Source organism: Toxotes jaculatrix, chromosome 18 (assembly GCF_017976425.1).
Source record: "Toxotes jaculatrix isolate fToxJac2 chromosome 18, fToxJac2.pri, whole genome shotgun sequence".
NCBI lineage: Eukaryota > Metazoa > Chordata > Actinopteri > Toxotidae > Toxotes > Toxotes jaculatrix.
Genome location: NC_054411.1, coordinates 9,388,845 through 9,529,987, shown reverse-complemented (window position 1 = coordinate 9,529,987; position 141,143 = coordinate 9,388,845). Strand labels below are relative to the sequence as shown.

The following is a 141,143-nucleotide window of genomic DNA, read 5'->3' as shown; positions in this document are numbered from 1 at the left end:
TTGTGGAACAGAGCTGCTCAGTGAGAGTTTCAGTCCCATCTGCCAGAAAGCCCATCAGGACCTGGAAACCATACTGCTTTCTCTCGCAAAAATAAGAGAGAGTGGGATGGCAGGACCTAGCACTCCTTAACTCCTCGAAACTTGGTTAGCCTGGGGTACAGATTGTTACAGACAAACAACATGAAATATTTTTGACAAAGCTGAAAGAATAACTGTCTTCTTAAAAATGCTCTGTTTGAGATTCATAAGACTCGCTGAATCCTGATCACATGAAAAAAAATGAATGCTCTTTTGAAAGCTGAGTCATGTCAGGAGTGCCATTCCTGTGTTTCCTTCGTAACACCCTTGGAAAAAGGGTCGAATCATATTTGAACCCTGCTGTGAAGTGAGCAGTATCCCATGCTCATGATGAATGAGGCTCCTAGCAGGACGGTGGCAGGGAGGACAGCTCCAATGTTATCGCACAGCACCCTGAAGCACTACACTTCTGAGGGCCTGCTCACCTGGGACGGCCCCCAACATTAGGGCCTTCATCAATCACACCTATTCCAGTTTCCACAGGCAGTGGCTTGGACAGGTCTGACACAGCATTAAACAGGGCACTCCCTCCAAATTATAACTGGAAATCTCAAGTTCTGACCAGGATCCTCCAGTGGTAAATGGAAAATGGTAATGGTAAAAGCAAAGTATTAGTGTCACTGTAGTGCAAGTAGATAAGTAAGCAATAAGCTACAAAACATATTTTAAAGGCACCGTCGTTACCGAAAAAGTTCTGTATTGTACGCCAAAACAAGGGAACTTTATCTTCCTTTGTAGAATGAAGAAAAGTTAGAGGTAATACAAAATAAACACCTCCTTGTTATGATCATATGGAGGTTAATAGCAATCATTACTCAAGCAGGACTTCTCATAATTCATATTGGAGAAATGTGGATTTTATACAAGGCACATTAAACCTTTACAAACCTACTTGTCTGTGCCTTAATTAGTCTTTGGGGACTCCCAGTGCATTTTCATAGAGTCATATTATACCTGCCGTTGCCGGACGTTTTCAAAGCTCAAGCAATCAATGCAGAGCTAATGAACCCAGTCCTGGGGCTCCTGTTGGCCCACTGGAGGCACACGTTGAGAGGCCCCAATACCTGAGAGATCCATTTAAGGGTGAGATATTCCAAGCGGAAAAGCCTATTGGTAGCCAGGCCACAGGTTATAGGGGTCCTAACAATTGGGAGAAAAGCACACCCAATCTTTCAGGGGTCCACATGTGCAGTAACACTGTCAACACACAAGGGAGAGCAGGACCCCTGAGGGTCGGTCATGGGGCAGAGCCTATGCCAGAGCCTCTCACCTTCTCTCATAAATCCTTACAATCTGAACTCCCACTGAATGTTGTGGGAAGGTCAGGTGTTTGGTGCTTTCTCTGGGGAGGCCAGAGTTGTCCTATGCACCCCCATAACTGAGGAAAGAACCCTTAAACTCATGACCTCCACAACAGCATGCTACTTGTTTCATTTGATATTTAGCTTGTGTACCATGTCCATCAAGTGATGCTTTTTCTGAATGAATAAACTGTAGTCCATGATAAACCTGTTGCAAAAACTGAAAGGGGGGGTGGGGGGCAAATTTAATTTCCATTAGTATTATCCATGGTGAAAACAGAAACAGAAAATGCACTTGTTTCACTTTTTTCTTAAATAAAACCTTCCACCAAATGGCCAAAGTAATCCAATGAGGCTTCCAGCACACTGTGGTACATTGTGGTGCACTGCTATGTACTGAGAGCAAGGTGTGCTGTGGTATCTGGCCTCTGGTTTTTCTAAGAGGTGGAGCGTGCCTGTCTGCTGTCTCCTGGTCCAGCTCTGAGGCTGTGGGAGAATAGGAGGGTAAGCAGCTATTTGGCTTGGCCCAGATGGGCCATGTGTACCGCACTACAGTTAGCTGGATAGGTGGATGTGGGCACTGGAAGTTGGCATGGTACAGACATACTCATTATGGCAAGCACACACACACACACCTACGTACACACACAGGCTACACCACACACAGATAGATATGCGCACACACACAGACACACACACATACACATACACATACACACACACACACCACCTCTGATGGACCCATTCCCAGAATGTTTTGGACCTAAACCAGCTGCATGTACTGCACAGACTGTATGCAGGTTGACCGTTTGGTTTGGCATTGCCAATAGTCTGGAAACATGTCATGTGACTTCTGGAAAAAGTGGTTCCCACCAGCCTTATGTCCACGTGCCAAACTGAGACATGGGCGATAGAATGTGGCACAGTCTGTGTCTATTACAAGCTCCAAAACAAGGAAGGTAATTTTAGATATCTGCTGACCATAGGTGGGTATGTTAATTTATACTTTTAGAAAAATATCAGCATTTCCATGATTGTTGTGTGCAGACATACAGTGCATTTGCCCTCAAGTTCAAGCTTCTCTCACTACGTTTTGCCTTTGAGTCTCCTATGGACAACAACTATGCAATCATTATATTAAATGAGCTGGCAGAGCTGCAGCTCATGTGAGTTAACATAGGTTACAAGACTATTAAGAAACACAGTGTTAACATGCCTACAGAGCTTAGGTGACCCAGCAAGGTGGCAGTTCACCTGAGCTGATAAACAGGTCCACAGAAACACAGGTTTGTTACCTTTAGAGAGACTTAAACCAGCAGACTTTCAGGGGCCTACAGTGACACTGACAGCTTTATAGAGGCATGACACTGGCAGGACTGAAATAGTAAAAGCACTAAGACAACACACACCTTAGGAAATAATGATTCCACCAGCAAGTACTGTAGGTTTGTGTGTGTGTGTGAGAGAGAGAGTGTATGCAAGTGTGTAAGAGCTACAGTTTGGCATACAAAAACACAAATCTCCATGTCTACATGCTTGTGTTCATGCAAATGCAAACCACTTGGCTTGGAGAAAGAAACCTCTCTGTTCACTCAGTGTCAAATTAGCAAATAATTATAGGAGGTGGCCTTCTCTGGAGTCTGTTTATAACCCTAGGTAGGGAGACTGTCAGTGGCAGAGAATGTCATGCTTGCTTCATAAATACAATACTACCTTGCCTTTCTGAAGTGATCTAATAGCAGGGCAAAACATAAGTGACTCCCATGCTTCCACACAGCACACTGAGCCAAAACCAAACAAGAACAACAATCTACATCCAAACCAGTCAACACAAAGAAATAGCCATGTACCTGCAAGCACACAAGAAAATACAAACATGGTGTTTAAAAAAAAATGATGTCAGAGTCAGCAGCACGTTTGTGCTGACACCTCCTGGGTGACACACTGCTGCTTGCAGGCCACTGTTTCGGTGTTAGTAAGCTACAGTACCGCAGCCACAGAGGACAAAGACAGCCTTCATGTGGTGTTCACTCAGCCCTGGAGACTACTTGTGGTTTTGTGTGTCTGGAAATGAGAATGTGAGGTGGCAGTGAGACGCCATTGACCCAAAATCAAGCACAGGAGTTATTTACACACTTGACATTTACTGGAGTTTACGCTGTCTTTCTTTCCCACCGCCGCTGCAGCCTACTATGCATGTATATATTTCCTATCCTTTCAGTTCAGGATGGGATAATTGCAAAGGAGCAAAGGTACAGTGGTATTTCTCCAACAAGCAAATACTGATTTCCCTCAGTAGGATATGGTTTCAGTTTTCAGTAAATTCTATAATGACAAAGACAAGGCCATCGCCAAGGTAACTCTCAGTTTCAACAAGTAAAGGTTTCAGTTTCTGCGACACGAAACCTCCTCTCCATCTTCAACATCACTGAGGAGGAAATATTAGTTCCTAAATAAAACATAATTTTGTCTTGAGGCTGAGCCTGGAGACTCTACGAAAACAGATGTTGTCTTGTCATGTTAGCAATACCACACGTGAAGCCAGGGATCTATTTCATTCTGTTCTCATAATGAGAGGATTTCACCTTCTCTGTCCGCTGTCTCTCACTTCAGTTTGTGTTGAAATGGAGCTGCATTCCACACACACTGTCTCCTTAATTTGCCAGCCTGATTTGAGGCCCAGTCTTGAGATGACAATATTAATTAAGGGCTAATTAAAGTTGTGCAAACAAAAGCTCATATTCATATTTTCTCTGCAAAGGTAACCATATTAAATCAGATGAAGGCAAGGGGTGGCCCTGTAGGCAGACAGGAGTTGTAAGCTGTGTGTAATTAAATAACATGACACCTCTCAACCTTCCAGCTCACCGTAGGAAACCCTCCACAACATGAGACACATTCCACCACATAAGTTTGTGTGTCTTAGAGTCAGTCAACCCTCAGCCATTGTTAAAGCGTGACCAGGCCACCAGAGTAGGAAAGGAATAACACAAATGTCCAAACATATGACATGACCGGCAAGCAGGATTCTCCTGCAACCAGCGTGGTGGCTCGTAGAGGCCAAAAATTTATTTTGACAGGATCTTTTTTCAATGTAGTGCGTACTGTACTCGGCTTCTAGTCAACTAGATTCATTTTTAGTAAAGAAAAATGTGTCACCACATTCTCTGACTGATTGCAAGGCTGCAGGAAGAGAAGAGACTCATTTATGTTTTCAAAACAGAACCAATGAGATGCTGCGTTTTCACTGCTGGATTGCATTTTCATAATGCAATATCCTCGGGCTGAGTATCTCAGACTCAACAAACCGTCACCTATTGTTTCCAAAGTGGACAATGACTCAACTTTGAAAGTCTATAAGCAGATCCAATAAAGTCTGTTTGTGCATGTAAGCCCTAAGGATGGTGCTGTGGTCAAATGCTAGTCAAAAACACATGAAGGCAGAGACATTATAAGGTAGAACATGAATTTGTTGCCTTTGGTCAAGGGCTGCCTTTTGCAGCTATCTTTACAGGTCAGTCCTTTGAAGTGATTCCTCAAGAATAGTTTGGGACCCGTCAAAGCTCTTCCGCTTCTCTTTTTCCTTTTCTTTTGATCTCAGTCCAGCTGAGACATCTCTCCTTCTCTCTCCGGAAGTGATAGGGGAAGGAGGGGGTGGACTGAAGCAGAGACAGGCTCTATGGTGGTGAAATGCTGTCTGAGTTTGTGCAGAGCTCAACTCTGGAAACACCAAGTATGCTAAATAAAGAGTAGTTGCAGGCTTCTGGCTGTCCACCCACACACCAATGACAGTCATAGGAACAATTTAGAGTGATAAGACACCCAATGTCCCCCACAGTCCTCCTCAATATGACTCTTATCATATCCGTATAAACAGCGCCAGGGAGCAGTTCAGATTGTGGTATTTACTCAATTTCAGTAAATTCAGTGAGCTCATACATTATTCAAATGGGCAAAAGTAAATGTCCAAAGTCAAAGTCAAGTAAAGAATGTAGTCACTGTCAAATGTACATGCAGTGTGTGTATGTTTTAAAAGCCTGTTGCTGACATGTAAAGCCTGAATGGACTCAGTAAGCTTTACCCTGACTAACTGGACCTCTTTCTATCCATCGTCCTCAGTGTTTCATCATGTTTAATTAGTGTATGACTACAAAATCATAACATGAGCCGTGTCAGGCTCCTGCTACCCAAAACGTTTCTAAAACAAACTGTTGCTGGAAAAGTGGGGATTTTGAATATCGGTGAATGTAAGGAGTGTGATGGTGGCAGTAAGTAAGGTGGGTGGTGTTTGGCAGTGGTGCCGCCCTGTGGGTTTGGAGGTCCCCTATGTTTATGCTTTTGTCAGACACTGTGTGCCACTAGGCCACTACAGGACCAATCCTGGCTGCTACTCTTGCTCCTGTCTACTGCTGTGGCTGCTCCATAATAAATAAGCAGCTGTAGGCCTGGACCTGCGCTCTGCATATTCTCACACAACCTACTGTAAATGAGAGGGGAAGCTGCCCTGGCCTGGCACTTCACACACTTACACCCTGCTACACTTACTGTGTTACACAACACTGGGTGAAGCCAGTATTACGCTTGCCATATACTGTATACCTCCAGTGGGTCACAAATCAGTGCTTCTTGTCTCCATTTTTTTTTTATGATGATTCACTTAGATTGGAATACGCCAACTGAGGAATAACAACATGAGAAAATCTTGCCTTCTGGACCCATTTGGACATCACTGCAGAATATATTGTAGTTCTAACATTTCATTTGGAGATCACTGAGCTACAGAAATTTCATTTCGCAAAAAAGGTTTTTGGCACCACGGGTGCGCAATATTCAGATCCACACTCCTTTAGACCATATCAGAGCAAGCAAACTAGCTGGAGGGTACTTCCACGCTTCAGAGAAGAATCAAAACTTTTACATTAGCAGAGGAGCCTCAGTCACAGCACTGAGTCTGGCCTTTTTCTGACAGATATAAACACACAGATATAATTCAGGTCCTCGCAGTCAGGGGTTCGTTTTCAGGGAAGGCCCTCAGTTGGCTGAAACCACAGAGCAATCATATAATGCACACAGAGTGTAAAAGCCAGTCAAATGGACCTTAGAAGGCACCTTGGGTACAATTCTCTTTCACCTGAAGCTTAAAAACCTCTTGCAGCAATCAGGCTGGCTGTGGGCCTAACCTGGTTTCATAAGAGGTCCTGATGACAGACCTTCAGCTATTCACACTGAGATTAGTATGGCCTCACTTTTCAAACCTCTGTAATCAACACTTCAACTAGATTGCATTGCAATAAAAGCTCAGTTGTTGTGTTCTCTGTTCAAACTGACAGCTGTCATTGCTGTGTCAATATCTGTCTCACTAATAGCTCCCAAAACACGTATTAAGTTTGCACAAGCATTTATAGGGCAGAGGCAGACTTCGCTATTTAATGTATAAGGTCCACAGTTTGAAGACGAAGACTAACTCAGTGTTGCTGCTTGTTATTGAATGAATCAAATGCATCCAGGTGTCACAGTAATTATGTAACAGAATTTCTCACTGCTCTTCATTTATGGGATCCCCATATTTTAAATGTTTTCCTGTTAAACCACAACTTTTCAGTGTAAGCACGAATTGTTACAATAAGTCTGCATCTCTGTGTTGTGTCTGCAATCTGAGAGTGCAGACATACTCTATCATGCCAGATGTCTTGGAATTAGCCCACACAGCCTCCACTGGGGCTAAGGAGATAGGCCAGACATGGCCCTGTGAAGGAAGAAGCTCGTGAGGTTTTAAATTCCTTCTTCCTTCCATAAATGTCTTTCTAATTTGGTTCTGAGGCGAGCTGTGCGATGTGTGATGTTCTTTGATAAAAACTACATTCTGCATACCAGCTGAAATCTTTCAGCATAGTCGGTTGATTTGCCAAGGAACTAGTATGCAATCAAATATAACTTGTTAGTGATCTTTGCCACTTTTGATCATGAAGAAAACCACTTGTCCTGCATTAAACCTCTGTGAATCCAAGATAATTTCACCCTCCAATTAAACTTCAGAATGCGAATGTTGCAACACAACATCTGTTGCTTAGTCAGCTGGGAAATATATGACTGTATGTGCGTGTTGTCCTGCATGTGCGTATATGTGCACACACTTGCAGCCTGTGAGTATTTACATGTGTACACTAGAGGAAGCAGGGCCTCCAGGAATTTGATACACCATCCCACTCAGGAAGAGAGCCCGAGTCACACACCAGATAACACCCCAGTAGAGTAGGGCGCTGGATGTTTGGTTAAAGCCACATGCATTATGCATGCCCTCGCACTGTAAAAGTACACATGTGTCAAAAGACTCCCATCATCATCACTCCACTTGACAGATCCGCTTCCATGGTACAGGGGTCCCTCAAGGAGACCTGAGCTCAATATTGAAGGGGAAATCAGTGGTGACACTAATGAGGCCAAAGAAAAATGCTCTGAGATCCAGTAAAATTCTCCTTATTCATAATATTCTGTGGGGTTTTATTTCAGATTGATCTCATCTGTCAAACAATCTCCTTAAGTCATTTTCAGAAAACATGCTGTACCTGAAACATACAGTATATTGTTGAGACAAGATCATGTGCTGTATCCTTTCTGTCCTTTCTCATGAGGCCCAATGAGATATGTCTTATTTTCCCTCCCATTTGGCTTCTTTTTCCTTTACATCTGTTCACTTCCTCCTGGGGTCAGCTGAAGGTTATAAATTCTCTTCTTGTGTCTCAGCTTGTTTTAGTAAACACAGCCTTCTTTGCATCAACTCGCCCTTACAGGATTTTATCTACACTGGTGTTTCCTGAGGCACAAAAGTTGCCACTGGTCTTCCCTAACAAGTTTCAGTGCAAATCCAGTAGAGCTTTAGTGGGAAACGCCTCTCCAGCAGGCCGTCGCCTTTGACCTGCAAATAGCAGGAAGAGGAGGAAGAAGCCGAGGTTTGACCCTCAGGGGGCCATTCCCAGACAGAGAATCTAGAGCGCTGAAAGAACATGTGTGGTTTTGATATCCGCTGTGTTGCTGAACAGGAAACAGAGGTGAATGGTATGGGGAATCATCTGTTGATCATCTGGGATAATGGGCCTGTAAACGGCGTCACCTGTACCCTATAGAAAACCTTGACACAACAGTTTATCAGCGTGTTTAAAAAGAGCATTTATCAATGTTTTTTGCACTAAAAGACTAAAATTTTCAACAGAGAGCCACTAAAATTATTGGACCAACTGTGACATCAGGTGTGATCCCTCCACACACTGAATGAAACCATGAAAATGAAGCGAACAAGAGTTTCATTCTTGCAAATGAAATAACCACTGAGGTTGTGGACATTTAGAATATAAATTATCTATGATTGAGTCTGCCCACCCAGTGTACTTAATTCACAGCATAACTTTAAAATTAAAACATCAAAATCATAAGTGGAGTTACTGCAAAAAAGCCAAATCAGATTTGGTTCTGTATGAAAAAATGATGGATGAGCTGGAAATCCATTGAATATTCAGATTTTTATATGCTAGCTCTGAAGCCATGTCTCGGTGTGAGGTTGCTTCTATTTTAGTAGCAGTCGGGGAGGCTCGGGGGCTGCAGCAGACAGTGTGGCGCTGAAAGTCCCAAGCAATGTTAGCCTGGCTATACTGGCCGAAGGGTTTTACACCTGAATGTGAGAGGGCCTGGGGACGTCAGAGCCTTGTAAGTCAGAAGACCCCCTACAGTGCATGTCCCAGCCTCAGCTGTGCCTGCCTCCAGAACGCCTGTCAAAACAGGGATTTCTTTTGGTGAAGGGGCTTTAAGTGAGTCGTGGCTCTGACAGTGATAAATGGCCTTGTCCATCGAATATGAAATTGCACCCACAAAAATTATAAACCAAGATAACTTTATTTGTACAATGAAGCTGATGATAAATACAAATTTAAATCCAACACGTGATGCATTGGGACATACTTGGTGTACCCAATAAACTACCAACCGAGTGTAAGTGATCTGCACTCTGTAAGAAATTCTCCTGGTGATCCTGAGGGGAATAAAAGAGCAATAGTGTGGTTTTCTGGCATATAATAGCCTGTTTGCCTTCAGTTGCTTCACATGTGATCAGCCTTCTCTACAATAACAAAAGCGTACCTGTCACTCGCAACAGAATCATGGTACAGTCTTGTAACGTGATCTGCTAATTGGTTGTGAATGGGTTATGGGTTGTGAACAGCAGCTTTATTGATTTTTGGGAGGTGGTTGATATTGTCACATTTAGAACAGGCCATCGTATCTGTTTTCAAGGGTTTTCAGCCATGTGCGCCAAAGTAAACAAATTGAGTGAGGGGGGTATGGTAAGGTTTGCAGGGGGTGGGGTCATGTTGTAGGTTGTGACACATGCAGATCTTGTCAGGATCAGGAGGAGCATGTAGGGTTGATGACAGGGCAGAGGTGGCCAGGAAAACCTGATCCCTTCCCTGAGGGAGGACCAGTGTACTGTGGCTTCCTGTTTAGTGGGACAAAGCCACGGTGTACCTCAAGACACTGTATCACCTCTACCATCCCACGTCAAGCCACATCACCTCCCACTCTACCCTGTCCAATCCCAATCTCCACTCGTGCTTTGATTTCCAGCCAAAGCAAACAGCAAACTGCTGGCAGCCGCAGCCCCCCCCGTTCCCATGGCGACAGCGCACAAGGGCACAGCGTTGGCCTTGATGATTTTGATCTGCAGGGACAGACAAAGAGGCCAATTCATAGCCACCCGAGCAGAGATTTAGATGCAGGCAGAGCTTTCTGCTGGACACTAGGCCTGAATACACAAGAAAAAAAATCGCCAGCGTGCAAGACTTATCGCATCCAATCAACCAAGTGATATTAACACATCCTGTCACATCCTGAAACTTGCTGAACAAAGAGGGTGCTTGTCAGGGTTGGATGGGACCATTAATGGGGGTGTAATGGGGAAGGATACAACTTCAGCAAGTGTAACTCTGTGTACTGTTAAGAGAGTCATGCTGAGTCTCGTCTAAAAATACAGTAAGTGTGTCATTGAGTATGACTACTTTTGCAGTTGATGAGATTCAGATTCAGATTCAGAGAACTTTATTTGTCCCTGGGGGGCAATTTAAGAGATTGCTTTAATTAAATAGAGATTTGCATAACCAAATCTCCACTCTGAGGTGCACTTAGTCGCTTTGTTGAAGCTTTCAACCATTCTCACAGGTATTTCTTTTCACTTTGGCATTCAATAGTTATTTCTGTTGATTTGTGTCAAAAAAGCTTAATGACTGTACAGTGAATCAAAGCTGTAAAACAATGAAATATGAGAAAGTTCAAAGTGGGAATTGGTTCATGATTTTCCTAACCCCTGTTAGCATCAGTTTTGGTGGATGTATGAAACTTGATCATTCCTTTAGTGTCACAAGTAACTGCTGTGTCACTCAGTGTACTAATCATGATATTCAGATAGACAAACAACATCAGGCGATTTTTGCATGAATGATCTGTTTTGACTGGGTGTCAGCCTGCAGCCGAGTAGTCTAACAGTAAAGCGCTGTTGGGGAGAATACGTTAAGAAAAAGAGAGGGAATTAAATGTGCATTACAGACTTCTCTCATTTTTTAGTTTGGCAAATGCGCTTTTTCAAATTACCCACATTACACTAAGATAATAGTTTTAATTTAGTGGTTGGAATTTCAACCAGTTTCAGTTTACAGAGCCAGTAATGTGAATCTACCTGTAATGCATCACAATCACCCAGAGCTCCCACACCCAAACATGTTTCCCCAAATTCTTTAAAACCTGTTAGACAAAATCCAAAGTTAGTCTGAGTCTGTTAAAGTTACCATCTGCAAGAAAAAAGTCAATCAACAAATACAGAAACCGGTAGACTATAATTGCTGAAATGCTCCTGTGACATCAACCTTCTTTTGCAATTAAGCACAACTCAGAGCACTTTCTATTAATGCCTGGGGGAAAAAAGGCTGAGCTACGTGATCTGTAACTCAGACAATTTGTGCCAAATAAAACCTGAATAAATCAAAGCCATATTTCAGCGTTGCCTCACTGAGATGTAAATCTGGGGCTCAGAAAGGCTATGCAGCCTCGCCCTGGGACTGGAGGTAGTGTGTTATTGTTGATTAAAATGGATTAAGGGTGAGATTACAGTCTGTCTCCTCCCAAAGTCCGCTCTAAACTAGCCCAGCGCCAGCAGCCCAGGTCATTCTGAAGAGAAATAGACTCAGTCAGAGAGGCTCTTTCAAACAGGGTCCACAGTCTGTCTGAGTGTGGTTTCTTGTGATACAGTGGGGTTTTCCTTTTTATTGGAGAGGGCCTGATTGAGAGAGGAGGAGAGAGAATGAATAGAAATAAAAGAGAGGGCAAGAGTGAGTCAGTCTAAGAAAGAAAAGGAGTACATACAGTAGATATAACTCCCAAACAGAGGGAGCAACAGCTATTCTCATGTGCACAGGAACTCTTTCGACAGATCACCCGTTTGCTGGTGGGCAGAGAGCTTGTCAACTGTGGCTGTGTTAACCAGTCCTCACACACCTGGAAAGATATGTATGCACTAATTTGTACTAAACAAAGTACAACGAAGGCTATTGGGAGTTTTGCAAGCAGTTGGTCATACAGAGAATTAATGGAAAAATAGAAATTGTGACCTGATGATGGCTCTAGATTTCATAGCAATCATCCAGTGGTTGTCAAGACATTTTACTCAAGACCACAAATGTGAACCTCATGTCGGCACAAGAGGAAAAGTCTGGGGATCACCTAAATCTTAGGATTAATTACCTGGGAATCATGAATGTCTGTGCAAAATTTCATGGCAATCCATCCAGAAGCTGTTGAGATATTTCAGTCTGGACCAGCCCACCAACGGACCAGCAAAGCCATGCTGACAACGTAGCTAAAACGTCCTATGATCAGCTTTCATTCTTCAAGGCTACACGCTGAAGATTCACCGAACTCCACAGCTTTTGCAGCTTTTAGACATACTTAGGTATGTACAGTATGGCCGAATGCCAGTAGCTGCACCCTGAGAGAGAGATTAAAGGTTTTGAAGGATGAACAAGCTGAGCTGGAAAGGTTACATGTATGTATGTACTGTATTGTAAGACGTAGCTCTCTCACTCTCTGCACACACGTGACCATTTTAGTATTAGTAAAAAAAAAACTGATTTTCATTATAAATGCTACGGTAATATCACAGTGTAAAGTCCTGAAATTAAACACTGCTTTTCTCATAGCTTTGCCTTTCACATATGTCTGAGTATATTTTAAAAGGTAGCGTCATGAGATTTAAGGTCCAATTAAGATAACAGACTCTGAGAGAAAAAGAGAGAGAGAGACTCTGCAATCGACTTGATTACCCCTGGCTTAGCTAGAAAAATCTTCAGGAGATGGCTGAAGTGTGTATAACAACCAGAGTGGTTTTGTTGTCATAAGGCAGTATTTATTTCTGTTTTTAATTAAGGAAAATGATTCCCATCTGTTAAAAGGTTATTGTTGTGCTCGTTATAAAAGGTTTCAGGAGAACAGTTGATTAATTGAGCATGTCTTCAGTGCTGCACTTGAGCTGGAGCTGACCAACCAATTATCATAATCCAAGGCTGTTTATTTTTTCTCCACTGCCAGTCATGACGCACTGGCTGAGCCAGAGGTTTAACACCACAAGGCCTGGTTAAGGAGATGCTCAGTAGCCAGCGAGACGGAGGGAGGCAGAAGGACAAGGTCTGTTCAGTCTGTCAGTCATCTAAAACTCTGTAATGACTGAAAGTTGATCTGTCTGGGTTGGCTGAGCTGGCTATGCATTACTGACAGGGGTGAGGAAAACACTGACACATTCAGATCACATTAGTTCCGAGCTGATTTACTGTATCAGCAATGATTATGATTTGTGTTTCTTATTTTCAGGTTCATTTTGTGGTCCTTCAATATCCTGGGGCCACACAGTGAGATGACTCCACTAGTAGCAGGATTAACAAGAGCTACCTTCACTGTTTTGATCTGCACAAACATTTTAACCATTATTGGCTGCAATGCTGATGAATAGAGAGCTGCATTGACCCTTACATTTGAAAATACTGGAAACGTTCAGTTAAAATAGTATTTTTATTGAGTAAAAAGGAAAAAGAAAAAAGGTCTGAACAAGGCTCTTCACTGTGAGCCACCATGTTTAGATGGCACATTTGCTTTCACCCTTTTCAAACAAGCAAGCCTACTGACATTTGGTGACCAGTGTTGCTGTGACGTGTCGGGAAATGTTTAGCACAAATCAAAAATTGCCCACAATTGTTTTATTTTCCAACAAATTGAAGTATTTACTGTATGTCCCCTATTTTAATTTTTGGAAGGAGAGAGTAAATGTCAGAGTTAATAAGAGGTTATCGGGAAGGAAAAAGTAATTAAACTCCCTCCCCTCAGAATGAGTCCTTTTACAGTACAGGCTGGCAGATATTTCTCCCTTTTCCTCTGTCTAGACACGCAGGGCAGGACCGCAACTTACATACTGGACAAAAGAGCCATACAGGTCTCTCGAGGACTGTGAAGACCAACCCAACAAGTTAGATTTCTCTGACCTCAGTTATTTAAGTGAAAGAAACTAGGGGAACCACCATGTTTACCACTAGCCTGTCAGTTCGGGGTTAAAAAGTGGTTAAAAATGCTTTATTTTTGAAAAACTAACTGCAAGAGGAACCCACCAAATTACTGACCTCGAGACTGCTGCTCTACACAGAAGCAGAGCTCCGTCACCCCAAACCTGCGCCGGTAGTCTGGTAATTTCTGGCTACTGCACAAGTAGCCAATATGAGTTTAACAGTGGCCAGTTAGGAAATTAAATTTCCTTTCTCGGTCTACATGTTTGATAATGGCCTTTTCCAGAAACCTGCTCCCTCCTGACCTTTGCTTCCACCTGTTATAGTCATGGTCTGCCTCATGTCACTCACCTCATAACATTGACAACACCACTCCACCGGGTGTTAATTGCTACATTCACTACTCCGTGTCCTGGCTAATAATCCTGGACGGCTGGCAACATGCGTGCTCTATGTAGCTTTAAACCAGTAGCACAACTAGTATTTCTGTGCTGAAGTTAACGACAGCAGATGTGATCTTTTTCCCAGCATAGTTACACCTATTTTCTAAACACCTCTTTTCTATTGCAAAAAAACAAAAAAAACAAAAAGAAAACTTGCAAGGTTCGCTCAACAGAATCAGTTACAAACGCTCGTAAAGTTTTTCTCAAGAGAAAACACAATATATTGTTTGTTTCCTTTTGCTTGGGAATGATTTGGTGATAAATTGGAGCAAAGTATGAATGTAGCCTTTGTGTTAATAACATAACCTCATAAATCTATGGAAAATAAAATATATCACATCAGGTAGGAAGTACACAAATGGTCACTTGAACTTCACTTAAAAACATGGTCATTTTATTGAATATGTTAAGTAAGTCATCACATCTACATAAAAAGAAATCTAACCTGTCCTCTTGTAGTCTGAAAGGCTGACCTGTTGTGTAAATCGAAGATCCAGTCATCCATGGCGGAGGCATGAGGCTATGACCCCTCATTTTCTCCTCTAACAGAGGAATGTAGGCTGCTGAAAGCATCATTAATTGTCAAATCACAGTGAGACCCTAAACATCACTGCTCTGCAAGCACATCCCATGAGAATCTGGTAACACAGATGACAAAAATATAGGTAGTTCATGTTAAAGTCAAACTTTTTTTTTTAATTTAAATACTTATAGATGTTCATATATTCTCATCAAAAACCCTCTTGTTTCTTTAGGGGAAATTCAAATGTTTTGAATAGTTGTAAGTGGCATATCAGCAGTTTGGTTTTTACCGAATATGATAAACACAAGCGCTTTCTGAGATATAATCTTACAAGTTAAAATATCTCTTTAAGTGCCACTTTCAACAGCTCATAACTTTCATACTCCGTACCCTCTCTGCCAAGAGACACTCTCTATTTTTCTTATCATGTACAGTATCAGACTGTGAAAGTGGAGCAATAACATCCTTGAGTGTGCCTTGCCAGGGCTGTTGCAGCCGTGGCGGCTGCTGTCTGTGGAGGAAATTAAAGTGAAATACATCTCCCTGCCTGGCTCTTGCACGTCACACACCCATAAAGCACTTCTCTGTGATTGTCATCTTTACAGCCTACACATCGTTTAAGGAGATTTTTCATGTGGCTGAATAAATCTGAGCTTAAATATTTGAGATCTGCCTAGCAACAACAATCAAATCCGGAAAGCACTGCTGGCAGTAAAAGAATTGGGCTTGGTGTGTGTTCAACAATCAGTAATCCACATTGATGCCAGAAAAAGTGAGTCAAGAACTTGAATATATGCTGTTTACAGTGTATTTATTGGGTACTAAATTCAACTGAACTACTGTATATAAACCAGCCAGGGCTGAAAAGGTTGTGAAGGTACATAACATTACGTAAGAATCAGCAAAATTTTAAAAGAAGCCTTTAGTGTTTCTGTCATAGGCTCAGTTTGGTCAGGACTAGCCTGCGCTCACACTGAAAGGACCTTTTCAACTATGACAGAATGAATCAGATGCATAATTTGGAGAAAGCTGCTGACAGAAAATCAGTTAGGAAAATATTTGGACGTTCATACGCTCCACCAAACACATCACATGTTAAAAATACAGAAAGTCCTGCACATGCATCTAAGGGGCAGGACCCAGGGTGCCTGGCCACCCTCTACTCTCACTCCATCCACCCCACACGCTCTGTAAATATCCCATCATCCCCAGGTGGTGGAGAAACTAGTCAACGCCAGGAAACTGGAAACTGGAAGGATGACAGACACACGTCTTACACTGTTACCCCATCTTACTCCCCCTTCATCCTCACACAAGCAATGCTGCAGATCCTCATCCTCAGCCATTTGACCCCTCAGCTGGTGGGGACACATGTTAGAGTTAAGTTTGTATGGATATTATGTGGTTATCTGATTCAAATGAATCCCTATCACTTTAAGTTGGGTTGTATTATTGAGGGTTCAAATCTTAAGTGGTTCATTTCTTGGCAGATGGTATAACGTACATAAATGAACAACACAGTAACTGTAACCCACAGTTTCACTTGAATTACTGACCGGCAAAAATAATGACTATTCCTTCAGCCATTACCACAAGGACAGCATTTTTAACATGCCAAGAAAACATGAAGCAGCATAACTATTTTGTAAAAAGATGGCATACCAGAAAGAATTTAATTTAAAAACATATAATTTTTGAACTCTAGAACAATAAATTGGATATTTAACCCTAGATTTTTATTCAAAATCTGGGGAGATATTCATTTTATAGATATGTTTTTTTTTAAGATGATTCTGGGGATTACCTCGGGGCAAAACAGAAACATACTGCACAAAAGAGCAGTTTTGCCCCTGCACTGTGCAGAGGCAAAACCTGTACGGCTCTCTGTCTATGGCTTTCTGTTACAGATTACAGATTACAGTTACAGATTCACGGTGCAGAAAAAAATTTATGTGTGTGTTACTGTTACTGTGTGTGGACATGCATTTAAATTTTGCCCAGGATTGGTAAAGCTAGTTCCAATTATGGAAATAGTATAGTAACATAGTATAAAATAGCATATCAAAAAGTATGTACAGAGCGTGAATATGTTAAATGGCTCTTGCTATAAAAATTAAGCTGATTAAAAAAAAGCATCCAATCCTATTTTCACTTTGAAAAGCTGAAGGATTAAAAATGGCATCCTTTTCACTTTACAATAACATCTTGAGAATGTATGTATACTTTTCTGTTTCATACGTGCTGACAGGGATACAATAAAAGGACTGAAGCCAGAGATACAAACATTTGCACATTTAGAGGAGAAGTCTGTTTTTTACTGATGCAGTGGGACTGTATACTGTAAGGCTGCCATGGTCCATAAATGTAAATCAGCATGGCTTTTCTGAGAAAGAAATATATGGTCTGGTTTTTAGCACAGGCCTCTGAGGATTAGCCTCGCACTAGCAGCATCCTTCAAGAAGATGCAGCAGGTCAGCAGTCATGCGCTGCTGGCAGTACAGTGATTTGAGAGAAATTCGGGTTTTAAATAATTTCAAGAAAGTCTTTTCTACTGTTTGGCCTCAGTAAAGAGCTTTTAAAGAGCTTTCATACAGAACCTCATTGGTTCCTAGCCCTCAAGAGAGACACCCCTTAAGCTATGTATAACAGCCATAATGCTTTAAAGACTCAGAGGAAAACAAAAGAGTTCACAGTGGACCTGGGACTGAAATTAATGAACCAGAAACCTGTTGTATGTGTACGTGTATTTGGGTTGTGTATGTGCATGTGCACATGAGGGCGTGTGCTTGTGCTTTCACATATTTGTGGCATATCTTCTCTCTTTTGTCCCCTCTAAGCAATCTATAAAAGTACTGGTATTTATACCAGCCACAGAACAATAGATTGCATATGTTTGCATATGTTGAGATCATACTGTTGTGGATTTAAAAGCCTAATGGCCTGAGTTGAAATCTCTGAAGTATTTGGAATCTAAGATCTGATAGTTGGTGACACAATCACTGGCAAAGTTAGAGCTCTTGAGTTACAGAGAACAATGTTTAAAATGTACAACTCTGAATCTTTAATCACTGTAACCTTGTGCAAATGGACTGCAAACATTCAAGATAGACATCACAGAGATACTGAACAAATTCCCTGACCTGTGGATGAAATAGCCAGTTCAGCTATTAACAAAACAGGGTACATTTATGTGCTATTAGGACAATTTATTTTCAAAGAGATGGAAACAACAAGCTGATTACACTGACATTGTACCGCCCTCATTTCAATCTACAGTGAGAGCCTGTTTGTGTGTTGGGCCAAACTGGGAGGGAAATATTCTTGCTTTAGATTGGATAATAACATTGCAAATCTGATAAATTCAATCTTACTCATAGCCTATTAGATCCGGTGAATTAAACACTGAATAATGGTCATTTAGTTTTGACCGGCAGAGTGGAGTGCATTCAGAGGTTGTACGTAGTGACTTAAAGGATGAGTCTGAATGTATTTTCCATTACATAGTCAGTGCTTTGCAGAAATGTTGCTATTTTGAATCAGAAAAGCCCAGATGTCTGACTTAAAACACATCCACCGCAGCTATATGTAACTTCAGATATGTTATTAATATTATAATATACCTACTTGCTTACTGTTACAACATGTTAGAAATTCCATACAAAACTAACAAAACTGTGTGTGTGTGTCAATGCATGTGTTTCTTTGTGCCTATGTGTGAGTATTTCTGTGTGTTGCTGAGTTCATACGAATTCCTGAGGGATAATCCCATAATTAGAACAGATAGCACAGGAAGTTTATTCAGGTGGGCTTTTTAAACAGGCCTGTCTACCTACTCTACTGTACGAGAGACAGCCAAGAACAAAAGACTCGAAATGAGAGACTGTTTAGGTGCTTTCCACTGATACAAAACTATAAGGTTGTGTACGGGAATCCTATCAGAGAAAATTTCTGACTGAACGGGCTGCATTTAACTTTTCCGTTAACTAATCCACTGTTTGTGCATCTTTTATATGCAAATATATACAAACATCTGTGGAGCTCATATCTGTGCTTTTCTTATCGCTCGATCAGTACCTAGATTTATCATCACAAGGATAATCCAAAGGAAAATAAATAAAAAAATAAAAAAATATATACATATCTGGCTTATGTCAAATCTACAACAAAATCAAGGCAGCACTTGAGGACACCCAAACCAAACTCTCTCTGGGTCAGAGAAAGGAAGCAGATGCCCTTCCTTCACTCTCCATATGGGATCATATACCCTCCATAAGCCTATTAACACCTACAATACAGTAGCCACGCTGCTAGGCTGTGCACTAAACCACGGTCGCACATCTTTGATTCGGTCATCATTGTTGTCTTTCTTGTTCAACACAAACAAAGTTACATCGAGGCTGCGTGAAGCCATTAGTTGTAAATTGCCAAGAACAGTGTGAAAACCCAGTTGAAACCATGTGGTTTTAAACTGCCTTCTCCTCGCCATGTTTTTGGAATCACTTCCAGCTGCTCCACAGCCACTAATGGCACCTTGGGCCCACATTGCTGTTTTAACACTGGCCAAGTCTCAGCCCCCTCCTGCCTGCTAGTACCTAAGGAGGTTTTCAACTACTGTTGAACAAATGATTTTAGCCCATATTATGAGCAATAAAAAAGATGTCCTGCTGAGTGTCCTGAATGTTGTGTTTACGCATATGAGCAGATCCTACAGTACGTTAACTGCAGTTTAAACTGTTTCTTTTCAAATTGAGCCACCTCTATGAGCTTAAGGAAATCTATGGAGATGCAAAATAATCCTATGACAGCCTCTAATAATACTTTCAGAACTACTGTAAATGTGCAATACTTGGTTTAATACTCATCAGAATCATAATTGACAAATACACAGTATAAAGACAAACTGGACAAATCAAAAAAAGCACAAAAACACATCCTTGAGTAGGCGCTGGTTTGTGTGTCCGCAGATGTTAAAGGTAAAGCAAAAGCATGTTCAGTTTAGTTTTATCTCCCAACGACACCAAAACAGCCTTTGTTCAGTTCCAAAAATGTGTACAGCTGTGTATACAATCTATGCCAAAGTGTGGTAAAGATGTTCAGTCAGTTAAAATGGTCAGACATCCACTGTTTATCTGTGTGTTTCCAGTATTCTGGCAGTTAGCAACTGCAACACAATTACATGTCTTGAACAATAAAGGGTTTTGATGTAGAGGGCTGGACAGTTTGGAGAGGCAATTGAGCAGCTAAAGGTTAACCATCCTGTGAAAGGATACTTTGACAGGTACAACCTCCGTGGTGATCAAACCCAGATACTGCAGTTTGACGGACAACCCCAGTAACCATTATGCAAAATGAACACATCCAAAACAAAATACATGTGGAATATCTACATAAACAGCTTGGGGGGAAATTTAAATCCGTGTCAAGGCGGGGAAATTTGTTTTCAGCTTGTGTTTATATTGAAGGGACCTCAGTCAGTCTGTTAGAGGTTATCAGTGACATCATCTTAGAGAGAGGGCTTTCTCTGATAACCTCTGACCCCACACTGCTGTCAGTTATAGCCAGGGTTTACAACTAAGTATGTGTGGGGGGTCAGTAAGATACTCAAACATGCGGCACTCACATATGATAAAACCAGACTCAGTGAGCAGTAAAGCAGAAACACACACACACAATGTAATTAAATCCAACATTAAACACAGCAAAACATGCTCCCTCTGTAAGACTGTGTCCAAGAGGATTTTGAGACTGACGTTTGTGTTCAATAATCTCAATCTCAATAATGAATGGGGGGTTAAGATGGCGTTTGCATTTTATGCAGCCCATACAACCATACAACCCATACAATTTTCTGCATTGTTCCAGTAGTTATCATGGTGGATACTCAGTGTGCATCGGTATATATGAGTGCAAACTGCGAGTAGTGAGGCTACAGAAATGCATGTGGGCCTACATGCATGTATTCATGTGTGCATGTGTTAATGACTGCTTATGAACCATACTGGCCGGTCAGATGGCCAATTAGCGTTTGCACCTCTTTGCCCCTTCTGTAGAATAGGGGCAGGGCACATCTGGTGTCAATACATCTTAATAACTTATTGTAATTCTCCTTTTCCTGGACTGAACATGCTGGGACAGAGGCCTATTTAAAAACTTGTCAAACTGCTCCATGTACCTGTTTGAATGGAGCCAGATTGCCACCACTAGATCAGCAAGGGTACTGCAGGAGAGTAAAATTACCCTTTTCATTTTACAACAAAGCAGTAAAGCTAAGACTAAGCTTGCTGTGGTAGTAGAGAGACTATTTTAAATTGTATAATCAGTTAGACAAACTCAAGCAGAAAGTGTGTTATGCATTTGTATTGCACGTATTATGCATATGCAGGGTAGGCGTTATTTCTTCAGTTGGTTTGAAGCCAGGATAAAAGTAAGAATTAAGCTTTTTCAGCTTGTAGATAAAAATAACTGCAATTAGAGATGCTACAGTTTGGCTCCGAGGCCCAATTTCCCACATTCCTCCTGTCCATCTGATGTAGGCCATTCCTGCTGTAAGAGCAGCACAACAAAGAATGTATAATTCCCCAAGGCAATCAAAATGCGCATGTTCTTTGTACTTGTCTTTTGAGAGGTGTTTAATTGATCCTTGAACAATGCCACTAATGTCTACTGGGAACACATCATTTACTTGCACAGATCATTATTTCCTCCACAGAAAAGCTAAGAGAAATAACAATGACTAAATGCGTAGCCAGTACTTTCACCAAGGTAAATTTTAACAGATGTTTGGGAGAAAAAAGCAGAATACTTTGTCAGTGAAAGCCTTTGGAATTTCAAGGTCCATGGAAAATTAAGATTAAAACATCAGATAAACAGAGCTTTTCTGTGTAAGTACCTGTGTCTTATTCAATAGTTAGAAAACAACGGGTAATGCTGTTGGGAATGGATTGGAGGATACAGTCTTTAGGGAGCTTAGAGAGTAAATCTATCCACCATGCAATTTACTGATCAGGCTTTTGGCTGGGCAATGTGTTATGAAACTAGACAAATGTCTTCTTCTGTCAAACATACTTATTTTAAGTAACCAAAACGATATAGTTTGTGTGTCTTAACTTGGCTGTCTTGGATGTGACAGAGCATAATGTATGAATTTCAACAGTCCTTGCAAAAACCACATGTGCCATTTATAGTATCAAAGAGAAAACCAAACGGTGACGTCAAAGATGCAAAAATTGGCGGATGTCAATGGTAACGCTCAGTCATTCAGTGACACTGCCTATTACTGGTTCCTGCCAAGCCCTATAGGGCAGAGCACAGGGAGGAGTTCCCCAGGGTACAGATTACCTCATACTGTCCCATGCTGTGACAGCAGGCATGTCATCATCCCCTCGTCCTCCGTCTTCCTCAGGATGTGATGATTGGGAAGGCTGACGTCTCTGGGATCACACAGGCATCCAGAATCATGCTGGAGACTGCTGGGTAAATGAGATGCTGTGTCAATATACCACTGGAAGTTTCCATGGCAAACACAGTGCAAATGCTATTACGGTAAGTGTTACTGTGTCCACACAAGTGTCAGATCCAGACTGCACTAAGGAGTGTTATGCAATAATGTACTTGGATAAGATCAAGTATAAGGCTTCAGACTCTAAACATAAAAATGCAAAAACTGTTTTGTGCCATTAGATTATGAGCAATTCATTCATCATCTACAGTAAATCTATCTTAAACATATCTGAATTAGCTTCTCAAATGTTTTTGTTTTTTTAATTCAGAGCACTACCCTTTATATAGCCTGTCATAAATAGCACTGCACTGGATTTAGACTGGCAAGCTAAGGGCCACAGACCACAATCTGCGCAGAATAGAGCTCAAGTTGCTGTCTGTGTGAGCTCAGCCAGGGCAGTAGATAATACGGCTGGCCAATCTAAAACCACAAGTTTCGGCCATATTACAAAAATCTGCTGAAACCCCACAGCTCCCTGTGGCCAAAACGGAGGAAGTCAAGTTGGGCTTTCCACAGAGCCAACAATAGCCGCCGTCACGGCTTACTGACTTTCAGAGGTGGCTTTTATAGGGGACAGACAGGGTGACGCATAAGTTCAGGACCAGCGCACCAACTTCCTGTCACCTATGGACCTTCATGCCTAAGGCTATTATACCCTCACCTTAAGCAGCAGAATTTTGCTGACATATCAGTTCACTATATTGGAGCACAGAGACCCTGAGGAGCTGCAGCGCTGACAGGTTGACAGAAAATAGAGGGAGGTATTCTGGGCTTCCTCCCTCGGAGAATAATACCACCACCCTGTCATTAGGATACACATAAACACACACACATATACAAACACACACTCTCTGCAACTGTTGAACATGTGTATTTCTATGCAGCTCAGCTAAGGTGAGACGGTGACACATGCACACCTGTTAGCACCGGCAGCACCGGGCCACCTCTGACTGACAACTTCCCTCTGGCCGTCATCACCTCTCATTCGCAGGAGCATTGTCCAAGCAAACAGTCCATCAGCAGCGCGTCGGAAGGCTCTGCCGTACAGCATTAGTATCAACAACCTTTCCACGTCTCTGCTGATTACTGGACAAAGACTCTGAAAAAAGAAGAGAAAATGTATTTTTTGTTTGTTAGCAGAAGCTCTCTTACAGGAATATGAACCACCGGTTAAGAAAATCTGTGTGTATGCATTAATGTGTGTGTGCTACTTGTGTGTAAGTTAAGCTGTGTGGGTATGTACATACATGGAGCCGTATGTAGGGTAAACGAGCGAGTGATTAAAAAGATTTCTGGCTTTAAAAAATAGCAATGTAACACTTCTTTTCTGTTCATAACAGAGCCATATATATGCCCCTTGTTTGTTTTCATATCTGCTGCAGAACTTTAACAGACTGTGAGGTTTATTTTAATGTGTTGGGAGTAATGGGTCTTGTCAGTGACAAGAGATGAGGAGATAAATTATCTGTTATCATAGATCAAGAGGAGATGAATAGGTATAAACAAGTATAAATCTCTGATAGCTTCTCTGAACTCGGACCTTTCAGATGTTACCTGAGTTTCCTAAATGGGAATGTTCTGATGAAATATTAAGATCTTGTGGTTCTTTATTCAAATGACAAATTGCCAAGGAAGTAACGATCAACAAGTCCTTTGAGGTAGACATAAATCTTATGTAAAAATAAGAAAAGGACACACACCGAATGACACTTCCCCCATCTCTCTCTGTTTCTCTCCTCATGACAGGTGATTAAATGGCAGCTCTTGGCAGGGAGAGAGTATGTTAAACACTTCTTTGGCGTGAACTCTTATCTGCAGTAAAGACATACACATACACGAGTCCAAAGGGGGGTGCGAAGGCTGTGTGGTAAAGTCATCACACAGTGATGTAAAGCAGGCGCACGCTGAGGCTTCTCCACAAGTTCAAAAGGAAATGAAATACTTATTTGATTTTTGTTTCCCTTTTTTTCTCCAAACTGCCTCCTTCCCTTCATTCCTGCACATGGGATTTATTAATGTTATTCTTCAGCTCTTCTGTATAATGTATGTCAGAGATTTACATGGTTGACCGGATTTTGGTCCGGTGTCAAAGTCTGACATAGTAAGCCTGACTCAGAGAGCAGCTGAGCCCTTACTTTGACCTGGAGGACTGAAAAGGATCTTCTGATGTGTCTAAATGTCCTTATAATGACAAAGTGCTCGTCTCCTCTCTGTGGAATCTTAAACTTGCTTTCAAAGAAAGGCGGCACAATACTTGTTGATATGTTATCCATTAGAAAATTACAACAGATAATATGAGACCTTAAGGAGGTAAAACTATCTGGTGTGAATTGTTTTTTTTTTTCTTCTGAATTTGACGAATAATATCTGTCGACAGAGAATGCATAGTCTTTACTCAATGCTGTAATCACATTTCCATTGGGTTTTAAGGGATAATTCCCCACCAGCAGAAAAGTACAGAGGAGGTCCTGCACTAATGGAAAAGTAAGAACGTCGCCAAACGCTGCATGAGATGTTGAGGATTATTAGTATAATTTATATGATCAGGATTATCACACACCATTAACATAATCCAATATTTAAGATTCCACAATGAAAAAAACTAATGCTTTTGTTTGTCAAAATAAAGCACAAATCCCTCAATTTCCAAGCACGTCGGAGAACCTATGGTGTACTGTAGAAACATGAATGTGCAATATGGTGGGAAGAGGACCCCCTCCCTGTGAATATTCTATGCTATCTCATTCCATATGTACAGTATGTTTCATTTACCCTAAATTCCAAATGCTGTTCCTTTAAAAATTGGTCTGTTTGTTGTTGTGACAGTTTGTGAAAATCCAACATTATCCAAGTAGGTCCGATGGCTACGGGGGGCACTGGTCCTAACACTATGAATACTAGCCACAATGTGAAAATAATGGCGATTGGGCACAATTTATTTATCAATATCAATTTGAATGTGCTCAATTTGCTTAAAATAAGCACAAACTGTCTTCCACATGTTGACCTAACCTTGAACATCTACCAGTTGGGTACAGGTGGGTGCTATCTGTGTGGGCGGGAGGCTATCTCAGGTTATCACCTTTTCCTCCTCCAGCACCACTCATCCTCTCAGCCTGGAGAAGTGTGCTGATGCCAGGGATCACGACTGATAAACACCATTCAGTAAGTCAGACACAAACTAAAATATGACCTGTGTTTCTGTTTACTCCGAGATAATCCACAGCTCTGACGTGTGAGTCTGGATACATTTGTGTAACTGCAAGTGTGTCGTTATCGTAGTCTGTAAAACACACGGTATGGGGCTGGTGTTACATTAACAACAAATGAAAAGCTGAAAATTAAGAGGAATGTGAATTACAGAAGCTGCAGAATTTATGTTTTGTTTTTTGTTTCACTTGAAAAAAAAACCCACCATAAACAGTAACACTGTATGAGGCATATGTGCTGAAACATCAAGTATGATATCTTTTGTTTTCATGAGCTCATTTCTGTTATCCACTACAGAACCCCTATGCTGAGCATGAGACCCTGAGGTCAAGAAGCTAGCATAATCTTTCCTCCCCCTCTACAGTTTGAGTGCATTCTGACATCTCAGGGCTGTTCGCCCACTGTATCACGAATGTCTCACAACGTTTCCTTTCACACTGCATACACGCAATCATAAGCACAGAGAGCAGAACTGCCATTTTCACTGTTTCACTTCTTCCATCATCATGATTTTAAAGTGCATTGAGTACAAACACATATACCCTCATGTGTCTATTGGTTGTTGGGCCCAGCTGCTTGTGGCCAATAATTCAGCCATTAGTGCTTTGTTGGCTAACGGCCCACCGGCTGTGCTATCAACTGAGCCAACTATCTGATGGCTGTGGAATACTGATGCTCAGCTGTGGGGCCCTGTGTGAGGGTGAACCACTTGCCTCCTAAAAACTTCAAGGCTTTTTTTTTTTCCTCCAGTCCCTTTTGTTTTGCTTTTTTTTTCTTAACACTGGGAAACCAAGTGAAATAAACTGCCAGTAAACAAGGTGGTATAGGTTGAGGGTTACACAAGGTTTGTCACTGACTGCTTTACACAAATACAAAACCTTGTTAATATCTAAATTCACAAAGAACGTAAACAGTTTAAAGTTAAATTTGTCTGTATATGTTGTACATATGAGGAATTACCCCTCAGACTTCACATGAACCACATTTCTGTCTCTCTAACCTTTGAATGTAATCCAAGCAGACAGTGGCCCCATCAGGCCAATGCATTCTATAACTCACATGTGGAAAGAAAGGTGGAGCACATTTATTTTAGATACTGAACGTTCAAACAACATTCATTTTAGTCAGTGCGCTCATTAATAACATTTAATTACATGTGACCCTCCTGTTATCACCAGCTAAATTTCATGTAATTCAAGATACGTCGTAATTAGTCTGTATTGTTTGTGCAAGCTTTATGTATACAGTTTGAAAATCCATCCTATGGGGCATTACAAGGTAGAGTAAACAGGCTATTTTTCAAAGCCAAGAGTACTTCTGGAGCATATTTATAAACGGTCTGATTCAGACATTTCATACATTTCATTACAAACTCAAGTTTTCTAAAACCCCAAAACTTCTTGAACCGCAATCTTGATTTGCCTGGAAATATTGCTGCTGTCGACAAAAGAAAAATATACATGTTTCATTTTGGAAATCAGAGACAGAACATGAGCAGGCTGCCAGTGAGCAGCAGTAATAACCAAATGACTGCCCCTGGCAGGAAATGACACGCATGTCGTTCCTGGGCATCACAGGGTAGTGCTGACTTGCCCAAAATAGGCTCTGCCAGTAACAACAATATTACACACAGATCTCTCTATGTGTGTGCAGGTTAAAAAAGCAGGGGTTGGCAGCCGTTTCTTCCCCTCATTATTTCCATCTACTTCCCCTGCTAGAAAATCCTCAATCCTCTGATGCCATCTCTAATAGCCAAGACAACCAACAAATCACAGGCTGATCCTCAATAAGAGCTCCAGCTTTCACTGAATGCTGGCTGACCAGAAATGAGACAGATGATTTCAAGACATATGGGGTGTCACAGTTTGAGGCAATAAGGTCCATAGGTAATGGGATGCATTTACTCTCTGATTGGCCAAGTTAAATATTGCTCTTGAGGTACAACAGAAATTGGATTTTTACCAAAAATACATGCAATATTATGAGTCTACTTTACAATCACAAGTACATTCACCTAACAACATTTACTGAATGAACTGATGAATCCTCAAAAAATCCACAAATCACCAACTGCGGTATAGTTTTTTTTTTTTTGCTTTGGTGACTTAACAGTGAGTTTAACTGTTTGGGTTCACTGTTGCAGCTCTTGTAGAGTTGTTTTTGACAAACAGCTATCACAGAAAAAACAAAACACAACAAGGCCTGCACCACACAAAGTCAGTACATGGGTTTCCATCTAATAGTAGCTCAAATTTTAACCAGCAAAAGAAAATGCAGATTAATGCATGTTTCCATCCACTGCTGTTATTTGAATATTAGGAGGTTGTTCACCGAAATAAACAGCTGGTGGCATCAGTTCATCAGCTGGGTGACTTTAAAAATTTTCAGTCCCTTCAGTATAGTAGAGACTTCAAGTGGACATTTAGATCCCATGTAACCCTGCTAACCTGTCTATAATGATTGAGCACCATGGGTAAGCTTTGATTTGTTAGCTGAGTAGTGGACCACTTTCTAAGTTCATGGAGTTAAATGACATGCTATGCGATAGTCAGAAAGTTGATAAACACACCCAGGGATAAACTTAGGCTGACCACTTTGTTTTAGAACAGTTTTACACCATAGCATCAACAGAATTTTCAATTCAGATCGTAATTTGAACTCAGAGTTCAGTTCCAGTGACATCGAAAAACCTGATACCAAAATTTGATCACTTATGGCCACAGATTAAATCTATACTGTCAGAATGCACAGTAGCCTTTACTAGGTCTTTTTTAGTAATCAACTATATTTACGAATCGTAACCAACAATTGGTTATATGCAGTAACTATCGCATGTTGAATGTAGCCGATTAGCTAGCAAGCGGACACAAACACAGTACGTAGCGTGACGAAGCGACACAGGTTACCGCCATTAGCTGCATTAGCTACATTAGCTTAGCTGAAAATTACTCACCAAGACGATCCAGTTATAGTAAGCCCACATCAACAGGTTTCAGGTCGTGCACTCACTTCTGGTATCCCTTCCGAATACATTTAAATGGTTGAAACCAACTTATGTGCAATAACCCACAGGAGTTTACGTCTCTTATCTCATTTGTTTATATGTTTTTCTCTCGCTGCTTCTGTACGTGAACTACCTAACTTGCTATCGGAAGGGGGGCGGGCCTTCCTTCACCCCTCTTATCACTTCAGTGTCGCGTAATTGGACCAGTAACAATAAAAACATTTGATATACACATAAATCAACCAAATGACTTGAAATAACCATAGTTGCATGAAAATAAAATTATGATTGAATATTAAATATTTAACAAAATAAGGAAATTGTGTTTCAACTGGGTTACATACATCATGATTAATTCACTAAGTCTGTTTCTATTGCTCTTTTCTGCATTTTCCTTTTGTCATTAAAAAAAAAAAAAAAACAGCTAAAAAAGATGCTAATGTTGTTCTGTGTTTGTTGTGTGAGCGGGCTACTGTTTGCCCTCAAGAGGCCCAACAAATGTTTTTTGCAATTTTAATATTTGGACACACAACTACTTGGATATTGTGGGCAGATGTTCTTGGGAAAGTTAAGGCTCGTAACTCTGTGCTCACCTTAAACCCCTTCACATTACCCATCATATAAAGACATTGCCTTGTTTTGGGGGGTTGGTGCAGACAAGGCTGCGGCTCACAAGAAGCTGGATTGATTTATTTAAACTCTGACCACCTCTCACATGTGACATTTAATGTGTATTGTAGCTTGTTTCACATTTCACTATAGCAATACATGTACTCATCACAAGGACAAATATACAGCCAAGTTTCACTATTGCACTGGAGCTCTTAATGGCTACATTGCTTATTTTGCCCCACTGCTAAAAAGAACATGAATTGTCAAGGGTTCACGCAGGAATCCACCTCAGGAAGGCCTAGTCGGGGGCTCAAGGCCACTCTGCTTTGTCTGCTGCCACTGTACTCCACTGAAGAATCCATATCTGTGGAATTATAATTGAGGATAAATATTATCAAGTGCAATTGGAGAAGGTGTTGTGTATTTGTGCTGGGGCCAAGAAGAGAGGCACTGTGAAACTGAACACTGGCTTGGGCCCTGACCACGGGAGAGCTTAGTTGGAGGCAGAGGAACCATCTCCCTCTACGGACCACAACAGGCATCAGGGAATACCCGGGTGAAAGGTCAAGGTAGAAAGTGACGTCAATTCCACAACTAAGGCTATGTATCACAGCCTACAGCTAACAAAATTCTGAAGAACGAACAAGCCAACTTTCATAAAGCATGTAGGCTGTGGATTACTTTCACCTAGGACAGTCTTGTTCCTCAGGGTCTTGGCATTGTGAATTTCAGGCTTTTCTTCTGGTCTCTCATCACCAGGTGGAGAAAAACAATCTATAATCCAAGGCCTCTAATCTTGTACAGGATAACTGTCAGCACCTCCATACACTGTGGAAGGCTTCCCCGGCTTGTTACAACACTGGCACCAATAGTTATCACTCTAATCCTTAGGTATCCATGGTAAACAGAACCTCTTGCACAGTCATTATCTATTCCCAGCCAAAGGCCATCAGATAACAAAGCACATCAGGTAGAAGAGAATGAATGAGGGGACATGGAAGAAAGCAAGAAAGAAAGAAAGAGGAATGTGAGAGAAAGCAAATGGGGGAAAAAGACAAGGGGACAAAGAGGAGAGAGAATAGTATTTAATTGTATTATATAATACTCTTTGCTGTGTGCCAGGGAGCAACTGTTTTCTCTCTTTCAAATGATAGTTTTCTGATGAAAAAATCTCCAGGCATTTCTCAGCCTTGATGTAAAGTGATACTCTGTTGTTTGATTTATGCAACAAAATCCAAACCCCTCCAAGAACGAAAACTTTACACTGATAAATGTCTGGAAATGTTACATAATATTTATGACTAAAACTTTTAAAGTTTAAAGATGGCAAGCACTTCAGTGAACAACCATCTATCACTGGGCAGAAAAGAAAAAGAGAGTCAGGGCTTTCTGGCACAAACACATACATAATTAGAGTGAAGAGGCAAAGAGGGAACCTGGGTGGGAATTTGACAGGTCTGCAAAGTCCTTCTGTCAAATTTAGACATGTTTGCCAAAGGCCAAAAAGGTAGATGCAACACCTATAATCCTTTCCTCTGTTCAGTGTGTGTGGTTCAGAGACTTCACCCCATAGACAGCTGAAGTGCTAATTCTTCAGGAAATATTTCCTGGGAAAGTAGGAACAGCTGATGATCTGCTAAAGAAGTGGCTGCCTGGGTGCCAGCCCACCAGCTCAAGACTCACTGTTGCAGGATGGTGGCTGACTGGCTCGGAGAAACAGTGTATATTAAAGTTTATTTGTTAACTAATGTAACAGATTGAAATAATGTTTCTCTCAAGATGAGCAGGGAATAAACAGAATATAAAGTATGCCAGGACAAGTATACAGACAATATCAAACTTGTTGTCAATGTTGTATTGTAACAGTTCTCAACAGACAATAGTCCTCCAAGAATTGGAGGATTGGACCTGATAGAAAATATTACCACTTGGAGAAAGAAGACATTGACATTAGAGCACAGAAGAAACCCTTTCTGTTACGGCATTTACCATTTGTCTCTCAGCTTTATGACAGCTTTATGACTGGGCTCCAAATTGCTTCCCTTCAAACAAAATCCACAGGTGAGCAATTCTGGCTTGGATCCAGGGCCTTCAACTGTATGCTGCGTCTTTTCCCAAAACAAAAGTCAGTGAGAGCAGCAGGAGATTTGTACAATGTAAATGTAACTCACTACCTGAAACGTAACCCTATCTTGCCTTTGCTTCTTCTTATTATTTGGGAAATGCTAGACATATTTCTGGGCTTCTCAAACACCCTCTCGTCTTACCATAACAATCTGATTCAATATGTGGTATTATTGTTACAGAACCCAAAGGCTGAGCTGTCTGCCTGTGGCAGACAGTTTGGTATTGAAATTCAAGCTGTAGTAATGAGTCGGGTAAATTTAAAGTTTCTCTGCCCAAGGTGAGTTTTGCAACAGGCTCCACCTGGAACTCAGCCATTTTTGGAAAGACTTTTATCCGTATTTTACAGCAAACGTAGATAGGAGGGTCAAGTAAGGAAGGAGTAACCAGAGAGGACATTCATCTAACCAGAGCTGATGATCTCTTCCACTGCACTGTTTTTGTCTTATATGTTTTAAATGCACATGAATATTAGATGCAAAGAAGTCTTTATTAAATGTTCTATGAAGTACTGTTGTCTGTTTTCTGCCCTCTGTTTGCATGCACATGTCAAAATTGTGTTGCTGGGAAACCTGTCCATGCACACAGCAAAAAATTAATTCACTCTGAGATCTTGAAACGCTGTGCCTCTCATAATCCCATGTGGTATGTTCCCACTTAACTAGTAATTGTATTTTCTCTTCACGTATTTAATAGAACAACATGGCAGCAGTGCTCTTAATTTCTTCCTTGTGCTTGGAGGACAACCCAAGTGTTGAGTGCAGGGAGAAGTGCACACAATTAGCTAATATAATTCACAGATGTGCTCACTGAAGGTTTTTTTCTCTCTCTCCCTCTCCCTCATCTCAGCATTGCACAGCAGGCTGGGCAACCTGAGAGTTTGGACACGGGTCTCTGCTCTCACCCCACCATGACCCACTGGCACATACATTTCAGATGACGTAGCAATTAAAATACACTAATTTGATAATAATGCAATAACAGCAGCACCCTGAAGGGCTAATTTAAAGAAAACATTTTCACAGACCGCCAGTAAAGCATCTGTAATGCCCCATAGCAAATACAGTAGCCTGCTGGTGTGCTTTCTGAGGTCTCTAGGGTATGTCAGAGTACTGATTTCATGCCACAATCATTAAAATCTTAGCTCCCTTTTGGCTGAGAGCGCCTGACTGGCGACAGCGCCTGTGAATGATATTGGATCCCCAAGGTGTAAAGTTGATGAATATCTGAGGCTGTTTTGCAAAGGGTTAAATTTGAAGCTCCTACCCGGATCGAGGCACAGTGACGATGCAAAGCTGAGCTTCATATTATTTTAACTGAATTGCAAAGTTCATAGGGCATATGTGAAAGGTAAATAGATACACAGGAATAGCTCTAGACAAATATAAGGGGAAGAGAACTGATTCAGATTGCTGACCCAGATTTGACATTGCTGAATTTTTTATGTATTATTTTGTGACATTATTTACCTTTCCATAACAGCTCGCAGAAGAGAGAGCAACAGGAACCACATGGACCAAGAGTGTGGGATTACAAGGTTTGCTGGCCACATTCAAATCAAGCATGTCTTCAACCATCAGGCCACCAGGGAAGCTGATTTTGTTTTAAATATGGTTTAAAACAAAACCAGATCAGCTTAAATAGGGGAGGTTAAATTTCACAGACAGACTTTAAAACTGGTTATGAGTTAGTCTAATTGCTCATATACCCAAAGTTTAAAAAAATTGACTGCTTTCTCAAGTCCTGAATAGTGGTATAGTGTAATCTGTAATTGGTCAATAAATTGATTCTTCTTAGAAAGTTCAGTTTATACCTTTATATTATTTAACAAATCACTAAAATTCTGAAAAGACACAGCCATGACAGTGAAATTCACTGATACACTGTTGCTGTAAACTAAATTTTTGTACATCCGTTTCCAGCCATGAATATCGTTAAGTGTGAGCCATGATGCACAGTAATTTTTCCCCTAATTCCTCCTCATCAAGAGACAAAGACAACAAAAAAAAAAGAAAGAATTTGGCCTCTGTGTCCCTCTCTTTGTACCACTGGCATGGTGGCATTGAAGCCTACAGAAGTGGAAGCAAAAGTGATTGAACTTGCTCAGTCAGGCTTGTTTTACAGGACTGGGTTGCGCAAACCATGCCTCATTACATTAGTGTGTGTGTGTAGCCCCATGTACAGTTCTGTCACATTTGGGTTTGCTAACGAGCACCCAGGACAAGGCTAGATAGCCTAAAGCATCAGCCTCACCTTAGCCAGTGGAACCTGCACATAGACAACTTAAGTTTTCAGCCTGTCACTCTGAAATTAAACATATGACTACAACTAAAGCTCTATCTATTCAGTCAGGATTTGTTGATGAGTTTGTACATTGCTTAATGATGATGATGATCATAATAAGGTCCATCATTATGTCCCTGAGATAAAGTAAAAGTTTATGGTGTTTGAGGGAAATGATAAAACCCCCAGTCTATGACTGCTCTTATGGTTATCATTTATACTGACTGCAGAATCCCAGAGGGTGGTCACTGGCATGGTTTACTTTCACAGGCGCATGCTTCCATTTGTCATTGTTATGCTAAACACAGCTTTGGTATAGAGGAAATTGAATTAAGGAGCCGTCCAGCGGCAGTCTTGCGGCTGTCTTGTCCTTATCATTTCCATCAAGCTGATGGGAAACACATTGAGCTCCCACCAACAGAGGGTCAGAAAGTCACGTAACCTTGGGCAGGCAGCCATTTCCTGAGCACTCCATCATGAACAGCCTCTGTTGGCTTTTGACGGTGATGTAACATGTAAATATGGAGTAATTTACTTGTGTACAAGTAAATGCACGACAGTAGTAATACTGTTGAGAATCTACTCAAAAACACTCTCTTTACAACTGTACATACATGACAAGAATTATAAGAAAGTACAAAGACATAAAAATGACAAAAGACCCAGTGAAACCTTAGCATGTCTCAGGATGGATCAATCTAAGTGCTTCACATCCTTATTTCACTACATAGTGCCAAACCCCTACTGAGCCTAAGGGAGGTCCGTAACTATGACAAGAGGATTTTGGACCAATCAGAGTCCAATTTGACTTGAGGAAATAATCCTGATTGTCTAGAGTGGAAGCTGGGAACCTTTACAAGACAGCAACATTTAACTACACTGTTATATTGTATTGACAAATAATCAGACAAATTAAGGTAGTATTATGAAAAGGTTAGGAGGGGCAGGAATATTTATGTATTATCTCATAATACACAAACCATGAACAAACAAAGATGATATTAATACTTTATTAAAAGAAATTTCTTTACCAAGCCCTCTGTGAATGTGCTGATCAAAGAAAAAGAAAATGAAATGACAAAAAAAAATCTAAACTGGAATGTAAAAGAAATTGTTGTATTGCCTTAGAACAAATCTAAAAAGTAGAAGAACGATACGATACAAAAAATTTATGGGACAAAACAATGTGATTTAGGTCAGTTATTCCACACTTTGTACCTGAGTAGAATTCTGATTTTTTTTCTGCCTTTTCAGACAGACAATTCACATTACAACAGAGTGCAAACAAAGAGACTTTTCAGGTGGAAGGAGTCTCTGTACATGCTGATGCTTAAGAAAATCGAAAATAATACAAAACAAGATAACCCAAAAAGAATAAATGAAATAAAAAGTTCACATCTTCATATAGGTGAGATTTAAACATGAACAATACTTTTATTATGTTGCATTACGAAGCTTAATATCAGTGCTCTTTATAAGGCACATCTCCTCTGCATAAATGCTCGTAAAGTACGGAACATATCACATATACATACCGCTTCAGTTTGTCAAGATTGTAAACATCATCTGAAGGATTTAATGATACCACATGAAGAAGGCAGAAAAAAAAAAATCAGCGCTTTCATCTCATCTTCACTGTCTCTGACCACGCTCCTGCTTGAAGGCGACGATGAACTTCCAGGCTTCAACATAATGGGACAGGCAGATCTCATCTGGGAAGATCTCTTGCACATCAGTGGGGATGTCAAGGTCTTTGTGTTCCATGTAAGACACCAGTGTGATTTTCAAGCTTTAAGAGAGAAATCATGCAATTTATATCAGTGATCTGACACTTATATTGATATTTACACACAAACACACACAAGCATACATATTACAGTGTCAGTTAAATACCTAGCTTTACTGCCATAAATAGCTATAGGATTAGATAGGATGATAAACACAGACCTGAGGCTGATGACTAGAGGTTGAATTGAGGAAATATTAACAGAAAACGCTGAGTTAATGGCCCTGTTACTTAAGACCACATTATTTGCTGAGTTATAGTGTTTGAACTTCATACCTTCAAAATTTTCTTTGTTTCAAAGCCTAATCAAAATAAATTTGTGTAAAATGTAATAAGAAAAAATTGTCTGTGAATTAGTGGGTTGTAGTACAACCCACTAACTTGTACTACAACCCACTAACTCCCTTATACAAACACTGACGAAACTTAAGTTCAGGTTTACTTGCATGCAACACACTAAATCCTGCCAAGGTGGCTTAAAGTGGGAATGGAAAAACATCCAGTTTGTTTTTACTTTGTGCAAAAATGCAACATGTCTGGAGTAATTTCTACCCTCCAAACTTTGTTTTGCAAACACATATTTTGTTACCTCTTTCATTTGAAAAGTATCTACTCTGATTAGAAAAAAACAAAAACAAAAAAAACTTTACTTCTCCTCTCTTTAATCACATTTTCCTTTTCTCTACATTTCAGAACTAAGTTTATCTCAAGCTGAAGACTTAACAATCATGTGCAAGGGTTAGTAAACTGCAAATAAATTAATAAATAGCATTTTATTTTACCCCCAGTCAGGCTTGTAGGTATCAATTGCGTTAGGCTTTTTAAGGACCAGCACCAGGAACTCGTGCATCTCCAGCAGGAAAGTGTCAGCACTGCTTTGAGAGAAGAAGCCAGTCAGGAGCCTGCGCTCTTCCTCACCCAGAGCCTGTCTGTACTGTTCTGAAACTCCCACAAATGGATCCTGAAAAACACAAAGAATGCATGGAGTAGGCCAAATAATAATAATAATAATAATAATAATAATAATAATAATAATAATAATAATAATAAATTTCCACATCTGTATCTGTACATCGGTAGCAGTGAGTGTGTGATGCCTTACCTTCTTGAGCCGAAGCATATTTTCTGACTTGAGTGAGGCCAGCAGCTGCCACAGTGCCACACAATGCCTTAGACAGCACATGCTCAAGGTCTGTAGATAAAACAGGGAGAACATTCATTTTTATCTTTCATTTAGTGCAGATTAAAAGACCCACACAAAAAGACCTTGTTGATTTAAATCCAATACTTAGGCAGTAAAATTGTGTTAAGGTAGCGCTAAATGTAAGGTAACAACAAAGTTGCTCTAAGAGGCACATTTGGCAAATTGTTTGTATAGCAAAGTAACAAACTGTCCAGACTGGTCATTCTGCAGACGTTACTCAGATGGGCTGACCTTGAGGATATGCGGAGCCATCTGGTTTCCCATCTGCAGAACCTCCTCCAGGTAGCAGGACAGCTGCATGTGAGGTTCTCCCCCAGTCATGGCAAGGAAACCGAGGGCCACTTCCAGTGTGGACAAGGCCTCACACACCTCACTGTAGGAATGCAGCTCACCAGCCACAGCAAACAGGATGAGAATCTGAAGAGGCTCCTGTTGAAACACAGACACAAGTCGTAGACACTCATGAGGGGACATATATACGGCAACGTGTTTGATATGTGATAAATGAATGGCAGTTCCAGTGAGCTACCTGTTCTATATCACAACTCACCTGCTTTACTTTTGCTTTTATATCCTTCAGGATAATCTCATAGTTGCGTTCATGTCTGTTCACAAGTGTTGGAATGCCCTGTGGTAAAGGAAAGGACAGAGCCATGAGGAAAACAGTGCCTTAACAATTTTGGACTCACTTTCGGGCAAAGCAACTGTACTTTTGCTCCTGCTTTTCATTTGCTCACATTGAGAGTGATAAGAGGTTTGCCCAGCAGGAAACGGGTCACAATCTGCTGCTGGATCTTGGGCAAGTCATACTCATGAAGGGTCTCCTGGCCTCTCTCGATGCTGTACTGGATGTTGGAGAGAACTAGGGGCATCATGTCCCTGTCCACCTCATACCGAATCACATGCAGGTCTGTCAGATCTGCAGGGCTCACTTTGTAGCTGGGGGAGGAATAAATAGACGATTCAACTAAGGTGGCAGTATAGCTAAAAACATAGATTGTTTTCACCCCTTTGTAGTTATGACTTGGTAATTAAAAAGTTATCTTTCAATTCTTTTAGCAATCTCTCAATTAAACCAGTACAAAAATGTACTATGCTTTTGGGGAAGAAGTTCACAAACTGTATTCTTACAGCCAAACGTGCAAGTGAGAAAAGTGTGGCATGAGCGCCCCCACCTGGTCTCCTCTCCAGTGTGTTTATCCACACAGTACACCAGGTCATTGTGCAGGGCGATGAGGTAGCTGACAAGAGCTGTCGAACACAGGCCTGGGCCTTGTCGCCGTGGTAACAGCACCCTGAAGTCAGTGTTGAGGTCCAGGTCCTTCTGGCAGAACTCAGCTGGAATCTTAATTTCACCTGGACAACAACATTTTAATCTAAGTTGCAGTAAATCACGAAGTTGGACAGGCCAGTGTTAGCGTAACAAAATGTGTTGTGTGTAGCGTTAGTGTTTGTATTTACCGTTGGTTGCCAGAGACACTCTGAGCTGATTCCAGGTTGTCAGGAAGATTTTGATGTATTTCTCATACCAGGTTTTCAGCGAAGCTGCACACATGAAGAAAATTTCCTTCAAAATGTACAAATGTCAACTACAGACAAGACTTGCACTACATTGGATAGACTGACCGTAACATTTTAACACATAGCTGTTCACATCAGTGGCTCGCACGTGTGGAAGAGATTTTCCTCTTTTAAGACTACTCAATCAATGTCTCTTTCCAGGCTAAAACTACTCACTCCTTGGCAGGCAGGTTTTTAAACTGTATGTTGCCAGCAATTTTACTATGACATTTCCGAGAAAGAGGTAATTGGGAGTTGAATGGAACTGTGCATCTCTTGTGTAAATGAGTCATACAATTGAAATAGTTGAGAACAACTGTAGACAGTGTCATTACCTGATTTCTGACTGAGGAGGAATTCAGAAATGGTGCCACAAGTCAGCTCAGCGATGTTTTGAAACTTCTTGACAAGATCCCTTTGGAGTGTGAGGATGTCAGGAAGGTGCTTCACCAGTCGGAGCTCTGCTTCCTTAAAAAAAAAAAAAAAATTACATATGTACAGAACCTTAAATAAACATAAAGAACACCTCTAAAACACAAAGTCAAGCACAGCAGGGGAATCACAGATCTGGAGTTTTCTTTTCACATAATCTCCAAAATAGTTCTTTTAGTATTTAATTTTAACACTAATCTTTTAAAGTTAGATAGGTTCTAAAGCCATTATGTATCCTATGCATCCTCTTTAAAATAGACTTCAAGTTGACGTACTAAAAAGTATGTCTCCTTTTTTTAAACCCAGTAGTGTTTTTGTTGACCATATTCAAATGTTGCAACACTGTGGCATTACTTTATTCTTTAGCTAGAATGAATGCAAATGGTATTGAGTAAAAGCAGCTATCTAAAAGAATAAACCTAGGGCCCTAATTGTACAATTACGCCATTATATTTGATTGGTACACTGGTTTAGGTGTAACCAAAATTTGCGATCAGCAGGACACAGGATTCTTTTGCTGTCATTTAAAAGTGGACGTGCATATTTGGTCACTGTTTTATTACCCTATGCAGAAATCTCCACAGTACAGGCACGGTGTCTTTGCCATCACTCTGCTCTACAATATGGGCGAGGGTCAGGAGAGACACTTTCTCCCTGCAGCTCCACACGGCAGAAGTATGGATCAGGGAATTTTGTGGAAGTGAGGCCAAGAAGAGCCGAGCATCGCCAAACATGAGCTTCATGATTGGATTGGCAGAGATGCGAGAGTCAGCCCGGATGAATGTGTTCACTTCCTTTAGCTGTCTGTCCAATTGCTGTGGAGGAGAAGATGACAGAAGAAAGCAATGTGTTATATGCAGATCTCTTACAAACAGGCAGAATTATTTGCTGAAATTAGACTATGTGCTTTATTTGTTCCCTTTTATAACAAATACATGGCAAACATAATTTCTACCTTCAGCTGAGGTATGATGATGGCATTGCTCACTTCCATCTCCCATCCATTTCTAGCCTCTTTGGTGGAGAGCTGATTGTCATAAGGAACAGGCCCTAAAAGGGGAGACCAGTTGAGTTTAACACTGGAAGGTAATCCAGTAAATCCAGCATTAGGCACATATTTTACAGCTGTTTGCTGTTTGTTTGGTCAGTTTTTACAGCTGAGTAAGAAATCCTTTGTTTGTTGACTTAAAACTACACCATATAATCTTACACCTTTATCACATTTCTTATTACACATAAATTGCAAACTGACGCCATACAATTTTTGACCACGAGAGGGCACACTTTCTCTTTCGTCTTCTTATGACACTGTCCAACAAGCTACAGTGAACAGAACATAAAATACACAGCAAAGTGTTCAGAGCAGACGCAGCTAATTAGCAAGAAAAACACCTGAATCACATAGATGGGCACTATTCAGATTCATATAGTTCTCCACATATTCACACAGCACACAATAGTTCTAAGGTGGTTTTTATGGTATCGCAGGTTTGTTGTAAGTTGTTCCTTACATTTTTGATGCTGGTGAGGTTCCAGGAGGCTGCTGATGAGCAGGTGAACAGCGCTGACCGTGTCGTCTGTCCCCTTGCCCAGAGATCTGATTAGATATTTCAGGTCCTCTTGCAGGTGAGCAAGAAGGAATGCTCGTGGTTCAGGGACTGGAGGCTTGATGATGGCAGAGATAGACTAGAAAAGCAAAAACACAGCGGATGACCAACTATAACCTGTACTCTTTAATGCCAACAGGAGGATATCAACAGTCCTCTGTCATTATAGTGAGATGGAGTCTGTTTTTAGCACACAAGTGATGTCTCCTGCAAGTTACCCTTCAACCAGTCAAGAAGACACTGCAGGGGAAAACTGTACTTATCATTTTTTCCAAGCTACCTGTGGGTCATTGCAGGCACCGATCAACATGGCCATGTGAGTGAGCATGCGCACAGCGGTGAACGGAAATGGGGAAAGGCTCTTTGTGTCCAGCATGTCTGGTTTATCCCTGCGACCTGGGTCACCGAGGATGTGGCCCATCTGGGTACGGTCACCCCTGTCAGAAGACAAAGCAAAAATAAATACAAACAATAATAAAATGTGCAATAATTAACACTCTTCTTTGTTATATTTTCCTTCCTGAATTGTAAACTTATAGGCCACATACTGCAAGGGAACAGCTTGAAATCCCTGCACAGGCATATGGTCCAATCCTCCAATCTCAACACCACAGTCCAAACAACGACTTTTTTCCATGGGCCGACCACACTAGAGAAAAGGAACAGGAGGCCAAAAAGCCATTAAAAATAAGAAAACAAAAAACAAAAAACAAAACGCCACAAAAAAGAGACTCTCAAGCTCATTACGAGTCAGACAGAACATACCTCTCCAATGGTGCAGAGGTGACGATTTGGACAATCTATGGTAAGAAAAAATCAGAAATGACTCTGAAGGTATTTGACATGACTGTATAGCATCTTCAACTGACATACTTCATATTACATGCAGAGTATAATTGTTTTGTTCATTACTTACAGTACCACTGCAACTGTCCCAGAGCTTGCTGAGCCACTGCTAACATATCCTCTGGCATGGTGGGCAAGAAGGCGGCCTGTACCAACATGCAAAGCATTCAGTTCACTTCAAAGAAAAAAAATCTGGCAACACTAAAAAGCACCTTACATTACACATACCTGCATGTTGGCAGGTGCCTTTGCCAGTTGCTGGAGGGGAGCTAAGATCCCCTGGTTCCCACAGAGCAAGACAGCAGAGAGGTGAATCGTTAAGTCCACCAACACACACTGGGCACTAGAAGCCCCCGGACGAACAGCCAACAGCCCAAGCTGGTTGGTCACCAGAGCCACAGCAAAGGCCTTCACCTCTGGGCTACCAAGGAATTTAGAGGTCTCGATGTAGGTCGTCAGGGCTTGTAGTTGCTGTAGACACAAAGATACATACATGCATACAAACACACACATATAGTTCACACTGCAGTTCTTCTTATTCTTATGTTTCATGTTTGTATATATTAGATGGTGCAGTTCATGGTCCCACTAAACAAACAACAGCAGAGTTTGCTAAGAGGAAGATAAAAACAGTTTCTTTGTGGTCATATACACACATGAATTCAAACAGGTGTAAACAAATAAGACAGATAATCACTGGGTTTTAGTGTAAGGACCTACCTCAGGCTTAGGATGGAAGCTAGCATTGGCTTCTCTGTAGAGAGTGGTGACTTCTCTGTACAGTGCCAACAGAAGATAAACTGTTTTCCACTGTGGCAAGCATCGGCAGCCCTACAAAGGCAAAGCAAAAGACCAACAAGACACCCATATAAACACCAATACAAAAACAAAGTCCAGACCAGATGGTGAGGTGCCAACAAAAAAGCAATGCAGCATTACCTCACAAGTCTCATCCAGTCCATCCACTTTGCTTTCCAACAACCCCCTTGCAAGGGCATTTCTGATAGTCTTGTAGTCTTCCCCACACACAAGATACTGGTCTATTTTGGTGGCTTCTTCACTCTGGGTGAAATGAAAATTGAGCCACAATAATTAATTAATTACGGACTTTGCTTTCATTTAGGCAGTGACACTGAAAATCACACTGTGGATTACTAAACCTCTTGCAGAGCTTCTTCAGGGAAGAGCCAGTGCATCTGATCCCCTTCGCGGAGTTTCATAACAAAATCCACTCCATGTTGGCTGCAGATCTTACGGATCAAGTAGACACGATACCAGTCGTTTCCACTGTGCTTGCACAAGTTCATCACACTGGTCAGGAAGGATGTGGTAAAACTGTGGCCACCTTTCTGGGACTCTGGTTTGAGATTAACAACAGAAAGAAGAATAATGTGGGAAAAATGAACACACTCTGAAAGACAAATTACAAATGTGTTGACACACGATGAGTTTATGTGAGAAACTAAAACTATGTTTGATCCCAGTTACACACCATTGGCTCTCAGTTTTCTCACGACGAGGCTAGCGGCCATGCCCAGGTCCATACGCACTCTGGCCACCTGCTGCAGGTACTCTACCGTGGCTGTTTCAGCAGACTGACCATGTGATTGCAGGTAGTCAGTCAGGAAGGCACTTTCATCTTGCAGACACACCTGCTGGTCTGCAATGGACCTGAACTGCAACCTCTCAAACATGGAATCCTAGAGAAATAAAAAAAGGTCATAATTGAAAACACCCAGTGAAAACAAGCTGTATTAAAATATAAAACAATGCAATCCACATTCAAATGTTGGACTCTTGTGTACCTCCAGACAGTTAATGTACAAGCAGTAGAGTTCAGTTTTGTCCGTGTGCTCCAAGATGTTGCTCTGCTCAACTGCCTCCAGATGGCTCTGCAGGTAACCTTTGACCTTATCAAAGCTTGAAAAACAGCACAATTTATTAAAAACTGAGAAACGCAGCTAAAAATGTTAAAAGCGTAGAGCAACCGTAGGGCCTCACCTGTACTTCAGCAGGAGTTTGAGTACTACTGACCGAATCACTGGATTTTTATCCACGGAGTCATCAAATGGAGAGAGCACCTTTGTCAGAATTTGTCGATTACCTGCCAAAAAAAAAAAACAAAAAGAGATGATGAACTGACAAAATATCTGAGACATGGCTGTGTATATAGACACACGTGACCGGGGCTTAGAAGAGTGTCCTACCTCCAAGAATGGGAACAGTGTTGGCCTCCACCATGAGAAATGACAGCAAATGAAGTATGACAGCTGAACAGGGGGGAGAGTTGTCCTTGAAACACACCGTAGACACAAGGTCTATGAAGAAATCATTGCACTGCTTCCTGAATTGAGCATGTTGGCCAATGAGGATCCTACACAAAAAAAGAAACAAACAAAAAAACACCCACAAAAGTTATAGGTTTTATTACAGGTTCTCACAGCAGGAGGTTATCTAGATCCTATCAAGGAACTGATAGCAGCACACGGTATATCAAATTATAGTACACACAAATATGTGCGTGTGGAGACCACATCATTTTTTTTACCTTTTATAACAGACCAAATTAAAATGAGTTTATTTTGTTTTAATCCACATGCAATTACTAACTTTATGGAATCTGAAGGAACCATGGAGAAGTCGTCTTCAACTGGCTGCATGCAGAGCGGACAGTACATCTGACCGGGGCCCAACCATCGTTTGATACAGGCCACACAGTAGATGTGTTCACATGGGAGGCAGAGCGGATCTTGGGGGTCTCCCATACACACTGGGCACATTGTGAGACCAAACCTAAACAAAATATAAACAAGCGGTGAAGACCTAGGGTGGAGGCAAAGTGCAACAGCAGAGATTCTGATAAAATGCAGAAGTTAGAAAACTGCATTTCTACCTGAATATGCATTCAACAGCTCCATCTTTGCAGGTTTTGAGCAAACCAATAACGGCTTCAAATGACTGCTGAGTTTTGAGGTCTGAATTTTTTTCCAGTATCTTGAAGGGGGAGCAGAGGCAATACATTTTATTATGCATGGAGGCAGTTTTATGACAATTCACAGAATTCATCTTGTGAAAATGCAGTACACTTAGTGCAAAGAACCCAGACCAACCTGGCTAAGTCCTTTCGTATGCTCCAAAACTAGAGGTGCCAGCTTCTTCTCCACCTCCTCAATGCCAAACAAAATGTGCTCCACAAATAGAGAGAGAGAAAATATCCGATTCCATCCAGCTCTAAGAACAAAGAAAGACAAACAACCAAGTCAATACAGCTAGCATTTAATGGCCATCTAAAAATGACCTAGAAACCTCATCTTCAGCACAATTTGGAAAATCTGGGAAAAGTTGAACAAAGTTTACTTACTGGACCCTGCATACAATTGTCTTGCTCCTCTCTCCATAGCGTCTTACGCTGTCCTCTGAGCAGATCAACTCAATGGGAACCTGGAGTTTTTTTACCTTCTTGAGCCAGGCTTCTCTTTGGGCATCTGTGTCCAGGACTCCAGGCTCAAGGTACTCCACACACGCAAAAGCAGCATACACATCGAATACCTTGGAAACAAAGGGAATATGACCAATACACACCACTAAAGGGGTAGCATAAATAATTAATCACTAAACAATTTAATCTTGAAGTCAAAACCACACATTTCAAATTCAAAAACTTTGGGAAAAGAAAAAGTTGAAAAAGTATTATTTATAATTCTAAAATAGTCTTAAGAGGCTCACCAGTTCGACCTCGTCTCTGTCATGAGGATTCCTTATGAGGTCCTGGGTCACCTGCGGCTCAATGCAGATCATCCTGGAGAGGTTCTGCAGCCGGTTTTTGAACTCATGATAAGCAGCATGGACCCATGGAAGAGATGCCACTTTTTCAGTGTGATCGAGCCGCAACCGCAGCTCATTGACACAACAATTCAAGGCACGACATAGGAGCTGGAAAAGCAGATAATGTGCATTAGTATATAAATGCACACATCATCAGACAGTTATGGCTTTTAAATTTAAGGACTTCTAGTATTATAAAAAAAACTACCTGCAGATCTTCCTGACATGTCACGTTCATTGTCATGGAGATAAAATCCTGAATGTAGCGGTGAAAAAACTCTGTCTGCATCTCTGGGTCTGCTTTTGCAATGTATCGTCCCAGCGGTGTCTTCCAAAAGAACTCATCAAACTCTCGTTGAGTGTGACCTAACAGATACATGAATTCAGAGTAAGAGCAAAAAGGCTCAACACTCACTAGTGGCATATCAGTTATGGACAGTACTTGATAACAGGCCATTACCTTCATGTTGAAGCGCATGAACCCAGAGTTCCTCCAGGTAGTCCTTGATCCTCCAGCTGAAGGGCATGCTACAGCTCATGTTCTTGTTGTGGGCAATGTAATTTTGTACAAGGATTGTTCTTTGCTCAGAGCTGTGGCAAAAGAAGAGTAAAGAGAACAGAAGGCAAAAAGTTTAAATATGCAAATATGCAAAGTCACCAATATTATAAATTTGATTAGTAAGAAGAGTATCCTTTATGCAAAATACAATATTCCATGACTTACATGTGGTCCAGTGTCAGGTGTGGGATCTCTAGAAGCTTATCATTACTGAAGATATCCAACCACAGCCTCTTAACAGATTCACCGCAGTCTCTGTCTAGCAGGATATCCAAGTTTCCATCGCGGTCAATGACTGAAACCAGTTGTGCCAAGAGGGGGACAACCACAGCTTGAACACGCTTCCACAAGGTGTGCCTGTCATGATCCCAAAGAAGGTTAAGAGTGCTGTCCAAAAACATAGAACCATATCTTTAAAGGAAAAAGTCAAAATTTTGTTTTCTGTGGCTGAAGCGCTCACCGGAAGGTGCCTCCTTCTTGCAAGGCATCAATGTTTGAGGCCTCCTTAATGACCCAGTTGCTTTTGATGGATGAGAGGATGTTTCCATCATGCATCACCAGCAATGAGTGAAGATGATTTTTCACAGTTTGTAGAAATTCACCTGACAAGAGTTCAATAACATGATGAGCAACGCAAATGCTGTAAAAGAAAGTTAAAACCTTATACTGAAAAAAGCTATTGTCAGTACCTTTTATTTCATCATTGTCGCTGAGGAGAGTCAGTAGGATCTCAACTCTCCGAGTACTGCGGAGGCCACTTTCCACCTGGTCCCTCAGCATGCCCACGGCACTTTGTACACAGCTCCGCAGCAATGCTGTAGTGTCCAGAACATTGTCCTGGCCCTGCAACAGGAGGACACGCTGGTCAAAAATAGTCTCATGAGTAACCCAGAATTAAATGGCATGTCGTTGTTGTCAAACAACAGTGTGCGCAGTACAAGCTTTTCTCACAAACTGATGCATATTTGTCCAGTGTTATAAATTTCTGTTTAAGAAAAAAAAATGTGTTTAACCCACAACAGAAAATGTTTGAAATATATGTACTCACACTTTCCTCTAACTCTGCTTCCTCCTGTTTATCCTCTGTGTACATATCATCCACCTCCATGGCTGTGCAAAAGAAAATTGTAATTTAATGCCATACGTGGTTTTACTGTGACGAAACTGTATGTAGAGGATATTACTCATCAACCACTTACCCTCAGGCTGACTCCTTGTTTCAAACATTTGACTGATTGTCATGTTTTGCAAGGCTTTGATGTCTGAAACAATGTCTTTTGACCGTCTGAGGTCATCAATGTGAACTGATCTCCAGGGTCCTGTATATATCAAAATATCTCAGATTATCCTATATTTTTCAAACAATGTGACAAAAAAAAAATTGTAACAAAGATTTTAAAGAATTTCACAAGTTGTATTAGCCTTACCTCCATGAAAGCCAACGTAGGAAGTACCCCCTTCCATTCTTGGTAGTCTGGTGATGAAGTAGACAAACGCCTTGCTTCCCATGCTCTCCTGAGTTATTTTGTTGATTTCATTTATGGAGGAGTACCTAAAAATGAACATTGAGCAAAACTCAATATGGCAAAACCATATGTTGGTGCACACCCAAAAGAGAGGAAATATCAGAAACACTTTATTGCCAGGTATTTTACACATACAAGGAGTGTTGGACCTACTTTGCAGATGCAATAAGATTGGCACTGTGAGAGGTTTCATCAAAATCACACTGAATGATGAGGATCTTGTTGCGGGGTCCAGTGTAACCGTCTCCATTTTCAGCAGTGAGGAAATTCCTACAAGAAAACAGGGATTGGATCTTTAGACAAAGATCATTCTTAAAAATCACAGGAGTTTCATATTCTAACAAGGCTAATAATTCATCAATGTTTATTAAACATACAAGATAATAGTAAATGATTATTGATAATACTAACAAATCTGAGATTAATGGGTCATAATTGTTATGAAGTATAAAATGATACAATCCACAATATCTAAACAAACCTGATCTTCTTCAGGAAGGAGTGCTCTGTGTCAAACTGCTGGAGTGAGAGAAGCTCAACACTATGCAACATTTGCTGCAGTGGTTCCAAGTCAGATGCTGTCAAAAGTCTGGAGAATGTTGTCACCTGTGGTTTAAAATAATAATTAATGAGACCCTAAAAAGGACTTACAGCTGAAGGATATTTCCAAATGTGGTACTGTATGACAACTTTAGAGGTACCTCTGTGAAGGAGGCGCTGCAATCTGGTTCCTGCCTTGTGTGAGCAAGTATGTAGTCAGCCAAACAGCTGTTATTCTGCTCTTCAAAGTACACCCTGGCCAGATGTTCACTCTCCACTTTGGGAAGGCTTGTGCAGTCCAACCGCACCACTGAGTCCGGTGTAGCACATTTGAGCAGTATGAGTTTGGCTTCGTCAAGTAATCTCCTCTCAGGATCTGAAATTTCCAAGCTGTCCTTTTGTTTCTCTATTACTTGAAGAATTACAGAAGCACACGTGTCTGAGTGGTAGCCAATGAAGACGTCTGGGGGTTGGTACTTGTACGCCTGAGCCACTGCTAGGTGTTGACTGCTGAGAGACACAAAAAGTCGCACCCAATTCTCCAATTCATCCACCATCCTCTTCTGCTCAGCTTTGAGGACATTGTGGATGTCCAGGTAGTGTTTCTCCAGCCTGTTGATCAGAGGTATTGGGAACTGTTTGTAGACCACCTCTCTTTCCTCAATGACAATTAGCCGAAAGTCTTCATGCACCCTGCATTTCACACGGTGGGTTCCCAGTCCAAGGTCAACATACTTCTGTCCTCCCAGGCAGACATAGTACTGGTTGAGAGCATCGTAGAGACTTTCATAGAGGTTCTGCAAGTTAAGGAGGACAACTGTTTGACCTGTCTCCATGCAGATCTTTACTCTGTTAATGTTGCGACAAATTTGGGTATACTCTTGGTCTTTTGGGAAGCTGGATCCAAAGATTATTTCTGGTTGAACAGTTTCTGAAAAGAAGGTCTGCTGCAGGATCTGTAGGGCTGCATAGTTTTTTGTTAACACCAGCAAGTACCGACATTCTTCTTCCTGTCCAACTGCCTGAATGTTTTCTCTCACAAACTCAATGGCACTGATGTTCTCCAGGTTGGGTGCAATCTGTAGTCTTTTGGTAAACACAGTAACTGCATCCACATCATCCTTGCCACTGAAATTTCTCAACACTGCCTTTGCAGTTTCCTCTGCTGTGGGCTTCCGCTGAGAAGACTTGGCAACTGCAAAAATCATCTTAATCAAGCTGTAATAGTCACGTAGGCCGAAAAATCCTTTGCCTTGTTTGCGGCAGATGTTCAAGTAGGCTCGTGCAAAGGGCTGGAAGAAATCTCTGACCTTTTCCAAAACCATTGCATCAGATGAGCATATGCCTTTGGCACTCTCGATCAGTTCCCTCTCATCGGGGTCACCGCGGGAGACAAAAATGCCTCTGTTCATCTTTGCAGGATCTAAAGCCCAGTTGGAGATACCAATAAATCCAACCTTTTTGTGTGGCAGCGGCTCATCATCAATGCATCCCTCTTCTAGCAGTGGGTGAAGGGTTTTCAGTGGCATCTTTGGAGAGTCCTCAGCCAGTCCAATCTCATCAAGAACTACAACTGAAATGTACTCATCCAGATTCTTTCCTTCCTGAAAGCGTCCGCATTGCTTGAATGTATTAATGATGCCTTCTGGTGTTGAGTGAGGGCTGCACTGGAAGGACACCAAATGGATCTGTTTCAGTCTTTTGTAGAGGTCAGAATGAGAAGCTTGGCCCTGCATTGCATCTGCCACCAGAGTTTTAGACAGAGATTTTGAACTTCCAGGTTTTCCAACTAAGAACAGGGGGATTCTTAGCTCAATGCAGAGAACCATCATGAAGACATTCTCTTTGAGAGCACTGTTTCTTGCAATAGTATCCCCCATTGGCACGCCACTCAAAAGTAAATCCTGCATGAGTGAGATTTCCTGCATTACTCTTGCTGGGCTGTATGCTGCTGGTAGACTTTTGCTGATTTTCTGTCTGTATTTATCCTTGTTTTCTAGGCAGGCATGGTAGCACACTCCAATTGCCATGATGAGAGACCAGAGAACAGGGTCCCTGACCTCGGACTGCCTGTGATGTCTTTCATTTTTGTCTGCATTTTGTTTGCTCTCAAACTCTTCAAGATCTGTGAAAAATGTGACGTGGTGAACATAGAACCAAACAAAGGCCTGCATACAGCGTTCTACATCTCTCAGGCTGACAAAGCTGCATTCGTCGTTTCTTGTCCTCATATACTTCTGAGAGGCTGAAAGGACATCAGTGATCTGCTTGATGTAACTTTGATCAATTTCTTTGTTTTCCACCACTCTTTGCACAATCTGCTGGATGTATATTTTCTCTGTGTGATCATTTAACTGCCCAAAGTCCCACACCAGAGGGATCATGCTTGGTGGCAATGCTTGAACTCTGTACACTAGCTGGCGGAGAGGGATAGATCCAAGCTTTTCATCTGTCTCTTCAGACTGTACTCTGTAACCAAGGCCAGCAGATTCTAACCTCTGAATCATCTCATCTGTGTGCTTTCGATAAGGATTGCATGCTGCAATAATCTGCAGTCCACAGTGGGGTATCAAACTTTCTCCCTTGACTGTCTTGTCACAGAGGATCTCCTTGATACTGCTGATGGCCTCGGTAGTGTTGGCCTCATCAAAGAAGAGAACAGAGTCAAATCCATAGTCTTGCTTGTTAATAGAAGCAATGTCTTCTGCCTCTCTGACTTTGTTGTAAATCATCTCCGAAGTTGTCCCTCCGTGCACTTTGACCAGCTTCATGTTCTGAGAAGCCACTCCACTCCTCCGCAGCTCGCAAAGGAATTTGATGAGTCTGGTCTTACCACACCCTGTCTCGCCCATGATAATGACAGGGATACCACACCTGAACCGCATATGGATTGCCAGCATCTTCAGTATGTTGTCAGTTGTAAGCTCATATGTTTCATCAGGGTCAAGAGGCCACTGTATACCAAGAACATTGCAGATTCGCTCTATTTTCTCCCCCCTTGGTAGGTGATCAAAGTCGATGTTGAAAGGGACTCTCTGTAGCATTAGGCCTTCATACAATGCCCTTGTCATGACATCCTTTTTAATCACCCTTCCGGAGGTAGGCTCAATGGCATCGACAGAGTTGTGTTCATTGGGCTGAAGATGGAAACCAATGAAGGTCATGGACACATGGTCATCATTAAAGAAGATATATGGATGTGGTTCTGTTTCCCATCTCTTTCTGATCAGAAAAGGAGCCAAGTCTTCATCTCTGATACCAGTCAGGTCCATCTGCGGCCTGCCAGAACTCTGATCAGAGATGCTGAGTGACGGAGTGGCAAAGTCCTTTGCCATCAGAATCATGAAGTCCACCACAAACGTTTTGAATCCAGTTAGCGTGTCTCCAGTGAAAGTGGAATCACAAAAAACAGATGTCTCACAGTCTTGCAGCTGAAGGTTAAGGAACCATGCAAAATTTCTCAGTTCTGCCCAGGATGGGTCCATTATACCACAGTACATGAGAAGCATCTGAAGACATTCCACGTGTGACCCTTCAATACCATGATATGTGAACACATCAAGATCAACATGGTTATGAAACCGTGTGAGATACTGATATGGCCGCTGAAAGGCTGCACTCCTGAATTCTCCATCATCCATCAATGGGTCATCAGCACTCACAATAGTAGGATCTTCTTGCTTTCTCATCTCTAGCATTAGCACCTCTTTGGGTGGGCGGCAGAAAACATTTGGGAACACGTCTATGAATGTGCTGTTCACAGTTTGAGCCTATGAGAAAAAAAGACAAGAAAAGATACCCGGAGCTCAGCAAAGGTTTATAATCAGATGACAAATGAGTAGTGTAAGTGCAAAACTTGTAAGAATTCTTACCTGCCGTGAAGCACTTCTGGTTGACTTGAGAGTTGGCTCTAAAATCTCCATGACGTACAGATGCTTGTTGCTGCACTTCCACATCTTTCCCTCAGAATCCATCAAATAGCGCAGAATCAACAGTTTGAAAAGAAACTCATGGAGGCCTTTCTGCACCTTTTTACACACCAAAAACACAATCCATTAACACTATATGTAAGTTGTCCAAACTCAATAAAAAGGGTATTTTACTCTAAACATAAAGCTAAACATTAACCTAAGACTCATTATTACCGAAGATGTGATGTCGAAATGGAACATAGTGAGTTCTTGAGTCTCGGGGCTCTCCAACAGAGATTGAAGGACGACATTCTCATCAACATTAGGTTCAATCAAGCGAATGCACTTCATCCCTGATGGCTTTTTGGTTGAGTGCTTCAGTTTTTCATACAGCCTCTTGATGTAGAGAGATTTACCTGCAATTTAAAAAAAAAAAGCCATTATGGCACATCTCAATAAGCTTACGAGACACCGTTAGTGGAATCAGTTAATTTGAATTAGATTATTGCATATATACACACCAACACCAGCCCTTTTGGATGACACGACACCAACACACAGTCGGTCTCTGAATGCAGCTGCAGCACTGCACTGCTCTGCTGGGACAACATAGTGTTTGTGGAGGTACCTCTGGATCCTCGCCAGTGGTTCCTGGGGAACCATGTGCAATCTGTACTGGCTGAAGGCTGATGGAAGGTAAGCATGCTCTCTTTCCGAGCTGCAGATGATAACAAATCTGTAGTCCTTCTTGCTCTGCATTTGCATTCGCTTGAAAAAGTTCTCAAGTTTAGAGCTCACATCATAGGTGAGCAGATCTCCATATAGGAGACAGTATATTTTCTGTCCCCTATAGCCTGTGCTGAGACAGCGCCTGAGGAATAGCTCCACCTGTTCATATGGCGTTGAGGAGTTGCACAGGAGGACTTCATCATAGGTGGGAAGTGTCTCGATTTCACTACTCATGTAAATGGAGATGCAAGATGTCAGGACCTCATCGTGCGGGCAAATGATGAGGTTGGGATTTCCAGTGGTCAGGCCTTGAGGCAGCTGCCTCCATATTAAATTCCCATTGTTATCATCAGAAATGTCTGCTTCACTATCATCTTCTTCACTACCGTCTGTTCTGTTAGCCAGCAGTTCCAACAGTCGTCCAAGACTTATTATATCAAGAATGTGGGGGAGAAAATTCTTCATGTCTTGCATGTAAGCATTCCATATCAGATCAAATTTTTGCAAACCATTTGTTTGTTCCACAAGATTTGGCAGGGGATCCAGTTCGCTGGTGAAGTCTGGGTCTCCTTGCTCATTTCTTCGCACCACAACAAAAGTCTGAAACTCAATGTCTTCATTTCGCTCTTGTGGTTTGGTGAGGATCTCATACTGGCGTGCATGCCATGCTTGCCTTAAGTCTGAGGATGTGCAATTTGGCCTGACAAAAGACAGCATCATGAGAGCTTGGTCCTCCACATTGGTCACATTTTGCTGTGTCAGGTTACTGCACAGGTAGACAATCTGCTCGGCTGTATAGTAGTTCAGATAGTAATGTTGGGATCTCTGTTTGTCTACAAAATCCATCCAGTAGTCCAGGCATTTCTCCATTTTCCTGCAAAGGTCAGGGAGTTGCTCCTCTATGCTGCCCTCCACGATGACAGCACTGAGAACACTGCCCAGGTTGAAGTCCATTATTATGCTAGGTTCCTTGCTTGTCAAGCAGCAGTTGATTTGCGCTTCCCAGCATCTGAACAGAGGATTCCCAGCAGCATAGAGGGCAATGAATGCCTCAGCTAGTCTTTGAACACTGGCAAAAACCTGAAAAATAAATAAAAAGCCCAGTCTGTATCAGATGCAACTACTTATACATTTTCGTATTTCAGTATATTTAGAAAACCGATTAACATTCAGAGCTATAAAACTATGTACAAAATATTTCTTATCATTATAGCAATTATTATCAGTAATACATGTAACAATAGTGGCAGAAGGAGTGATGTTCTTAGTAGCAGCATTTCAGCCTCCATGCTGCACAGTGTTATTCAAATAAAAGGGAAACATTTCAATATACCTCTGAAAAGTGATCAACTTCATTCTTTCCTTGATCCCCTTTCCCAGACATAAGCATGAGTTTGTTCTGCAGCTCCCGGAGGTCCTCGAGAGAATAGCAGCGCATCTGCTGACCCTCTTCATGCTCCTCTGGAATCTGCAGCTTCAGGGCAGTGTCAAGACTCAACTAGATTGAAAAACAGGAACGCAGATTTTGAAGGAACTTCGTTCTCAGCGTTAACCTCTATGCTGAATGGCCATAGTGATGCCATTATCTCTAATTTTGTTATTTACCATTTTTACACCTTGTGCGCTGATGAGGTAGATACCCTTGTTGTTGATGGTTGATGCTAACGAGAGAGACGACAGCTCCACTGACCCATGACTGTCCTTCACGGTCTTCAGCCATTCCAAATGACGTGCACTGTCCCGCTACAAGAGAGGATACTATTTTTAAATGTGCTGTGTAACATTCATTTTCTGTTTAATAACATTAGGGCTAAACCTAAGTACCCTGACTGCACAGTATGATACTGACAGTTTGTTTTATCTATTATCAAAGAATTCAGGATCATCATCATATCAAAGGCTGGAATATATTTATATTTCATTTTTTTCAGTTATTTTCACATATGTTCTATTGCTGCCTCCAAATGTACAAATACTTTCAACTCTTTTTTAACTTTATTTATCAGTAAATTTATGTTGTAGAAGTAGTAGTAGATGCAGTAGTTTTGCAAGGCATCCTCTTACCAGTTTTTTCGGTAGGTTGCTGTCATTCTCCAAAGCCCTCCAGAGCTTCTCAAGCACTTCTTTGAAGGCAGGAAAACCAGAGTCTGGTTTGAGCTCATAAAGCACTGAAGAGTAGCCAAGGACCGCATCATGGAAGCAAGCGACACGATCCACTTCCATGTCATTCTCTCCCGCAGAGATGGAAGCCAGGTCAACGAACACCTTCAACTCATTGATATCTAAAAAACATTAATAACATGTCTAAACTAATTTGCTTGAACAAGTATTATAATTAATTTTATGTTGTGACTAGAATGGATAGCTATTTTTACCTTCAAGTGCATCCTTCACCCATTTTACAAAGTGTCCTCTGAGTCCCAGCTCCTTCAGGCACAGTCTGCGGGGCTCAGTGATGTCCACCAGAACCTTCTTTGCCTGCATCAAGTCATTGTCAATCCGACTGAGCTGCTCTTTTTGAAAGTCTGCTTCACTCTGAGAGAGGGAAGTCAAGAGTTGACATAACTCAGAGCCATTCATCACCTCCTCATCATCATCATTTGTAAGAGACAGTATTATTATCATTTCTGTGCTGTTGTTATCAGGACATTCTCTCTGTACACATTTCAAACACAGTAACGTAAAATAACTGGTGCGCAGCAGAAGGTTTGTAGCCTGGTAGAGTTTCACTTGAGTTTTGGATATATACAATACAAAGTACAAAGTTCAAACAAGGTTACTCACAGCTTCTGTGAGAGTCTTCAGAACCCTGAAGTCCCCCTTAAGACCAAGTGTCTCTTTGACCATCATGATGATTTGAGCTGAAGCCACAGCTAGATGAAGCTCATGATACTGCTCGATCTGTTGAACCCTGCTGTGGATCCACTGTTTGTCGTTTGATTTATCAACTCTGCACATGATGTCCAGGTCCTGTGCAAGCTCTTCATACTTGCCCCTGTACACTTTGAAGAGCTGGTTGACCTCTTCAAGCCTTATACTGCCGTTCTTCAGACAGGTGTAGATGTTTTTGTAATCATCATAGCAATGCACGAAAATGTCATTGTGTATAGTTTCCGGTGTTGCCATAATGTCCACTACTTCTTGTTCATCAGGATCGTCTTCTTCCATTTCTTCAGTGGCTAGGAGTTTGGCACGTTGCTCCCAACACACTTTGAATATATAACTGTCTTTGAAGGTGTACAGGACCTCTGCCATTTCTCTGATTTCTTCATCCAGATTGAAGTAGGTGACAACACCAGACATCTGAGAGGGCATTTGATCAAACTGATGAACCTCCATGAAATGGTTCAGGGGCATGATCTCAATGTTGACCTTTTGTCTCTCTTCCATGTCGGCAACATCAACTATCATAGGAATTGAATGAGCAGATGTTAAATTTGTGGCAACATTTGGATAAAACCAAACAGAATGATACAACCACCATACCTGTCATATGTTCCTTAAGTTTGTGGCTCATTGTTAAGAAGATTTCCACAAGCTCCTTCTCATGGTACACAGCTTTCACTTCATCTTGTCTCCACTGTAACAGCCTCCTCATTTTGGCATTATCTTTGTATTGCTCATTCTCAGAGAGGCAATCTGTCAATATCAAATGACACACACAAAGCTAAATATGTCCACGAGGCCAGTGCACACTATCATATACGATCAGCATCTTCTGGGGTTACTCTTTATTAAATGCTGGACAAATTTCTTGAGAACTGTTTGATGACAATCAAACTGTTATTACCAATTTTGAGCAGTTTTAAGAAGGCGTCTCTCCTCTTCATAATGATATTGAGCAGGCTGATCTTAATATCTCCTTGGACCAGTTGATGGCGGATGGCTGTGAAGGATGAAATGGCTATAGCAAGCCTGTCCCTGGCATCTAGAGAGAGATTCTCAAACAGCTTTTCTTCTCCGCCTGCAATGACAGAAATTACAGGTCAGTGTCTTATCTAAAACAACAGCAGTGCTTACTTTGCTTGACTTCTGCCATAAAGTCATAAACTGAGGCCTCTTAGAAGTTGTTTGCTCCTATAAATTTGAGATCATGGCAGGGTGTCACTCTTTTTTCCACTATCACCTTCTACCTCCCCACCCTACAGAATTTTTGCTTCAGATGAGCATGTTTTAATGGTTTCTCTTTTGCTGTGGAGATACCATATAGTTGGAAAATGTCTTTGGCGGCAGTCCAGGAGAGGAGGTGCTGAAGGACCACTTCTTCATCTTCCTGATAGTTTCCTTGATGGTCCCTTGGCCAGGATTTCTGGATAATGGTGGAGATGAGCTTCCCAAATTTCCAGTTTATCTCCAACCTCTCAAACAGTTTGCCCTCAGACTTGGTCTGCACAAGGTAAAACAGCAATTAGCATTACTGTGCATATTTTAGATAGATGCAGTGAACCTGAGACTCATGTAGCTTCTTTTATTTCTATTTTTTTAAATTATTGTGAATGTGATTTTAGCTGATTTTATTCATAATTCTCCTATTTTTGGCTGTAGGACAATGCTGGTATTGTTCTTAAACATGGCCAGGAATGTCATAAACGGTGCCACTAATGTATGTAAATGTTAAAAGTGAATGAGAAGTCATACCTGGCACAAAGATGTAACAGCCTCAAGAGCACACTTCTCAATACTGGCAGCAACATGTGGATGGGAACGACTGAGTTCCTCAATCTTTGTGCAGTAGAACTCAACTTGATCCAGAGCAGATTCCTAAAATCACACACACATAAAATGTATTGAATATTTTATGATAAAAAAAATAATAATAATAATAAAAAAAAAATATATATATGTTTTTTTGTTTTTTTTTTTACAATAAATCAGCTGGAATCATGCGTCACATACCTGTTTGTACTTGCCCTCAAAATCCATTGTGAACGTCTGTCTCCACTCTTTTGTGCAGTCTTCATCTTTGAAGTGGATTGAGATAATGTTGTTCCACATCTGTAAAACACAACCAACAAAGGAACCATTTACTAGTTTTCTCTCCCAGCGATGGGTTGTGAGAATCTGCTGAATATTTTGTGTTTTATTTAAAAATAGAACAAAAATGCTCACTTCAGTCTCCTCTGTGGCTCTAATTTGGTGCATAAATGATCTGTTGAGCAAACTCTGTCTGAAGGACCGACTGATCCAGTCTCTCATAATGCTCATTGCCTGAGAGATCACCATGTCTTTTGCATATTTCTGCTCCTTGTCCCCTTCTTGAGTCTCCTAAGTGAAAATTATTAGTACAGTATTAGCAGAGATTAGCAAGAATTCTGGTTGAGATGGTAAGAGCTTGTTCACACGATTCACTCCACATACCTGCAGCTTTTTACTGTGAACAAAGTCTGAGACTGATGCAACCAGATTCATGCAGGCTACAGGAACATCAGGGAAGTCCTGGGTGTATGATCCTGGTTTGACTCCTTTGCAGATCTTCTCTAAGAGTTTCACTGCTGTTGCCAGGCACTCTCTCCTATAAGCCTCAGTAAAATAACTATGATGAACAAAAAGAAGAATTGAAGATTAAAGGACCAAATTGGACAAACATGTAACAAGAACATGGAAAAGGCAAAACACAATTCTTAAAATGTGAACTGTCTAGACAGTGACAGTCTTCCAGCAAATAGAAATTGCCTGTCTCTGTCTGTGGCTTCATGCTCTTACAATTTAATAGAAAATCAGCTAAATTTAGAAGCGCAAATCACCTGTATTTTTCTTCAATGAGTGTCCCTTGGATATGTGAGAGAATGTCAGATACTATCTGTAAAACAGAAATCCAAGAGCATTAATTATTTTACTGATATGTGCTATAACCCAGAAATTTATTATTTTCATCTAATATTTCCACTTCACCTGGACGTTGCTGGAGGTAATATCCTGAGGAACTTTGTTAGTGAAAACATGAAGCACGTCCAAAAGCTCAGTGTTAAAGTTGTTGATACACCTCACCAGTTCATCGATTGACATCAGGTACAAGCAGGATCGCACCAAAAGTGGATCCACCTCCATCAAGTAACTGTGGCTTTTCATGACATTCACCAGATCCCTGAAAACGAGAGCAAACAAAAAGTGCACAGTAACACCCATCTGTTTCCACATAAGTGTACTGAAAGATGTTTGTGGGCAGGCATAAAACAAACATTAGCAAAGTTAGGGAGACTCTTACGTCTTCTGTTGACTGTTAATGTATGATGTTGAGGCACCAATTTCAAGGCCTTGCAAACCTGCCCAAGATGGGCCGTACTTCAAGTTTCCAGAAGACGGCACTTGAAAGGGCTTTGTGGTGCCTCTGACGAGGTGGAGGAGTGGTAGTGCCAGAATCCATTGAGGCATTCCCGCTGATTTCACAGCTTTTATCAGAGACACCAAGTTTTCTGGCAGACTACAACAAAGATCATTTTATAAGCGTCTTATAATTAATCATTAGAACAACTATAAACAGCAAGTTGTTACTCTTTTTACTTGGTTCATGATGGCTGTCATTTCAATTTACTGATAATTACTGTATTATTAAAAAGATTAGGTACGTACTTTTTCAGAACAGAGGCATCCTTTGAAAAATCTGCCCAGTACTGAAGGAAATCTTCTTTGTTTAGTTTGGGCAGGCACAGCGCAGTGCAGAGCCGACGAAGCTCAGCATCAGGTAGTACGATAACATACTGTTTACATACACAGAGAACGATCACAGCTGCCCTCAAGCGGTCCTGAATGTAGGGCATCTTCCCATCTCCATCCCTCAGCAACTGAGGAATTATGTTTGTCAGCATGAACTCCTTTAGCATCTTCCTCACCTAAGAAATCAGAGAGAGAAAGAGATGTAATTCCAGACCACCTTACCTGGGTGTTCCTAGACAATGTATACTTATACTGTGTGAAGATTATGAACTTACATCATCTTTTCCGTAGTTTAAGGAGTACCATTTCTTTTGCGTCTCCTCATAAACAAAAGGTTCCCCATAAACCTGAAAGAACTGATTCAGTTGGATCTGAAAACTTCTCAAATTGGTATCACTCCAGCTCCTGAGAATATCAAATATGGTCTCCAGCATAATATTCCCTGCAATCTCTCTGCCTTGAATCAGGTTCTTCCTTTGTTCAGGCCAGATGGAATCTTTAATGTTCTTCAGTTGGTCTTTAAAGCGTTTGAGCATGTTCTTTGATGGCTGGGCACAGATGATGTCGTCATACTGATGCCAGTCCCCTTTTACAAAAAAGACATAGGACAGAAATTTCAGAGTAATAATCTGAATATTGTATTCAAATTCTGTCATCAAGCAGGTGGATGTACCTATAAATGGCCTGAGTGAAGTTTGCATTTACCTTCTTCACTGAGGAGGTGGGACTTCACAAACAAACATCTGTTGGTAATTTTGTGCGCAGAATCCAATTTGTATATGAACTCAAACTCGTATTTGCCCTTTTTATAGACAATATATTTGTACGGTATTGATTCAGATACAGCTTTACTTTTGATTGTTGCCAGGCTGCCCTCAACAAGAAAACCATGATCTCCAAAATCCCTGTGTGAAAAGAAAAAGAAAGTAAAACATACAAAGTGTAAAAGGTGAGTGTGTGAGGCACTGGGGATGGGGGTAGGTTGGGTGCTGACAAACAAAGCTTAGCTGGATTTATAGCAGTTGGCCACCATCTGAACTTGAACAGTATTTATTTTAGAATAAGTACCTGGTCACAAACAGCTCAGCTGCATTTTCCTCCCATGTCCCTAGGGGAGACCCAATCCTAATGAAGATATGATCTTCTTCTGGATTAAAACTGAAATCCTTTGAGAGAACAGCATGGAAGTAAATTGTGAGTCTGTCACGTGCAGCAATGGTCTGGTTCCTGATCAGCCTGAAAAAGCAAAAATAAAGAAATATAAAAATATGGTAAATATAACACACAGAAATAAAACTGGCAAAGGTGATCTAAAGGTAATGCGCACAACCATCTGGGAGAACTTCATCACCTTTTGGGTGGTGGGCCAGCTAGGGTGCTGGATTCAGTGTTATCCTCACTGGCATCTTTAGTTCCCTTCTCTCCATCTGAGGTTTGTGCTGGAGTCGAGTCCTGCCCGTCTCCAGACTGCTGAACCACCATGTCCTCTACCTCCGGGTCCACACTGGAGCCTATGTTGTCAGTCTGCGTATGGAGCATGAAATATGTATGGAATATGTATGCTAAATATACACCTTAAACTATGTCTACACTAAATGAAAAAAATGTAGGTTTCCCTTTGTCAGTAATGATAACTTTTCATGCATTTTAGTCAGCATTACCTTTGATGACGTTTGAGGGCCAAAAACCATCTTTTGTTCAGTTGCCACAGTCTGCTTCTGTTTCTGGACCTGCTGACTCTTTCCCTTCTGTTTGGTTTGTCCCGTCTGTCTCACATTTGGTTCCACATTAGCATTCTGGTCCAGTGTAGGTTGTTTAGTGGTGACTGTGCCTTTCTTTGAGTCTTTCCTGTCAGTCTTTTGATCTTTAGGGTTAGTGGCCTTCGTTCCTTTACCTGAACCTGAACCTGACTGAGGAGTCATACTCTTGCTGTCCTCGGAGGTGGGATGTTGAGTCGGAGTGTCAGCTGGTGCTGTCTTGAGTGTCTGATCGTGAGTTGATTTTTGTGCATTGCTCTCTTCCTCATTGCAGTTACCTGGAGCTTCCTCTGCCTGACTCGCTGTATGTGCCTCTACTGGGGTAGCAGTCTTTTCACACTGAGTTTCTTGTGTGCCTGCTGATGGTGCAGCTGCTGTGGAACTAGGCTGGCTGTCCATTGAGCAGAACTCATCTTGGAGTGAGTCTGGTGTTTCATCCATTGCATTGTTTGAGCTTTCACTGTCAGAAGAGTCCATTTCGCCCTGCGTCCTCTTCCTCTGGTTGTCACCCACAAAGACGTATGACAGGTCAGAGAGGCTTTGATCCTGGTCTGACAACACATTGCCATCTTTCTTCTTTTTGTTCTTCCTCTTCTTTTTTTTCTATGAAGACCAGAGGGTAGAGCATCAGTATTAAAATGATTATGACATGATTAGTAGAATTGTTGGATAGCTTGTCTTTTTAACATTTGTTTTCAGTGAGTATGTCCCAGCCTTCAACTGGGTAGGTAGAACAAACTTTGACATATTTATAAGAGATAATGGACAAGGAATCATCTTTTGCTGCTTCAAGTTAACAGCTGTTTCAACTTCATGATCATTTTGGAGGACGTAGTTTTAGGTAGAAGTTTCTGTTGTTTAGCCTAACCACAAAATTACAGAAACACTTGTTACTGTGATGCAAGATGATCCCCATGCTAAAAACTGAAAGGCAAGGCAATACAGTGGCAGTTAGTGTTTTGTGCCAGGCAGGGGCAAAATGCCTGTGTGTGTGTTTAGATTAGATTTGTAAGCATTGAGAAGAGCTGAAAATAAATCACCCTCATTTTCCTCTGTACTCTGACTCCTTCAAATCCTTTGGTTATTGTGTTACTGTCTCTGTTTTCCACATATATCACAAAGGGGATGTAACAGTTACACTCACCTTTTTCTTTGGGTTGATGATGGTCTCTTCATTAGGTCGTTTGGGTAATTTATGGGATTCTTTGCTGTCCTCAGGTGGGACATTTTGTGACACTGATTTCTCAGTTGTGTCTTTCAAGTCTGCTACCAAGGATTTGGGCTGACTTTCTGCATCTGGATTAAAAATGTTTATGATCAAATAACAGCCAAATACATGTGTGGAAAACCACTATGACTTTCAGACTAAATGATAACTACACAGCTGGTTGTAGTAACAGTAGTACATATTTCCATAGACTAACATGCATTTTATCTTTAGCACACTGCCAGTATTAATGCACAGTAGACCTCATATGTTTTATGTTTGGAATTATATTCTGGACATTATATGGACCCTATTAATCAAACTCTGTACGCAAATTTGTTGTACTAAACCAAATTTCTAAATGAATCTACTCACCCTGTGCGTTTGCGGGTGGGACAGACAGCTTCTGGCCACACTCACTGCAGAACTTGGCTCTCTTCTCCAAAATATTATGGCCACAATTTGAACACTTCATCTTCACACTTCAGCGTTCTCTGCAAAGGAAGAAACTTAACTTAAAACTGCCGTTTCCTGCAATGTAGCTGATGACCCCTTTCACTTTCAATTTTGCCAGTTTAGGTTTTCATTTCTGCAAAACAACTAGCAAGGACACAGTTGTTTCTTTCATTTGAACTTTGAACCACCTTATCTAACAAATTGATTGAAACGGGAATAACGTTGCAACAGTGTAAGTGACCTGCTGCCCGCCCACCTTCAGTCCCTATAAAATCAGTATTAAGCTTATGTCAGCCAAAGACCGGAAAAAATAGGAGGTCTCTCTGCACACTAGCATAGACTCAGTTCCTCAAAAAATACAGATAATGCTGATGAAAACTAGATAAAAATCTCAGGTACTCGGGTAGAAAAAAGTATAACATGTCACATGTTGACCTTTTTCAGGTTTCAAAGAGCAGCAGAAAGCTTATGATATATTTAATAAGATCAGATGTATTTTTATCACTCCTGGACACTCCCTTTAGACACTCAGCTTAGTTCAGCTCAGTTCCATTTCTGTTCCAAGGCTGAAAAACAACATTCCAAAAAGAAACAATACGCAAATTGTCCTTGTCATAAAAAAAAAAGAAAGGTCAAATCATACATATCAAACATGAGTTAAAAACTGAACTACATTACTCTGTGTTTAAGTAAGGGTTTTGATGTAATGGATGAACAGAGTAAAATTCATCACTGCTGTTTTCATGCTATTTGTCATGAATCATTGCTGAAAATTACATAAAGAGATTCACAATCACATCACTTGCTGTGGTCTATCACTGGATGTATAATTCAGTTCCTTTATGTAGTAATCACTGCTGCCAGTGCTCTGCTCTGCTCTCTCTGTGCTGCATCCCCCAGTATTTTTTCTATCCCGGCAACACCCTGAGGTAACAGCTTGAATGTTTAAACCCACACAGAGCAGTGTCTTGATTGCAAATCAGCAACTGTTGTGATTATTTGTCTAAAGAAAACCTGTAAAAATGCCTGGGATCATAATAATGGTGTGTATGAAAAATGGCAAAGAAAACAGCAGGAGATAATCTTGGTAGTAACTGCAAAGACTGGAACACAACAGTTTAGAAACGGTTGTAATCATACAGCTGCGTTTATTTTAATGTGTAGGGAAAACTGCAAGGAAGCATTTTCAAATTTTCCATATACAAGGCAGGGCAACTTTTTCCAAGTGTAGAGTGAATCACCTGTCAATGAAAAGATCTTTGGCTCCGCAGCACATCCAATCACATAACATGTTTTAGATCACTTCCTGTTTTGGTTCCAGTGCATAACCTCATTAGACCTCAGCCAAACTGCGAATGCTAACTGAGCAAACACACGTTAACTACAGTGTGCGCTATTCACGGCACATTTATGAAGACCACAGTGTCACACTAAAGAAGTGTCGATACTACAATCGATAACTAGCTGACCAACGCGCTCTGTGGCAGCCGGAGTGGTGTGCTGCGTAGCTAGCACAAGCCCTGTCAGTTTGCTCCTGACTCACTTTCCAGAAAAACAAAACAGCGACAATAAAGATGCGCAGGTGCATGGACAAGTGTCAGCCAAATTACATCGCATTTAAACGCAATTTGAGACATGACTTACCCAGAAGTGTCCTGTGACAGACAGGTCTGGTAGCTGCTCCAGCTAATAAATAGGGTTTGTTTATTGCTACTCTGACATAACGTTAAAGTCTGGTACCGTCGTCCCCGGTTTTCTCCAAAGCAGCGACACGGAGGAGGTTTCAGCGGTCTTACCTGAGCTGACGTTTTCCCCCCTCTGTTCTGCAAAAGGAAAAGCCCACAGGTCATCGCCACTGGACCTGCGACGTGCCGACGCAGAATCGCTTCTGAGATCTGTTCTCATTTCATTTCCGCGTGTCCTCTAAAAGTTTCGTTTTGTCAGAAATGGGCGTCGACTATGGAAAGCAAAAGGTTTATTTTCTGATTCATATTTTCTGACTCATAATGTTTATTTTTGTGGACTCGGGGAAGATGTTAGAGCAAGACTGTCGTTTCTGTAACCATGTAGTTCTGATGGCCTCCTATAATGACAGCCTATAATAAATAATTCTCATTGTGAAATTTCATGTCAATTTCAAGTCATGTGTAAGTACTTATTAATACAAGAGCTGCTACTGTCTGTTATGGCACAATCCAAGAGCAGATATTTGGTTTCTTATATTAAAGGATCATTGGACATGATTGCCTGGTAGACAGGAAGCCATGGTCCATAATTATGGTTCCTAGGAGTGATTTAGTTACTAATTTAGTTACTCATTTATGGATACTGTGATTTTCTTTGTGTTTAATTTTTTATTCAGATTTTTTTTTTTACTGTTTTCACACATGTAAGTTGTCAAAATATTTTGTAAAGTGAGGATGCTTTCAAAAAATGTTTGTGTTTCAACTATCTTTGTCTTACTAAGATACAGATTACACAGTCATGCATGCAGAAATTCACTTAAGCATTCATTGTTCAGTACAGTTACTGGTTACACATATGCTCATAAAGCGTTTAGCTCAGGCCCACAGAGGTAAGAGGTTGCTTGTGGTTCTATTTTACTTTCACTTTGACTTTGAGCAAGGACCAACTATTCAGTATTTAGTGGCCAAGAGTAGCAGAACCCCCCCCACCACCCACCATTCACATGACTATGAAGCAAGACATCACTGGAAAAACGGAACATTCCCCTACATCAAAAAGAGGAAGGACAAATCCAGGGGAAAATAAACACAGAAGGAGGTGTGTTTGCTTCTTACAGCAAACCATGGCAAAATGTCCACAGTGTAGCTTACTTTACTTACATCCTACTACATACTATCTAAGCACAGTGTATGTGCACCTCACCGTGGCAAAGTCAGGTTTGTTTAATTGTCATTTGTGAGTGATGGCTGTACACAGTAAACACTCAGTACCAAAGTCATTTGTCTTCAGACAGATTAAGAAAAAAAAAAACACTGATCCTTTGCCACGATTGTCACTCTTGCATTATTCTCTCTCTTGGTACAAATGTACAAATGTAGCCTATACTGCATACTGTGTTGTCTACTCAAAGGAGACCCACATTATCCTGTTCCCGTAAACTCAGTAAAAGGTAATATGCTCAACACGCAGATGTTTATTGTTATACTGAACGGCCCGTGGTGTCTGCAGGATGACCTTTATCCTATTATGAGCTGTATCTGCCAATAACTCTCACATGACTCACACGACACCCACTCCACTGAGGAGAGTACTATTTAGCATGTGTAAGGGCAATGGGGGGCTCCACACTTACTTGACTGAGGGTGCTATGCTCTTAAATCGCCAACAGAGGGCAGAATAACATAGAATATGGAATGTGCCATGGAGTGCATGGACTCTGCAAGGTTTTTATTTCACCCAGATAACTGAACAAAGGGATTTCACACGAGGATGCTGTGCTCATCAAAAAAAAAAAAAAAAAAAAAAAGTTATCCCGCTGAAACACCCAAGATTGGTGTTTCAGCAAGATAACTTCAGACTCTGAAGTTATCTTGCTGAAACACCTATCAACTTTGGCTTCTCAGTTTCATTTTGTGAAGATACATTACCATGGAAACTCGGACTGCACTCCCAGGTCAGGAGTGTGCTACATTCAGGCTGTCAGATTCAGAGGTATGGGAACCTGTTGTTGTTCACCATGTGACTTGTATTAAGCAACACAAAATTAGAGTCTTGTGAACTTAATGGCTCTTTTAGAGAATGTACTGAAAAACTGTAGTAATGGAATGGATCAAGTTAAGAACGAAAGCACAGAAGTACGAGGAGCTGTTTTCAGGCTGTTTGGAGATATATACAGAAGCACAATACTTTTCAGAGTAGTTTATTTTCTCAGATGCATACAAGAAGCATGTCAGAGCCATTTTGCCCACTGGGCTGCAAATAAGGGACTCTGCCAAAAGGTAGGAAGCTTAAATAGCTATTAATGATGAATGTTTGCATATTAAAAGTGCAGGTGTATTCTTTCACAAGCATCCATCTCCAAAGCCCTGGAGGGCAACCAGGCAGATGTTGTGAAAAGACAGTCTTCAAAAAAATTTCAGTGCTATGACAGTGTTACATCAGTTAAAAGACAGACTGAACCTTAATGAGAGTCATAAGCAAAATTGTTTTACATTCCCTGGAAGTGCAGTTTTACCCTGAAAAAAAAAAACAAAAAAACTCTAGTCTCCATTAAAAGCAAAAGCACTTCCTTTTACATTTTTTGCTCTACAGTGCTTTTGTTTTGCTCTCATTTGTCCAATATTATAGTTTGTGCCTCACACAAATGTCTGTACTTAATTTCTTTCATTTATTTTCAACTTTTACAGCCTGTTGAACCTGCTACAGTTGTCTAAAGCCTCAGTGGGGGATATAATTTAGTAAGCTACCTCAGGAATTTAAGACCACAGCAAGCAAATTAACTTTTACAGTTTTTTTCCCCCAAAAAAACACAAACAAAGAGCATCTATGATTTGTAAAACACTAAGCACCAGAGAGCACCTTAACAATTAGTGAGTGCATTCATGCCCTTTTCACCCAGAGGCATGAATAGAAATAAAATAACTTCAAAAGAAGCATATTCTAACATTTTGTTTGATCATTTTGACAACAAATTTGTTATCTCTATATCTGATAATCCTGTCTGGGTTTATGTTTTTTTTCTTTGTGCCTTCAGTGATGATCTCAAGTAAACCGCCTTCACTTAAAAGCCACTTGACTCATATAACAGTGTCCTTTCCCCCATTTCGATCAAGAAGAATTAGTGTCAATAGACAACAATGTTCCTGTTTTTCCTGTTTTTGTAAAAGTTGACATTTTTGCATTTGCATTTTTCCTTTCTCCTGTTGCTGCCAAACAACATGCTCTTGTTGTCTACTTAGGGAAGTTCAAACTACGATGTTTTCAAGATTTGGTCCCTGAAAAAAAAAAAGACATTATTTGCTTTTAGTTAGGCAATCATTATTCATGAAATGTGTAAATGCTTGCTGAGCTTTACCTGCACACTGTGCTGTAAATCACACCTTCGTCATCATAATTTGAGTCCATCTGCTGCTGCTGCCTGGAAGTGATTTAGTTGATGAATACATATGCCTCTTATGCAACATAAATAATTATAAAAATGGAAAACAGTTGTATAAATATCTCACATGTTTGACTTTCCCTTGGTGTTGAAGTCAACAGCTGCGTAGATGACTCCTATTGTTGTTTCTTCACACATGTTGCCCTCATGCGATTTGCTGTTGTCAGACATGGGCCAGTTGATGTAGGTTGCACTCTAGATACAATCATAAATAAGACATGGCCTGATTAATGTAGAACAGTGCTCTTTCTTTATATTAAATTCTATCTTTATCTTTCAGTTCAGAGCTACAGTACTTTGTGACCCTTTTACGCACACCCACTCAACAAAAACAGAACACTGTAGTCTCTTATCTGGCATCAAGTTTTCAGAGAATTGGGATGTGGGTTCTAATTGCCTCTGATGACTTGCTTAATATGTTTGCAGACAACCTCAGTGCAACACAGCATACATTACAAACACTCACCAAGCATTTTATTAGGAACACCTACACACCTGCCAATCATCCAGTCAGGAAATCATGTGGCAGTGGTGCAGTACATAAAAACACGTAGATACAAGGTCAGGAGCTTCGGTTAACGTTCACATCAAACCTGTGATCACAGCGACGTTGACCGTGGCATGATTGTTGGTGCCAGACAGGCTGATTTGAGTTTTTCTGAAACTGCTGATCTCCAAAAAATCTCTAGAGTTTACTTAAGTTTACAGAAATGTATTCTTGATGAGAGTGATAGGAGGAAAATGGCCAGAGTGGTAGAAAGACTATGGTAACACATCGAACTTTGAGGTGGACGAGCTACGACAGCAGAAGACCACATCAGGTTCCTGTCTGCCAGGAACAGAAATCTGCACTGGACATAGGCTCACCAAAACTGATGAACTGGTCTGATGAATCTTGAGTCACGCAGAATTTGGCATCAGTAGCATTGTTGGTAGTGTAATGGTGTGGGGATTTTTTTTTTCTTGGCACACTTTGAGCCCCTTAACACCAGTCAGTCATTGTTTGAATACAAGATCTTATCTGAGTATTGCTGCTGACCATGTGCATCCCTTCATGGCCACAATCTAACCGTCTTCTAATACCTTCAGCATGATAATGCACCATGTTACAAAGCAAAAATTGCTTCAAACTGGTTTCAGGGATACAAAAAATTCAGCACACTTCAGAGGCCTCCTCAATCATCAGATCTGAACCCTTTAGAACGCATTTGGGATGTGGTAGAGCAGGAAACTGCCAGCATGAATGTGCAGATGACAAACCTGCAGAAATTAAGTGAAGAAATCATGTCAACATAGACCAGAATCTCAGCCAAATGTTTCCTACATCTTGTGGAATACATGCCTCGAAGAACTGAGAGCAATGGGAAGCCCTACCCAAGTTAGTACAGTGTTCCTAATAAAGCGCTTGGTGAGTGTATGTCACACAGCTCTAATTCACACGCAACACAGAACTTAATAGAACCATAATAAACTTTAAATAGTCGATATAAGGATAGTGGCACCTGTATTTCCTCCTCACAATAAGTCTCTGGTGCTCTTGTCCTTTTTTTGTTGAATCTGAAACACACAGGCTTTGTAACATCATTGTGATTGTTGCACATGCGATACAATAGTGATATAGTGTAAATACAGCAGCTTACCTTCTAATGACAACAACAATGGTCACAATCACAAGCACAGTAACAGCAGCAACGATAAATGCATCTCTGGTAAATGTGCTGTGGGGAATAGACACTGCAAGGAAAAAGGCAGTTTGTAAGCTCTATGAGAGCACAAAAAACCCTCTAATATACTTATTCTGAAGCGATAATTTCAAATAAACATTATGAGGTACACCTGTACAGTCCGATGCAATGTGATTTCACTGTTCTGCCATAAAGTTTACTTATGTGATGCCTATGTGGTTTTTATTTCTCACTATCAGATTAATGTTGATTAAATTATGTATGCGGCGTTGTGGTCATAGTTTGTGCTGGTGTTGTACTGAACTGCGTTACGCTCAGAGGTGTTTCTATAATTCTGCCCTGCACATGTGAGGACACAAAAATTAGAAACACTTCTCAGTATAATGTATCTAGTACAACACCACTTTACCTGTGACCACAGTAAAAACATATAATGGAAGCTACACATTTCTGGAAATGTCAACAAAAACATTAAAGGTAGGCACTAAAAGACTGGTAATATGAGGATGTTAACCAACTTACCTTTAACCTTTAAAGTCACAGTAGAAGAGTTTTGACTTCCATGTTTGTTGGTGGCAGTGCAGAAGTACTGGCCAGGAAAAACTTCCCTCATGTGCAGTTCAGTTTTGTTTCCAACTTTTTTAATATCATCATCACCAACTATTTTAAACCAAGTATAATTCTCCACTGAGGGGTTTGCATGGCTGCTGCAGGCGAGGGTAATGTTGCTGCCAGCGTCTACTTCTGTCGATGGTCTGACAGACCCTGATGTGTTCTTGGGGCCATCTGAAAGAAAACTTAATTTTTTAGGTGTCAGAGAACAGAGAATATTGCAAACTCTAAAACTAATTATTTTGATATTTGAGCGTGTACACTGTGCAAATTAAAAGGGTAAGTTCAAATTAAGACAATGGCATTTAAGACAATTAATGCCTCACTGACATGGAAATAGTTCATGCAGAGACATCATGTACACTGTAAAATGAATTTTGTTATCATTCAGTTTTCTTTTTTTTTCTGTAAAGTATTGATCCTGTGCCCGGTACTCACATTCAACATCAATATTTATAACTCCTGAAGTTGTTTCTTTGTGTGTTGTCAGGGAACAAGTGTAGTTTCCAGAGTTTGTGGAGGAAATGTTTCTTAAATAAAATACAGGTCCTTCATTTATGGGTTCTCCATTCTTAAACCAGGTGAAAGCAGATGAGAAGTTACCACCATCACAGCTGTTTATGCAGGTCAGATTCACAGAGTCGCCTTCCTTCATTGTTTTATTTCCATTAGTTTTCGCCACCACAGCCCTTAGATCTAGAAGAGCAAAGCGTCACTTTAAAGTCAAACTTTGCAGACTTAAGTGCAGAAACATTTCACAACTGTTTTTTGTTAATGAAAAAGAAGAGAAAACTTACAGACAATCTCTAATTTCGGGCCTTCTTTACCAGTCCATTTGCCACCTTTGGTTCTAGTTTCAAATCTGAAGGCGTATTCACCTGAATCTTTATACTCTACTCTGTGTATTTTTAAAGAACAATTCCTTATTTTGTTTCCAACATACTCAAATCTTGAGGACTTATTCCCTAACTCACTGTCATATAAGAAAGGACCATTAAAAATATGATACATTACATGACCCCACATGACGCGTATTACTTGGTCTTCTGGATAGTAAAATGAACATTGAATGACAACAGAAGAGTTTTTCACTGCGCAGATACTTAGCTGTGGATACACCACTTTCCACTGGCAGAGAACACCTGAAACAAACGCATTAGTGCATGCTTTATTTAATCATGTCAGTGTTACCATAAATGACATACAGATGTTGTACTTACCAGACAGAAGCAGCAGCACCACTGTCAAGGTCAGGCTTCTGTGTTCCGCACACATGCTGAAATTCTTTTTAGAGTCACAGTCAAGTAATCACAAAGCTCCTAATCGATCTTACTACTGCAAAAAGCAGGCTACATTTGTTTTCTACTCAAAAAATACAGTTACTGTGCTTTTTTTTTCTTCTTCCTTTACTTAGTACAGCTTTCAGCAAAGTAAAGCTTTGAAACGTGCTGTAATCAGGTCACACAGACCACACACTTGATGTACCGGTTAAATTTGAAGAGCGGTGTTATACGTATGAAACCAGGCCCTGCTTAGGGGAAATGTATCTTGTGGGCAAAGCAAAGTCAGAGGCTCTGTCATTGTGGGTTTTTGTGTTGTTTTTTTTTTTTTTTTTGAAACACAATTAGATGATACTGACCAAGTTTTCTATTCAATTTCCATTTTTACTTTTGGTAGCTTGGTGTTTAAATGCAAAACTGTAAATATTATATGTACCAGTACAAAAAAAAAATTAGCTTTTAAAGGTGAACCCCTGTGATTTTATGCATCAAAGTCGGGTTACAGAACTTAGGCACTGCACATATGAATAAAAAAAAAAAAAAAGTTGTGGTTTCAGAAGGAGCTGCACAAAATCTCATGAACTGATTCAAGTGATGACAACTGTTTAGTTATTACTTGGTTGGTCTGAAGTTTTGAAAATGAAAAAAAAAAAAAGGTTTCTGTCGGGTAGCTTACAATGGATGTCTACAAATAAAGTAAATAGGTGTATTATTTTACCCACATCATCACTGAAGCCCCAGAGGACAACCAGGAGGAAGGAAAAACAATAACATTTACTAAAAAACACATTTTTTTTTTTTTTTTAACTCTGACAGTCAACAGACTTTCCCCTCTTTTAAGGCTGAGGGAAGCAGAGGCAAGAAGGGGCATCATGTGAAAATGTGTCTGTGGGGTCTCAGACTCACAGTTGTTCCTTTGTGATGAATCAGGCACGAGGTGAACAATCAAATGGCACACGCTACGCTGAGGAAGTTTCATGAATTCTCGTACACACGCAGCCAGAAAAAGAATTGCAACAACAGTTATTCCCTGATCAGAATGTTTAATTACATTTCCCATTGGATTGTCTTTTAATGCCAATATGTTTATCACCTGTACAGATTCATAACATGCTATGACAGTTGAAGCTGAAAGCATGTTCCAAAAGTCATTCTCATACCTCTTGATTTTGTTAACTGCAACCTTAGGTAAACAATCAATGAGATTCTGTTGAATTCTGTTCTGGTTGGTGACTTTTGATGCTGTTACAAGTATTAGTGTTAAGAGGGAGATGTGTATTCATTTTTTATATATTATCTTTCCTGTAATGTATGAGTACAGATTTATAAAATATATGGAAATGAACAAAAAAAATTATACACCAAATAGCCTGAAAAATTATATTTTGTATTACTACAAAACTGAATATGTTTTTTTGTTAAATTACAGACATTCAATTTGTGAAGGGTTCAGCAGTTGGTTCCTGAAATAGAAAAAGAAAATGTTTGCACTTAAGATGTCTTAATCAAATAATTCTTGATGAAATCTGCAAGTGCTTGTTGAACTTTACCCGCACACTGTGCTGTAAATCACATCTTCATCATTATGGGAGTCCAACTGCTGCTGCTGCTGCTGCTGCTGCCTGCGTTCGAATCAGTCGATCAGTACACGTGCTTCCAATGCAATAAAAATTATGTTTGAAAATCAGTAACAAATGTCAAAACATCTCACATGTTCGACTTTCTTTTATTGTGGAGGCGAACCAATGCATAGACTGGTTCTGTCGTCCCTCCCTCATACTGATTCTCCTCTTGTGATTGGCTGTTGTCACAGGTGAGCCAGTTGACATAGTCTGTATTCTGAATGGTATCATAAAGAAATAAGACAAGATTAACTAGTCAGCAAAATGCCATCTTCTTCCATTAAACCCTACCTTTACATTTTAATGATGAGCATCTGCACAATCCTTTCATCCACACCCACACAACAAAAACAACCTCTTATCTGATGCCAATCGAGGCACCTGTCACTTAGCCGATATTCAGCATGTGGGTTTGACCTGATTTTAACCTGCTGATCTCAGTTGCAGACAACCTTTGCACATCTGACAACCCTATTTGTCATGCAGACGAGGGTAGATAATGGATGCCATGAAAATATCAGACTACAACAAAACCTGGAAGAATACGCTCTATATTGCCAACAATGAGCATAATTGCCACCTGTGTGTCCTCCTCACAGTTTGTCTTCGGTGCCCGTGTCCTCTGTTTGTTGAGTCTGCAACGAAGAGGCAGAATCATCACATGATCGTTGCTATTTGACATAGTGGGAATTTTGATATGCATCAGCAGACACCTGGGGCTAAAGACTTGACTTACTCTGAAGGCAATGAGTGATACTTATTACTCATACTTCATTTGGAGCATATGTTTGCACTGAGTGGCAGAGGAATAAATCAATGTGCTTCTTCACGCGGGTGTCACCCTCTCAGGGGTCTCTAAAGGCTTAACCATTCGTCCTCTGTGTCAATCAGGATGCTCCACTCAGTTTTAATGGACCTGTCTTTATTCCTTGTTTATGTTTTTTTTTTTTTAACAGCAGCAGATGACTTAAATACAACTTACCTCCTGACGGCAACATTGGCCACAGTCAGAAGCACAGCCACAGCAGCAACAGCAGTAATGATAATTATGTGCCTGGTAAATGTTGCCCAAACTGCATGTGACACAGAGGTTGTGTGTTAGCTTTGTGGAATCAGCTGTTAATGTTTGTTTTCACAGTTTTACACTTTCCAATCTAACCTCATAATAACAGCAATTCAGTGTCATTTCTATATTTTGTTCACTTCATCAAATGTTCATGTTGTGTACATGTTGGGTTTTAATAATGGTTATATGTTTATATTTATTATTTCCATAAATAAATGTTTTAAATTGCAATTATTATCATTATTTATACAAATGCTACAAAGGAATTAGTGGGAGCCCACAAAGATGATGATCCCTGTAAAATGCAAACCATGACACCAACTTCTTCAAGCAGTTCCTCACAATTCAAGCCCTCACTAAACAACACAAAACCACTAAACGACTGGTTAAATCTAACATATTAACCTACTTACATTGAATCTTTAGAGTCACCACAGAGGAGTTTTGACTTCCATGTTTGTTGGAGACACTGCAAAAATACTGGCCACTTTCACTAGAAAAAAACACAGGCTGGTAACCCACGGCCACAATATCATCATCGACAGTTGCTTTAAACCAGGTATAATCCTCCACTGGGGGGTTTGCATGGCTGCTGCAGATCAGGGTGATGTTGCTGCCGGAGTCTACCTCTGTCGATGGTCTCACAGATATCACTGTGTTCTTCGGGGCATCTGAAAAAGAAAAAAGTAGACTTATTAGTTCTAAGCCATTTGTTTAGTTTGGTGTTCAAGTTTTGTTTCTGCAATGTAAAAAGAAATGGATGACACTGCAAAATGTGAGGCTCACTAAAACACCCTCTCTCCTTATATCTCAAAATATATATAAATGCATTGAACTGGCACAAATCCTTTAAACACATGGCAAGAGAGGAAAATGATTTAAAATGAGCCTTAATTTTCACATTTAGTATCTCAAAAATGTGCCAGTGTCTATCACCACTTTGTAAATTAAAATTAAATTAACAATTTCACATTTACAGCTAATAAGCAATAACAACTCGCACTCACAACACTCACTCACTACTGTTTTAAAGTATCAATCTTGAGTCCAATACTCACATTCGGCGTCAGTGTTTATGATACCTGAAGTCGTTTCTTTGTGTGTTTTGAGGGAACAAGTGTAGTTTCCAGAATTTGTGGAGGAAATGTTTCTTAAATAAAATACAGGTCCTTCACTTATGGGTTCTCCATTCTTAAACCAGATGAAAGCAGATGAGGGGTCACCACCATCACAGCTGTTTATGCAGGTCAAGTTCACAGAGTCGCCTTCCTTCATTGTTCTGTTTCCATTAGTTTTGGTCTCCAAAACCTTCAAATCTAGAAGAGCAAAGTGTAGCTAAAGTCTCAAACTTTGAAGGTTGGAAGTTATAGCTGATTTTTTAAAAATAAAAAAAACTTACCAACCACCCTTATCGATGACCCAACATCACCACTCCATCTGCTTATTTTGTTATCAAATCTGATGATGTATTTTCCTGCATCATGATGTTTTACTTGGTGTATTTTCAAAGAACAATTGCGATGTTTGTCACCAATATACTGAAATCTTGTGGTGGCTTTTCTCAAACTGCTAGAATAAACCAAACGGCCCTTCAGGTGACCAGGCTTTATGTGACCCCACATGACACTCTCCGCTAGCAGGTTACCAGGATGGTAAAACAAACACTGAATGACAATAGATGAGCCCTTCACTGCACAGATGTGTTTCTGTTGATACTCTGCTTTCCAGGTTTTGCAGAAATCACCTGAAAGAGATTGATTCATCCACGTCCTGTAAGATTTTATCATTTTTTTAATTAAACATTAAATGAGATGTGGATGCTGTACTTACCAGCCAGGAACAGCAGCATCCAGGTCAGGTTTCTGTGTTCAAAGTGCATGCTGAAACTGTTTCCAGTTAAAGACAAATCAGATCATTACAACTGTAATCAATTTTCAAAAGATCACAAGAAGCTTTAAGAAGCTCTGCGTGTCTCATTGGTTGTTTTCCACTCAAAATACTGTGTAAGTGTGTCCTTTCTTTCCTTTAACTACTTCTTAATCTACATATTGTACACTCAGTTTCCTGTAATGAAAAGAATAGGTTGCCCAGCACTCAAGCTCTCAGCCCTTGAAATCAGGTCACATACACCACAGACTCAGTGCACCGTTTCAGCTCTTTCTATCTGAACGCGAGATATATGAAACCAGCCCCTCTTTGGAGGAAACCCATGTCTTGGGCATATGTCTGGCAGTTTATTGTTGCTTTGTTGTGGTCAAAGTATGTTCATATCAGAGTCAACACACAGACATTTCTTGGTTTTTGTTTAACATCATTAGGGTGTGCATCAACCAAATGTTTTTTACAGTTAAATAAGCGTTGGAGCATTTTGTATGTTTGTTCAGTGTTTTTGCATTCTCACTTTTGATGGGTGATGATGAAAGATAAAGTAGGGGAGGAGGGGGGCAGCCTGAGTGTTTGTTGTTTTGCCAATGAGAGTCAAACAGTGAATTTACTATCAGCTTTGGCCAGACAGAATCAAATTAATTACCTGCCTAATTCTGCCTTAATTAACTTCAGGACAACAAACAAAGACTTTTGTTTTAAACGCTACTCTGTGACAAAATCATATTTATCTTAAAGACAAACAAAATTTCAAAGCTCTCCAGAAGCCCTAACTTCGTAGAGGTTTTCTCTGTGGAGGGTGTGAATCGCCCACTCCGGGGCAGTTTTCGTTGACGAAATTGCGAGCCTGATCACGGGGTCCCCATAAGTATAAAACCAAGATATAAGTGGTGAGCGGTCACAACGAGGAGGACCACTCGCTAAAGGCAGAGGTGCGCAGGACCAAGCCTCACTGCTCGACATGGAGATGCCCGTTAAACTCATCTTCCCCATCGTGGTGATCTCCGTGCTGATCGCTTACTGTCCCACGGAGGCATGGTACAAGCAGGTGGCCGGTCCAAGCTACTACTCGGTGGGCAGGGCGTCCGGCTTGCTGTCCGGTATTCGGAGGTCACCGTACGTCAGGAGAGCCGAGCTGGAGCCGTCAGACAGCGGAGAGTCTGCAACCAACAGCGTGTTTTCTGAATTAACGCCGCACAATTTCATCCTGAAGACGATGGTCAGTGGTTATCGGTTTTATAGGCGCATTATGGATCGGATAGGTTTGAGATTACGCGTTACGCCAAGCTCGCTCCATGGCACGGGCGCAAAAGTGTATCCAAAGTTAAAATCTGTTTTATTGGTTAACTTGAATATCCAATTTTCCTTAAAATGACAAAACACAGCCATTGGTTATTTTGATAATAACGGGCTCAAAAAGAAGAGGTAAAAATACTTCAGGAACATTTCAGATTTTAAACTTTTTTGCACAATTGAACTTAGCAGTGACTTTCGAATTAGAAATTCTTTTCTCCTGGACGCACGGTCACCTTGGTCAGGAGGGAGCTGTCCAGTCAGCACCACTGAAACTATTACACGACAGGACAAGGAATAGTAAAGAGACCCGGATTAGTAATGGTCTTAGGATTCATATTTTTACACTGTAGTGCAGAGATATTTGTATCTTTTCTTAATTAGCCACAATAATGTAAATCTACTTCATTCAAAATGACCAGCAAACCGTATTGTATTTGCTCATTATGCAGCAGAATGCCCACTGTCAAATTGTTACTATAGATTATATTCATGTATTATTACTGATACACGTGAGTGAAGCATTTTAATATGACTGGTGGAGGTTGAACTATTCTGAGCTACTCTATATAGTTTGGGTATCTGCTGTGAAATAACAGAAGATAAAGAATTTCTGAGATGAGGTTCTTATAAATACACTACCAATGACTGTACTTCTCTGCAGGAATATTTGTAAACCATCACACTGAATTTAAAGGTTCTTTGAGCACCCTTGAATGTAACAGCACCATTTATTTATTTCTCTCCAAACAGCCTGTTTGTATCAAAGACATTACACCAGACCTGCAGAGCTGTGAAGTCTTCCAGGAAATCAAGGGTTCATTCAAGTGCAAAGCAGACGTCTTCCTCTCTCTGGACTCCTCAGACTGTGCAGGAGACTGAGCTCTGCGATTTAAAAACTGTACATTATTCCCATGTTAAGTTTAACACGTGTTGCACTAGATGGAAGCTATGCTACTTTTTATTTACCATTTCACCAATTTATTGATTTTATGATAAAACTGTCTTAAAGCTGTAAAAGTAATGTATTCATGTATATATTTGAGCTGAGTTTTCATTAATAAATGAATCATGTTGCAGCCCCTTGCTGAAATTACTGAATACAAAACATTTTTTTTCTGGGGATAACGTCATCACTTGCTGCACTCTAGTAAACATATATGTACCAGACAAAACACCTCGAGATGAATAATTCAGTTATTGGTCATTGGACATTAAATGAGTCAAAAAGAGGACTTGTTCTTTAAAGGTGGATATGAACCTAACTCATAACTGCATTAAAATTTCCAGGCATGCTTATGAATAAATATTTTATTTAAAATGTTTTAAAAATAAAATGTGGAACGTGCATCTTAAAGAAAATTGCCTCAGCCTTATAAGCTACTTAAATAACTTCCCTTAAATGGTAACACATTTATACACAGAGCAGCTGTAAAAATTCAAATTCCACTGCCGCAAATGACTAAAACCATTATCTAAACAGTCTTCAGGAGACTTTTACAGGAGCTGGACAGCTGCTAGGTTCTGCTTGATAATCTGATCTATGACCATGTGGAAGACCACCTGTATGTTGGTGGTATCTGTGGCCGTGGTGAAGTGGTGGTACACGAGTTTGCCAGGACTGCTGTTACATGCTGAAAACATGGCCGTGATGTGGTGGGCTGCAGCATCCACATCACCATCTGCTCCTGGTTTGGTACAAAAAGAAAGAAAGAAAAATGACAAATGTAAGTTTTACAGTTAGTCTGTCATGAAATATTGATAAATCAAGGCACTGACTTGCATGTACATTACGTTCCCTTCTCAAACCCCAAATATGCACATAAAACATGATGCACTGGCATCAAGTGCTTCTCAGTTACTGTGATTGAGCATGAAATATTTATGAACGGTACAAACACAAACATGGGACTGTATGTGAATAATGTGACAATCTCTGGCCAGAATGAATTCGGATTACCCAGTGGACAGGGAGAATACAGCGAGCCATCCAGCAAAACAATAAAGGGAAAAACACAAACATTTCCTCAAGGAATTCAAGATCCTAAACAAGTACTTCCATGTTTAGAGTAATCTCTTGAGAAGCAGTTGAGACAGAGCTAGAAAACAATGCCTTAGCACGTCATTACAGTACTTTGTGTCAGAGTTTCTCAGGCTTGATGACTCAACCATTTACCTGCTTCATTAACCCTTTGGCACTTTCTCAAAAACAAAACCAAACAGTATGCCATATTCAGATTCACGTGGAAACTTAATGAGACACCCCATTTCTGACAACTTAATGTACAAAACAATTATTTTCAGTGTACCTGTATAACTAGATAGGTAAAATCTCAAATGTCTTCCAGAATGAAGGATCTTCTCCCGAAAAAGGTCAGTTTTGTTCATGAACAGGATCTGTAGGAAAGAGAGATGGCACCACAAATAAAAATCAACCGTGGCAATATACAAGTAAAACTGTGGCTGATGTCTTTGCTGTATTGCTGTACAAAAAAGCCCTATAAGCTTAAATATAAAAGGCAATCATCCTGGTCCAGCAGAGCTAACCCAAGAGTGTCCTAACATTCATTTGTAAAGATGTGTACACTTCTCTGATCACAAGGGACAAAACATGGAAGTTGCTCTGCAGAGAGTCATCACCAAGAAGTACACATCTCAAAACACACCTATACACAGCATGTGTATTAGATTAGTCCACGGTTCAGTGCATAAAAACACAGCGTTCAGGCACTAAAGCACTGAAAGGTGTAGTCGGCGTTAGTGTATTAAAAAGTATATTTTAAAGCCCCATAATGGCTTCATGATACCTTTTTTTCTGAGGTTGTACAGAAAATAATTCTTGTAACGATAGAAAAACAAAACTACTACCAGTATGTTTTGGTCAAGTTTGTCACCTGGTACTGCTTCAGGTATCAAAACATGGAGGACAAGTAACAGAAACACAGAAAGAGCAAAAGTCTGTTGACCATTCCATTTTAAAAAGGTGCCATGTGTAAGTTTTTGCTATTGCTACATAGCCAACATCAGCATTAAGAGCTGTTTACCTACCAATCTACAAGAAATGTTGTGAGTTCAGTACCAATTTTGTGTACTTGTGTAATGCTATATAAATAAACTTGCCTTGCCTTTTTGTAGTTATTCACTTATGACTTCTATTATTATACTGGTTGAGAGTAACATCAGTACTTTTCCGTGACCTTGAATGTCCATCAAATCCATTAAAGTTCAGATCACGCTTCGCATTACAGGTAGAATTTTGAGGCGTCTCTCGTCAATAAGCAATTCTGTCATTTCATACCACCTCTACAGAATCTTTTACTACTTCTAATAGAAAAACAAGTGACTAGCCAGTATTTAAAACAAACATTAAAAAAAAAAAAAAATTAAAGGGGAAATGAATGTAAGATAACCCTTGCCCCTAAATGTCTCGAGTTAATCAAGTGCAGATACACAGTAAATTTGTGACCAACAACAATTCATGTCCATCAACAGTCCCACAAATTCTCAGAATAAAAGAAATCAAACAAACTAATTATACAGAGTGTTACACAACAAACTTAGTGAATCACCTGCTCTACATCTCAATTAGTTTGCATACTAATTATGTATGTCAAATGCAATCATGGCTAGGCATGAATGATTACCAGAAAGCCACTGAAGAGCTTTAGTTGTCTCCCACACATTTAGATGAGCTTTAAACAGACACAGACTGTGCATTTTGCCCAGACAGAGGCTTTAAAGCAAAACTTTGTGAGACCTTATTGTATTCTGAACAGATTCGTGTTCATCTTTAAGAAAGCCAGCTAAAATAAGTGCAAATAAACTTACCAGTGAGGTGCTGTTAAAGACTGTGTTGGTGCAGATTGATGTAAAAAGTTTTAGACTTTCCTGGATCCGATTCTATCATGAAAAACACAGTGTCAATTCTGCCAAGTAAGAATATAAATATAGCATTACACTTAATTTATTGTATGTGATCACAATCAATTTTCATTTTTTTCATACCATTGAGGGATCCTCCATCAGTGTCATATCATAGCTGCTGAGGGCCACCACAAACAGTACAACCTGAATACTGTCAAAGCAACTGAGCCACTTCCTCCTCTCACTGCGCTGGCCCCCGACATCATACAACCTGTCAACAAGAAAAACAAAACCTCATTTATTCTTTATTTGAACAATGAGGTCCTGACAATGGATCATGGACAATAAGTACAAGAAGAATTCATTGGACATTATGTTCCTTACCATAAATCACTCAGTATTTTATATTAAGTTAGAGTCTGAACATAACTTCACATATTGTTCAAGTAAAAATATTCTATGAATTAGCAATTCATTTCACTCTGTTTCATAAATAACTTTACTGATGCCACTTTACTGATGTCTGAGAGCAAGTCTTACTACCACCTGGACCAAACTTAAAAAAAAAAAAAAACAACCCAAAAAACTGTCTTACTCTTTCAAATATTGGGGGCAATCTATTTCAAAATACAATCTGGCACTAAGTGAAGCTGGGGGTCTTGGTGACACAGGTAATGAGTTCCCATTTAGGCCAGACAGTCTCCAGGTGCATGATTGCACTAGTCATGTCAAAGGCAATGAAGCGTTTATCCTCCAGGTCAAGAGTCAGTTTTAACAAGCTGGGGGACAATAAGTGTTAACCGTGGTATTTGACAGCAGTAGTTTCTGTGCTGAGGGGAGGAAAAAAAAAATCACTCATGACTGCAAGAAACCTTATGTAGCTTTTCAGATTTCGTGGAAGAGCAGGATCAGACCTATAAAATGATTGATAATTTGCACGACCTAAGGAAATAAAGTTTTTGAATTTTGTTATTTGGTGGAATCTGCCCAAGAGATGAGACTGACTCACCCCAAAGCAGTTCTAAGTATGTTTATCAGAACTGCATTATGCAAGTTTTCAATGAAATAATAACATCTTAAGCCTATAACTTAATAATATGGAGACAGAACACAAGGCCAGATAACCTGAACAATAATCGGAACGTCTTTATAACTTTATGTAAGAAGACAAAAAAATTTAACTAGAGAAGGGCCTTCAGGTCTGATGGAGCAGACTGAAAAGGCTTAAATATTCTGTGCGCACAATCCACTGTTGCACCAGTCTCACTTTTGGTTTACTGGTGTTTAATATTTCCTGACAGCCGGCAACCACATACAAAAAAAAAAAAAAAAAAACGTTATAACTTATGTTACTGTCTACGGAAAGCAAGAAATATCTGTACTCTGTCGGTGAAATTTAGGATTTTAATACCTTCTAAGGCCTTTTGTTGAGGGAACTGAATTTAATGCTTTTCATGCCACCTGCATATACCCTAAAAAAAGTTCAGCAAAATTTCTTTACATTTCAAAGTCAAAATGCTGATGTAATTCTAACCTTGAAGTAGCTACAGTATATGCAATATTCATAAAGTCCTGGTCAGTATGGATTTGGTTTCTTCTAATGACCCTTGCAGTGAATGCCGTCATTGCACAGGGACAGAACGCGTGGAGAATCATGAATTGTTGCTTACTCTGAAAACTAAAGTTCAAAGGGGGAAGGGAGGAGGGGTTTCAGTGTTTCATTGCCGTGCTTCCTCCACATTTTATTCCTGGAATAACCAGGCGAAGTGAAGCCATCAATATTTCATGTCTGAGTCATGCCCAGGCAGCTGCCTCCCTTGGCTTAGAAGATTTCAGCTTTCGTCAGGGACCCTTCAAGAGTTGGCGGTGAGGCTGAGTCTCCAGAGCCTCACCAAGCTGCTTCCTCAGACAGCAGCATGATAAAGTGTGTATAACCAGAATAGTAACTATGATGGAAAATAAATCTAAATCCAAAAGTCATTAATGGACAATAGTTTGAGATTACAATAACATGTGCTACAGTCATTTAAATTAGGGGCCATGTGATTGAATGGTTGACACACATACACATCTTCAATTAAATGGCTTTTCTGCCTTCTCTCCATTGTTTCCTGTCTGTCTATATGCTGTCAAATGTCTAATGAAGGACAAAAAACGCAGGATAATAATTTATAAAAGCTGAGAAATCACGCCTTTTAGCAACTCCATCTTATTTACATGACGTGCCTTGTTACCAAGCAAGCTAATCACCAACACATCATGCTCATGACACACAGTGGTAGAACGTGTAACAGAAGCAATACAGCAAAACTTGCGACAAAACTTTTAAAACTAGCAAACGTGTTTCAGGTTCAAGTCTGCTGAACAACCAGCAAGCTTCAGTTGTTATATATCGACACATAATGTATATTTTATGTATCTGCAGGAACATAATGAAATGCATTTATTACACACCATACAGTCTGTGTCTTGTAATGCATCTTGAGTTTTTAGTGCATGATGTTCTTTTACTGTCTGTATTTGTACATATTACAGTGTGTGTATGTGTGTGTGTGTGTGCGCGCTGTGAGGTCTATATCCCCCTGGTTGCATTCAAGGTTGCTTTGCTTTCAGGTTTAATATCCAGATTATAATCAAGATTTCTTCACTGGAACTGGTTAAGTGTTTCAAGGGAATATGAAGGGAACACTTCACCGTGCCATAACACATCAAAAGCTCAATTGTTCATGTAAAGGCATAAGATGCAAAGAGTTCAGCTGTTCCTCAAAAGGATAAGGTGAAATATTGTTTTAATTTTAACTGTGCATAATCAGGAATTTAATTGTCCCTCTGACAATAAATATAAAATACGATGCCCATTTTTTTCCTCAGCTCAGTGTGGATCATTAAAGCCTCTATCCTTATGAACTTCACTGGTGGCGCAGGTTATATTTATCTGTGCACAGCAGTGTATCATGTTGCAACCACTGTTGAATTTAGTTTGATAAGTCTCACCGAAAGATTGTTTCATTAACTTGAAACTGCGTCTCAATGATTCCACAGGTCCTCACTCTCACTCTCAGAACATCTGTCTCAGTGGGAACATAGTTGGGAGCGATGATTCGAGTCATGTTCTCAAAGAAACTGCAATAGGAGGAGAACAAGAAATATCACTAACAGATGAGACTTTAACATTTCAAAAAGTAAATCATTACTCTCTGGCACAACCGTGTTTGTGTGTTATTCAGGAGAGCATTCAGATACAGCCTCTACACTCATTTGCTATTCTATTAGGTAGAACCAAACCAAATGCAATCTAATACTTCAGCCTTGCAACAAATCCAACCTCCATGAAGGATATAATACTCTGTTTTTGTTGAAACTGTTTTAGAGAGATGTTGATGCAACTTTATGGCAGCTTATGGTCTGGAGGCTGCAGTCTGTGCTACTGTTGAATTGTGTTGTGTTATACTGAGTGGTGTTTTTAATTATTTAATCTACAGCGAGTGATATGAATCACATTACTCTGAACCATTTTTGCGCTATGGGCTGCAGAGAATAACGTGTCAGGTTTTTGGAGTTCTAGTTGCAATTCAGACAGACTAGATGACCAACAGGAATAGTTGTGTGGAGACAATGGACAACAGTCTCTGCAGCACCAGGGGTTTACAGGCTCTGGAACACATGCTGCAACACTACACCTGTATCAGATGCACACACAGCACAGCAAGGCACATATCGGAGGAAAGAGATTATCTTCACCTGCAACACTAGCTGGAAGTTTGAGGTATGAGTCATACTGTAGAAGAACAAAGTTTTCGACAATGATTTTATGCTGTCAATATACGTGTACGTGAAAATATTTGCCAAGTCAGCTATTCCATAGTAAGAGGCTGGTTTCACAAAGAGACTTTGACTGTGGCTTCGATATGATAGACCTCAGATCGACTTCTAAACTCATCTTTTGCACAAAGCTGTCTACTCCTTGATCATCTTGTGTTGGACTAATTTGCAAAGAATTTTGGGTAAAATAAATAAATACTTCCAGTGGCATAAAATCCCAGAGCAGTGCAGACCTGCAGCAGAGCTGAGATGCTGTAGCAGGACTCTAAAGTCAGGCTGAGGACAATTTACTTGGACAAACAAAACTGACTGCAAATGTCCTGCTTGCTGTGCATTTCCAGTGGGTTACTACCAACTCCCAACATAAAATTTCATTTCAAAATTCTCCATCTCCCAGCAGTAGTAAATTCAGGTTAATGAAGCGAGGGCTGATTAGAATGGACTTCTAAAACACACAGGTTGTATCAATAGCTAACCTCCTGTAACTGCAAATTTCTTTTTAGCAACATTAACAGTTCAGTTCATGCCAAAGCTAATGTCCAAGAAGTCATTTCACACGTCAAGCTGCCTTCAGGTCCTGGGGAAGTCAAGTGTGTCACGACACAGTCTAATCCAATATTCCTGGAGGAAGAAATCAATGTGGGGCCCAGCAGAGCGAGAACACTGAAAGAGAGCCAGTTGAGTTTCATATCATCCTCCAGCTCTCAAACTTATTGAGTTCCGATAATGAAGCTGTCATATCTTCATCTTTCTCTGTCTGATCAGCTGGAGTATGTTTTAACTTGGCAGACCTGCTCCCTGATGCCTCTGAGATAAGAAGTTCTCAGTCCATTTATTTCAAGTTCAATCCAAAATAAGAACTAGTGAAAAATCCCACCTTCACGCTCATTTTAAAGACAATACGCATCGGCAAGTCAAGGTGAGGCCTAACAACCAACAAAAAAAGACATCTTAATGTCAGTTTTGCGAGGAGGTCACTAAGCCGTAGATAAAAAAGTACAGCTTTTAAAAAGGTCTGATAATACGCATTTTCAGGGGTAGGTACCAAGGTGCCAAGTACCACCTTCTAATTTTCTACATTTTTTCCTTGTGTATGTATTTGACTTGTGTACAAAATGCTTTAAAATAGTGTCATTCAAAAAATGATTACTCCACTATGACTCTTCTGAAGCATTACATTAGGTTGATTTAGCAAGATGTCCACAGGAATATCAAATATTCTCCAGAAATAACAAGATACTATGCAGGTAGTGTAACATGTATTAGGGGGAGATTTTTTTTTTTTTTAAATAATCACACATCGTAGTTGGCATGAAAGTAGGAGCACAAGCCAATAATGCCATTTAGCAAAATGTATTAGACTCTTCAGCTAACAATCCCCTCTTCAGCTGATGATGCAACACACACTCAACAAATGATCTATGCAGCGTAGTGAGTTAGGATTTCATGACATTGTACAGGCTGCTAAATTGCACGGTCGAAGGACACTAGAAAAAAAAAAAAAACTGTTCCACCCACATAAATATAAAAATGTCACACACACAGATGAGGGGGAAACACATTGTATTCAAACAAGGTCTCTTTCAGAATATATGAACATAATTTGCAATGAAATGTACAGTACAGATTCAACAAAACGTCTGCCATAAGGCCCCACCCAACCTACAACTTCACAGATATTGTTTGACTTCTTACTAGTTAAACAAGAATACTGGCTCTTTAATCATGTCTGCTTTTATCTGCTCCACCCTAACTCCCATCTTCCTGGATATCTGTAAACAGTGCTTTTTAATTTGGTCCCAATTAAGCCTCCCATTCCACAAATGTCACAGGAATCATTTCCTGATGATGAGTTATTCTCAGCACTTGCTTTACTGTTGCGCTGTATTGACAATATGTGACGACATGCTTCTTACTGGGGCAATTTCCCTTGACATTTCCACCGTCCGTCATAATTGGGCGGCGTTGCGCAGTGCAGATCACTTAAGGTCATTCTACTCACTAGAGTGCAGAGTCATTCAGCTCAAACTCGTAACCTCTGGCTGCAGCTGCTCGCACCCCTTGGTCGGCCCAAAGCGCACAGAAAGACTGAGCCACAAAAGGAAGCAGCTCCTGGTCGTCTCCCAAACACTGGCTGCAGGACAGGATGGAGCGAGCGTGCATCTGAACGGGACAAAATATCATGAAAGCGGCACACTGCTTATTTCCACAGATAAATACTGACATCTAGTGTTATAAAGAGGCTTTGCAATGTAAAGTGGACTATCAAGATAAAAATGTAGAGGAGATTTGACAAAACTTTATGTGAACCTCTGTAGTCTGTATCATCTCCTCACCTTGTTCTTCTTATTGGCAAGGTTTATCCTCAGCATCCCCATTCCTCGAAGAACAAACTTCATAGAGGTCAGGAGGTTGTCTAGTACTGCAGGCTGTGAGTAGAAAGCCAGTCAATATTTTGTCACATATGGTGTCAGACGCTTCAATATTTTAGGGTGAAAATGAATGAATATGCTCTATTTGCCCCAACTGTCTACTACCTTAAAGCTGATGAGCTCCTGCTTAGAGAAGCCATGACTGTGAATTATCTTGATCTGTTTGATCAGAGTACTTTTTCCACTCTCTGCAGCTCCTGATATGCGAACCAGAGAACGGCTTTCACTCAAGCTTTCACAAAAAGTCAATACATCAGTGCAACATGATGAACTACAGAAATGTAAATGTCTGAAACTTACCAAGCATAAGGATTTTTACCACATTCATCTCAGTTCTGGCATGTTCACAGAGGTCTTGTTCTATTTTAGAGCTTCGGACTTTTGCCTTTTTATCCTCCTCTGTAATGTCCTGGTGAAGGCACATTCCCATGCAGATCTAAGGAAGAATTCACAGTTTTCACATGCAACCAGGACACTGGTTAGTAACTACAGTTATTGATACAGATAATATTTTTTCTTTAATTGTGCCATTCTGAAGGAGCTTCCATACAGGCTGTATATTTTCTCCCAATACAATTGGTTAATTCTATTTAAAAATTTATGACCAGGCCATCACATCTTATAACTACTTATAAATAGTGTCAGCCCAGTGGTTTTCCATAATGGTGAAATGGTAAATGTTTAGCTCTTTTGTCTTTTTTACAAGGACTTTAATAATTATTCCATGAATAAAAAAGTTTGCAATGTTAGTAACTTTCAAAGCCATAAGCTTCTAATTGATTTTTTTCTTTCCTTTCCCCACTTTAGTTATGGTGTGTACCCTGAAACTAAACTATTCTGCCAAGGAGCTGTAGGTGAATTTACCCATTTTAGTGAACGTACTACCTGCAGTGGGACTGGCAGGATACTGAGACAACAAAACATCATCGCTTTCTCTCTGCACGCCGGTGTGTTGTTTGGTTCACAGCCCAAACTGCTAACAAATCCAACGAGCTGTTTGTGTCGGTGTCAGCAGGAAAACGCAGGAGCTCATTAGGTTAAAAACAGGACAGGTGTGCACGGCGCGTCTTTTAAACGTAGCGCTGCCTTCAAGTGAGTTCGGAGAAAACGGACTTAAAAAAAACTTAAAAAATAAAAATAAAAAAAGACTAAACGTACAGTTTGTTTTGGAAGACACGAGAAAGCTTACTCAGCACATGCAGTTGTGTCATTAAGATGAATAACAACAAAACTGGGCTTTTCCATGATGGGAATCTTTGCTTAGATGCAAATGAATCAGTAGTAATTTTCCAGTAAAATGTAAATAAATAAATAAATATTTCTGACTTGAGCCACTTTGCATTCTTGGTACATTTAACAGTTTGCAGCTAAAACTTAATTTGATTTTACTTGAGCAAGATTTTGAATGCAGGACGTTTACTTTTACCTGAGTATTGTTAAATTATTGTAATTAATGCCGCTATTTTTATTTAAGTTATACTTCTTCCACCACTGCCTGTGCCTGCTTGGCACAGTGTATGGCATTGGATGACTTGTCCAAATATCTCTTAAAGCATAGCATGAGCTAGTTGTGAGTGACCCTGAGCATTTGGTTTATGCTTAAGCCAAATGCTCTGGGTCACTCCCAAATTTACCACAAGAGTCACAAGTCAGCTTGTCATGCTTCCAGTTTAAACAGATTGTCACATCAGGTTACAATAAATAGCTTGTTAACCTTCCCTCTACAATAGAAAGCTTAAGGAAGATTGCTGGGTACCGGTTTGCTCCTAAAATAAACTAATCTTAATGGCCTGACATTTAACGAACTCTGTGTGAGTCATATGTTTTTAAGATCTTTTCTGATCAAAGGTCATCTCTGCGTCCAAAACACGAACTCACCTTTCATGATGTGACTAATGTGCAGCCTCATTTACCTAATTACTGAGAAAATAAATTAGTCATTACAGCCTGACCACACCCAGACATTTTCTGTTTTAGTGAAAACAACACGACAAACAGCTTTTCAGATTACATTGTTATTATTTTCTGCAATAATATACTGTAGTCCCATCAGTTTCTACAGTATTCATCAACTGGGAGTTGTCAATAACATATAGATTATAGCCTACACTGAGTACATTCCAACATGACATACAGATATATTATTATACCTTTTAAACAATATGAATCTATACAGCAGTTAATGGAAAGGAGGTGAGTAAAATATACATCTACAAAAAATATATTATTTAATCCATTTGATTTAGAGACAGAGGTTAAATTGTTCAGGGCTCAAAAATGACAGTAAGAGGTCTACTTTATGATCAAGTTAACAACACTGAGCATCTGTCATATTTCTCCCATTGTACTATGAAAACTAAAGGTTAAAAGCAGTCTGTTACAACTCTGTAGTGTTCTCTATATTAGGATACATCTAAGGAGTGTTGGTTTTAAAAAAAATAAAATAAAAAAATTGCACTCAAAAGGCCAGGCGTGCAGGTCTCAACAGTGTGCATTTTTGAGTTAAAAACCTGCTCTAAAAAAAAAAAAAAAAAAAGTCAGTGCAGTCTGGAGCTATATACATGAGGTCCCAAAAGAGTCCATCAGATTTTCAACACCTTCTCACTTCCAAGAAACACAAGCTTAAACCAAAGAAACAGGGATATTTTCTCCCCTAATTCTCTCGTGGTTTCAGCGTCCTCCAGAAAGCCTGTAATCACTTTATAATACATACAGTACATACAGTATATACAAAGATAAATCAGTGGTGGGGCTAAGCCCGTTGTTGGGCAGAAAGCAGCAACAGCCCCATGGATATAACAGATCAAATCTCTTTCTTGCTATAGTTCAATGTCTGACAAGTATCTCAGGTCCCTATGCATGCTCCTTAAATGCCCAAATCCCATGATCTAATTTTTAAAAATTTAGAATTTTTTAAATAAAAAAAAATAAAAGTACTTGAGGAATTAAAAATATCCAAAGACATAGAATAGACAGTTGAAGACATGGTGATGCCTTCCTTGTTAGAACTTTTTGTCTTGTTTTTGTTTTGTCCAAAACTTCATAGTCACATATCTGTATATGAATGATTTCTCAAATGACATGAACATGTAGTTGCATAAGCAGAATATATTATTACACAGAGGACACCCCCCCCCCCCCCCCCCCCCCCCAACACACACACACACAAATTGCGTACCTGATGATCCCACAGCAGACTATACCGCTCTGGCTACAAACGGGCTGCTGTAAAGACTGCTGTTGTTAGCCAAGATTGTGGGTGGAGGGTGTCATAACACTTATAAAAGGGTTGATTTAACTGCACATGAGATAAGATTAATTGAGCTTGTCAGTGTAATGATGACACTTGATGATGACGCCTTTTTGTGGCCTTCCTACAGCACAGCCTGGGCTCTTTCCTTAGTCTTTTCCTCTTCTTGTCGCTTCATGGCCTGGATCACAGCGATTTCTTTGGCCTCCTTCTTCTGGTTCCTTGCCTCAAACAGCAACCTAAATCACACAAAGGGTATCAGAAAAAAAAAAAAATAAGCCCTGAGTCCAATGTAATACATAATAATTCCAGCAGTGAGTTAACACTGGGCAACATAGAAAAATATTGTTTTGTCCAGTAGATATAATACCTGTTTTTGATTATCCTCTGCACGATGGCATCTGTAGTGAGGCTGTTCCCACTGTCAACGGTGCGCAGGATTCCTTTCCTCCTGGGCTCCTGAATACGAAGAAAAAAATGTGATGCACCATGACAGTAGATTATTTCACAAAGGTGTTTTCTAAAAAATGTTGATATAACATGGCAGTGTTTATAGTCTTACAGCATAAGGGTCGGATCCATCCTTGTCAGGGTATATTTCTGTCTTTCCATGGCAAACAAGATCCACCTGTGGTTAGAGAGCCACGTTAAAGTTTTATTCATGTCTGAGTGTTGAGAACTTTATAACCTAAGTGAAAGTTACATGGACTGTCTGTACTTACCTTGAAGTGGTCCAGCAAATCTTTTGTGACTGCAAAGGGTGCACCAATCACCACCTCTGATACATACTATGAAAAAAAGTACACAAAAATTTATTCTATACATATATATTTATAAAAGATATACAGTATGTGTAGTGAACTGTGCTAATGGAGAATGAGCAAGAAGAAGAACGCACTCGACAAGCCAGGACGCTGAGCGTTCTCTCATGGACATTCATGATGGGGTAGTTTTTCCCTTTGTAACGATTCACCTCCTGCAAAATATGAAGTATGAAAGTAGGAATGTATAAAAAATGTGAACGCCTCGCATAGATGAAAGGAAAATAGCGGGACACTCACCTGATCAAAGTGCAACCCCACTATAATGTATGGCTTTTCTGCGAGCTTATGCACTGCTTCCAGGAAGTCTACATGGCCAATGTCTGACAGGAGACCAGTCAAGGCTGACAGCTAATTATTTCATAGCAACAGAATTCACAGAATAATTAATTATTCACACCATTCTGACAGTGGCGCTGTTGCTTTTATACATGCATAACTATACTGCATAATTAATTAGACTTTTTAAATGAAATTGCACATGTATTCGAATTAAAAACTAAAAATATGTTCACAGAAATTCAACTTATCTTCTAGTGTAGTCTTTAAAAAAAGATACGGAAGAGGTCAAACGCTCCGGCCACATAGATGATAGTGTCTCCAGGTTGAGGCTCCTGGCCTGAAGCAAACTGGATGATCTTCTGTGACGTCTGCAGGAACTGAGACACCCCCGTCCAGGGACTGTGGCCCTTCTGACCATGCGACCCCCATAATCCAGAAACAGGCATAATGAGTACAAATTGACAATGTAGCAATAAGATCCAGGCATCATATAGATATAGCACCACTGCAGCATTTTGAGCAATTTAGAGTAGAAAAAATACTTGTGCTGCACTATCGCCACCCAGTGGTGTTAGTAGTAATGTCACATTTGGTTAGTGCCTAACAACTCAAAGCTGTCCCTACAAATTCCCAGTGCATTTATTCAGCCCTCGCCAAATTCACAGCATCACTCATCCAGTCTTAAATGGAAGTGTGAAGAGACCCACTACTGCTTTCACACTATTTAAAACCCCCATGTTGACTTTCTCCCTGGATGGGGAGTTACTTTCCCCATCCAGGGACAGAAGCAGCATTCACTGTTTACTGGCAAGGCCTGCTACTTGATTATAAAGTGGGTCCACAGTAAAGGCCTTTGTTCAGTAATGGTTGACATCTGGCCCACAGAGCGACTTTGACGACTTGAATGATAAAACAGTTGAGGAGGAAGAAGCTAAAGAGCCAAGGATGTGGTTTTAAACACACGCCAGCTAAGAGTTTGGTAGTAAGTTGAGGATTTGATATTGACTAAGTGATGAGCAAAGCAAGAAGAATAATGATAAGCTGAAGATATGTTTGGTACCTACCTTTCCAAAGTTGTCTGTGTGCTGCTGATAGTCTGAACTGTCCTAAAGAGAAGGTAGGATTGAGTTAGGCTTTTACTGCGAAGTGAAATCACTGAGAGAGAGAGAGAGAGAGAGAGAGAGAGAGAGAGAGAGAGAGAGAGAGAGAGAGAGAGAGAGAAAGAAAGTAAACGCTGTACTCACAATATTGCTGTGGTGTGCTTTGGTCATCAGCAGCATCCTGCCAACCAGATCTGTGGTTGAAACACCCTGGGTTCTCTTACACTCCCTGTAACAACATAACACACAGTGTAACAAATGTAGGAAACACACACACACAATATCCCATCCTCACTATTAATATTATCTTATTCATATTTCAAAACGGAAGCTGACCTGTATCGTCCGGACTTCTTCACCTCTTCGTAAGTATCCTTACCATCCACCGTTAGTGTTATATCATCTGAAACGACAGCATCCATGACACACTGTGTGCATAAATCAATTAAATCCTGTCATATCGATCAATAACAGATGCTATATCAGTGATTAGGCTTCACACTTGGTCCTGATCAGAACTGTTTATGACTGTAGATCCATTTGTGTGTCAAAACAAAGACGTCACGTAGTGACATACGGTACCTCCGTGAACACAGAAGTCACAGTTATACTTGTCGAGAGTCTCGAGGGTAGTGACATAAGGCGCTCCTTCCACGACCTCATCCACCCACTTTATGGCCCGCACCATCTTGTATCTTTCTTCCTGAGTGAAGACTGGCGGACCCTTGTGCTTTGCAATCTCACCTTGAAGACAAAGAAATACACTCAAATGATACTGTTGACACACGCAGATAATGTCGACTGAGATTTATAGAATGGAGAGACATAAAGTTCCATTTGAATCACCCTCTGACATGCAGTTTTATAAAGACACTGCCTTTCGGCCATGGAGATTTTTTTTTTTTTATCACTTCAGCAGAGGAAAAGGTTGCTGATATCTGTGCTGGCCCTGACTGTGAAGTCATTCTGAATTATCAGAATGTCAGAGTGCCCCAAATTGCTGAGTTGCTGCACTACTGTCACAACAACCTCTCCTAAGTGTACAGGACTCAGCTGGTGCCTGGCTGGTAATAATGGGATTGAACAGAGGCTCCAGACACTATGCCTCCCCAGATTCAGCAGGTACAGGCATGATAACGCATTGTAAAGGTAAGGGTAATGTCAAAACTGGGTGAGAAAACAGTCCGTTAGAGATGAGCTAGACTTTAAAAAAGCCAAGAGAGGCTTCCACTGAAGGTGTAGACGTGCTAGGGACAATGATTATGCTATGAGGGTCACTGGTTCTGAGCCTTACCGTCTGTGTGTACTCCAACGATGAGGTAATCTCCCATGGCCTTGGCCTGCCGCAGCTGATTGGAGTGTCCATAATGTACCATGTCATAGCTGGTAGGGTAAAAACACAAGAAGAAACAATATAAGAGTTCTGTGACGTGTTTTAATTTTGAGACTCACACTATTCTCAAAGTTAGAAATGGCAGCTTTTCTTCAAAACTCTTGAGTCAGTGTGTTCTTGAATGCACTGCACGGAGGAGTTTGCGTACCTTGAAAAGCGATCACTACACACATCACACTGTAGGACATGAATAGATCTTTAGTTCATGGGTCAAAACACGCAAAGCTACACATATGATCAGTTTGATATCTGATAAAATTCTCAACATAAAAAGTCAGTGTGGCAGAGTGTTTTTTTCCCTCCCTGTTCTCACCGCTCACGCTATGATACCATCTGTGGATAATTAGATTAGCACAGATTGGAGACTGAGATTTTAACATGGTAATCTAGCATAGTAACAGAGAACAGATGGGCATTAGCCTTCCATCACTGTCACTACTACCAACAGCTGACATCAGTCTGATCATTTTTCTTTCTGTTCCACTTTGAACATGATATTGACATCTAATATGGACAACCAAAAAAAAAGAAAAAAAACAAACAGAAGAATGTCCTCTGACTGATGAAAGTGACTGCAGGTATCACTAAAGTCGTAACTGATCCCAGAATAACTGTACAGATTCATTGCCTGATGCAGCTACAGTTTGTCACACATCAGTCCTTAGAGGGGTAAGATGTAGAACAACACTATGAATGGCATCCTCAAAAATCAATTAAAAAAAGAAAAGATGAGTGCTGCTAAAACTACAGTATGTACGGGGCCAAAACAGTAACAGAATCCCATGTTGTTTTCAGCCCTTGGCTATGCTAATGAAAGGCAGCATCTGCGTCTTGCTGCGGTGTCACTATACACAACCTGACTGAAGACAACCTGGACTAGAGTGTAAGGAAATAAATAAAATATCTATTACTAGACCATAGGGCTTGTTGATGTGATTCAGACATATCCACTGCTTCGTCAAAATACACCACAAAAAGAGGCTTTTTGTCATGGAAGCTCGTCTGAAGCCAAGAGTTTTACGGTGTGTCTTGTGCTGTCAATCTGCTGAAATGAGATCCATGTGTGCAGGCTCTGAGGTGACAGTGCAGGGCCAGAGGAATGTAGTAAGGGGGGAGTATTTGGAGGTGAATGAAAAGAGAAGAAAACCATGAGACCCAGACAGAGTTACATAATACCAAGTGGCTGCTTCTGGGCTGTTATACTAGCTAGATACCCTACATGTCACCGTGTTCCTACTGTATTTTTTAGCAGGGATGGGTCATGACAGTACCACCGTGGGATGATGAAATATTAATTAGTGCAGCCTGTTAGTGGACACCCAAACAGCACCTACGTTTCTCAAGAGTAAAACAAGGCAGGTATCTTTGGACACAGTGATAAAATATTAGGACCTGCGCAGGAAATATTCGCAAAGATAAACACTGATGGCAACTGGGAACACAAAAAATTACAATCTTGACATTTTGGTCAGGTTTGAAATAAATGCCATGCCATATTGTTTGAGAGTAGTTATCCAAAGTAAAAGACCTGGATACACAGCACTAAAAATATCAGAGGCTAATGGCTGTTTTAATTGACAATTCAGCGGTTACTTCTCAGGATACCGACAGTCTCAGATAAGCCTGGAATGAATGAACAACACACTATTGCTTCACCGAGGCTTTAAATAGGATGTTTATAGCCTTGTAAGTACACACCGCTGCAGCACATGCACACTGGAAGTGGACTTTACCCGCTTCCTTGATGATACTTCTCTGACAACTGATCTTTAACCACTGTCACCTCTTTTCAGGGCAACAAATAAGACAAGAAAGCTCCTTTGTGCAGAGAATGAGGGGAGGGGTCAAAGACATCTCAATAGTTGAAGTGACTGCGTTCTTTCCTTGGAATTTTCCTCTCGTATTGCTGACAATGCTGGATGTCAGTAAGAACGTGGCGATGTCCAGTAGGGCTTCAGGAAACAATGTGCTCAGTGACAGGCACCGCTGTACAAGCTACAGCGGTCATTGCAGGTGTAGGCTGGAGGGGTTAGAGGGGTTAATGACATGAGCTCTGTTGACATTGGCTCTCTTTGCGTGCTCACCCCACCGGTTAATATTCTGGCATCCCAAATATTCTGCAACATGCCATCAAACCATGGATAGGCAGCCACACCTAAATGGCAGGAATTCTACTAGAGAAAGCCACCATAATCCTGGCCCTCATACACAGAAATTCAAAACATTTATTTTGCCGCTGCACCATGGAGCCAGACTCTGTGCACCAAGGTTTGGTGGTTCCCACAGAGGAGGCAGTCTGGCATCTCGAAGCGTTAGTTCAAGGGTTAATCAATTAATCATTTTGTATATAAAAAGTCTGAAAACTATGAAAAATGGCTGCTGTAATTTCAAACAGCTAATGGTGACATGTTCGAGTAGCATTCAACCAAGTCCTCACAATGAGGAAATGCTGCAGCTCACAGTCAACTCACTCAAATTTTTGAGATATCTACTGCAGAAAATTCCACTGTCAAGTCAAAACAGTGGGGTTGAAAAGAATTTCAATTTCAGCAGCGTGGAGTTTACTTTTGATAAGCCAAAGACCTGTGTCAACACTTTCCATTATTCTCTACCTTCAGGGGAAAATACTTCCTAATGAAAACTGTTCAGAGTGAGGTCTATGGACATTGTCTCTGGAAAGACAGGTTGTTGTCGAGTTTTTCAAATGCCATGTTTCAATACCGCTGAGCGCCCACAAACAAAATTCCATTGGCATCCATTGTTTTTGAGTCGTTGTAAAAGTCTAAGCACCAGAGATGCCAAAACTTCTCAAACTAAATCAAAGCCTTCTGTATGGATACATTGGAAAATATATTTGTGGTAATTTGGGTGAAATTACCCTTTAAAAGTCAGTACTTCCATGTTTACGAGACAGCAACAAAGAAGCAGTCTGCATCTGATACTCTTCAGGGGAGCTCAGCTTCATAGTGAACTCTCTTGAAAGTGACAAGGTGAGGTGACTGAAATATCAGAGTGCTGACAGAGTACCATAGGTGTACCTGAGATGACACTGTAGAACATTTTGATACCTCACGTTAATATATAATAACAAACCAAAAAAACCCTGTTCAGTGTGTTCAGCATCATGATGCCTGCCTGTCACATGAAAAGTGGCAGTCATTGGTCAAACCATAAACAAGAATAATCTGGTAAACAGAAATGTTTTTAGCTGGATGAGGATGCTTTTCTGACACAGTGCAGTGGGTTTTGGATTAAAACCAGTTCCAGGGTTACAAGGTTATGAGAAATACAAGCAAAACTTAGCCACCACTTTTACCTCTCAGACTGAAATATTAGTTTGTTTGCAAACATTTGTGTTGCAGTGATTGATCCTATTTTTTAAAAATATGATATTAGACATTAAGTTGGCGGAACAGAGCTAAGACAGCTTTTTTTTAATGTTATAAAAGCTTGTTGTTTTTCCATTTGATTTGAACACAAGAGCAAATTTTCCACAGCTGGCCTTGCCCTTCCCACAGCTGACTGTTCACATTCATCCATCACCTATATTGCATTAAAGGCCGCGCCCGACACTACATGATCACCTTGCTCTGATGACTCTAGTACAGTTGTTGTTTTTTTTAATCACATTACATCATGCTGAAAGAGGGCACTTTGTAGCGGTGTCATTATTAGCATCACAGTAATCATAGTATAGTAACAGTAAGGACAGCGTGCATTGTGCTTAGCGGTCACTGAATCTCGTGGAGGTCTAGGTGTAAGACATAAGGTCTATAAGCTGTTAGGCGTTTTTTCTTCCTGTCATCATTACACGTAGGAGGTTGCACAGAAAACCTATATTCATAATTCTACTTAAATATAAATAAGTAATAAAAATTAATGTTCTGTTGAATATCTTTGTGGCAGTGTGATTTTTTTGGTTGTGCCTCAAGGTGTAGTCTTTCTGGATTAACAAATAGTTTTTGCCTTTGGCTCAATCACAACTGATAAAACGTTGTTACCTGTAACGTAAGTACAATCCTACATAAAGTTTAGGTCAGTAGTTGCATTAAAACACATTCACTGGCAAACACTTTTTCCCAAAGTACTTATAACAGTGTCAGTCTGGTCATGGTCATACATGATAATCAGTTATGATGAATTGCTACAACAAATATTAATATAAATCAGTTCTGATGTTCTTATGTAATAACTTGCCCAGTGAGGAGGAAAATTGAGGCTAGGATGCCACAGTAAAAATATAAAGTAATGTAATGTAATATGTAATATGTCCCGGATGGTTAATTGTCAGGCCATTAAACCACTCATGGTAGAATACATATAACAGGATATTCAGTTTAAAGTTGTGTGTATAGTGATATCTCTGGAGATTTAAGTAGCGGTCCTGTCAGAGCCCTGCAGCCTGCAGCGGGCCTGTCCCGGTGACAGGCTGACACATTCATTCAAACGTGCTTCATGCTAACATTACAGACAATACTGTGGCATCTTCATCACACATTACACATCTATCCGGTAAGTTACTCACCAACCATCGCACCACACCCGGATTCTTCGCCTCCTCTTCTCGGGACTGCAAGCTGCAGCGCCGGGGGTCGTCCCTGCGTCTTTCCCGGCTGCTGTGTTCTCTTGGTGGTGGTGGTGTCCGTTCTTGATCATTTTTGAAGCCGGTGAGTAATCTCTGAGAGCGAAACCTTCAGCTACAGGGCGACTCCCTCCAAACGAGATGGTGAACGGACCGTGACAGTTTGTGAGCCTCCCTTTCAGTGCAGGACAGCCGGTTTCTGTGTCAGCAGCAGCAGCAGCGGCGGCGGCGGCAGCAGCAGCAACGGCGGCAGCAGCATTAGTAGTGCGATGCGCCAACGCCTCCTCTACCGGCGACGCAGCGACGCACGACGCACGATGCGTCAAGACGGCCAAAGGCACCAGATAAAACCCGAAGGAAGAGAGAACCGTTCATAAACACCACGCAATTTGTCTTTGCAGTCTCTGAGTTTTATTTTGAAAAGTTCGAGCGTGAAGCTCTGTGTTTATTATGGCAGACTTGACCAAGGTCGAATCGTACGATGAAGAGCCAGTGAACGCAGCCGACATGTTGTTACATAATAGTGGCGCTTTCCACTGTCATGTGACAATATCTGGATTCCCACAGAAATAACAGGCTATTTGCCAGAGCTGTGTGGTGACATGTCAGTTCGTGATCCGTACATTAACCTTGATTCGCTGCAAGTTATCTCTGTAAAACATCAACAAGAAGATGAGATAAGGTCGCGTACATCCTGTTTAATTCTATATGTAAAACATTTACATTACTAATAACCAGAATAATCAATTAAAAAGTATTGGAGATTTTATTCCCTTGTAATCCTGGAAAAGTATCAATGACAATAAAAGAGATGGGGATGAAAATTGTGATGTGGATAAAAGAAAATGTAATATAAGACAAATTAAAGAAATGCTGGCTGTAGCAAATTTATAAACACAGAGAATGACATTACACCATTACATCACATTATGCAGTTAGAATTTACTGATTTATCATATATAAAAGTATATCAAATGTCTATTAAAATATATTGCGATTTCATTTTGTGGTGACTACTGACATCACATCCAAGAGGATGATCTGATAGATCTTTATCTTAATAAAGACTGTACTGTTCAGTGTGTCCGTTCCACTCTGAGGTAATTTAGTCATGTGTTGCACTGACTGGCGTGTCTAACGTTTTGTCCGTCATCATTTACAACCTATAAATGAGAGCCACAGAATATGACACACCTATTATGGACCTCGGAATATGATTCAGTTCCAACACAATATCGCCAACTACGCCCTCAATAACTGAATTAACCCTTCTCTCCCAGTCTCAGCAAAATCTTAACAATATGAACTTAAAGATTTTCCACAGATCTGTTATTTTGGGTTGTTCAAGCGTTCCTAATAAATAAGTTATAGAATATGCAATATCAACAGCAACTTGTTATTAATCCTAGGCAACAATTAAATAAAGATAAAGATAGAAAGTTTGTTTTATGCAATTTTTCGTAAAATGAGACTTGCACATGTGAGGTGAAATTGACTTGGTGAAAGGAATGCACTGTAGGGGGAATCCTCGCGTTCAAGAGAATGTGGCGTCATCTTGTGGAAAAACCCTGTTAAATCACACAAAGTCTTTGCACTAAAGTGCCAGCAGAGGGAAACCCAGGCCCGCATATTGCTAAACAAGTGCACAGTAACCTCCTGACAAGCAGTAATATTGTCTACACTGGAATCTGTTGTCTCTTTAATTGTCTGGGGTCTTCTCTCTGGATGCAGTTGCACATTGACTTTTTCTTACCGCACTTTTACAGCAGACTATCAGGGTGTTTGGCATGAGGATAATAATTTTTGTTGCTCTCTCATGTGACCATCATAACCGCTTTAAGAGATTCAGAATAACTGCTGATGCAAAGCAGAAGAAATACACCTCTCACCCAGTGTAGTATCCCTGATAAGCAGGCGTATCCTCTGCCATGGTGACATTTGCAGAGTGGAGCCCCATGCCAAGCTTTGGCAGGGCAGACATGGTAAATGAACAGCCTTGCTGATGGGGATGGCAACATTAATTGTAGAGCAGGCTGTGGTCTGAGAACTGGGGCAGGCACCTGCTGCAGAAGTGGGTGAAGATGAAGAATGCTGTCCTAGATTGCCCACCAGCTCACCTTAACCCAACCCGCCAAATTAATCAACTCTTCAGAGGCCACCCGGTTGTCTGGGGCAGGCATCCGAGGAGGGAGGAGAGCCTGTTTTAAGGCACAGGTCACACAGACCTGTAGGAGCCTCCTCCATTTAAGAGAGGGGAAGAACAATACCACGCTGCAGTGGTTCTGAGGCACTGGGGTTTAGCCTTGCCCCGCAGGATGGAGTGGTTAGATGTAGCTTGTCTTCAGCCATCTGTCTCTTTGTCTCTGCATGTTCTCTCATGAGATGTGTTTTGAATGTGCTGGGGTTGAAACGCTGCTGAGGAGGGTGATGTTTGATGAGGTGTGCTGAGACAGAGAGGGTTTAGAAGCCCCATAGGGAGCAGAGATGACTAACTCACTACTCCTCCTAATCTAGGACAAGCACACCTAGACATCCTTCATGACTCTAATGTTTTACTCGTGTCGGGCCAAAAATATGTCCACTGAGGTTAGCCAAAGTGGGTCGCCCATCGGCTTTTTTTGGATCACAGAAAAAGAAATCGTGCCATCTAAATGATTGCTGTCTTCTAAAACCCACCCTGGACGGCAAAAATCCTTCCCCGCCAGTTTATTTTTACAAGTATCAAACTGGGTCAATGACGCCACAGAATATGACAAAACCCAATTTCAACAGTGTTTAAAAGCCTCCAAAGACAGAGTAGTAGTGCTTAAAATCCTTTTTCAAAACATTTTATTGGTCTTATAGAAAATAAAGTAAGCTGTATCAACAAACATACAATATATACATCAATAACTTAGACACCTCAGAGAATCACGTTTAAATCCACAGTTGTTACTGTATATATGAATACATAGTACTTATCTACAGATTGCAAAAAGTACAATAATTTAATTTATAAATAGTTACAATTAACTATTGTCTGTTTTCATACAAAGTACTGCAATATTTTATTACAACCCATACAGAAAAATAACAAAACAGATTATTAACTTTGTATTACTCGCTTTAGTCGGATTTTTATACCTTTGAAACACAGACCCACTCCATGGAGTAAGAGAAAAAAAAACCTGCACAGACAACCGTTTACAAAGCATAATTTCATGAAAAAAAAAGCCAATGTCTTGAGAGCTACTAAATTCAACTGCCACAGAAGTGCTGTTATTTATCCTCCCTAGCATGTTGCTTGTAAAAACAAAGGAAAAAAAAAAAACAAATGGAAAAAAAGAAAAAGAAAAGCCATAACCAATTAAAAATTAAATCTGCAGAACAAATTACAGTGTTAAGATCAATTTCAAATACACACTCAACACGTAATGAGAACAGAAATGCTGTGGATGGTGCTACAGCAAACAACGAGCATCAATGACTGGTGTAGCAGCAGAGGAACCTCAATCGTACAAACACGCACACGCACCCAGACATACCAAAGGAAAAAAAAAAGATATTGCAAGTGGCCCTTGTGACAGAATCTATTTTAGCATCCATTTCACTCAGTGCACAAACCTAACATCCTGTTTATACTGTAGCAACATCTTTCAGTCAGATATCCAAGTCCAATTTACAATTCTGCAATTCAGCGAATTTAAGACCAGAGTAATTAGGGAGTAAGGCTTGAGTGCAACTGTCTCACGATTCCTTTAAAAAAAACAACATACACTATTACACTTTTAACATGTCAGCTGCTATAAACAAGGGCCAACTGCTCTTCCATTTAAGGATGCAAAGTCTGAGGGCAAAATAAAAACACATCTTACGAAAAAACAAAAACAAACTACAAAACAGCAAGGATTATTAAATAACAGACCATAGTCACTTTGACAATATTGATTACTCTTACATGTACTCTTTCACACCTTTCCACTGAGTTGCATATTAAGGGTCACTTTTTCACAATGGTCATTAATACCTACTGTAGCTACATACTATACACCTGTATGTGTGAGAAAGAGAGAGTCGTCATCTCTAGCGGAGATTGAGAGATTGGTCGACGGTGCCACTCGAACACCTTAAAGACACTTGACACGAAAAAGATTCACTCCACAAGACTGCCACAGCAATAAGGACGCCAACATCAATACTGGGCTATGTCAAGAGTCAGATACATATTTTCCCACAGTTAACCAGTCAATGTAGATAGCTAAGCATGTTGACAAAGTGAGGATAGGATACTTGCGCACAGACAGTATAACCAGCACCCAGGTCTCTGGCATGGAGTTTTGCTGAGGCGTAGTTTTGAGAGCGACTGTAGATTAACACCTCGCCGACACTGTAAGATGTTCAGACCAGCAGGAGTGAGAGCGAGATCTGGATGAAGTGCATTCTGTTAATGTCATTACACAACTACTTTCACCTTGAGGTGTAAAACTGCTTCACTGTTAAATTCCTTTTAGAGGACCAGGAGAGTGATGCGACACTTGGCACAGAAGGAGCGCTGCTGGCAGCTGTTGTTGATTGTAATTCTAAGTGGTCGTGCTGTGTCTCTTTCTGAGTGTGGATTGAAGCCCTTTATGACATGCTTATTATAAAAAAGAAAAAAAAAAGAAAAAAGAACAAAAAATGAACAGAGCTGCCATCCCTGCTTCTCGTCTAGAATGGTTTGTTCATTTTTAGAGTGACCTGTTTTGTCCTGAGCAAAACAAGCAGGAGCTTAGTGCATACAAACCCTCAGCCAAACTCTACCGCTTTTAATCTGACAATCTGAAGACCAGTGGGTAAATTTACACAAGCGATGCTGCGCCATTTGGCGGTTATCCTTTAAGTTCATTGATGCAATCTTATTGTTGTTGTCTTGAGGAACTGCAAGGTTTCTTATCAAGATTTGGAAAAAAAAAAAGACACAATTACAGGTAAACTATTAAACTGGTTGTTAACTTCACATTTCTTTTAGACTGTGAAAAGCTAAATTTGACGGGTTACTCATTCTATTCCTGCCATCGAATTCAGACCAATTAAGTGGCTGAAGTGAACACAGCAATGAAATCTGTCCATTAATGAAGTCATTTACTTTCAGGTTGCAGAGGATGTATTTAGAGGGCATCCAGCACCAGATGCAACCATTGTTCAGATTCTGTAATGACAGTATCACTTTAAGCTTCAGGTAAAAATTCTTGGAATTAATATCCATTAATGCCATTTCACCCAATTCTGTCTTACATGGGTCAATGTGGTAAACTCTTAATGACAATATGATTTGTAACTAACACCAAGGAAGCAGAGGATATCACAGATGCCAATACGCACAAAGACAATTGACCTTGTTTACACCACCTAGTTTAGCTCTACAGATTTGTTTTAAATAGCACAGCATTGACATCTATACAGTGAACGACACTGCCAACTTGTCACTTACACATCACATCACGCGCTACCCCACAGTACGCGCCTAGTCACTAGAAAAAGCTATCAGACTTCAATAGTAAGCCACTTTCGGTACAATTGCAAAAAAGATGTCACAGGATTTTTTTTTTTAAGTTTTCTTTTTCTGTATTTCTATAAACAATGGAAGGTAATCTACCTAGTAATAAAAATCAAGAACCCAACATTAGACAAAGTTTTCTACACCTTAACAATTCAAACAGTAAAGCTTGTGTAAAGATTTTTTTTTTTTTTGGGAAATATCTCACGGCCCTGTCAACAAGTAATTACAAAAAATGCAATATATATCTTTTAAACAAAACAACTTCAACAACATATTTTCTCTATGAGCAAAAATCATGTTTCAAAATGTTTGTGGAATTCACTGTCCCCACAAAACATGAGGATATTTCTGTAACAACATTCAGATTTTTCAGATATTGTAGAAGAATCTTGTCATATTGGAATGGCACTCAGCTCTGGAACGATATCATTAAGAACTGCTGATCATTTTTAACGTTTCCACGTAACCATAAATATGCAAGACCTCTTTGTATTTTCAGTGCATACATATATTATTGCATCTACCAGTCATATTGATAATGACAAGTTCATTAAAGCCTGTCACAGATGCATAAACAGAAATGAATGCAAGATTTGCAAGCATTATTTCATGCTTATATTCTTGACAGACGACCAACAAAATCACAAATTGGACTAATTTACTAGTTTTGGGTTAGTCAGGCTGTTTTGAAGACATCTGTAGCATCCACACCAAGAGTCTGCGACCATTTGTTATTCATCCTAACTTAAGTCAGTGCATAATAACAAGCAAAAGGGTTTTAAGTGAGATACGTGCTGGCTCTTTCCTCAATTTATGTTGGGTAATAGGCCGGGAGAAACGTCTTCCTATTATTTTACCAGTTGCGATAAGTTGTGAGACTCTACAGATTCCAATTCTTTGGACGGAAAAGTCTTAAGAGCTCAGTCTTAAAGTAAACAGACATGTCACATATAGTACCTCATCGAATCTCAACAAGCTATTAACAGTCTGAATTTGACGCCACTTTGCACTTTTGCCACCCAATATTGCCTTCCTGAATATTTGTAACCACAGTTTGCATTTTGAATGAAATGTTTCAGTAATCCCAATACTTCATTCTTTAACGACCAACTGTGATAGCCTAAAATGTACAATTTGATTGTGTCATTCTAAAGCACAACATGTTTGTTGACATGTGCAGACTGCTGAGTCGTACTCTTAGAATGATACTGGGAAGCATCTTGTTAGTGTTAGTACCGAGGGTTAAAACTGAGAACACACAGGTAATCCTGTGCCATGTTACAATGCACTGACTAGTTTAGTCTTGAGAATCCTCCTCCCGCCCTTTCTGCTACTACGACCTAGCCTCCGTTTTGGATTTGACGATGGTGATGACGCTGGTGGCAGCTACTTTACCAGGGATGAGGGGACCTATGACAGAGGCCATAGGTGCCCTGGCTGAGGTGACAGGGTTGCGGGCCACAGTCCTGGCAAAGCTCTGGAGGGCCTCATACTTTGAACGTAGAGCATCCAGCTCCACTTTCATGCTGGCATTCTCTGTGGCCAGCTTGTCCACTTCCTGCTGCAGCTGAGCCTTTTGCTTCTCCAGCTCCTCCTTCTGGGTGACACGCTTCACCCGACAGCTGGCGGCGTAGCCCCGGTTCTTCAGGGTACGCCGCCGCTGTTTCAGCTGCAGGATTTCCTCCTTCGACAGCCCCCGTAGATGCTGGTTCAGTTCCCGCACTGACATGGTCACCAGCTCGTCATCTGTCAGGCTGGTGCCATTTTCCCCTGGCTCCCGCTTCACCTGGAGATGGGGGTTAGTTATTGCTGGTTTGTGAATATATAAAATTATTCACACTTAGACAAAATTAGTTCTGTATCAACAATCTACCTTCAAGGCCTTGTTTCCCTTGTTTGTGGTAGTCATGCCACGAGAGCCGCGTACACCTGTACAGCTGGATGGTCTGTGGGTGAGAAAACTCACTGTCAGTATAAAATAAAACCACAAGAGAAAAGCTTGGAGGGAGAAAATGTCTATGAAATACAAAGGAATGTATTTTCTGGCAAAGAAGATATAGCATGACTAAGTCCTTGAAATACAAAAAAGCACAAAGTGGGTCAAGGACTTCAGACTTCTTTGTAAGTGATGCCAAGTCTGTTCAGCGAGTGGTACCTGTACTATTACTGCAGCTGTCACTGTGAACAAATAACTCACGGTATCAACCCAACACAGGTCAGTTTGAGCAGGACCAGGCCAAACAATTCAATGGGAAGTGGCTTAAAGATCTCTCACATGAATCCTGAGCTCCATTCAAATAGCAGCGTGGCGAGTCACAAGAAGAATGACATTTACTTGGCCGGCAGAAATTCCCAACCATTTCCAGGAAAACAAAACTCGAGAGACGTCGCTCCTATTAAGAGCAGCCTTTCAAAGCTGAAAAAGCCAAGGACATGAATGGACTGAAAAAGACCTGCGCCTTTCTACTGTACATGCTGTACGACCTCAGCTTAAATACATTCACATAGGGATACAGGACAGGCTTTCATTTACTACACGAGCTATCCAGTCTAGACAGTCACACCTGTCTAGATTTGGCTGATGTGAGACTATAATCCCATAAATCAATGAAAAAAGGGGATATGCTGTAACCACTGCAGAGCCTCGACTACCGTCCAGAATAACAGCACTGCACTGCAGTTTATTCTGTCATGTCAGGGCTGAGGGAACACCAAGAGAAGCTGTGCAGGCGAGAAATCTAACCTACTAGTGTTAAGACAGACAGAAGGTTGGGTGCCTTTCACCGTGTGAGCTCTGTCACCGGGTAAGCACGCACACACATAAACACACACGCACAGTCGTGGCCCTGGGTGCTTTACAGTACACACAGTAAATGCTGTGTCAGCGACACAGGCACCCACCACAGTCAGCCCAGCCAGCACATTGCCTCGGTAAGCTGATTTACACAGCCTAGCAGTGTGTGTTTGTACTGAGCACATAAACAAATGCATGTGGGCTCTTACAACTTTTTAGCATCAAAACAGGAAGCAAAAAAAAAATCCCAAAAGGAACTACTGTCTGTGTGGGCATGTGTTTGTAGCCTACACGCCCACTAAGCTAGTCATCCTGTGTATGTGTGATGAGTGCAGAGAAGCTCAGCAAGGGAAGGGAAGAAAAGGAAACACATGAGTCGCAGCTCTGAAGTGCACTAAGATGGCCAGGATATTTCCATGGCAACAAAAGGGTGCTACAGGTGGACCGGTCACCTGAGCCAAACAGGGAGAGACAGATGCTTGTTAAAAATGACCTGAATACGACACTATCACACAGGCTGGGGACATAACATGAGGTCAGATTGTGACTTGCATTCTTGATGCTTTCACTTCAAAAAGTCCTCTGGCTCATAAAACGGCAATGCTTCTCTGTGCTGCAGATGCCCATATAAAAAGCCTTTCACGATCTGTGGAGGACTTTTTAAATGTGATACTTTGATCCCAGTTTGGCTGGCTATGAATAGCTGACTGATAGTAACACCTACCTTTCACCGGCCTTTGTGGTGACTCACTTCCAGTAAGCATTTGGACCACAGATGCAAAACATAATGGGATAATGGTCTGCCTGATGATGCACAGATAATGGACAAATAGACAGGAAAGTACTCCACTAATAGCTACTGGGATGAGAGTAGAAAAAAAGGCTGCATCTTCCAAATTTCATATTAAGCCTATCATTTTCCCCTCAGCAGCTCAGACCCAACATTGTTCAAAAACCAGTCGGAATCTTGAAAATGCAGAGAGATGGCACATTGTCCAGGTTGAGGAGGCGTATTCTGTCACACAGCTGTGTAGGGTAACATAGTAGGCTCGGCTTGGCAAGCTGAAAGCTCACCATATGACAGTGTGGAAGGACTGTGCCCGGGCTGCAACCCTCCAGCACAGGCTGCTGCCAACAGACGGCTACCAATGACAGGGCATGGCAGCACAACACAGACAAGGTCCAATGCACAGCTGCTCCCTTCCACTACCAGGCATGTCATACCTCACAGAGACAAAGAGGCATGCTCACACAAACACACAGAGAGGCAAAGAAAGGGAAAAACACACCTATAATTTTCTCAAAAAGTGACAAGGAAATTTCAGACTTGCTGTACTGATTTGATTGCAAAAGAATGCCCCTGCATTTGACAAGTTCACCCTCTTCACGGTCGCAATCGAGGACAGTAGACACCAATGTCTTCCTTGCACACAGGTATTACCTCCTAGTAATGATTTCAGGTTTTCCGTGTGCGACTAGCAAAAGGTGCAGGAGGTGAAAGCTTCAGTTTGGAGCACAGGGGCAGTGAAGGTAGGGAGCAAGCGTGGGGACACAGACGTCTTTTGTAGGTGCTTGCTGAATTTTTATGAATCGCCTGGAAGAACGCTGACAAATCAGAGCTGATTGCTTGTGGAGGAGAGACATCACACCCACAGGAAACAGAAAACGCTGAGTGTGGTCACCCAGAGAAAGGGAAGGAGGGGATGGTGAGAGAGACAGAGAAAGAGAGAGGGAAAGAGAGGGTGAGAAGAAAAGACAGAGAGAGAAAGAGAGAGAGCAAACTGCCTTGTGAAAAATGCACGCTCAACACATTTAGAGGAGCTTGAGAAGAACAGGTTGAGAGAGAAAAAAAAAATACTGATCTCAGCAAGGACCAAAACCAAGGTGCCAATTAGGAAGTTGTGAAGTTGAACTAACACGATGAGAGCAACCCAGCCAACCTTCAAAAGCTGTCTGTGTTCATCTAAATCTATGGAGGGCAGCTCACGAAGGTGGGGTCGGCTTGGGTTGAGACTCAAGAGGGGGGGGGGGGGGGGACTCTGGTGGGATAAATGCTGATGTGACATGATAGGTCCGGCCTTGAGTCCGTGTCATGCTTTAATGATCTCATTCCCTCCACAGGATCTCTCCAGGGGGGCTGCCAAGGATGGACACCATTAGCTAGGGGACCCTTTGTGGAGGGGGAACCGAGGCTACAGCATCCACGCACTGCATCCCCTAATGAATATTTATCACTGTCGTTCACTGCCTAAGGTGGGGGTGGGAGACAGGGGCGGGGGTGGCAGGCTGAATAAAGATGCTCAGGAGGTGATTCTTCAAGGATACATCCAAGGCTCTTCCATCAACCGCTGTCTCAAAATGGCGGTAGGCTGGTGGGGGCGGCGAAGGGGGAGGGGGTGGATTTCTGGTACTGAAGGTGGCACGCATGGTGGTTGAGGGCTGCAGGGAGAGCCAGCTCCACTTGACAGCAGTGTAACAAGATTATCAGGGCCATAAGTGCAAACAAAAACCCCAGCAACCTGCCTCAGAATCCAGATTACGACAGCGCCTGCTCTCTGAATACTAAACATGGCTGGGGAGGACTAACGGGGTGCAAGCTTTACTGAGACATGACAGCGGATTGCATATCACATGCACACGTATCCACGCAGAGACAGATTACCGAAACCACACAAGCACAAATAAATTTAACTTGTCATGATCAATTCTTGAAAAGAAGCGTCCGAGCACTTGGCACTGGCAGCTTGCTAATGAAGTGAATAAAACTAGGCAGTGGAGGTGCATGCTGATGAAAGACTGTTTTCAGGAAAGCACAGGCAGCATCCAACAATGGCAACTCAGTTCTGTGAAACTAACAGCTGAATATCATCTCACACCAAACAATGCATTTCACTCCAAAAGAGAAGAAACACAATGTGGCTCATTTTGCTAGTGTGCCCAGTTCAAATCTCTTTCTTCTGCCATGACCAGACCAGACTAGTAAAGAAGATCTGTGCAGCCACAAAAAGAAACATAGGAGCTTTGGCCCAGATGTAAATTAGGCCTCAGGTGACAGAATGGTTTAGCACCGCTTTCAACTCATTGCCTTCGCAAAACCTGCACACCTCAGACGATTAACACAACACAAAAGGAGGGACCTGGATGTGAAGTCGGTATGATCACCTATTCAGTTTCCCCAATCAATAATGTATGAGACTTGTAGCCTCTCACCCCATTATCATGGACTTTCCACAGGAAACAGACTGATGATAACCACAAAGATAGTAAAAAGCACATGATGAGACAAGTGTGTGAAAAAATAAAGGAAACGTCAGCACTTTCTTATTATGCTTTGGCTCAGTTTATATACTGCTGTGCTTATATGTTGTCCTGTCTGCTTGCTCTTTCGAGAGGTTCAGATACTTAATGTAGCCAGCCAACATGTTCGCCCCGTATGCCATAAATAGTCATTCTCAACACTTCATGCCTGATGAGAGTCACTACTTTTACTCCCTCCCTTCTAATTCGGAGTTGGAAAGATCGCCTAGATATTCAGATCTAATCATTCCTCCCTTCAGCTGAGTGAAGTCAATTATCAAGCAAGCTCCATGTGTCGGGCGCCATTTAACTGCAAATTAAAAATTAGACTCCTCTGATAGCTCTGGAAGAGTTACTGGAGGACTGGTGTAAACTTGTGTATGGAGACAACAATGTGTGAGCGTGTCTGTGTGAGAGAAAGGTACGATGGGAAGAGGGGAGGGAAGCTATTAACTACTAAGTATTCAGAGCGTGAAATAAGAGTGACAAAAAGGGGGAGAGGGGAAATCATTCAGCAGCTTTCAGAGGGAAATGTGATACGCTTGTAGTAGAGGGGAAATACTGAGACAATACTTTAGACCAGTGGAGGTTTAGGGCAATATTAAAATAGCAAGTAACCAAAATCATATCACGACCTTCTCGAAGGACTGACTCTTAAAATAAATATAGTATGATACAGTATCCTGATGTTGCTCCAGTCTGCAGATATATTCAGGCTGGATGAGCAGACAGATGCTCAATATAACAAAACATGCTACTATCAACATTAATAGAAATTTGTAAAGAAAATAATAAGCTTTGAAATGGAATCAGGGATTCCTGTTTTATCGAAGAATTTAAATACTTGCAGCAGATGTATCCTTTTTCCACATACTGTAAATGGCAATTTGAAAAGGACTGAAGATTGAATTTCTACCTGCTGCTTAATTTAAAACAGGGGGAAAATGAATGGGTGCTGAGGTTAGACTCATCTTATTTGTTAGCACCTAAACCTGGGCCAGTAGCTCTGGTAGCCTACATGTTTCTAATTTTACAAAGTATAGCAGTCTAAGAGCAGGATAAACATGATACGACACATACAGTCTCAAAAAAAAATTACCTAAAAATTACAACTGACAATCCCAGACACCTGACTTTTGTAGGTTTTAACACATTTATTTTTATGCCTTAATTTTGAGAATTTCTATCAGACAATTTTTAAAAGATCATAGGCAATTATAATAGCAGTGTTTATACTTAAAGCAGCAAAATGCTAAATCACTCCTAAACTAAGATTACACTCGCTTTTCAGGATTAAGACAAATGGTTTGAGGCAAATAATTAATTCTTCTGTCTCTTACGTTTGTAAAAATAATTAATTACTACCAGGCTCTTTGCAAGTAGTTGCTCAATTTGATAGCAGTCTAAAACTGTGTAATGATGAAAGCAAATTCGGTAAATACTGTGTAACATCATGTAGTTTCCTGGTGCACAATTTTCCCTATTTGTTACTGCACAGGTTTACATGCACAACTAACACCAATTATTTATCAGACTTTAAAAATAGACACCATAAAATTATGCACTGTGATAGACACTGGCTCTGAAAAAGCCCCATATGGAATCTAGTAGGTTATACCATGCAGAAAAGCATGTGTCACATTTATGTTTGAAATCTGCATCTAGTTCACGAGGTTTAAAGTGAAAACATGAATCACTGCCCTCGGGGGATTTTGTACGTTCTGAAGTCACTGATAATGTGAGGGTTATTTAAAGGGACTTGGGTTGGACTGGTATGCATTAACCAGTGCTTTCGATACATACAGAATCTATTTCCAAGCTCAGTAGCTGCTGTTTACTCTTGAAGCTTTTCTGTTAGAATAAGCAGTAGGAACAGAGAAGAGACTTCATTGGCCTTCCACAGTAACTGCCTGGAGGACTTGATTAAACAGGAAGAGAATAGCTCTTGATACTTCGGCCTTGCACTGGCAGAGGAAGTAAGGGTTGCAGGCGACCCACACACTGGCAAAATATCTAGGAGCTTTACTACACTGGTTGCATACATATTAAATACATATTGCATTGACCTAACAGCTACAACACAGCCTTTGCAGTGAAAAAAGGCAAAACTACAGCAGTTCAACAACATTTTCACACAATTGAAAGTGAAATAATACTGAAATAATTCAAGTCTATGATTAGTATCACTGCACAGCTATGATCTGAGGTGGATTCTCTTCAATTGAAACACCCCTCTGTGATAATGCCATCAAATAAACAGATCTCAGCAGTATCGCCAAATAATAAAAGCAAGAGAACAACTTTATTATCTTATTTTCTTTTCCTGTGGAGTGCTTTGATTCACATACAGTCAGTTATTACCTGAAAGTAGCAAAGATGCTAATTTCTATTAATAACATTGCCACCACTCGGTTCAAATTATGCCAAGTGATTGATGATGTCTGCCTACAGGATATTTGATGAAGCCTCACACTCAATGTGACTATCCCCAAAAAAACTGCAATTACGTCACTCCAGAATACAGTTTGAATGAATAATCACGCATTCAGTACCATGCACTGTAATGCAAGTCTACCTCAACTGATCACTGCAATTTGTGGAGATACTCGATGCAACCCCCTTCTCGTTTCCTCGCATATTTTAGTCTGAACTGAAGCTTAAAATACTGGAATAAATTACAAACCTAATCACATATCATAGGAGGTGTAAGCGGACACCTTATGGCACCTTTTTTTTTGTAAAAGTAAGGTTGCAGGTTTGATCCCCACAGCAGCTAGTATGTACATCCACAGTGCTGAAATGTTCTATCTGAGCAAGATATTGAACTGCAACCTGCGCACTCTGTGTACGCCAGGAACTCTGCTTAACAATAAATGAATAAATAAACAATTGAATGAATGCATATCAAATGTCAAAAAAATAACATGCTGTGTTAAGCAATAAAAACTGCCCACGGACAGTTTTTACTGATTTAATGTTTGTCACTTTGCTTTGTAAAAATGAGGAATGTAATGAAATACCTTACATTTATAACTAGATGTCTAATAGCGCCAAAAGAAACATACTGACTAGTGAGAGAGAGCAGGTAATAAAAACATTAATGCTGGATCCTGCTGCATGAATAGTAAAATTTTACCAGGTAGACTGCAAACTTAGTAAGCATTTATTTGAGAAACCCAAAGGTATTTACAGAGAATCTGTAAAGAATCCAATACAGACAGTATTAATGGCACTCTAACGATCTGCCTGAGCTCCCCTCTCAATGTGGGTTATACACTGCTTATCTTAGAACAAGGTCTCACTATCTTTAACCTCCTTAGAAAATTTTATACATATTCAGCCCAGAACACATCACAACATTGGAGAGAACAGTCTAATTTTTGTCTTCTAAAACTGGCAATTTCCTCCGTGTGTGTTCACTAGTTTCATTTTAGCTTAGCTTGTCACACAAGTATGGGTATGGTTAAATCACCTCTTTTTTAATGTCAGTTTACCACTGATGTGTCCTGCACATAAATCAGCCGAGATAAAAGTAGGTTACATGAAAAACAGCAGCCAGCGAACGGCTCTGCACTTACACTCACCATGTTCCGTCCGATATTGGCTAATCTAAATTATGAACACACAGAGGGCTGTAATGAACATGCCAAGTCTAACTCAAGCTCCAAACAGAAAATCATCAAACACACTTGCTACTCTGTCTGGATGAAAGTATTACTTTGAGAAGTGAAGCGGGCATATCGCAATGCTAAGCAATCATAATCCGCACTACACTTGCAAGAGGTTTCATCACCAACATTCCCTCCCTATTGCAAAAAGGGGAAAAAAAACTATATTGATCTTTTTCTACTTTCCTTCCAGGCATTCCCATTTCCCCGTGCAGCTTAAGCAGCACTTTTGTGGACAAATCCCACATTTGTGTTCCTTTCTGGAGGCTATTAATTGTCCCGAATAAGCGTAACTACTCCCAAGGCACAGCTGTGTTGACCAAACAGAGGTGTTGGTGGCCAGACTGTACTCTATACTGTGTAAAGTCTTGCCTCATGTTTCATCAACCTCACATATCCTCTTCCACCCTCCACCACCTGCCCATTCTGAGCAACGCCACTGGGTATGAGTTGTGCGCTCGATTCACCTCTTTGGTATCCAGCCTTATTTTATCTTCGCTACCTCAATGCAAGGGGCGATAAATCTCAAAGCTGATCTCCACCACCACTCCCTGCCTCCTTCCACACACTACTGCCGGCCCTACTGGGCTCTTATATGGGCCCTCATCTGTTCTTGTTTCCTGCAGAGAAAGGTAGAGATGGGCATTACGCTTTATTGCAAAGCAGAGCTTCTGATGTAGGGCCGGCCTGTCTGCTAAACACAGTTCACTGCTGTGCTCCCATGAACAGAGATGATGAAATAAGTTGGATATTTGAGCAAGAATGGGCAACTTCTATCTGTTAAGCCCTGCCTATGTATGCTCAACAGTTTCCAAGGTGACTTTTCAAATTGCACAGAGATTCTCCATGGGTAATTCATTACCTGCCCTCCATAAGCGTGCACTCTAATAGGCAGCAAATTTCATCATGTCACACGCAGGGAAACAAGAGCATCTGCCAACCCAAAATAAGAGAAAAGAAGTGTTTTCACTGCATTAAATAATGTCATAAGAAAGCTGGTTCTCTATAGTGTTCAGCATATTATTCAATAACAAAAATACAAGGCATTTAAAGCATGCCACGCATAAGATACCAAGCTGCTTACATCCTACATCAGCATTTTATCTTAAATACTACGTAAATTAGGTGTTGTTTTCAACTTCCCATAATCCCATAATTACACATGACCCAGTTTAAACAGGCACTCATTGCAAGACTCCATTATAACAACACAGTCATAATATATTGCTTATCATGCATTTTTCAAATGGATTTGACATCGCAGCTGACACCTAAGCACTTAGTCTAAATGTACTCACACCCTGTTTGTTGATGTACATCATGACAGCACTGCAATAAAATGCACATTCTCAGCTGAATGTAGATGAGGCTATTGATAAATGCATGATGGTCATCACTTGATGCTCATGGCTTGATGACTGACTTGCACGACAGATCAGCACCATTTCGACCCATCTCCTCCATAACGGCGGCTTGGTGATAAACATCGACCCTTATCCACCGAGCAGACCTTTGTCCGGTGGTGCCATATTTCGGGGTGGATTCTGAGAACGTCTAAATACATCATTGTGATGATTCAGCATGATAAAAATACCGCTGCTTGTTGGTTGGCTCAGATTAAAAAAAAACAAAACAATGATGTGATTAATTGCCTGACTCTGATATTAAAGCCAAGGACGGCGGGTTTGGTTTGGCACTGCCATTGTTACAATTTAACCAGTGGTTAAATGAATTGTCACTTCAGGTGAACCAATTCAATTTCGAAACGATGGCTTGGGAGCATTTCCTAAAAGATCAAACCCGTGCATGCATTTAAAGCTGCACAAAAGCACAACACGTTGCTCAGCCTCAACAACCACATTCATCTTTGACAGAAATGTCATGAAAAAAAAAAAATGTTGCAACCAACCTGATCTCGCTAAACCGCTGCCTCGGCTCGCTCTTGCTCCTTTTCACAACGAGGTGATGAAGCAGCAGGTTTGAACGGCAAGAAGCGCATGAGTTGACAAAGCACCAAGAAGCGCTGTGCTACAGTTGGACACGAGGAGCCCGGGCCAACTATTTGTCACAAAAGATGTCTAGTTACACAGTTTTGACATTCCACGACTCGTCTCCAGCCTCTCAACGCCTGCTTGTGAAAGTGGCAAACAACTCCCCGCCTACAAAACAAGCAAGAAAGGAAATCCCCGTGCTCAGCCTTCCTACTATAAATGTGGCAATAACAGCACCACGAGCGATTCCTCAACTGGGGAAATCACCGTTCTCGCGCGACACGTCCGGCTACCGCGCTACATCAAACCCCAAATCTGAATGACATCTTTTACTCGCCGGTCATGAGTGTGTACAAAAGATTAGCTGCCATCTCAGCATTGTAGGAGCCCGACCATTGTCAGCTCGACTACCGACTGCACAAGGATTTCCGGTACGCGCTTCCAAAATAAATCCCTTACTTGTGAGAAACGTGTGCACTAAGCGCCCGAGCAATGCGGACTCTCTTAGTGTGAAAAGCAAATCTGGCACAAATCGGACTAGCTTGACGAGGATAGATGCGAGGGGCTAGGTATGCTAACCCACGAAGCTAGCCGCGGCCAGCTTGTCAGCGGCGACGCGAAGGCATGCACACTCAGCATAACAACGCCGACTCTGTTTGGCTTACAGACCCACCTGATTTAAAAATGACGCTCCCTGAAGTTGTAGCTGTCAACGTCCTTTTCCTACAGCGACATGCGGACGACCAAACATTAGAGGCACAGCCGGATCCTCGGTTTAACTGACAGAAGCGCTCCCAAACGCCAGCTCGTGCTCTCCTTGTTGATCCCTTTCTCTTGTATCGAAGCCAGACGTCATCGTGTTTGGTCACGTGCCTTCATTCATGCAGGATCTTCTTTCCTCTCAAGACAAACATTTTAATCAAAAACACATCACCCATTGTTGCACTGTAGCTGCCAATATCTGTGTGGTGACTGGAAAACAGTGCCGCTTGCATGTACTGTATCTAAGTAACAGTTCATTAATCACACCCAAAAAAATTATTTTTTTATATGTACATATATATTTAATAATACAAGGTTTTGAAAACATCATCAAATATAGAAGAACACATTTTAAGAAAATCTTAAGTAGTAAAATATTTGAACATAATTTTGAAACTGTATAAATACAAGCTGAACTGTAGTACCACCTCAAGACGAGCAATTGGATTGCATTCTTGTGTTATTGTGTTCAGGAGAATGAGTCACAGACTCCAGGACAACAACAATGTCCCACCACCATGTACCTCTGTGGCAGGACATAAAAACATGGTCCAGAGCTTCAAGGCATATCACTGCCTGTATGGTTAACTGGTAAACCTAACATTTGATAAACCTAAACCATCGGAGAGGACCACATAAAATGAGATTTAGAAAGCTGTGTCAACAATACATGTTGAAATTATTATTCTATATCAAAGCCCATTAACTGACTGGGGGAAGTGATGTGATTGCACGGAACTCAAACCTTAAACCCAAATTCAGTTGATTGTTTTTTTTCTAGAAAACATCTCAAAATTCACCTGCCAGTTTTGGTTTGTTGACAGCATATACTGCATCATCAGTGATGTGACAAGTCACATGAAGGTGTGGAGTTTTTCTGCCAGACAAAAAATTATCAGTTCTTCTTGGTCCTGGGGTTGCTGTTGTTGAAGATACTGATCCCACGGGGTCTGACTCCAACAGCTTCTGCAGTCACTCCTGGCTGCTGCAGCACTTTGTCCAGAGTTGTTTTCTTTATTGCAGCTGGGGAGATCTTCTCTTGGTCAGCCAAAAACTGAAGTTCCCTTTTTAGAGAAGAGCAGGTACACAAAGATATTTTACAAAGTAGCATGCAAAATACATTTAGCACAACACAGTATAGTAGTGTAATAATAGTCTTATCAGTAGGTAACAAGTAACCAGAAAAAGCACAATATTAAAATTATTTGCACATGGCTCCATCTACTGTCTGAATTATGAACTTCAAAAGCTCACCCTTTGGCCACTTAAGTATGACAATTAACTTAAAAGCATTTCTCGTGCATCTCTATGACAGGGAATATGATTTGTTGGTTTGTTTGTCTCACATTGTTTCTTCTTAACTTACCTAGTCCTAACACAGGAGGCCTCAACAGCATTAATCAGGAGGCTGCGGAAACCACCACTCTCCATAACATGTAGGGCGTGGATGGTGGCGCCCCCTGGTGAACACACATTGTCCTTGAGTTGCCCAGGGTGCTGCTCTGAGTCCAAAAGCATTCGAGCTGCCCCCTGCAAGGAAACACAGAGGGAGATTCACATCAGTGCAACACAGCCCTGATTATATCATAAACAAGCTGGGTTTTTTTTCCCATTTTTTTTTCATCCAGATACAGTTTATTCAGACTGTGCCTCAAATAAACCAAGGCAGGTTGCAGTTCACATCTGGCAGAATAGTGTTAGAATTTATTTATTTATCAGTGACGGAGCACATTAATCAACATTAGAATAAACACGTACCTGAGTGAGTCAAGAATGACTAATTTTGGCCTGCATTTCCTCGCCAGAAGATTAAAATGGCCCTGCCTGAAAACATCTATATATTTTTTTTAAATCCAGCTCAACAGAATGAGGAGGCCTTCATTTACACTAGTGGGTAAATTAGTGGGTAAATTTGGTCCAAATTTACTTTTGGACCAAAAGTAAAACAATAAAACTGAGAAGAAAACACCCCAAACATTCATCAGAGCAAAGCTAGAAAACATTTATACGTAACACGTATATTTGTTTAAAAGATAACATAAAGGCCATACCAGCAGGGCCTGGGCCCCAAGGCGTACAGCCAATCTCCTGGGTAGGCCCATTTTCACTCCACCATCAGCAAGAGCATCTACAGCTGTGAACGCCTGCAAAATCACAATCATCAAAATGAGGGAAAACAATCCAAAAGCCTAATTTTTCACAACTGCTACAGGTAAGGCAGTATTCCAAAACACACAGGATATCATATAATTAGCTCACGTAAGCAGGGCCACTGCCGCTGAGGCCAGTAACAGCATCAATCAGGTCCTCTTCCACCTCTGTGCAGTATCCTACGCTGGCCATCAGCTGCTCCAGAAGCTTTCCGTCCTCCACCTCTGCATGGGTGCCTGTGGCGTACACGGTGGCCCCTTCACGCACCACCACTGGAGTGTTGGTCATGCAACGCATTACCTTTGGAGCAGTACGATACTGCTGCAGCTTCTGCAAGGGGTAGCAATGCACTATTTCATTAACTGTCTTCAGATTCCAGGCAAAATTGGGCTCATTTGTGGATAGGTTCTGTCTTAAAACTACAGTCAGGAGTCCAGAATTCCTTCTTTGTGTTTCCCAAAAAGTGTTTGTTTTTTTTTATTTTTATTTTTTTTGTGGAGGAACAGTCTGAAATTTGCGCTAAATGGACTGTAACTTATAATATACTGGCTTGATTTGACAAATTCAAACTGCTGAAGGCTTATATTCACTTAGAACTCTGGAAAATACTTTTGCGTTGAGCATTGACTGTGGATTCTGTCCCCCATCTCTTACACTAGAACCATATTTGGAAGGGATATTTTAATGGCCAGTAAGAACAGGAGGAATCTGTTTTCAATGTGGGCATGTATTGTTTTAAAACAGACTTGAAAAAACATGAACCTATCCTTTATCTTTAATAAAGCTAACATGCAAAATTCATATAATAAATATAGTGGAATAGTTTACGTCGGCTCTGCTTTTGTGTGCCACAAAATCGTACATTTTTTAAAGATTAAACAATATAACTTTAAATATTGTTTTACTATAAGGGAGTGCAGGGGTATTTCAAGTACAAGCAGCTAACCAATGTCATGTTACAACATGTGACTGTTTTGCCTGAGGGTCTGCTGAGATCAGACCACAAAAATACAGAGAGAACCTTGTGTTAAAATTATGTGGTGGTGTGTTCCTAATAGCCAAGAGGCTGAACTTAAAAGGCATGAATTTTACCACCATTATCCATCATCTAGAGCTGCTAGATACATATCAATGTGATGTTAATGTAAAACTAGAAATCATCAGGGATCTCAATTATCATAATGTTGTGCTACACTACAGTTTAAATAATGTGTTTTGCTGGTTTTGAAGGGAGGGTTCAGGATCCGCTTTTAATTTCACATTTACAGTGAACAAACAAACAGCATCTACCTGCTGGATATTATATCCACATTAGTCACCTTTATCTCTAGATTAAATACTGCCCTTGACAAAGAGATATAACAGTTTGCCAATTCTTACAGTTTTGTTATTAACAAATTCTGTTAATGCGGGCAGACAGAGGGCCATAACTTGCCTTCTCTATGGAGCTGATGGTGACACCTGCCGCACAGGACACAATAAGGTGACGATCTTCAATGTCTGATCCAATCTCATCCAGTACAAAAGGAATGATGTGGGGCTTCACAGCCAGGAAGAGGACGTCACTCTTGCTCACCGTCTCTTTGTTGCTGGTGGTGAAATTCACACCCATTTTCTGCGCAGGTGACATGTCTTTTAGCATTTCACTGGATATAAGTATACATGGGAATTCATTACAAGCAATGTTTTATTCAGTGATGATCACCAAACGCATAAACAAAAATTTATACTGAATTAAACAGAATTATTGATAGAACAGACATCATTAATACCCATTCTGAATTGTCTACCCACCCGCAGTCCCTGTACTGTTGGGAGATCTGTGTCTGGGGAACTGGCTGTGATTCTGTGGGTGGCAATCACGCCTTGAAGGAGAAAAAATGTCCACAAATCATTTCAGTGTCTGATTGCAATCAACATACATCAACACCACAAGTCAAATCTGAATAATACATACATGATAAAGTATGATTCAAAACTCACCTGCAGCTGTGAAGCCTCTCACCAGAGCGTGGGCCAGCTGGCCCGCTCCTATGAAACCCACACTCATCCTACCTGCGTGTGTGGAGAGTTCAAAACAGTAACTTTAGCAGGGATTAATCCCACTTCATTTCAACAAAGACACATGATTTGCTTAGTCTAACAACTGATGTGCAGCTCGCAGCTCTGTGCATCTTGTGTTACTGTAGTAAACACACTCTAGCTTCCTTATTAAGCGTAGCGACTTTCCGGACACACAATGGTAGCTGCCATATTAGTAGCAGGTACATATTTTTAAGAGAAAAAAAACATTTACTAATATTTCGAAGAGCCCCTAAGTCCACAATATATAATATAATATAACAACAGCTAAACAAAAACACCTGAAATTACAACGCTGTCAACGTGGCCCAGCTGTCTCGCGTTTTACCGTACTGTACCGTGGAGAGCGTTTTGACTGACAAGCGAGAGAGCCAATGAATTTGCATGTTAAGCCAACACGTAACACGCTTGACCAATCACCTTGCTCTAAAGACAACTGTTGGGAGGGCTCTGTAAAGCCAGTTTCATCAGGTAATGCCGCGGGGTAGAAAAGTTGCTCGGGGTGGCAGAACTTTACTATCATCTACTGGCGAAAAGCTTGAAAGGCATGGTGAAGACAGTAATCAGGGAATGGAGACAGACTTGTTACCCTGACTCAGAAAGCCAGCGGGAGGCCTATGTTTGTTTTTTTTGACATTGCGTGAAAAAGACCAACAAAACATACAGCTTGATATTTTATTAAACATGGAACATATCAAAAACAGCAAAAAGGAAATATTGCACTGATTGTGCTTATCCCAATAAATCAATTTGATACTGTTGTCAAAATTTTGCCTTCAGAAAACTTTCACGTATCAGACGCATGTAACATTCAGTGGATTACATGAAAAGCCTTATAAACGTGAACTTTTGACATTACATACATGAGGAATATTATAAAAATTGGGGAAAAAAAAGAACAACAGCAAAACGGCTATAAAGCCAACACCAAAAGCTATGTTCAGTGCACACTGGAGACTTAACATATACTATGCATCTCTATGAGAAATATTTCCATTCTTTTCATTGTTTAAATACAGTTAAATAAATTGCTTAGTCTTTGTAAGACTAAGCAGACTGAGGGTGTCTATCTGATATAGCACTGTTCTGATACTCTAAACATTACCACACACTCGCATCGGTCCATTTTGTTTGAGACCACCAAAGGAACTTGGACAGGAGGGATGTATCTGGTGCTGAGATCGACGTATTTCCCAGAGACCTCTGTGGATGAAGTTGCTGAGATCAGCTCAAGAGTACACCTGGCATGCTCTTCCCCGTGGGTCACTGCAGAGCTGGTGAAAGACTTTCTCTCATGTTTGTAGCGTTTATCATGGGTAATACTGTTATAGTACTGTAATGTTAGAATAATAACAAATACTGATAATAAAAGTTGTTACACATACACAACACCATAAATTCATGGATTCAAGGGAATGAGTCCTTCATAGAGTCTTGACTGTGGAGACAGTGTTAGATTCTCCAACCTTCTTTATTTGTCTCTGAGGCTAAATAGTCTTGAGGGGGTGACATTTTTCAGACTGCAGAGCTGGAGACAAAGCGAATTCTCTGGGAGTAAACAAGATCAATAAAATATAAGATTAGGTTGACATTGGTGAACACTGCCACCACCAGCTTACTGTCCCAGGGACATTCTCCACGTGGGCAGTCCTCAGGACGAGCAGTTGTGCCATATTTCCTATCGAAGCTGAAGATGGGCCAGATCAGTGCAGTACTGAGGTAGAGGATCACAGCAAAGAAGGTGTAGACAACAACAAATCGGTCAAAGGGGAACCGCAGGGCTGAGGTCCTTCCAGAAACTGTGAGTATGACCACAATCACAGTCACAGAGAAGCACAGGCTGTACACCACTACACAGTACTGGGTAGCAATGTACTTGTTGTACTCGCTGTCATTGGCCAGGGCCCCGAAAATGATGCAGGCCACAAAACCCTGGACCACCTTGAGCAGCCCAGACACAGTGGCCATGTAACCTACCACAGCCCCTGGTTTGGCTCGAGTTAGGAATACCTCAGCTCCGTAGGGGAAACAGCAGACGCTGGAGCAGACAGTGACAGCAATGCGGTAGATTTGGACCTCACAGCTTTCATCAGGGCACTCTGTCTGGAGGAAGTACACAGGGTAGACCACAGAGGCAGTGATGTACATGAGAGTTGCCAGCATGGCAAAGGCCACAGTGAAGTTATCCCAGGAAATGGGCATGCACGTGTGGAGCCGTGTAATGTCCAAGGTGAACACGACCAGTGTCACAGCAAAGCAGAAGCACCACACAAACATACAGAAGTTTCCATAGGTGGCACTGTAGCCTGCACTGTGAGACACAAGAGCCAGTATGGTGCAACCAAGTAGCATTTGGCACATTCGGGCTGCGCCTAAAGGTGACAACACAGCATCTTTGTTGAGGTAGTGTCCTCCATGAGGATCCATGGTGTGTACGTTGTCTCCCAGAAGCAGCTGGTGAGGTTCTCAATGTCCTGCTCTCTGTCTTGGCGTCCTTGCGGCCTACTCTTCTCCCCCCGTCACAGACCTCACCCTTTCCTTGGTTGCCTTTTATAGATGGTCCTTAATTACAAATGTCTGTAATTTTTCCCTGAGCTTACTTTGTAATTACAGCACTGTACTTAAGTTACATTTATGCACTGTTATATAGAAGTTTGTACAGTAGTTTCTTATAGTAAAGGATATTTAGTTAGACCTCAGAAATAAAATATATTTTTGACTGACAGTTGTTTTTGTTTTAAGCAAATGTCACAACTTGGCTGCACAGGTCTGTGATCTATACATGTAGAATCTATTTTCTGTAAATCATATAACACTGGTATTTGTCCTTTTTATAGTGTTTTTTTTTTTAAGTTTTAGAGAATGAGAGCACGAAGCTGGTCTTACTCAAAGTTGTAGTGTATATCCTCAGAAATCTTGGTTTTCCTTTGGTGGCTGTCTTCAGTCACCAAATTGTCCAGTGTATCAAAAGTAAACGCTTGTCCAATAAACTTTCATATGTAAAGATCAGCCTTTCCACAACAGCCCTCCGTGCCAAACAGGTGGACCAGTTTGTTGTCCTGTCAGTCAAGTCCCATTACATTTCAGTGATTCGGTCCTTGTAATTTCTTCACTGTAGGTCCTTAACTGTCCATGAAAATCACTCAAACTGTTGGCTCTGTCTCTTGCTCTTTGTCTCGCTGTTTCTGTCTCCTTTTGCCTCTTGGATTTGGTCTCCCTCTCTTTCTTACTCACACCCTCACCCTCTTCCTGCTGTGTGTCCTGTGTGTGTGTGTCAGTGTGCACTCGGTGGATTGCTTGGGGTGGCTGTTTAAATGAAAGTTTGTGCCGAGCCCAGGGTTACAGGCCTTGCCAGCTCTATAAATAGGGGGTCTATATTCCACAGAGGGGTGGGAGGCTACATGTGGCAGGCCGTATGGGAGTCGTATTTCTAGGGAGCACCCAGAGAGGCTGAGTCAGAGCTCTCTCAGTAAGAAACTGGCATTTATACGTAGTGTAATGACAGGGAGGGAGGCTAAGACTCCCATTAGAGACAGAAATTACATACAGGTCCAGAGGGATGATTATACAGAAGTGATGACAGATTTGAGCTATACTGAGAGGGAGGTGGAAATGGATTAGCAGTTTCTTAAAATACTTTAACCTGTGATATTAGTATGCTGTGATTTTTGATTTACAGTGTGCAAGGTGATTCTTACAAAAAACACCAACTAAAATGTTTTTGGAAACTGTGTCAAATGCAAGTCAAATGTTTTTGAACACTCCATATAACAATGTATGTCTTTAATCCTATGCAGAGCAGTTTTTAAATTATCATCTTTTGAAAAACATATAAAAATTAGGAATTAGGAAGAAAAGAGCTCACCAGACTTTTGTGGCCCACTCCTCTCCTACGCTTGAGACTAGTGGCTCGAGGCTGCGTTGTGGGTAATGTATGCGCCAGGTTTGACAAGAAAGAAGAATGCGTGGAATAATAAAGGCAATATATCTGGTACTGTTTTTATCCCCCCCTTTTTTTACGCTTTTGTCCATGGTGAGTCTGACAGTGTTAAATGGGTGCTGCACTAAATCGCTGGAATACTCTTTTAACATTCTAGTACACCTGCTGCAAATTAGTCCCAGTAGGGTCTGAAATATGGGTTTTCTGGGTATAATCTTTCGGTCTGTGATGAAAGACTACAAGAAACTCATTATTGGAGAAAAAAAAATATCAATGTGTGAGTGTATGTGTGAATAGGTGATTGAAAGGCAAATTGTAAAAGTGCATTTGAGAGATAACTACAGCCAATTTATCATAAAGCCGGTGAACATACAAAAGGAAATGACATGGCTGAATAAGGGTCACAGCATGAGAAAATGACCGGTCCAACACTGCAGAGAAGACTTGCTTTAGCTAATAAATGTATGAGTCTTAATGCTGCAAAACCGGATATAATACAAAATACACTGTAAACGTGTTGGCTGTAGTTTGAGATCATCAGCTCATCAGGTCATTTCCTGTCAGTTATGGGTCATTTTCAGTTAAATGAAAACTCAACCATTTCTCAATTTGCTTTATCTGTTATGAAATATTTTCGTATTTTAGGGGATCTACTACATTAAGATTTTAACAGAAACAGCTAAAATATAAAAACATTTGACTGTCAGTGTGTGTACACTAAGCCTCATATCTATTATTAGATATGTCAAAATAGTGACAATCTGCGCTGGGAGCCTGAGGGAGCTGTTGACCTTACCTCCTGCTAAAGCTTTTTGTACTGTGAGTATAAAATGGGAATGAGAATGAAATATTATTACTATGCTACTACCACTTCAACTACCAGTGATAGTAATAGTAACAATAATTGTAATAAGCATCATCATCATAATAACAAGACTGCACAGCAATAGTTACCTTGTAGTATATGTAATGTGTCTTTTCTTTTAGGTTTGATACAAAGACATGCAATCAACACAAAGAGAAAAAACAGCAATGTATTTACAATTTACAAAGAATCACTTCTCTGTGAAAATAGCACTTATAAATATGATTTACATAACAAAATAAATATGTAAATTACCAATGTAGCTTGAGTTTTTTTTCTGTTAAAAAATATGTTACAGAATAAAATTACATTAGTAATACCTTTCCTTCTCTGGTGTGATGCGAAATAGAGGTCCTTTAAAAACATCATTTATAAAGACATCATTACATACAACATTGTCATTATATTAAAAAGTGATCTCTATTATGAAATTTAAGAAGGGAGTTGCAATAGTGAACACTTGAAAGAACCTATACAAATACTCAAAAAAAAAATACATTACACAATATGTCTCCCTTTAAATGTTCATTGCATTGATCTGAGGATTGCTGAACTACTGAGGTGACCTAACATGAATGTGTACCCTTTGACGGGGTTTGAACAGCCTTCTTGCGATGATGTGGCCTGTGAGAAAGAGGTATAGACTAGATGTAATGGCACTGTGGTATATGTATAGCTACTGATAGACCGTAAAGTCTTTCCAGGTCCACTTTAGCACCACAATCAGTTTGGGAACATGACTGAACCGGACACTGTGGCATCTTCACTGATGTCGAAAACATGCCACTTAGATTCCAACACTGCCAAGAATGAGAGTTACCTCTACAGGGACCTTTTCTGTTATCTCATAATAATCAGGACAGTAATGTCAAGTGTGGAGCATTGCCAGTTTTTTTCGTGTTTTCACATTTTTTTTTCATTTTTTCAGGCTCTTTTTCTTTTTCATTCTGTAGCCGAACTATGTAAAGAGTGTGTTAAATTGATTAGAGGAATATTAGTGTCATTTGTCTCTTTCTGTCATTCTTGCCATTGTTTTAGAGGTAAATACAAAATTTCCATCGTGATCCAGTGCTTTTCTCAACTTACCATGCGTCCCTGTTTTTGATGTTTGACATATTTGTAGAACCCAAACTGTCTGAACAAAATTATACCTTTATATACTCTATAGTGACTACTTAACAAAGACAGCATCTTTACGTCATTGTGGTATTTTTTTCTGTTTTTTTGTAACAATGACTAAATAAAATCTATATGGTAGGATGAAAATAATATTTAAAAAAAACAAAACATCAATGAGCATCCTTAAAACTGGATTACATTCGTGATATTTTTTTTTCTTTTACAAAGCAAAAGATAATTTAAATGGAGAGTAGCAGAGAGTTGTGCCTTGTCATGGTGGCCCCTGTACCTGTCACCAGTAGTGTGAGTAAAGGGATAGTGGGACCAAATCTAAGCCCCTTTGTATGACTGAGGTTTGCACTAAAGTAAACTGGAGGTCAGAGGGGAATAGATCATAGGTAGAATGGGTTATGAAGCTGGATGGGTACTTGGAGGTATTAGGCATGGGAGACTGGCCAGAGAGACCAGACAGCCCTGCTTGGGCTTAGCTTGGAGATACTGAGTGTAGGTATGTCCCTTTAGCTGCCACTGCTGAGCATGCCCAGTAGCTTGCTGGGGTCCATGCCCTGCTGCTGAGCCATCTTCTGCACATCAAAGCCCATGTGCATGAGGAACTGAATGACGTTCATCTCTTGTCCAGTGAACTGGTCTCGGATGGTCGGACAGGTGGGGTTGCAGTGTGGCCATGGGCAGCTGTCAATCAAATGTACAGGGCAGCCTTTGGGTGGGGCTTTGTTGTTTCTGTTGTCGTGGAGGCTCCGGTCCCAGCAGTGCAGCGCTCGGGGCAAGGAGGTTCCTTTAACCTGCACGTCAATCCAGTAACTAGAATAAAACACAAGGGGGCGCTGTCAGCTAACAGGTAGAACATTTTGAGCACAAAGTTTCACATCCCCTGATAATTACGCAGTGGAAAGTGAGGTGTGAAAAGTAAATTATACTCACTTTCTGGTGATAACTTCATGAGATAGACAGGCTGGAGCAAACATAGCCCTGAAAATAGAAATAAATTAATAAATTAGTCTAAATCCATGCAATAATCCCACCACATTTCTCTTCCCAAAATGCAGAGGCATAAACTTACGGGACATCTTTGAGTGTGTTCCTCAGCTCTATGCCCAGATTTTGGATGTAGCGCCACTGGCCTTCTTGCACAGGTTGGCCTGTTAGCTGGATGTTGTCCACTGTCAATTGGGCCTCATCAAAGAGCCACTGGACCACAAACACAGGACCTGCACAGGGCAAATGGATGATTAACGTAAGATTATAATATATATATATATAGTAAATATAAAAATATACATATGTAGATGTGCTACACAGATGGTTTGGGCTTGTATAGACATGTAGTTGAAGCACAAAAACCATAGCATACACAGTCTGTGCATTTGGCATAGTACTAAATGAGACTCCAGACTCACTTTTTATTGATGGGAATACTCTGTATCCAAAGAAACAGTTCCACTCTTCTCCTTGATGGGTCTGTCTGCACCTCTCTGGCACCACTCCTCCCCAGTACCTGATGGGGCAGGTAAAAAGTACAGATGGAACATGACGTCTATACTAGCAACCTCATGGTCTCATCAGCTGGAGAAAATACTATTACTACTACTCCTACTATATTAACACTATCATCTCAGAAAATCTTGACTTTTAACATTTTATGATAATATTCCCTTACTTGATGCCTCTCTTGATGGTCTCAGTGGGGGCACAACTGACAGTGTCCACACAGTCTGTGCAGTGGTACTGTTTGTTGTCCAGGAACCAGCCAGAATCAGACAGACCTCGCACTTGTATCCCAGTGTGCCCAAGCCCCTCCAATAGCTCTGCCACACGGTCCACGTTCAGCAGGACCCCAGTGCCACCCGCACTACACACAGAAATATGACATTTTCATGTTGGTACCTGTACAGGAATATGAATGAAATGCAGAATATTTAGATTTTCAAATTATAAAATTTTCACACATGAACATACCTGCTTCCTGCTAACAGGAGGACCTTGGCATTGTCCAGACCTTTGTTCAGCAGGTCCTTCACAACCTCCTGAATAATCAGTGAGCCCATAAAGGCATAGCCACCTACACATAAGACAGAGAGTTGAACTGTAAAATAGCACTCATCATTAAGGATAGATATGTTATGATCTTTCAGTCATTCCTTACTTTGCTCCGTTTTGGCTGTCGCGCCACTCCACACATCGCTGGAGCAGTACGGGATGAACCTGCACAACCAACGTGAAGTTAAAGTTACCACCTATGATTAAAATGTGAACATCAATAAGCATGCAAACAGCAGTCAACTTACACCATGTTGGCATTCCACCAATGAGGGTTTTCCTCAGGCAGTGGAGACAGGATCCCCGTGCCTACAGAGACAGATCAACATGTATCATTAGCCATCCTGGCACTCCCAGACACATCCTCTTCTTCCTCATTATCATTACCACACGGATTACAGTTATTACACTGCAATGAGAGAGGGAGGCGTCTCTGTTCCTACAGCAGTGGGCGCCAGGTAGATCTAAACCGCAGCTATATGACCGGGTGTCTCAGTAACACTGCAGATGAGCACAGGTATGTCCGATCCTTTTTCATTTCTAAGACATTACAGTGGGATCTGGGTATTTGTTCACCATGTGAGGGGGGGGGTCAGGATTTGCTACAGGCCACAGGTAGAGTAACAGAGGTGTTCATGAGAGTGTAGTAAACTGTTTGGACTTGCCGAGGCTGACCTGTTTTAGTTTGGGGCCACTTGGATGAGCTCATCAGTCTCCTCATGGTCTCATATCGGCTATCACAGTTCTCCTTGTTGAAGCAGTACCAGCCCCCTGGATATAGATACACACACACAAAAAAAAACATTCTCACACAAATTGTGTATAACTATTCTCAGTTCTTAACATAGTGATGAAATGAAAGTAGCAAAATAAGTCCTTAATACCGACCCTCTAAGAATATCAGCCACCGTCTGCTACCTCGCGATTCTTTCAGGTAGTACCTACAAGAGAACAAACAATATAAAATCAATGCATCATAGCAGGCGTGTTAATTAATCTTGAATTGCACAAAAACATTAAAAATATGTGAATATGATTAAAAACTGCACACGGTTAATTTTACACTGTCTGCATACAGCCACATTCCACAGCTTTGATATGGTGTACTTTATTATTGAGAGAGAGAAAGGCGATAAACAAGAGAAATGAGATAAACGCAGAAACGTAATACCCTCACTATTTCTACCGTCAGTGAAGTTATCTGAGCATGAAACAAAAACACGCATGACGCCATGATTTTTATCCAAACAAGGATGTCCTATTGTTGATTGTAATCTTAAAGAGGTGGCGGAAAACAGCAAAAAGGTAATGCCGCCAACATAACTTCAGTGAGCACACAGAGGAGAGCAATGAGGTTCTGCACAAACTGATCTAGTGATCAGCCAGGAGATAAACATCATCCTGTCCCCTATTATGTTTTGTTTTGCTTGAGATGCCAGTAGATGGTATTCCTCATATTTAATGTCGCAAGAATAGGTAATGTACCATCATAATCTCTTTACTCTGAGCTCATGATTCCTCAGCATTGTCCTCACACACAACATGGATAAAGTCAAGGCTGTTGTCCATAGTAATGCTATGATAAGACAAATAACGTTACTTTGGCTTGTGTAGATGTCAATGCACACACTGTCCATTGTGTAGGACCCATATACACCCAAGATAATGTGCCTTAAATGCACCTGGGTAAGAGAACATGAGATTTTTGGGCCAGTTGGATTAAAAAGAAGTTAATGCATGCTCGAATATAAGGGATGTGTGCTGTATGTTATCAGCCCAGAAGAGGGCAATGCTATCTTGATTTTTCCACATTTGCAGGACATTCAACATTATAAGTTTTTTAACAGGATTTTTTTATATACATCAATACCAGGGGGAAAAAAACACAGCAGAGTATTTTCATTAAAAAATTATTCAAATTAGATATTTCTGGTGCCCAAAGTAGCTTCAGTCATGGGAACAAGGTGCTCCAAATGTACTTCTGTGATGCTGAGAGATGTTTTTTTTTTTTTTAATTCAGTGAGCATCCACCCAACTTTACCAATGACTAAACTCAAGAGATTGCCAAAAACATTTCAGTAATTTTAAAGAAAACAGACTTCGCTGAAACTCTGAGCTGTTTTCTCAGACACTGAATCACACTTTGGCTGCAGTGAATGTCTTGCACTATTATTGTACAGTCAGTGATGTAGGCTGAAGACCGTGCACTCTACTTACTACTTCCAAACAACAAAGTGAAGGCGGGTTTGGCAGGCTAAGCAAGCCAAAAGGGAAAGGCGCTGCATCAACCCACTCATTCTAACAAGTGCAACTCCAGAAGATGAATCACACAGTTTCACCTTCCCGTCAGTGAAAGACTTTTTTTTTTTTTTTTTTTTACGTTGCATCCTTGTTTGTCTAAAACTGTGACAATACCCCTCTTGAAAATACTGTTAGTAGCTGATGGATTATTATCTCAGCTGACAACAACTACAGTAGTGAATGAAACGGCCATCTGCCAGTAACTTTCCCCTGCGCTCGTCCTCATGCTGCGTCTCTGAAAAGCTAAGAGCTTTACTGCGCTAACGGACAGCTCTCTCCACCAGGCACTCTGGGGTTTTAACAGGAATTAGACAGGATACTAAATCCATAGAGAGACATGTATATTAAAACCCATTTCACTCAAGTGTGGCCATCACTGAACTGGTCCCAGATGAGTTCCTATGGACAATGGCAAACAGTCATCAAAGCCTCCTCATATGGCACAGACAATGTTAACAGTAAAGCATTTATATAATACTGGCAAATGCAAATAATAATCACTATACAGAATTATAAACATTTGAAACTTTCAATATGGTTATATTACTAGTAAACAGGGGCCACGCAATTTAGCTAGTGTTCTTTCATTATGGTATAAAACTTAAGTCTTTTGATGCAGAATAAATGTTGACAGTTTGGGATACAAGTGAGATCCACGTTTCTTAAAGACAATTATGTAAAAACATGTATGAGTATGAAAAGTCACAGCTTTTATAACTGTCTTTTATCTGAGCTATCCCACCATGTGCCATAACTGAGTTATCAGTGTTATTTATGCAAGACTCGTTTTAATCCACAATTTGACTGTTTGCGACCATATGGAATACAACAAAGTGTCTATAGGACTGAGCATTGTTTATGTATTATACAACAGGAGAGATTGTGGGTCTATCTGATGTTAATATGGTTTTAGTGCCCTGGCTTATCCCTCTTTAGTAGAGAAGTCATGCAGGCTTTCTTACTGCCAAATGGATTTCTGCTTAACAACAATTTCAAAGGTGGATGTCATTGCAAATAAATGTTAATCAAGTAGGAATACATTGCTCACCCCAAGAAGCATTGTCTAACAATATGTTATTACAAGCTCAGATCTAACAGGACCCACTGACAGAAAACAGCCGTAGTTACCTACAGTAGCTAAGTAGAGCAAGCATACTGTTAAACTGCCGTAAAATCAAAACTCAACATTTTGCGCACTGGATGCAACCATGAGTAACAGAGAGAGAGAGAGAGAGAGAGAGAGAGAGAGAGAGAGAGAGAGAGAGAGAGATGGGCGGGGGTCTGAAAACTTAAATCTAAACTTTCTGCAGAGCAAATCCTGCATTCTAATTTGAAGCAAAGGAAATGAAGCATAGGCCATGTGGCTATCCGCAAATTTCACGCTTCGCTGACGCAAAGCAGCTGTCTATCTTATCCCGACTGAAACTTATCCTGTCCTGGAACATTGCTGTCTTTTGAAAATGTACTGCTTTATTTATTTTTTTTTTATTCTATCTTTTAGTTTTATTTTTTAGAAAATTAAATGTTTAGGGGTCACTTACAAAAAAACGATTTTGGAAATATTGCAGTAAAACAGCCCAAATACATTTTGCGCGCACTCTCTAAACCAAAGTTTATTGAGACGAGCACTGCTGTCCTGAGGCCAAGTACATGTGGGTTACTTCGGGTAGCAGGATGGCCAAGCAGGACGTGGTGCGCCCTGCTGAAGTACTCTTTAACCAAAATAACAATTCCTATTGCTCCAGGGTGCACTTCTGCGCAGCTGACCCTGCTCTGACCTGTCGGTGATCCAGTCACTTGGGAATCATGATCTATCACACTGTAATGTTACTCTTAGTTGGTACATACCCCGCAGGACTTCCGTCGTTGCAGCTGACTGATGTATTCTCCAAAAAGTTCAGCTTCATGTCATAGTCGAGCTTCTGCGCCGAGCACGGGTACAGGGACTGCGCAAGGTTCTTGACTTGTGTCATGAAGTTATCCATGTTCTCCTCCACGGCGGTGAAATCCAGAGGGAAGCTCTCCGTGGTGTCACCCCGGTCGGCCCGGTATGTGGGAGGAGGTGATGAGCGTCGTGGTTGTGGGTTGCGGCCACCCCGGAACCTCCGTGCGCAAAGAGCTCCGGACTGCATCAGCACCAGCAGCAGCACTGATGAAACCATTCTGATCGCTGTCATCTTAGCCCTGGGTTAGATGTCCTTTCTCCAAATGCAAGGTCTTGTCAAGGAAGCACAATTTTTTTTATAAATTGAGTCTGAGAAAGAAACGACTGTTACGCACGCTTTAAAAGACGCCACAACACTTGTTGTCCGCTCCCAGAAACGCACAAATTTAATGTCAACTAAAATCAAAAGTCCTCTGAGATCAATCACAGTCAGCCGTTGAATTCGCTGGATGTATTTCAAACTTTCAAAGAGCGCGCCTACAACTATTTGCCCATCTATCCAGTACAACTCAGGCGCTGCTGGACCAAGCGCGCAAGCTTGAACGACAACACTCGTGCCATGCTCTTGTATTTTATTCAAACTTTCCCCCCTTGTGTGTCCGTCCAGCCAATCGCAGGAGCGGGGCAGGACTCGGGGCATGATCAAGCGTGGCAGACTACCCCCCTTTTTAATTTATAGAGGGAAAAAAAATGTCCATGCGTTGGTTCTTTTGATCCGCAATGTTTTATTTGATGTGGTGGCTTTTATTGGCCTTGAAATGCCCATTTCCCATTCCACCACAAATTTATGAAGTGAGAATACGCATCTTGTTACACACTTGCCTGAAAATCAAGTGGGAAAAAAACAAAACATGATCAAAACTCATGCAGAGTTTCAGCAATGTTTGGCCAGGAAAAGAAATTTTAATCTCAAGATACTTTACCAGGTTAAATAAGAGAAACTCATTATTATTACAATTATTATTTCACTTATTTTTTTAAGGTAAATAAAAGTCTTTATAATGTTAAGAGAATGTCATCCTCCTGCCCACATTAAGACACACACCTCTTTTTAAGAAACACTACTAAATAGTTTAGTTTCTCTGTTTCCTTAAGGTTTAGAAAAAAGGGACACTTTTTAAAAAAAAAAATCCAGACGGGCCTCCAAAGATCAAAGCAACCATCAGTCTTTCTCCCCCCCCAGTCTCCCTCCCACTTCAGTCTCTTCCAAACTTTCCTGGTCTACTGTATATTTTAAGTCAAGCAGAGCATCCTGATGGGAAGCCAGCTTTTTAACACAGGAATGCCTCGTTATGGTTGAGGTAGGCTTCCCTCGAACAACCGCTCATTTTGAAGACACATTTAAGTTAAAGAGTAGTCCACACAACAAAAGTGATTATTCATCAACAAGCCACTGTTACATCAATTTAAGAGGATTTTATGCAGCTTTCTGTCATGTCAACAATAGCGCAGATGTGAACCCCAGCCTAAGGTAGCTTATTGATTAATGCTGTATCAGCTTTGTGGCAGTAAGCTTAGAGAGAGCTGCAAGCAAGCCAGGTGTTATGGCACAGAACTGAGCCATGTTTTTTCAGACATCTGTGTAGTTTTTGAGAGAATCCTCTCATGTGACAGCAGCTGCGACTGACAAACCATGAGGACACCATTAATGAAACGGAAAACAGAAGTCCGAATTCAGTTCCACACGTTGCTGGGTAGGGGGCTGTGACTTTTTTGTAACTTATTGAAAGTGTATTACCGTAGGAAGAAAATGTGATAAGGTTTAAAAAATATTGATGGAAACTCACCCACAGCATAACTGTAAAACTGCTTCATGTTCTCACTGAAAAAAAAAACAAAAAAAACACAACACTCACTGACTGTAGCCCCGTGGTTAATCAGTGTGCCTAAAGGATGTTGAACTGTTCTGAGCCAGGTAAGATGGATATGAAGTCACCAGCAGGACTGATGGTATTCATTGGGAACTTCAAACAGATGCTTGTATAGATTAAAACATGTGGTAGGGCCCAGGAAGAGAGGCTCTGTCACAGATTGAGCCTAGTCACTTTGACCCATACCTCCCTGTTTTATCACACGTCATCCCCAAAAATGTAACCCCTAAAATCACTCGCAGATGGACGCTGGCCTCTGACACACTCACTACTATGAAGAGGTGCCCGGCGGTGTGACGAAACGTCCCCTGACCCGAGCGAGTGAGAAGTGTGAGCTGCAGATGATCACACTTCGAAGGATCTAAATGTGTAGATTCAGAAGGAGAACATGAAGGATTCTGTGTTGAAATGACCTGATAGTATGAGACTGGAGATGGAGTTAGAAACGCTGGTTATCACTGCTACTGTTTGCGCATGGTGGTTTGTTCTCTACTGTGCACCTTGTTTGAACTCCGTGTGCTAAGCCTTTCTGGCTTTCACTGGTAATTCTCTCTCCCTCTTTTTCTTTGCCTCCCATCATCTGTGTGTAGCATAGACACAAATTTAACCATGCAAGTCCGAATGGATTAATCCTAGAATTAGGTCATTTGAAAATGACCCAGCTGTTCTGATGGCAGTCCCCTCAGAAGTGCCCCCTTAGCCCCCACCCCAACTCCAGGCCTCCTGTGAAAGTCAAAGCCTGTCTTTCATCTCCAATCAGTTGCATGTGCCCTCACAGATCCACAGGTTTTACTGCTTAAGTCTGGGCTGGCAGCATTGATCATGTGACCGTTGCCTGCCTGGCGTTTAGACACATCATAGCTCTGTGAGCGCTCGCTGTCCACGCAGCCTGCCAGTTCTGCTCACACATCCCCATCGTCCGTCTCCCCGTGCCTGTTAGTTTTGATTTGCACATGCTGTTGTTGAGGGTCCATCCGTGATCATCAAATCCTGCTAGTTGGAACTGTTAGGTCAGGTTACATCAAAGAGATCGGGAGGGATCAGCCTCTTGAAAGGGACAGGCTCTGGCTCACATCATCAGAAACAGGTGGAGGTCCTCATTGGAAGAACAAAGGAGAGATCACCATCTATAAAACTTTTATATTTCATAGAAGAGTTTTCTTAAATTCCTTTAAATTGTCACCCTCTTCTACACAGTAAACTACACAGCACCAGCAGAAAACATATGATATCAGGTTAGGGATTGTGGGACTCAACCGCAGCACTAAATCCCATGAAGGTCGCAACAGCAAAGCCTGAGACTTAGTGGCATTATGCCACAAAGTGTTTAAATGTGGAAATCTGCTAAAAGCCAGGACGGAATGGGAACTGAAAATGTATGGAATATGACTCAGGTGTTACAAATTAGTAAAAAAGTTGTTGAAACATTCAGACGTTTTATGTGTATTGTAGTAATGACTCCATATTTCCCCTGTGGCGAACATTTCTCTGTTGATTTAACAAAACAAAATCTGTACCAGACTTTGACATTTTGTTTATAGCTTGCCATAGAGAGGAATCTGTGTCCTGTGTTTAAAAAAAAGAAAGCGAATCTATAGTAGTTTGTATATAGATGCCTTCACTATTGTATTAATAGCATCAACGAGTTGATCTGAAATTAATGTTAGAGAGCTTTGACATTTGAGGTTTCCTCCCTCTTGAAAACGTTTTGAGCTTCAGCTTCTGTTCTGTGTCACCTTGAGGCAAACCTCCGGAAGCGGGTTCCCTTAATTTCATGTTGAAGCTATTGTTTAAAAACCAAAACAAACATGTACAGAGGTTTTGGGTGTTAACACACCGCAGAGTTCCTTTCATTTACCCGTACCACATGTTCCTGATATTACCCAGAGAATCAGTAAACAACCTTGATCCTGACTTAAGTCAAGAGGTGCCATCTAAGATGTGGATGTAAATGGGGAGAAAGAGAGAGTAAGAGAGGCAAGAGACATCTGTCGAGCAGGCTCTCATTTCGTAAGAGGAGGCCGTCTATTGGTTACAGATGATGCCCTGTCTGATAAAAATGAACTCTTTCAAGATAGGACAGCTTGCATTAGGGGTCTCTCTGGCACCAAGGGGTAACCAAATAGTTCAGCTAACAGGTCAGCTGTTTGTCATTGATCTTTCATCTGAATGATGGTCACAAAATAGCTGCTGTTGCCTGTAAACAGTTCTGTCACGTCATTCATACTAAGCAAGATGGATGTTTGTGTCTGTCAGGATGGGGGTACATGCATGTTTTGCATGTGTGCCTGCATGTGTGTAGGAATGTGTTGGTGCACAGGAAGATGGGTGAAATGGACCTGGCTACCTTGGAGGTACCAGTGCGTGAGTGTGCCGCCTTCCTCCAGGAGTTTTCCATTCATACCTAGTGCCTGAATCACGCTTTGCAATGCCCTCTGCCAGGTAGCAACAGAGGAGGGAGCAGAGACCAATTACCATTCGAGACCTGCTATTATTATCATCAGCAAGGCGGCAGGCCTCCTTCCCCTGTGCCTATTCTCATCTCCACACAGACAGAAGGAGAATCAGGCCCTTTTGTCTCGGAAATGTTTATTTATGCCACAGATTTGCCAAAGGACATGGAAAAGTCCTTATTACAGGTCATGACAGTAGAACCACAACACATTATTCATTTTCTGTCCTTTAACCTGGTAGTCTCTATGGGGAAATTCTTTTGAAGTCCACACCCTGCTGTAAAGCATGGTCATTATTCAATTATGTGAGAGAGCTGTATTTGAAACTGCTCTTGAGAGTGTAGACTTTAAAGATTGCAGGTAGGAAGAGTTGAGAATCACCATTTTTAAAAGATTTTTGTTTTATTGCGTTTTTAGAAAAGGATCAGAATATGAAGGACAAAGAGTTGCTGGCATGCAGCATAAATCTGATGTTCATTCAAAACTCCTGGTGCCAGTTTTTCAGACAGGGATTAAGAGTAGTCCTAGACTAAAGGCATAATTCACTGGAAAGATAATCCACTGAAAAGATCCGTAGTCTTGGACTAGACTTAATCCCTGTCCGGGACATCGGCCCACAGTGTTGTGAGTACGCGGTATGCACTTCAATCCACCGAGGCACTGGGACACCATTAGCGCATGGTATGTGCCTCATTATTTTTGACACTCTCTTAACACCAAGCAGCCGTTTTCTTTTATCCTCTCAGCAAGAAGATGAGGCTACTGTAATCAAAGAAGACAATGATCAGTGCCAGCCTCTTGGCCTGGCCTGGTACCTGCTTTGATGTCATATTTTGGTGTATAGCAGGCTGTGGCCCATGCCAAAGAGCACCCATAGTCGCCAACTGTCTGACAGGCTGCCTTTCATCAGAATGACATCACTCTGCTACTTGATTACTTTCCACGGGCTCTTCCAGGCCTGGGAATTTTCTCCCAGGAATCTGAAATCATCATCTCCGCCTTTACACCCTTAGTCTCAAAATAAAAGAAACACACATCTGAGACACGCATTAGTTTGTGTGGCACACATACAGTATTCATATTCAAAGCTAACAGTACACTAACTGTTTGTACTGGGAGGTATTTGCCTAAAGATTTTGTCAAGCCTCATTCTGGAGAAACAAAATAGGCTCCTTCTGAGGTTCACGTTTTCTGTTTTTGAAGATTCTTTATAACGGTGTACTTTGTGATGCTAGTGAAACCAGATGGAGCTCAATAAATATTAATAGGCAACATGAAGAGACAAAATGAAACATGGAAAATAAAAACAACTGTACACACTGCAATCTTTCAACTCAACATTTCCCCTCCCTTGATTTTCCCTCCGCAGGGGAGAGAGCAGTGATAAATTACAAGGTAGAATCTGAAGTGTTTGCTTTTGGAGGAAACTGAGGAAACTGCCACATGAGTAGGATATTTATAACCAACTTCTCTGACTGGCAGTGCTGCCTCTCTGCACAGCCTCGGCTTCACAGGACCGCTGTCTTTCTGTCTTTACCTGTAGGTCAGGATCTCAGACGGGCCTTCCTTCCCACATCATACAGACTCTCCTGTAGATGCCCTGAGGATCAAGAGGTGTTTGCGGGCCCCTGACCATCCTATGACTGGAAACTAGAGGTTAGGATTTTCAAAAGAAAAAAAAAAAAATTTCAAAGGATGAGAGAGTGTGTTTGTTTATTCTCAGCAGAGAGGATGTAGAGAATGACTGCATATCTTCAAGAGGCTGAAGTGGTATAGACAGTACATAACTCATGTGGCAGCCAAGTCGGCACTGCCCTTTGATGTATTCCGATTCATACAGCACATATCCTCTTACAAACACCGGTAGGTATAATTATCATCGTGTGATCTAATTAGAAACATGGACTGAGATAAAAATGAAGCCAATTTAACCGAGTTAGAGTACTACTTCCTACAAAGCCACCTAAGCCATTGAAATCTGGGTGTCTTCCTGCAAAGATTTCATCTTTGCTTTTGAGGTCACTTGTGGTCGGCCAGTGGAAACATTTATTCAAAACAAGGTAATATATCTGTTTGGGAATATACGGCACCCACTTCCCTTTCTCCTGCGGCAGGAAGAAGGTGGTCATTTGCGGGAAGAAGAAAGTGTTACTCAGGCTTTACTCACAAACAGAGCATGAAGAGCCGTCATCGGGACACATCATCTTGTTTTTGTGATGACTAATGAGCAGATTGCTACCAGCACCTTTCACTCGTCTCTATCTGGTTTTGATCTGTTAATAATGCACACCTCCTGAATCAGGGGATGGGGGTTCCTTTTTGACACGTCCAGAACAAGAGCAGAGAAGGAAATAAATGTGAACTAAATATAGATTATTAGTCAGTCTTTTAGCAATTCCACTTTATTGTTATATTTCTCTTTACTGTAGGTCTGTAAACTGAGAAAATGATGGACGTAAATAAAGAAAAATCCAAGAATTGAAGAGTACAAAAACAATTAAAATAAAAAAGTAAGACAAAATTTGACCATGTGAATGGCCTCACATCTGGAGGACAGGTGTAGGTCCAATTTTCATGTGTCTGAACTTTCTCCTTAATTTACTTTCTACTTAATTTACAAAGGCGAGAGTGAAGCGTTTGTGTACCTCTGGATTTGATACGGGCAAGGATTCTTAGGGAAACCAAAAGGCATGGTTATCCCCCTAAAATGAAACCATGGCAGGCAGGTAGGGCAGAGGACAACTGTAACGTGTCTGAAGCGTAACCTGTTCTCTGGCCCTCGCTTTGAAACCAGATGAAGATCGGCTGCGGCCCTGAAGTCATTACACCTTCAAAGGTAATTAACACATGGCTTTTGTTTGGGCCCGATGAGCGCCAGATTATGTAGGTACAGATGGTCAGGGGGGCGGACGACAGATACCAAGAGCAAGGTGTGCTTGGATGTGCTTTCATGTCAGCAGGAAGTGCTTGACCCCTGGCCCCCTCTTGACCTCAAATCTAGGCTGTCAACGCCACTTCCTTGAGTGCCCTGTAAAGATTAACATGTGGACAGAGACAGGGGGGGCCTTCGTACCCCTGTGCGATGAGCAAGAGAACCCAGCTGGCATCTCTGCCCTGCAACACCTCTTGCCAGTTATGCTAATGTAAGGTTATATAAGATCAAAGGCTCTTTTTTTCAATCTATTTTTACTGAAGCCTTGTGAATGAAACTTGCAACACAGTGGATACTGTAAGAGAACAGGAGATCAGAAATGTTCTAATGTTCATCACCATCAGCAGGTTTGTCTCTGCTCTGCTTTTAGGTTTTGAGCTACTGTTTCAAAAACCACCACCTGGCGTATTTCTCAAGGTGGTAAAGAGCAGCACTTCCTCCTTTTGCCATCAAAGGGAAGGAGGTCTTGCCTTGACCTTGAAGCCACACAAAGCTCCATATTGCACATGGGTGTGCCTACATTTGGAGACCACTCAGACGAGCCATTTTACCCTTCAACCCCTCTGATCTCTCTCCCAGCACAGATACCACAGGGGCCATGTGTAGCATCAAGTGTAGAAAGCTACTTTCAGTCATCAATCTTATATCGCCATAGAATTCCTCTGTGATAAATTCTGTTTTCTTTAAGCTTAAAAGGAGAAGTTGGAACATTTTGCATTACAAGATACCCATTTTTCATTTGTGACAAAGACTTTAAATATCCAGGGTGAGTCAAACTAAGTAATCCTGCAGACAGACAGACAAATATTTTTGGCCATATGGATACACTATGAAGCTGAAACCACATCATAATAAAGATTATGTCATCATGCATCACCATTAGAAGGTGGTAAGATTCAGATAGCAGTGTAAGTAAACTCTACTCCACTCTGTGTTGTCACTCAGGGGCATCCGACTGGTCTAGATGTGTGCCCCTGCAAGCATCTCACACACACACACACGCACACACACACACACACAC

General features: G+C 40.9%; 10 protein-coding genes across 24 annotated transcripts; 1 reads left to right on the top strand and 9 right to left on the bottom strand.

The window, feature by feature from the left end:
- Positions 1-34,659: 34,659 nt before the first annotated feature.
- On the bottom strand, positions 34,660-64,180 carry rnf213a (ring finger protein 213a). 2 transcript variants are annotated; one of them, XM_041063486.1, is made up of 67 exons: positions 64,059-64,180; positions 62,182-62,300; positions 61,744-61,895; positions 60,504-61,202; positions 60,194-60,366; positions 59,911-60,078; positions 59,548-59,747; positions 59,118-59,428; positions 58,759-59,018; positions 58,394-58,609; positions 58,081-58,273; positions 57,933-57,988; positions 57,547-57,721; positions 57,298-57,453; positions 57,085-57,183; positions 56,827-56,949; positions 56,392-56,575; positions 55,979-56,152; positions 55,675-55,827; positions 54,973-55,592; positions 54,564-54,723; positions 54,253-54,470; positions 53,794-53,931; positions 53,522-53,686; positions 51,981-53,268; positions 51,694-51,875; positions 51,421-51,576; positions 47,710-51,318; positions 47,490-47,614; positions 47,162-47,278; positions 46,910-47,034; positions 46,682-46,801; positions 46,531-46,592; positions 46,172-46,325; positions 45,943-46,084; positions 45,648-45,839; positions 45,384-45,514; positions 45,132-45,289; positions 44,825-45,031; positions 44,460-44,647; positions 44,209-44,329; positions 43,992-44,092; positions 43,709-43,891; positions 43,306-43,472; positions 43,100-43,202; positions 42,904-43,018; positions 42,591-42,798; positions 42,259-42,455; positions 42,038-42,160; positions 41,819-41,929; positions 41,327-41,569; positions 41,169-41,244; positions 41,018-41,052; positions 40,801-40,901; positions 40,533-40,689; positions 40,157-40,331; positions 39,601-39,695; positions 39,209-39,460; positions 38,549-38,681; positions 38,115-38,198; positions 37,829-38,009; positions 37,391-37,592; positions 37,204-37,281; positions 36,885-37,082; positions 36,552-36,641; positions 36,232-36,410; positions 34,660-35,452 (listed from the first exon to the last, which is right to left on the bottom strand). In XM_041063486.1, exons 2-67 carry the CDS (start codon positions 62,279-62,281, stop codon positions 35,296-35,298), a joined length of 15,714 nt encoding a protein of 5,237 aa, XP_040919420.1. In that variant the 5' UTR covers positions 62,282-62,300; positions 64,059-64,180; the 3' UTR covers positions 34,660-35,295. The 2 variants fall into 2 exon arrangements, with proteins under 2 accessions (XP_040919420.1, XP_040919421.1); XM_041063487.1 differs by lacking the exons at positions 62,182-62,300; positions 64,059-64,180 and having other exon boundaries at positions 61,740-61,862.
- A 2,797-nt stretch (positions 64,181-66,977) lies between these two features.
- LOC121197889 (B-cell receptor CD22-like) lies at positions 66,978-71,143 on the bottom strand. Of its 3 annotated transcripts, none has more exons than XR_005896298.1 (9): positions 70,905-71,143; positions 70,482-70,826; positions 70,123-70,380; positions 69,595-69,858; positions 69,028-69,121; positions 68,890-68,958; positions 67,455-67,582; positions 67,304-67,366; positions 66,978-67,223 (listed from the first exon to the last, which is right to left on the bottom strand). XR_005896298.1 is itself a non-coding variant. In XM_041061639.1 (9 exons), exons 1-9 carry the CDS (start codon positions 70,957-70,959, stop codon positions 67,199-67,201), a joined length of 1,287 nt encoding a protein of 428 aa, XP_040917573.1. In that variant the 5' UTR covers positions 70,960-71,143; the 3' UTR covers positions 66,978-67,198. The 3 variants fall into 3 exon arrangements, 2 of the variants coding, with proteins under 2 accessions (XP_040917573.1, XP_040917574.1); XM_041061639.1 differs by having other exon boundaries at positions 68,890-68,944; XM_041061640.1 differs by lacking the exon at positions 70,905-71,143 and having other exon boundaries at positions 68,890-68,944; positions 70,123-70,608.
- An 855-nt stretch (positions 71,144-71,998) lies between these two features.
- On the bottom strand, positions 71,999-75,713 carry LOC121198734 (B-cell receptor CD22-like). Of its 2 annotated transcripts, none has more exons than XM_041063036.1 (9): positions 75,483-75,713; positions 75,052-75,396; positions 74,711-74,968; positions 74,066-74,323; positions 73,569-73,659; positions 73,167-73,221; positions 72,676-72,803; positions 72,515-72,590; positions 71,999-72,427 (listed from the first exon to the last, which is right to left on the bottom strand). In XM_041063036.1, exons 1-8 carry the CDS (start codon positions 75,529-75,531, stop codon positions 72,548-72,550), a joined length of 1,227 nt encoding a protein of 408 aa, XP_040918970.1. In that variant the 5' UTR covers positions 75,532-75,713; the 3' UTR covers positions 71,999-72,427; positions 72,515-72,547. The 2 variants fall into 2 exon arrangements, with proteins under 2 accessions (XP_040918970.1, XP_040918969.1); XM_041063035.1 differs by having other exon boundaries at positions 72,515-72,586.
- A 739-nt stretch (positions 75,714-76,452) lies between these two features.
- Positions 76,453-77,902, top strand: LOC121198777 (neuropeptide B-like). Its single transcript, XM_041063096.1, has 2 exons — positions 76,453-76,755; positions 77,583-77,902. The coding sequence occupies exons 1-2, from the start codon at positions 76,498-76,500 to the stop codon at positions 77,709-77,711; spliced, it is 387 nt and encodes a 128-aa protein (XP_040919030.1). The 5' UTR covers positions 76,453-76,497; the 3' UTR covers positions 77,712-77,902.
- A 424-nt stretch (positions 77,903-78,326) lies between these two features.
- LOC121198400 (guanine nucleotide-binding protein G(o) subunit alpha-like) lies at positions 78,327-87,947 on the bottom strand. 2 transcript variants are annotated; one of them, XM_041062501.1, is made up of 10 exons: positions 87,833-87,947; positions 87,248-87,383; positions 87,053-87,144; positions 86,852-86,944; positions 86,518-86,678; positions 83,688-83,816; positions 80,835-80,964; positions 80,658-80,729; positions 79,139-79,226; positions 78,327-78,517 (listed from the first exon to the last, which is right to left on the bottom strand). In XM_041062501.1, the coding sequence occupies exons 1-10, from the start codon at positions 87,872-87,874 to the stop codon at positions 78,327-78,329; spliced, it is 1,134 nt and encodes a 377-aa protein (XP_040918435.1). In that variant the 5' UTR covers positions 87,875-87,947. The 2 variants fall into 2 exon arrangements, with proteins under 2 accessions (XP_040918435.1, XP_040918434.1); XM_041062500.1 differs by having other exon boundaries at positions 87,812-87,928.
- A 2,233-nt stretch (positions 87,948-90,180) lies between these two features.
- LOC121198399 (ethanolamine-phosphate cytidylyltransferase-like) lies at positions 90,181-98,509 on the bottom strand. 6 transcript variants are annotated; one of them, XM_041062497.1, is made up of 14 exons: positions 98,319-98,509; positions 93,695-93,783; positions 92,983-93,144; positions 92,737-92,803; positions 92,545-92,629; positions 92,361-92,406; positions 92,264-92,268; positions 91,578-91,707; positions 91,259-91,341; positions 91,096-91,173; positions 90,920-90,985; positions 90,760-90,825; positions 90,568-90,656; positions 90,181-90,436 (listed from the first exon to the last, which is right to left on the bottom strand). In XM_041062497.1, exons 1-14 carry the CDS (start codon positions 98,447-98,449, stop codon positions 90,322-90,324), a joined length of 1,212 nt encoding a protein of 403 aa, XP_040918431.1. In that variant the 5' UTR covers positions 98,450-98,509; the 3' UTR covers positions 90,181-90,321. The 6 variants fall into 6 exon arrangements, with proteins under 6 accessions (XP_040918431.1, XP_040918432.1, XP_040918429.1 ...); XM_041062498.1 differs by lacking the exon at positions 90,760-90,825; XM_041062495.1 differs by lacking the exon at positions 92,264-92,268 and having other exon boundaries at positions 91,578-91,710; positions 92,365-92,406.
- A 2,686-nt stretch (positions 98,510-101,195) lies between these two features.
- LOC121198957 (transcription factor MafG) lies at positions 101,196-116,458 on the bottom strand. Of its 4 annotated transcripts, none has more exons than XM_041063358.1 (3): positions 116,317-116,458; positions 105,767-105,839; positions 101,196-105,679 (listed from the first exon to the last, which is right to left on the bottom strand). In XM_041063358.1, exons 2-3 carry the CDS (start codon positions 105,800-105,802, stop codon positions 105,227-105,229), a joined length of 489 nt encoding a protein of 162 aa, XP_040919292.1. In that variant the 5' UTR covers positions 105,803-105,839; positions 116,317-116,458; the 3' UTR covers positions 101,196-105,226. The 4 variants fall into 4 exon arrangements, with proteins under 4 accessions (XP_040919292.1, XP_040919293.1, XP_040919296.1 ...); XM_041063359.1 differs by lacking the exon at positions 116,317-116,458 and adding an exon at positions 115,562-116,061; XM_041063362.1 differs by lacking the exon at positions 116,317-116,458 and adding an exon at positions 107,412-107,514.
- Positions 116,459-116,692: 234 nt separating this feature from the next.
- Positions 116,693-121,005, bottom strand: pycr1a (pyrroline-5-carboxylate reductase 1a). Of its 2 annotated transcripts, none has more exons than XM_041063658.1 (8): positions 120,920-121,005; positions 120,540-120,611; positions 120,351-120,421; positions 119,992-120,171; positions 118,665-118,886; positions 118,457-118,549; positions 117,772-117,935; positions 116,693-117,469 (listed from the first exon to the last, which is right to left on the bottom strand). In XM_041063658.1, the coding sequence occupies exons 2-8, from the start codon at positions 120,604-120,606 to the stop codon at positions 117,301-117,303; spliced, it is 966 nt and encodes a 321-aa protein (XP_040919592.1). In that variant the 5' UTR covers positions 120,607-120,611; positions 120,920-121,005; the 3' UTR covers positions 116,693-117,300. The 2 variants fall into 2 exon arrangements, with proteins under 2 accessions (XP_040919592.1, XP_040919593.1); XM_041063659.1 differs by having other exon boundaries at positions 120,853-120,981.
- Positions 121,006-121,299: 294 nt separating this feature from the next.
- LOC121198582 (myeloid-associated differentiation marker-like protein 2) lies at positions 121,300-123,884 on the bottom strand. The gene has a single exon (XM_041062832.1). The coding sequence runs from the start codon at positions 123,063-123,065 to the stop codon at positions 122,154-122,156; it is 912 nt and encodes a 303-aa protein (XP_040918766.1). The 5' UTR covers positions 123,066-123,884; the 3' UTR covers positions 121,300-122,153.
- A 1,654-nt stretch (positions 123,885-125,538) lies between these two features.
- On the bottom strand, positions 125,539-133,390 carry notum1a (notum, palmitoleoyl-protein carboxylesterase a). Its single transcript, XM_041061625.1, has 11 exons — positions 132,770-133,390; positions 129,509-129,561; positions 129,296-129,391; positions 128,869-128,929; positions 128,727-128,785; positions 128,540-128,642; positions 128,241-128,432; positions 127,981-128,078; positions 127,644-127,791; positions 127,505-127,552; positions 125,539-127,384 (listed from the first exon to the last, which is right to left on the bottom strand). The coding sequence occupies exons 1-11, from the start codon at positions 133,096-133,098 to the stop codon at positions 127,081-127,083; spliced, it is 1,491 nt and encodes a 496-aa protein (XP_040917559.1). The 5' UTR covers positions 133,099-133,390; the 3' UTR covers positions 125,539-127,080.
- Positions 133,391-141,143: the final 7,753 nt, after the last annotated feature.

Bases quoted from the DNA above. Each gene is read 5' to 3' on its own strand.
- LOC121198957 (XM_041063358.1), bottom strand. From the start codon at position 105,802: ATGACTACCACAAACAAGGGAAACAAGGCCTTGAAG. The intron at 105,680-105,766 runs GTAGATTGTTGA...CCCCATCTCCAG, and splicing joins AGGGAAACAAGGCCTTGAAG to GTGAAGCGGGAGCCAGGGGA.
- LOC121197889 (XM_041061639.1), bottom strand. From the start codon at position 70,959: ATGTGTGCGGAACACAGAAGCCTGACCTTGACAGTGGTGCTGCTGCTT. The intron at 69,122-69,594 runs GTAAGTTGGTTA...TTTTCCTTGCAG, and splicing joins TGTGACTTTAAAGGTTAAAG to TGTCTATTCCCCACAGCACA. The intron at 67,224-67,303 runs GTAAAGCTCAGC...TTTTTTTTTCAG, and splicing joins ATTTACAGCACAGTGTGCAG to GGACCAAATCTTGAAAACAT.
- LOC121198777 (XM_041063096.1), top strand. From the start codon at position 76,498: ATGGAGATGCCCGTTAAACTCATCTTCCCCATCGTGGTGATCTCCGTG. The intron at 76,756-77,582 runs GTCAGTGGTTAT...CTCTCCAAACAG, and splicing joins ATTTCATCCTGAAGACGATG to CCTGTTTGTATCAAAGACAT.
- LOC121198734 (XM_041063035.1), bottom strand. From the start codon at position 75,531: ATGCACTTTGAACACAGAAACCTGACCTGGATGCTGCTGTTCCTGGCT. The intron at 74,969-75,051 runs GTAAGTTTTTTT...TTGCTCTTCTAG, and splicing joins GTCATCGATAAGGGTGGTTG to ATTTGAAGGTTTTGGAGACC. The intron at 72,428-72,514 runs GTAAAGTTCAAC...TTTCTATTTCAG, and splicing joins ATTTACAGCACAGTGTGCGG to GAACCAACTGCTGAACCCTT.
- LOC121198399 (XM_041062493.1), bottom strand. From the start codon at position 98,449: ATGATCAAGAACGGACACCACCACCACCAAGAGAACACAGCAGCCGGG. The intron at 91,342-91,577 runs GTATCTTTTTTT...GTCTCCTGTCAG, and splicing joins CGGAGCGTTTGACCTCTTCC to ACATTGGCCATGTAGACTTC. The intron at 90,986-91,095 runs GTGCGTTCTTCT...TTTTTTTCATAG, and splicing joins TCAGCGTCCTGGCTTGTCGA to TATGTATCAGAGGTGGTGAT.
- rnf213a (XM_041063486.1), bottom strand. From the start codon at position 62,281: ATGAAGTGTTCAAATTGTGGCCATAATATTTTGGAGAAGAGAGCCAAG. The intron at 40,690-40,800 runs GTATGTGGCCTA...GTCTTCTGACAG, and splicing joins TTTCAAGCTGTTCCCTTGCA to GGGTGACCGTACCCAGATGG. The intron at 36,642-36,884 runs GTCAGCCCATCT...TTTTATCTACAG, and splicing joins TGGCTCCGCATATCCTCAAG to ACCTTGAGCATGTGCTGTCT.
- LOC121198400 (XM_041062500.1), bottom strand. From the start codon at position 87,874: ATGATGTTTTGTTGTCTCAGTATCCTGCCAGTCCCACTGCAGGTAGTA. The intron at 87,384-87,811 runs GTAAATTCACCT...ATTCTTCCTTAG, and splicing joins TAGTACGTTCACTAAAATGG to ATCTGCATGGGAATGTGCCT. The intron at 80,730-80,834 runs GTATGAAAAAAA...TTTTCATGATAG, and splicing joins TGATGGAGGATCCCTCAATG to AATCGGATCCAGGAAAGTCT.
- LOC121198582 (XM_041062832.1), bottom strand. From the start codon at position 123,065: ATGGATCCTCATGGAGGACACTACCTCAACAAAGATGCTGTGTTGTCA.
- pycr1a (XM_041063658.1), bottom strand. From the start codon at position 120,606: ATGAGTGTGGGTTTCATAGGAGCGGGCCAGCTGGCCCACGCTCTGGTG. The intron at 117,936-118,456 runs GTATGGCCTTTA...GTTTCCTTGCAG, and splicing joins TTGGGGCCCAGGCCCTGCTG to GGGGCAGCTCGAATGCTTTT. The intron at 117,470-117,771 runs GTAAGTTAAGAA...TTCTCTAAAAAG, and splicing joins GCCTCCTGTGTTAGGACTAG to GGAACTTCAGTTTTTGGCTG.
- notum1a (XM_041061625.1), bottom strand. From the start codon at position 133,098: ATGACAGCGATCAGAATGGTTTCATCAGTGCTGCTGCTGGTGCTGATG. The intron at 128,930-129,295 runs GTCAGCCTCGGC...CTGTCTCTGTAG, and splicing joins GTGGCCCCAAACTAAAACAG to GCACGGGGATCCTGTCTCCA. The intron at 128,786-128,868 runs GTAAGTTGACTG...TTGGTTGTGCAG, and splicing joins TGGTGGAATGCCAACATGGT to GTTCATCCCGTACTGCTCCA.